Below are 121,555 nucleotides of genomic sequence, written 5' to 3'. Positions count from 1 at the left end.
CTATGTTGAAATGACACTGTTCAGGAGACTAAGGGATGGCCTACACCAGGGCCATTCAACTATATTCTAACATGGGCCAGACGTAAAAAAGGTTCATTACAAGGGGGCCGGACATTTTCCACTTCCGATTATTCTTCGGAAGAACTGTTTAAAAAAAGCAACGCGCACACACCAATACAGCACTTTTATTAACATTAAATGTTGCTAAAAGTATTTAGGGAAGAAGAGGAGGCCTCTCAACCAAAGTGACTCGAGGTGCACCCAAAACAGTTGATAATAATTGAAAAGGAAAAGGCACAAATGCTCGCTCACTGTTTTTTAAATGTAATTTAAACAACAATTACAAGCTTATTAAAACGAATTAGGTCATTTTAAATCATTTGAAAACGAAGCATCTCAATAAATAATGCAAAGTCATATCAAATCAGGTAATGACAAAATCCAATCTGAAGGAAGTATGCTTTGAATTCATTTCCTTCAGTCATTATGTGTGTTTTTTTTTTACACAATTCCTTCCAAAGAGTCATTGTGAGCATAAGAAGGGCACATAGATGGGTTCCTGAGAGTCGTAGCATTCAGGAAGAGGGTCATAATATTTTGTACAAACTTTAGAGCCAAGTTCATGTGAAGAAAAAACATACTAGGAGATAAAATGATATTTAATGACCTTAAGATTAAAAACTCCCTAAGAAGGAAGGAAAGTAGAGTATGAGTAAATAACTTATACAAGCAACTTCATACAAGACACACACACACACACACACACACACACACACAAAATTACTCATATACAGATATGATTTTGGGTAGGAAACAGGCACACACTCTGGAACAGGCAACTCAGTGCAGTCTTACAGTCTTCCACATAATTCACTTTCAGACAGTCATGCCCTTTGTGTTGCAATAGTGTCATTATCTGTGGTCTCATTCCAATGTCTCTGCATGCATTGGTCTGTCTGTCTGTCTGTCTGTCTGTCTGTCTGTCTGTCTGTCTGTCCGTCCGTCCGTCCGTCCGTCCGTCCGTCCGTCCGTCCGTCACTTGAGAAGTCTGAAAAGAGCGATTTGAACTGTTTGGACTACCTTTCAGTTCTTTGACGAAGTCTGTCTGTGCTTGTATAGTCTTGAGTCCTTAACTGACTGAGTCTCATAGATTAAATATGGTGCAGCAATTTGAGGGCGTCGTATCAAACTCTTGGTCTCATGCTCAAAGCAAACAGGCTGACCACAAACCCAGTATTTGTAACTTTTTTGGTAGTTCTGGTTATGTGCTTACCAGGTTATTCAAATATGTAAATATTTTGATTGCTTCCACAAGGACATCATATCACTTATATTTTAAATCAGAATTATGTTTCACTATGAAAGAGAGAGAGAGATACTGTTAGATTTTTTTCAAGTGAACCCAAAAAACAACCAGCCAAACAACTTTTCCTCTCCCTTCAGTCACCTCATTATTACGGAATGCCAGAACCTGTTAAAACTTGCAGCACAGTGAATTCACTATGTTCCGGTCTTGTTTGCATACTTGGCCATAGATATCGCTGCAACTTATGTGTGGCTCAACACCCTGTCATGAGGTAAGGCGCTGATACAGCTGATGAGAACCTGGTAGGATCCCGTTTCGCAGGCAGTCCAATGGATGAGTACAGTGTAAGGGTGCGCCTCAATAGTCAGAAGGGGCTTCCCCTTCTTCCTCTCCAACAGGAGTATACTTTCACCTGTTTTTCAGTGTAAACAATGAAGACTTTGAGAGGAAGGCGTTTTAGATTATTGAGATGCACTCGTAGATTTCCTGCTACCCTCATCCTCTACCCTTGAGGAAACATCAGGCACCCGACAGGGCATAGAAGGTAGCACAATTTAAATACAGAACAAGCAGCATCATTCCGTCTGGTTTTCATTTCCCCCTGTACCTGATTGATTAAGCAATAACTGTCCCGAGGGGGTGTGGTATATTGGCCAATATACCACGTTTTTTAGGCAGAACATCAACCGGAGTGCCTGGATACGTCCCTTAGCCGTGGTATATTTGCCATACACAACAAACCCACGAAGTGCCTTATTGCTATTATAAATCAAGTCAAACAACATTTTATTTGCCACATGCACCGAATACAAGTGTAGACTTTACAGGCTTACTTACAAGCCCTTTCCCAACAAAGCATTTAAAAGTAAGAAAATTAGCAAAAAGATCAAAAGAAAATAGTAAAACAATAAAATAACAATAACAAGGCTATATACAAGGATTTCTGGTTAAGGTTAGGGGAAGGGTAATTTCTGGTTTGGTTAAGTGATTGATTGAAGTACTTTGTACATGTAGGTTAAAAGTAGAATGTCCAGGTAGCCATTTTATTAAATGTTCAGTAGTCTTATGGCTTTGGGGTAGAAGCTGTTCAGGAGACTTTTGGTCCCAGACTTGGCGCTCCGGTACCGCTTGCCGTGCGGTAGCAGAGAGAACAGTCTATGACTTGGTGACTAGAGTCTTTGACAATTTTTTGGGCCTTCCTCTGACACCGCCTGGTATATAGGTCCTGGATGTCAGGAAGCTTGGTCCCAGTGATGAACTGGGCCGTACGCACTACCCTCTGTAGCGCCATACGGTCAGATGCCGAAGGTAATGGATAAGGGTGTAATGGTTCAACAAACCCATGGTTCGGTACCTATTGCGGTTTTGGGGTCACGGTTCGGTTTCAGTACTGCGGGAAAATGAAATGCCAACAGTTACTGTAGTTCATTTTTGTTTATTTAAGAAAATACAAAGTGTTGGCATTTCTGATTCCATATATGATCATGGGTCATAGAATGCCTGATGAGAGCTCAATCAGGAATTCCAACACTTTTTATTTTCTCAGACATCGTGTCGGCCTATGCTGTAATGTTTTCTTACAGAGAAAAATATGCTCACTTGTGTAACTCTCACAAAGGTGAGGTGTCTGTAGCACTCTACTATTTTGGGCGTTTCCCTCTTCCTCCGGTGGTAGGAATACTAGGGTGATGTATCCGTAAATGTGTCATCATGTTTGAGGCATCAGGTAGCTGCGTAGGTTGTTCTGGTTGAGCAGTGCCAACATACTGTCCACCGCCATTGTAATCTACTGCAAAGTCAAACATTTCCCAAATTTGAGATTTAAATGATGGAGAATCCTTCTGGTTAATCAACCCCACCACTCACCATCGTACAGAAGTAGTTCCCGACAGCGCCTCACAAAAGGACAGCTTGAAATGTGGCAATTAAGATTAGAATTTTGATTGCAACGTGGGCATAGTAGAGGTCTTGATGGTTTCAACAGACGCGAAATTCCGAGATCCGACCCAGGACTCGAGCAGGTCCGACGTCCTAAATTCAGACTTTTGTCTCGGACTCGGGTCGGGTCTGATATCATTGTAACGGGTCTCGGGTATGTGCAATTAAAATGTATTTACCGACTGGACCAATTGCAACTCGATAAAACGTATATAGCTTATGTCCAGCTGAAACTGGTTCTGGCTGCATAGCCGAATGTTTCTGGACGCACTCCTTGACTCCTTTAACCGGGGTACCTGCTCCTGCTGAGTCCATAGTGGGTGTGTAATTAAGTCAGGGAGTGTACGGGAGGCAAAGTCAGGTGCAGGAGAGCACTGACAAAGACAAAACAAGAGGATATATGAAAAATGGAGCAGCGATGGTCTAGAATGCCGGTGATTCCAATCGCCGAACGCCGCCCGAACAAGGAGAGGAGCCGACTTCGGCGGAAGTTGGACAACGAGTCCAACCTTTTGGACCTGTAAAGACCTCTATCACATAGGCTCTAGTGGGATTAATGAAATAGCCTGAAATGTTTTTGTTTTTTTAGCTTAGATTTACTCAAGAAACATACAAGGCCTAGGGTTTTAATATTTCTTTATGTATTCATTTGGCGTTTACAGTGTGGACTAAACAGAGGTCCCCTTATGGAACGGTTTAGTACGAATAAGTGTAACGTTGCACTCCTAGTAATGGGATATACTCTCTCAAGCAATGACGTGAATTGGCCATAAAAAAAGAATGACATGCCAATTGGCTATAAAAAGTGACAGAAGATGCAAACTTTGAAAGCTCACGCCCTTCACCCCATTGTAGCTAAAGTCCTGAAATTCGGTACATACTGTAGGTCCTTCGCCTCACAAGAAACATATTTGCCTCTAGGACCCATAAGGTCCACCATTATGGATTTTTTTATTTTGAAAAACACTGTCATGTGTAGTGCAGTTAAAACTGTGCTTTCCTGTTTTTTTGTATGATATTTCAACACACTGAGGTCGAAACAACACTCAAAAATTATGATAATGCCCTTTTTGTATAAGAGCTGTTTGGGAAAAAAACCTGCCACTTAATGTCACCTGCCAATCTGATATAATAGACCAATTAATGTTAATTGTTTATTTACATATTCCCTCCTAGTTTTGGTGCTGGTCCCGCCCAAAAGCAAGTGTGAGTGTGCAATATGGCAGCCTTTGCACTGTATAGCCGAACAATTTCTTAGTCTAATTTGGATTAGATTTATTTTTCATAATCTTTTTTGTTGTTGTTGTTTTTGTTTTTAAAAAATGTACCCCTTTTTCTCCCCAATTTCGTGGTATCCAATTGTTTAGTAGCTACTATCTTGTCTCATCGCTACAACTCCCGTACGGGCTCGGGAGAGACATGATACACAACCCAACCAAGCCGCACTGCTTCTTAACACAGCGCCATCCAACCCGGAAGCCAGCCGCACAAATGTGTCGGAGGAAACATCGTGCACCTGGCAACCTTGGTTAGCGCGCACTGCACCCGGCCCGCCACAGGAGTCGCTGGTGCACGATGAGACAGGGATTTCCCTACCGGCCAAACCCTCCCTAACCCGGGCGACACTAGGCCAATTGTGTGTCGCCCCACAGACCTCCCGGTCGCGGCCGGTTACGACAGAGCCTGGGCACTAACCCAGGGTCTCTGGTGGCACAGCTGGCGCTGCAGTACAGTGACCTTAAAACCAGTTAGAGATAGGGGGCAGTATTTCCACTTTGGATGAATTGCGTGCCCATAGTGAACTGCATCAAAATCTGTCCTAAATTGCTAATATATGCGTATTATTATTATTATTGGATAGAAAACACTCTGAAGTTTCTAAAACCATTTAAATTATGTATGTGAGTATAACAGAACTCACAGGGCAGGCAATCTTCCAAACAAGTTTTGAAATCCTGAAAGTTGGGGCAACTTTGACGTCATCGCCCCCTCCCTTCCCAACAAGTCATGGATCTGGAAACACTTCCTACGTCTTCCACTAGATGTCCTCATTCAGTAGAAAGTGTAATGGAGCATTTGCTGTGAACTTCGACCTAATGGGAAGGAAAGTAGTCGGTGTTGCAAAAGAATGCCATTTTGTTGTGGCGCGTTTGTCTTTGATTGCTACGGCTGTTCCAATCAGCCCCAGATGAAAACGAATGATCCGGTTGGAATGCTATTGGATATATATGATTATAACATCCTGAAGATTGATTCTGCACTTAGTTTGACCAGTTTCTTCGACCTGTAATATGTCTTTTGGAAGTTTTCATGCAAATTTATCCTGGACCAGAAGTAATTTTTTGGCCAAGTGAGCTGAAAGTGATAGCAAATGCTGCTACTTGGACACTAGAATTGAACATTATGAAACAAAATGATTTATTGTTGAACTAGGACTCCTTGCACTACATTCTGATGAAAGATCATCAAAGGTAAGGGAATATTTATGTTGTAATTTTGTATTTCTGTTGACTCCAACATGGCGGAGAAATATTGTTACGTCTGAGCGCCGTCTCAGATTATTGCAATGTTAGGCTTTTTCCGCAACGTTAAAAAAAAATGTGACACAGCGGTTGCATTAAGAACCAGTGTATCTTTAATTATATGTAGAACATGTATCTTTAGTCAAAGTTTATGATGAGTATTTCTGTTATCTGGCGTAGCTTTCTATAATTCCTCCGGATATTTTGGAGGATTTTCTGAACATGGCGTCAATGTAAACCGAGATTTATGGATATAAAATGCATATTATCGAACCAAACATAAATGTACTGTGTAACATGTCATATGACTGTCATCTGATGAAGATTTTCAAGAGGTTAGTCATAGATTTTTTTTTTTATCCTGCTTTTGTGATTTTTATCTTTTGCTGGAAAAAATGGCTCCGTTTTTTCTTTGGTTTGGTGGTGGTCGAACATAAATATATTTTGTGTTTTCGCCGTAAAACATTTAAAAAATCTGACACTGGGTAGATGAACAAGGTGTTTATCTTTCATTTGAGGTATTGGATTTGTCAATGTGTGGAGGTTAAATATTTCTAAAGAATATTTTTGCATTGTCCCTGTGCCACCTTTTCAGCTGAACAGGGGGGTTCCCGTAGGGCAGGGGTGTCAAAGTCAAATGGACGGAGGGCCAAATAAAAAAATCAGCTACAAGACGAGGGCCGGACTGTTCGAATGTTCATTGAAATTTTTTTAAATGACGCATATAGTCTAGTGAACCTAATTGAACCTACTGAAAACCTAACAAATATATTACAATATGATCAGATAAATAAAGCAATATTTTCTTATGGCTCTGTCAGTAATCTTTCATTTTCAACAGACACAAAAGACAAATTTCCTTTATATAAATATCCCCATAACATGAACATTAAATGAAAGAAACCGGTATTCAAGGCACCATCAGTAGACTATATTTTCTATTTTAGCAAAAGTGGGCTAAATTTACTTCAAAGAAAAAACAATAATAGCAATTTTCTATCATCCACTCAACTGAAATATTTTTAAAATATAATTGGATTGAAATACAAAAAAATAAAGTGCAAAAATCTATTAATCAAAAACAACACTTTGTTTAAGGAGAAGTAACATGCAGTGAAAACAAATATTAAATTTTAACTTTTAAACTTGAACTGAGTAAAAACTCTAAATATGTGATTGCACAGTAATGTTCACTTGTTTGAGGTTGAGGGTGATACTTGGTGGTGTCCCATCTTTTCCACAAGTTCATCAATGTTCGGGGTAAGGCTCTGAGCTGAAGAAATCCTCAGAATTGAGTGGAGGTGTTCAGCAGTAAGTCGACTTCTGTGTGATGTTTTGTTCAGGTTCATCAAAGAAAACAGTTGTTCACACAGGTATGTGCTGCCAAACATAGACAACGTTTGAGCAGCCTGGATGCGCAGCTGGGGCATTGTGCCGGGGAGGAAACGGGCGAACTCCGCAGCACCCACTGCCGCATATTTTGCCCTCAGTGCATCATTGCATTGGAGGTCAATCAACTCCATTTGGAGGTTTGGTGGTGAGCTTTCCACGTCAACAGCAAATGGGTTACCGAGCAGTTCCAACCTGCTTTTTTGTGCTTCAAAGTCAGCAAATCGGCGTCGAAAGTCAGCGGCAAGCATACCTATTTTATCAGCCAACTGTGTGCTCGGGAACGCACTGGTAGAGAGCTTCTCTTTCATGGTCTGGCAGCTGGGAAAGTGGCTCAAATTTTCTTTCCGCATCTGCGTCTCCCACAGAGTCAGTTTGGTTTTAAATGCCTTCACTGTACTGTACATATCAGAGATGACACGATCCCGACCCTGCAGCTGCAAGTTTATTGCATTCAGATGACTCGTAATGTCACACAGAAAAGCCATTTCACACAGAAACATTTCGTCTCGGAGTTGTGTTGTGTCTTTCCCTTTGCTGTCCAAGAACAGACAAATCTCCTCACGAAGCTCGAAACATCTTTGAAGCACCTTTCCCTGGCTTAGCCATCGCACCTCTGTGTGATAAGGCAAATCACCATGCTCCGTTTCTAACTCCGTCAGAAATGCCTTGAACTGGCGGTGATTCAAACCTTTGGCTCTGATAAAGTTAACTGTGCGCGTGATGATGCTCATTACATGCTCCATTTTCAAGGCTTTACCGCACAACGCTTCCTGGTGTATGATACAATGATAAGCTGTCAGCTCACCTGTCGCGTTTTCCTCTTGCATCTTTTCCCGTATCTTCGCCACCAGTCCGCTCCTGTGTCCACACATCGCAGGTGCTCCGTCGGTTGTCAAACCCACAAGTTTTTCCCAAGGCAGCTCCATCTCATTTACACATCTTGACACCTCTTCATACAAATCATGCCCCGTAGTTGTGCCATGCATAGGACGTAAAGCCAAAAACTCCTCTGTCACGCTTAGGTTGGAGTCCACTCCGCGGATGAAAATTGACAACTGGGCAATGTCAGAAATGTCGGTGCTCTCATCCACAGCCAAGGAATATGCAATAAAATCTTTTCCCTTTTTCACAAGCTGCTCTTTTAGATTGATGGACAACTGGTCTACTCTCTCGGCAATGGTGTTTCTGCTCAGACTCACATTTAAAAAGAGTTGCCTTTTTTCTGGGCAAACTTCGTCACAAACTTTAATCATGCAGTTTTTGATGAAATCCCCCTCCGTAAATGGCCGGGCTGATTTAGCGATCTCTTCTGCCAAAATAAAACTGGCCTTTTGTAGCCTTTGTTCCATGTCCATATTCTTGTTTTTGTCCGCGTGTTTCGTTTCATAATGTCGTCTCAGATTATACTCTTTCAGTACCGCCACACTTTCTCCACACAGAAGACACACAGGTTTTCCAGCTACCTTCGTGAACATATACTCCGACTCCCACCTTGTTTGAAACCCCCGGTTCTCAGTATCCACCTTCCGTTTTGCCATTTTTGATGGGTATCTGAAAGTTAATTTTACTGTGATGCTGACGACTGCTGTGCCAATAAATATTGAAATGAAGCAGCCTACTGCTCGGTGCGTCACCTTTGCATTGTGGGAAATGTAGTATTGGTGCGTGTAAAAGATCTGCGGGCTGCCGGCTTGCTGCGGGCCGGTTCTAATAATAAATCAAGATCATCCCAGGGGCCGTAAAAAACCTTCTTGCGGGCCGGATGTGGCCCGCGGGCCTTGACTCTGACATATGTGCCGTAGGGGAACCCATCGCCTCAACAGGTTTAACCACTGCGCCACCCGGGAGGCCTATTTTTCACTTTGCAACGGACTACATTGCAAATCAGGCAAGCTATACAGTGTATTTGGAAAGCATTCAGACCCCTTCACTTTTTCCCAAATGTTTTTACGTTACAGCCTTATTCTTTAAATGGATCAAATAAAAAACTTTCTGAATGCACTGTACATGCGGATTTCTCAACGTTTTCATGTCCCGAATAAAAATAAAAATGTCAATGTGTTTCTATCACATTTTCAACTCTACCAATAGTTTTGTCACAAAAACTTTTGTGTTAAATAGCTAATGCATGTATTTTATGTAATCGTAACTAACATAGTATACGCAAATCCGGGTCAGTGAAATTAGTATGATATGTTACGTTTGATATGGTTACATAAGACAGATGGCTACTTAAGGCAAAAAAAGAAAGTAGAGTGGATGGGTGACGTCTAGCAACCCAAAGGATGCGGGTTCGAATCTCATCACGGACAACTTTAGATAATTACCAACTTTTCAACTACTTACTACTCTTTAGCTTCCTCTACTTAGCATGTTAGCTAACCTAACCTTAACCCTAACCATAAAACCCTTTTGCTAACCCTTCCCCTAACCCTAACCTTGACTATTTTAGCTAACCATTCCCCTAACCCTTTAACCCTTTAACCTACCTCCTAAACTTAACTCTAACCCCTAACCCTAACCCTGGCTTAAGTAACGTTAGCCAGCTAGCTAACATTAGCCACCTTGCTAGAATTATTTAGCAAATTTGTAACATATTGTATATATATTTTTTAATTCGTAACAATGTACGTTTTGCAAATCCATAAACAAATTATACAAATTGTAATTCATAACATAACATACCAAATGGGTGATGGACATCCACAATTTAATACATACCATATGAAACTTAACATAAACGGAGTGTCTAGGATTTAAGTACAGAATAATACGAAATGCTCTGAGACTAGGTTCATACCAGGTTCATACCCCTTGACTTATTCCACATTTTGTTGTGTTACTGTCACGCCCTGGCCTTAGTTATCTTTGTTTTATTTATTATTTTGGTTAGGTCAGGGTGTGACATGGGGGATTTATGTGTTTTGTCTGGTCTAGGGGTTTTGTATATTTATGGGGCTGTTTCCTTTCTAGGTAGTTTGTATGTTTATGGTTGCCTAGATTGGTTCTCAATTAGAGGCAGCTGTCTATCGTTGTCTCTGATTGGGAACCATATTTAGGCAGCCATATTCTGTGGGTACTTTGTGGGTGGTTGTCTTCCGTCTTTGTGTCTATGCACCAGATAGGACTGTTTTGTTTTTTTCACATTTGTTCTTTTGTATTTTGTAGTGTTCTCGTTTATTGTCCTTATTAAACATGTTGAACACTAACCACGCTGCATTTTGGTCCTCCTCTCCTTCAACGGAAGTAAACCGTTACAGTTACAGACTGAATTCCAAAAGGATTAAATATAATTTTACACACATTTACTCACAATACCCCATAATGACAAATTGAAAACATTTTCAGAATTTTTTCAATTATATTGAATATGAAATAAATAAATATCTAATTTACACAAGTATTCACAGCCCTGAGTCAATACATGCTGGAACCACATTTGGCAGCAATTACAGCTGTGAGTCTCTAAGAGCTTTGCACACCTGGATTTGTACAATATTTGTAAATTATTCTTTAAAAAATTCTTTAAGCTCTGTCAAGTTGGTTGTTCATTGCAAGACAGCCATTTTCAAGTCTTGCCATAGAGTCTTGCCAAGTCAAAACTGTAACAAGGCCACTCAGGAACATTCACTGTCGTCTCAGTGTATATTTAGTCTTTGGTTTTTGGTTATTGTCCTGCTGAAAGGTGAATTTGTCTTCCAGCGTCTGTTGGAAAGCAGACTGAACCAGGTTTTATTTGAGTATTTAGCCTGTGCTTAGATCTATTCTATTTATTTTTATAAAAAAAAAAAATCCCAAGTCCTTCACTGTCAAACGCTCCCTAAAATCGAATATTCCCCGCGATATGCAACTTTCCAGGGAAGTCAGGAAACAATACACGCAGTCAGTCAGGAAAGCAAAGGCTAGCTTTTTCAAACAGAAATCTGCATCCTGTAGCTCTAACTCCAAAAAGTTTTGGGACACTGTAAAATCCATGGAGAACAAGAGCACCTCCTCCCAGCTGCCCACTGCACTGAGGCTAGGTAACACTGTCACCACTGATAAATCCACGATTATCGAGAATTTCAATAAGCCTTTCTCTACGGCTGGCCATTTTTTCCTCCTGGCTACCCCAACCCCAGCCAACAGCTCCGCACCCCCCACAGCTACTTGCCCAAGAATCCCAGCTTCTCCGTCACCCAAATCCAGATAGCAGATGTTCTGAAAGAGCTGCAAAACCTGGACCCCTACAAATCAGCTGGGCTAGACAATCTGGACCCTCTCTTTCTAAAATTATCCACCGCCATTGTTGCAACCCCTATACCAGTCTGTTCAACCTCTCTTTCGTATCGTCCGAGATCCCTAAAAATTGGAAAGCTGCCACGGTCATCCCCCTCTTCAAAGGGGGTGACACTCTAGACCCAAACTGTTATAGACCTATATCTATCCTGCCCTGCCTTTCTAAAGTTTTCGAAAGCCAAGTTAATAAACAGATCACTGACCATTTCCCATTGATAAAAGATTGTACTGTGCAGCTGTCTTCATCGACCTGGCCAAGGATTTAGACTCTGTCAATCACCGTAATCTTATCGGCAGACTCAACAGCCTCGGTTTCTCTAATGACTGCCTCGCCTGGTTCAGCAACTACTTCTCAGACAGAGTTCAGTGTGTCAAATCGGAGGGCCTGTTGTCCGGACCTCTGGCAGTCTCTATGGGGGTACCACAGGGTTCAATTCTCAGGCCGACTATTTTCTCTGTATATACAGTGCCTTGCGAAAGTATTCGGCCCCCTTGAACTTTGCGACCTTTTGCCACATTTCAGGCTTCAAACATAAATATATAAAACTGTAGTGGGACACAATCATGAAGTGGAACGACATTTATTGGATATTTCAAACTTTTTTAACAAATCAAAAACTGAAAAATTGGGCGTGCAAAATTATTCAGCCCCTTTACTTTCAGTGCAGCAAACTCTCTCCAGAAGTTCAGTGAGGATCTCTGAATGATCCAATGTTGACCTAAATGACTAATGATGATAAATACAATCCACCTGTGTGTAATCAAGTCTCCGTATAAATGCACCTGCACTGTGATAGACTCAGAGGTCCGTTAAAAGCGCAGAGAGCATCATGAAGAACAAGGAACACACCAGGCAGGTCCGAGATACTGTTGTGAAGAAGTTTAAAGCCGGATTTGGATACAAAAAGATTTCCCAAGCTTGAAACATCCCAAGGAGCACTGTGCAAGCGATAATATTGAAATGGAAGGAGTATCAGACCACTGCAAATCTACCAAGACCTGGCCGTCCCTCTAAACTTTCAGCTCATACAAGGAGAAGACTGATCAGAGATACAGCCAAGAGGCCCATGATCACTCTGGATGAACTGCAGAGATCTACAGCTGAGGTGGGAGACTCTGTCCATAGGACAACAATCAGTCGTATATTGCACAAATCTGGCCTTTATGGAAGAGTGGCATGAAGAAAGCCATTTCTTAAAGATATCCATAAAAAGTGTCGTTTAAAGTTTGCCACAAGCCACCTGGGAGACACACCAAACATGTGGAAGAAGGTGCTCTGGTCAGATGAAACCAAAATGTAACTTTTTGGCAACAATGCAAAATGTTATGTTAGGCGTAAAAGCAACACAGCTGAACACACCATCCCCACTGTCAAACATGGTGGTGGCAGCATCATGGTTTGGGCCTGCTTTTCTTCAGCAGGGACAGGGAAGATGGTTAAAATTGATGGGAAGATGGATGGAGCCAAATACAGGACCATTCTGGAAGAAAACCTGATGGAGTCTGCAAAAGACCTGAGACTGGGACGGAGATTTGTCTTCCAACAAGACAATGATCCAAAACATAAAGCAAAATTTACAATGGAATGGTTCAAAAATAAACATATCCAGGTGTTAGAATGGCCAAGTCAAAGTCCAGACCTGAATCCAATCGAGAATCTGTGGAAAGAACTGAAAACTGCTGTTCACAAATGCTCTCCATCCAACCTCACTGAGCTCGAGCTGTTTTGCAAGGAGGAATGGGAAAAAATGTCAGTCTCTCGATGTGCAAAACTGATAGAGACATACCCCAAGCGACTTACAGCTGTAATCGCAGCAAAAGGTGGCACTACAAAGTATTAACTTATGGGGGCTGAATAATTTTGCACGCCCAATTTTTCAGTTTTTGATTTGTTAAAAAAGTTTGAAATATCCAATAAATGTTGTTCCACTTCATGATTGTGTCCCACTTGTTGTTGATTCTTCACAAAAAAATACAGTTTTATATCTTTATGTTTGAAGCCTGAAATGTGGCAAAAGGTCGCAAAGTTCAAGGGGGCCGAATACTTTCGCAAGGCACTGTATCAACAATGTTGCTCTTGCTGGGGGTGATTCCCTGATCCACCTCTACGCAGATGACACCATTCTGTATACATTTGGCCCTTCTTTGGACACTGTGTTAACAAACCTCCAAACAAGCTTCAATGCCATACAACACTCCTTCCATGGACTCCAACTGCTCTTAAATGCTTTTCAACCGTTCGCTGCCCGCACCCGCCCGCCCAACATAGCCTCCTTCACTCACGCCGCCAAACATACCCTAGTAAAACTGACTATCCTACCGATACTCAACTTCCGCGATGTCATTTACAAAATAGCCTCCAACACTCTACTCAGCGAACTGGATGCAGTCTATCACAGTGCCATCCGTTTTGTCACCAAAGCCCCATATACCACCCACCACTGCGACCTGTATGCTCTAGTCGGCTGGGCCTTGCTACATATTCATCGCCAGACCCACTGGCTCCAGGTCATCTTTAAGTCTATGCTAGGTAATGCTCCGCCTTATCTCAGCTCACTGGTCTCGAGAACAACACCCACCCGTAGCACGCGCTTCAGCAGATATATCTCACTGGTCATCACCAAAGCCAACACCTCCTTTGGCCGCCTTTCCATCCAGTTCTCTGCTGCCAATGACTGGAACGAATTGCAAAAATCGCTGAAGCTGGAGATTCATATTTCCCTCACTAACTTTAAACATCAGCTATCTGAGTAGCTAACCGATCGCTGCTGCTGTGCATAACCCATCTGTATATAGCCCATCCAATCTAACTACCTCATCCCCATATTGTTTTTATTTACTTTTCTGCTCTTTTGCACACCAGTATTTCTACTTGCACATCATCATCTGCACATCTATCACTCCAGTGTTAATTTGATAAATTGTAATTAATTCGTTACTATGGCCTATTTATTGCTTTACCTACTCACGCCACTGGCACACACTGTATATAGACAATCTTTTTTTTCTATTGTGTTATTGACTGTACTCTTATTTATTCCATGTGTAACTCTGGGTTATTGTTTGTGTCGCACTACTTTGCTTTGTCTTGGCCAGGTCGCAGTTGTAAATGAGAACTTGTTCTCAACTAGCCTACCTGGATAAATAAAGGTGAAATATATATCTATATTTTTTAAATTAAAAAAATAACACCACTCCTCTTGGCTTGTGCAAAGTGGTGGCTCCAAACAACATTTTAAACCAGCCTTGGTTTAGTCACTCAGTCACTCATTTAATTTTGCTGCACACTATTTGAATTTTGTACAGAACAAACATTATCAAAGCAAAAATAATGAATACATCCCATATTTAAATGCTGCAATGTGACAGCAACTCTTTGTGCAAGTCCTCGTTGGTCATTGCCTGCCTCATCTGCTTGATCCTGATCTTCCATTGGAGATCGTTTTGTTTCAAGCATCACTGCTCAACTGATAATTGTACGAGAGATTAGATAGTCATTCAAAAAACCATGCAACGTATTATGTGACTTGTCAAGCAAATGTTTACTGCTGAACTTATTTATGCTAGCAATGACAAAGGGATTGAATAATTATTGAGCCAGTACATTTCAGCTTGACATTTTTTATTAATAAAAAAAATATAATCTCAGAACATAATTCCACATTGATATTATGGGGTATTGCGTGTAGGCCAGTGACACAAAATCTAAATGTAATTAATTAAAAATTCAGGCTGTAACACAACACAATGTGGAAAAAGTCAAGGGGTGTGAATACCTTCTGAAGGCAGTGTTTATCGACTGAATGGATTCCGCTAGTGCAGTGGTATTCAAACTTTTTCAGCGGGGACCACATTTTCTTCTCAAGAATTACACTTGGCTCTAACAACGTTTGAATGCTGAAGGTGCCGCTCAGATGTATGAATATTAGATTCTGACTTGTAGATCATGTATTATCAGACTTGGAGATAGATCATTTACATGTTTCAATTCAGTCACAAAATATTACAGGTATTTCCGGAAGGCGGAGAGAAAAACATCATAGAACTGGCGCTGTGCAACGTTTGGGTGTATATTTAGTGGTTTTGCACATCTTTCGTGATTTATGAAGACACTGACATTTTTTATTTGAGAATTTGTGAATGTGTTTGCTATTGTTATGAAGCTTTAGCTGTCAGTATTAGTTTTTTGCATTCTGTATTCAGAGTTCTGTTCTTATGCTTCTGCATCATGGGATGAAGGTGAAGGCCTCGAGGGGAGCTGCCAGAAGCAAACGTTGAACCAAAATAACTGCTTGGCTGGGGAAAAAACACATTATAATAAATGATATGATTTTAGGAGTTAAGTCCTTTATTGTAATTCATTCCTTTCTGTCATGTTTCTTTTTATTGTATTTTTACTAATAGTATGTCAATAGGTTTCAGTTACCACAGGACCAGTTGTTAACCAAAAAGTTCCACAGGACCATATAGATCCCATAAATAACCTTGTGGTACAGCTAGGATCCCGATTACCACATAAACCTGAATTCCTGTGGTATACAGCTACCACACAATTTACCATTACAACAACAATTACCATACCATGTGGTTACACCAAATAACCACAAACAAAAAACATTGAATTACCACATAAAAACAAAATAAAATTACCATACAAAACCACAGGATTTGTACCCCAGCAATAACAAATGTATGCAGTAAAATGTTCCAAAATACCACACAATGTCTGGATACCACAGGTCAGGTACCACAGAAATAGCCCAGAGTTCCACCCCAATGGGCAAAATCAATATTGTTTCCACGTCACGTCAACCCCAAAAACAAATGTGATGATGTTAAATCAAGGAGATGAGCACTGCTGGCACTACCTAGCATGGGGAATAAAATGCCTCTAGTGGGAGGGGTGAGTACTATGTGAGTGTCCAGGGTTGGATGGGAGCAGTGCGGTGAGAAGTGGTACTGACACTGGGTGGGATACTATGAGGCTGTCTAGATCCCCCTGGCTCACACCACCGTCAGAAGGCATGGACCTTACAGGAGCACACAGCTGCTCTTGGACACTTTCTTACTAATGAGGTCATGCTGCGTGGTGGCCAGTGACTGGATCAAGCCCCAGAAGTGCTTGAAGGTGATTCCCTCACCGTCCGACACACCCATCTGTTTCATCATCTTGCCCAGGCCTTGCTCTGAGCCTCCAGTCTGGGGGAGGGAGGGAGCACAAAAACAACTCTTTATTATATAGGCACTGTATTTAACACTTAATAAGCACTTATGGACATGTAATAAGAAATAAAGTAATCATGCATAGACATGTGTTAGCAGGAAGTTAGCAATTAGTCTTTTACACTTTTGAGAGTATAACATTGTTGCCTTCATTACTCGGTAGGCTATATTCACAACAGTACTAGTGATATCCTCAGCGTAATAATTATGTTTGACTTCATAATCCAATATTGTTCACTCTTCAACTGTACTGTATGCAGCTGTATCAACCTGGACTCAGGGGTAGACGTAACATAGTAAATGTAAATTTTTCTCCCTCCAATTAGTATGTGCATATGGCGGAGGCGTCGGTGAACGCTCAAATGGAGGGTCGAGGGGAATGGAGTGATTTGGTAAGTGTGAACTTTGTCAACTGTGTCATATGTTTCAGGCTTTTGTTACCCTCTAGTGGTTATAGATCCATGGCTCTTTTTCTAGGAATCACCACCATATTTTACAATAGGTATGGGGTTATTTTCTGCAGTGGTGTAAAGTACTTAAGTACAAATACTTTAAAGTAATACTTAAGTATTTTTGGGGGTTATCTGTACTTTACTTCACTACATTCCTAAATAAAAGAATGTACTTTTTACTCCATAAATTTTTCCTGACACCCAAAGTACACATTACATTTTGACAGGAAAATGGTCCAATTCACGCACTTGTCACGCGAACATCCCTAGTCATCCCTACTGACACTTATCTGGCGGACCGACTAAACACAAATGCTTTGTTTGTAAATTAATGTCTGTGTTGGAGTGTGCCCCTGGCTATCCGTAAATAAAATAAAAACAAGAAAATGGTGCCGTCTGGTTTGCTTAATATAAGTAGTTTGAAATGATGTATACTTTTACTTTTACTCTTGTATACTGAAGTATATTTTTGCAATTACATTTACTTTTGATACTAAAGTATGTATAAAACCAAATACTTTTAGACTTTTACTCAAGTATTATTTTACTGGGCGACTTTCACTTTTACTTGAGTCATTTTCTATTAAGGTATCTTAAACTTTACTCAAGTACGACATTTTAGTACTTTTTCCAACACTGATTTTCTGCTTATACAACTTTTCGACGCCAAACCCACCACTGGTGTGCGTGGCCAAAGAGCTCTATTATGATGTCATCTGAACATGGCACCGGTTCTAATCCAAGTGCCAAAACTGTTTAGCAAACTCCAGTCGTTTACATTTGATGGATGACATGAAAATAGACCTCTTTGGCCACTCAACCTGAATGCACTGTATGTCCTAGCTGTTGTGGCTAACTATTGTGTAGCAGAAATACTCTACTTGATTGTCAAGTGGTGGATGAAGTCGACTTGGTGCAAGGAGTCATATTACAATTAGGCCTACAGTTGTTCTGTTCTGTTCATAAGGAAAACTGTTATTTACTTCTCTGTTAGAACTTTTAATCCTCCTCCAGATGAGAGAACAACCTTAAACCTTCATCACTTGTTTATATATTTGAACGGACCTTTTCCTGTTTTTCAGAAGCATAGCTATCTTTGTCAACCACTGGCAGATTCAGACTCGTCCTGGAAAACTGCCTTAGGCCTCAGACAACTAAGCAGCGAGTTCCAAAATGAAGATACTTTGGACTTTTTAATGTTTCAAATAAAGCATGTGTCAGATTCAGTTCCTAGCGAGACGTTTAACTTTAAAGGGCCAGTGCCCTTGTTTTATATACACTGAGAACACCTGCCTAATATTGAGTTGCACCCCCCCCTCTTTTGCTCTCAGAACCGCCTCAATTCGTCGGGGCATGTACTCTATAAGGTGTCGAAAGTGTTCCACTGTGATGCTGGCCTATGTTGACTCCAGTGCTTCCCAAAGTTGTGTGAAGTTGGCTGGATTCCTTTGGGTAGAGGACCATTCTTGATACATATGGGAAACTGTTGAGCGTGAAAAACCCAGCAGCGTTGCAGTTCTTGACACAATGAGGATGCCCATGACACACATACACAATACATGTCTCAATTGTCTCAAGGCTTTAAAATCCTTCTTTAGCCTGTCTCCTCCCCTTCATCTACACTGATTGAAGTGGATTTAACAAGTTACATCAATAAGGGATCACAGGTTTCACCTGGATTCGACTGATCAGTCTATGTCATGGAAAGAGCAAGTGTTCATGTTTTGTACACTCAGTGTATATTTACACACTATGAGGTTGGAATAATACTGTGAAATTGGGAAGAGCTGTTTATAAAGACTGGCTGAAATTTCTGCCTGTTTTGGTGGGATGGAGTTTTGGCCTGCCTGGTGTTATCACCAGGCGGTATAAGGTAATAGACGAATAACAAAGAGTTTTAAACCTCTCTGCCAATAAAATCTCGTTTTCAGGTTATATATCCCTCTCATTAGGCTCGTCCAATTAGGCCCCTCACTCAGACCACTCCCAGACAGTCCTAATTCAATTAATTGTGTGTCTTTTTGCCCATTTTAATTGAAAAACATAACAGTAAAGTACTTAATTGTTACCCAGAAATGATTTGATATTGAGAGAAAATAGGCTGCACTGGGCCTTTAAACCATGGACATCCAGATAGTTTACAATTCAGCGTAGGTGCTCATGATATGTGCTAACATGTTTAAAACTCAATTGGTTACTGAGTGCCAAGTAGATTACAGCCAAGTTTATTTTGCATCCAGCCTGGCAACCAACGCCTGCAGGCTTTTCCTGAGTGTTTGTTTGGGAGTCATAGGATGTGGCGTGTACTGTATGTGTGTGGTTGAGTGGGTGGGGGGGGGGGGGGGGGGGGGGGGGGGTAGTAAGAGTCAGAGTCACGCCCTACTGGTAGAATCAATGGCAGGTGTGGCCGAGGAGGGCGAGGGCAATGTAGCCGACAGTTGCAGCTTATGTACCTTGACTAAGTTGGGCAACTGGGAGGCGAGGAGGTCTTTGAACTCTTTGGTTTGGAGCGTGGGACCTTTATTGGCCGCAGCGGCATGGAACTTTGTGACCAAAGTGTTGATGGCCTTTTCCAGGTCGGAGTGCTGCGCCAGAGGAGGAGAAATAAACGTGTTAGGGTGGGGGGTTCAAATAACATAACAATAAGAAAAGTGTCCTTTAAAGTTTATTATTATAATAGATAAGAAAGAAAGAAAGTTAACATATTCATCAGACAGACTCCCCAGGTGTGTGTCAAACAGTGGAGGCTGCTAATAATAATGACTCATAATAATGACTAGAACGGAGCGAATGGAATGGCATCAAACACATAGAAACCATATGTTTGACACTTTTCCTCAGATTCTGCTCAAGCCATTACCATGAACCCATCCTCCCCAATTAAGGTGCCACCAACCTCCTGTGGTGCCAAAGTGTACCGACCTCCACTTGCTTCAGTCAGAAATACCCCAAAAATGTCAGACACTCACATCCGTCCTCAAGTGCATATCTTCCATGCCTCCGCGTGTTTGAACCCCCCGCAAAGATACCACTCTTGATGTTTAACCCTGTCCTTGAATTTCTTCATCTCAACAACATCGAACGACACTGCAGCATTCTTCTCCGCACAAATCACGCACTAACCAACTCTGTGTCGTTTTTGTCAATGTTGAATAGTTAGTATTGTGCTATAAACCTAATAAGCCACAAAACAACTAACAGTATGCTCATGGGTGACATAGGATGACAGAGTTTTAAAGAAAAAAATGTGAGAAATAATATGCTGAGTGAAAAGTACAGTTATACAGTTAGTTATACTTCCAGGTTACAAATGACCTGTTTGAAAAGTAGACCTTATGTTTGGCAGTGGAATATGAAACTGTGTCACACAGACTTGTTATGTTGGTTATTGTGAAGGACATCATTCCATACTCTCTTTAAACCAAGAACCAAACACCCAATCTATTGTAACTGTTGGGTTTTTTGTTCATACTACTTTTTATTTATATCCAAACTCACTAACATTAAATAACTGTTCAGGGACTTTGCTATGTCACTCACCCCTATTCAAATAGATATTTGAATATGCTATTGAAATGTGAGCATCCGTGGGTGGGTCGGGAGGAGAAGCTTAAGTAACGAGAGACTATTGGAAGGCAAATTGAGACAACTTGTCTACATGTAGAAGGTACTTGAAATACCTGCAGGTTGGGGTAGCTACAGTATGACAGCTCAACCCCTGACTGTTTATTTTCAGGGTGTGCCAGGAGTGGAGTGGCCATCTGGAATTTCGGGCAAATGCCAGATGGGCTGTTACATTTTTTTACCCATTGGGCCTGTCTAACTTTTGTTTTTCACACCAAATGATCACTATCTGGCTAATAATGGGGGCCTCGAGGAAAAAACTGGGGCGTTGTGTCAGTCCGTCCGTCTGTCTGTCTGTTCGTCTAGCTGTCATCCCTCACTAATCTCCAAAGAAGGTCTCTGTGGCATAGGCCATGGGGACGGAATAAGAAGGGACTGATTGCCTCCCCGTGCTTTCCATTTCCACACATGGTCTGTCTATAGACACAATTGAGAATTGCTCCTTGCTCCCTCAACAGCATATGGCCTAGATTAATTTGTTATTGTCCACATTCTTTGCTGCTGTCCAGCATGCACACTGATCAGTGCATTGAAATTATTTGTGGTAAACTCACGTTAAGCTGGCAAGAGTGCATGCAAAGTTGGCTATATGCAAACACCTATAGGACTTAATACGATCTCATGGACTGTGACATGACATAAATTGGATAGCATAATATGTCAATGGAATTTTGGTTAAACTACATCTTGTGCCACTTCCAACGGTATTCAGAATGATGCGTAGAAGTTGGGGGAAGTTATCACCAAAAGAATGCAACAACTCCATTCCTTGCTTCTAGGACGAGATAAGCCACCATCTCTTCAACTGCAACGTTTTGACAAGTTCTGATTATTTGAATGTCAAATCACCAGTTGGCAACCCATCCCTAATGGGATTAATTGACACATAAACAAACATTACAATAATTCACTGTGAAACGATAATTCTTCTTCCGGTGTTCTCTACATTGCACATCACATCAAGAGTGAAAAAATGTATGGTAAAAATCAATACATAGTAGTAAATAAGGTTATCCAAACAATAATTGTATCCCTAGAGCAGTAAAAGAATATACATACATACATACATACACACTGTGTATATACACATACATACTGTACACACATAGATAAATAAATACAGAAAAAGAAACCAAAGGTATGATTTTAAAATTGTATAGTAGGCCTACCTGTTCAGCCATTTGGATCGTTTTGTGCTGTCCTTTTTCAAAGTAAAGTTTTCTCTCTGCGATGTTCAGCAATTGCTACTTTTCTCGCTCAGCGTTCAATTGCTTCTGTCACATATTGGCAAGATTCCTAAATGATCCCACTCAAGAAAAGAAAAAAATGCAACTTGATTCCACCTTCCGTGTCAGTCAGAGAATGCTATGGGAAAGTACAGTGCGCTCAGTGTAACCCGATGCATTGGTACTGTAAACTTCACGAGGCAGTCATATAGGCCTACCACCCTTATTTTATTGCAAAGTTCTCTTTAATTTAGAAGTTTTGCAGAGAGTAGCCTACACAGTTGTGCATTTAAAATATATAGGCTATTCAAGAGGAGCCTGGGAGTGCTTCCATCAACATCTGGAAACATTTAGCAAAAGTTTAAACAGTCTGCAAGTTTACACTGGAATTCTTCATCTTTATTGTTGCATTTTTTTGAACCCCTCGTATAAGCCTACCTATTTCATGCAGTGTCTGTAAAGCTTTGAATATCCTCCCAAAATAATAAATTTCTCAATAGGCCTATTGTAAGAAACTTTTATGAACCATGCATACATGGACGGTCCTTATGGGTAGGCTTTTTTGCCGAGGTTGTTTATAATTGAAGTCGTTTGTCATTGTCCATTCCAATTGCCATTTGGCCTGCATTCATTTTTACAAAGTTATCAGAGGTTGATAAGGACGTGCTGGCGAACTAAAAAGTGATGTGTGCGCAATGAACAGGCACGACAACATTCTTGTAAGTATTAACAGAGTGGTGGGGAGACATGGGACTCGATAAAACTGTTTCTGTCCATAAATTGTTATAGGCCTATTGGGGTGTTTACATGAAAACCAGTCAACCAGATCCTTTATTATGCTACCACAAAGAAATGGGCTGTTGCAGCCTGGTCTCATTGACCATACGTAACATAGGTAAAGCAAATCAGGGACACACAAATTACCATGATATGTTACGTTTGGTATCGTTACATAAGACACAAGGTTACTTAACGCAAAAACAAAATTGTAATTCGTAACATATCATCCAGGAATTAATATATACCATGCGAAACATAACATACTGTATCATTCTAAATGATTTGTCTTGGATTTACATACAGAATTATATGAAATGTTATGAGACCAGATTGGCTGTTTTGACAGGCCTAAATCTAGCCTAGATACTGGATCTGCACAGTCGGGTCCAAACCCGTTGCTTCGCACTACCACCCACCTCTGTTAAACATACAGTATATCACAAAAGTGAGTACACCCCTCACATTTTTGTAAATATTTGAGTATATCTTTTCATGTGACAACACTGAAGAAATGACACTTTGCTACAATGTAAAGTAGTGAGTGTACAGCTTGTATAACAGTGTACATTTTCTGTCCCCTCAAAATAACTCAACACACAGCCATTAATGTCTAAAGCGCTGGCTACAAAAGTGAGTACACTCCTAGGTGAAAATGTCCAAATTGGGCCCAATTAGCCATTTTCCCTCCCCGGTGTCATGTGACTCGTTAGTGTTACAAGATCTCAGGTGTGAATGGGGAGCAGTTGTGTTAAATTTGGTGTCATCGCTCTCACCCCCCCTCATACTGACTGGTCCCTGGAAGTTCAACATGGCACCTCATGGCAAAGAACTCTCTGAGGATCTGAAAAAAAGAATTGTTGCTCTACATAAAGATGGCCTGGGCTAAAAGAAGATTGCCAAGACCCTGAAACTGAGCTGCAGCACGGTGGCCAAGACCATACAGCGGTTCAACTGGACAGGTTCCACTCAGAACAGGCCTCGCCATGGTCGACCAAAGAAGTTGAGTGCACGTGCTCAGCGTCATATCCAGAGGTTGTCTTTGGGAAATAGACGCATGTGTGCTGCCAGCATTGCTGCAGAGGTTGAAGGGGTGGGGGGTCAGCCTGTCAGTGCTCAGACCATACGCCGTACACTGCATCAAATTGGTCTGCATAGCTGTCGTCCCAGAAGGAAGCCTCTTCTAAAGATGATGCACAAGAAAGCCCACAAACAGTTTGCTGAAGACAAGCAGACTAAGGACATGGATTACTGGAACTATGTCCTGTGGTCTGATGAGACCAAGATACATGTATTTGGTTCAGATGGTGTCAAGCGTGTGTGGCGGCAACCAGGTGAGGAGTACAAAGACAAGTGTGTCTTGCCTACAGTCAAGCATGGTGGTGGGAGTGTCATGGTCTGGGGCTGCATGAGTGCTGCCGGAACTGGGGAGCTATAGTTCATTTAGGGAACCATGAATGCCAACATGTACTGTGACATACTGAAGCAGAGCATGATCCCCTCCATTCGGAGACTGGGCCGCAGGGCAGTATTCCAACATGATAACGACCCCAAACACACCTCCAAGACGACCACTGCCTTGCTAAAGAAGCTGAGGGTAAAGGTGATGGACTGGCCAAGCATGTCTCCAGACCTAAACCCTATTGAGCATCTGTGGGGCATCCTCAAACGGCAGGTGGAGGAGTGCAAGGTCTCTAACATCCACCAGCTCCGTGATGTCGTCATGGAGGAGTGGAAGAGGACTCCAGTGGCAACCTGTGATGCTCTGGTGAACTCCATGCCCAAGAGGGTTAAGGCAGTGCTGGAAAATGATGGTGGCCACACAAAATATTGACACTTTGGGCCCAATTTTTACATTTTCACCTAGGGGTGTACTCACTTTTGTTGCCAGCGGTTTAGACATTAATGGCTGTGTGTTGAGTTATTTTGAGGGGACAGCAAATTTACACTGTTATACAAGCTGTACACTCACTACTTTATATTGTAGCAAAGTGTCATTTCTTCAGTGTTGTCACATGAAAAGAGATACTCAAATATTTACAAAAATGTGAGGGGTGTACTCACTTTTGTGATATACTGTATGCTTGTAAAAAACAAATTAATGTCATAATCGAAGACCACAGTAAAACGCTTAATGTGTCTCTAGAATGCGCAGCTGTTTAGTTTCACATGCGGGCTCAGTAGCGACCGGTTTCCCTGGGGAGAAGGGTGTGTCCTGCCTTCAGAGCTTTCGATGTCCTGCTCTCTCGCCACTCCTCCTCGCTGTCTTCCAGAAAAACAAACACCACGCCCAAATTTGTAAAGCCACAGGATCAAGTGTGTTTGACAGGGCTGGCAAGCCCTAACTGAGGTATCTGTCAATGTCTCTGGTACGATGTCTCATTGCTGAGACGTTTAGGCCTATGTTGAAATGGCACTGTTCAGGAGACTAAGGGGTGGCCTCCACGCTACAATGTACCTACTATTTTAAACAATAGACAAATTAGGCATTAATGATCAAATGATCTATCATTTTTTTTTAGATGAAAAACTCCCCATTAATGAACGAGAGTACAGCATGACTAAATAACTTATAGGAGCTACTTCATAAAAGACAAACACAATTACTCATATCCATATATGTTTTTGTAACAATGGCGCCGGAGAAGAAGGCTGACGTTTTACGTGTCCCCAACCTATTGTCTTTGTTTATTTGTGTTGTTTGCATGTACTTATTTTGTACATAATGTTGCCGCTACCGTCTCTTATAACCGAAAATAACTTCTGGACATCAGGACTGCGATTACTCACCACGAAACTGGCAGAATGTTTTATTTTTCCTTTAATGAGTCTGTTGAGCATGACGCAAATGATATACTGCTTTCTCGGGAACAGGCCCAGATCCCCGTGATTTGTGTGAAGATGAGGTGGAGAAAAAGGGGCCAGAGGGTGCCTTCTGAGACTTTGTAGGCGATCGAATAAACCCCCTCTTCCCTCCATTCTGCTAGCAAATGTGCAATCTTTGGAGAATAAAATCGATGACCTACACGGAAGATTAAACTACCAACGGGACATTCAAACTGTAGCATCTTATGCTTCAAGGAGTTGTGGCTGAACAACGACACAATCAACATGCAGCTGGCTGGTTATACGCTGTACCGGCAGGATAGAACAGCGGCATCTGGTAAGACAAGGTGGACTTTGTATTTTTATAAATAACAGCTGGTGCACGATATCTAAGGAAGTTTCGAGCTATTGCTTGCCTGAGGTAGAGTATCTCATGATATGCTGTAGACCACAGTATCTACCAAGAGAGTTTTCATCTGTACTTTTCATTGCTGTTTACGTACCACCACAAACTGAGGCTGGCACTAAGACAGCATTGAATGAGCTGTATTCCGCCATAAGCAAACAATAAAATGCTCACCCAGAGACGGCGCTCCTTGTAGCCAGGGACTTTAATGCAGGGAAACTTAAATCGGTTTTACCAAATGTCTATCAACATGTTAAATGTGCAACCAGAGGGAAAAAACTCTGGACCACCTTTACTCCACACGCATATAATGCTCTCCCTCGCCCTCCATTTGGCAAATCTGACCATACTTTAACTTCCTGATTCCTACTTACAAGCAAAAATTAAAGTAGGAAGCACCAGTGACTAGATCAATAAAAAATTGGTCAGATGAAGCAGATGCTAAGCTAGAGGATTGTTTTGCTAGCACAGACTGGAATATGTTCCAGGATTCCTCCGATGGCATTGAGGAGTACACCACATCAGTCATTGGCTTCATCAATAAGTGCATTGATGATGTCATTCCCACAGTGACGGTACGTACATACCCCAACCAGAAGCCATGGATTACAGGCAACATCCACACTGAGCTAAAGGCTAGAGCTGCCGCTTTCAAGGAGCGGGACTCTAACCCGGAAGCTTATAAGAAATCCCCCTATGCCCCCCGATGAACCATCAAACAGGCAAAGCGTCAATACGGGACTAAGATCGAATCATACTACACCGGCTCTGACGCTTGTCGGATGTGGCAGGGCTTGCAAACCATTACAGACTACAAGGGGAAGCACAGCAGTGACACGAGCCTACCAGATGAGCTAAACTACTTCTATGCTCGCTTCGAGGCAAGTAACACTGAAACATGCATGAGAGCACCAGCTGTTCCGGAAGACTGTGTGATCACGCTCTCCGCAGGAGATGTGAGTAAGACCTTTAAACAGGTCAACATTCCCAAGGCTGCAGGGCCAGACGGATTACCAGGACGTGTACTGCAAGCATGCGCTGACCAACTGGCAAGTGTCATCACTGATATTTTCAACCTCTCCCTCGTCTGAATCTGTAATACCGCCAGGTTTTAAGCAGACCACCATAGTGCCTGTGCCCAAGAAGACTAAGGTACCCTGCCTAAATTACTACCGACCCGTAGCACTCCCGTCTGTAGCCATGAAGTGCTTTGAAAGGCTGGTCAAATCTTACATCAACGCATTATCCCAGAAACCCTAGACCCACTCCAATTTGCATACCGACACAACAGATCAACAGATGATGCAATCTCTATTGCACTCCACACTGCCATTTCCCACCTTGACAAAAGGAACACCTATGTGAGAATGCTATTCCTTGACTACAGCTCGGCGTTCAACACCATAGTGCCCTCAAATCTCATCAAAAAGATAAGGACCCTGGGACTAAACACCTCCCTTTTCAACTGGATCCTGGACTTCCTGACGGGCCGCCCCCAGGTGGCATGGGTCCTCAGATCTACAAAAGGTTCTACAGCTGCGCCATTCACAAGGCACTACATAGGGTAGTGCGAACGGCCCAGCCAAGCTTCCTGCCATCCAGGAAGGCCCTAAAAATTGTCAAAGACTCCAGCCACCCTAGTCATAGACTGTTCTCTCTGCTACTGCACGGCAAGCGGTACCGGAGCGCCAAGTCTAGGTCCAAGAGGCTTCTAAACAGCTTCTGCCCCCCTCCCCCTCTCCACCTCGTTTACACCGCTGCTACCCTCTGTTGTTAGCATCTATGCATAGTCACTTTAATTCCTCTACCTACATGTACATATTACATCAACTAACCGGTGCCCCTGCAGATTGACTCTGTACCGGTACCCCCCGTATATAGTCTCGCTATTGTTATTTTAATTACTTGTTACTTTTATTTTTTTATTCTTATCTGTATTTTTTTAAACTGCACTGGGCTCATAAGTAGGCATTTCACTCTCTGTTATATCGGCGCATGTGACTAATACAATACAACAATTTTTGATTTGATTTGATTTTGGGAAGGAAACACTGGCACAGGCAATTCACTGCAGTCTTACAGTCTTCCACATAATTCACTTTCAGACAGTCATGCCCTTTGCATTGTAATAGTGTCATTATGTGATGTCTCATTCCAATATCTCTGCATGCATTGGTCTGTCTGTCTGTCTGTCTGTCTGTCTGTCTGTCTGTCTGTCTGTCTGTCTGTCTGTCTTCCAACAGGACATCATATCACTTATATTTTAAATAAGAATTATGTTTCACTATGAAAGAGATTTTTTCAAGTGAACCCAAAAAACAACTAGCCAAACAACTTTTCCTCTCCCTTCAGTCACCTCATTATTACGGAATGCCAGAACCTGTTAAAACTTGCAGCACAGTGAATTCACTATGTTCCGGTCTTGTTTGCATACTTGGCCATAGACATCACTGCAACTTATGTGTGGCTCAACACCCTGTCATGAGGTGAGGCGCTGATACAGCTGATGAGAACCTGGCAGGATCACTTTCCCAGGAATGTCAAATCGATGAGTACAGTGCAAGGGTGCCTCAATAGTCTATAGGGTATTCCTCTCCTTGTTTCCTCTTTCATCTGCACTGGTCTGAAAACACAGGATAAGTGAAAGCAATATGGTGGATGCCGACCGGAAGTATAATTTGACCTATCCAGTTCTTTTCTCATCAGTTCAAACAAAGGAAAGGAGGCGTGGAGAGAAGGGTGCTTTAAATTATTGAGATTCACTCAGATTTCCTGCTAGCCTCATCCTCTAGACCGGGAATTTCCAAACTGAGGTACGCATACCCCAAAGGTACGCACAAATCTGTTTTTTCTTCACATTTTCAAACAGTCCATTTATATTTTCCCATGGGGCTATACATTTGGGTGATGTTTCAGTTTTCAGCGAAATAACAACACAATGTCAAATACAGGTAGCCTAGTCAAATAATTATCATCCAATCACATTAACCTTTACTCTCTCGCGGGAAATCCACTAACGGTCCGTATGTAGCCAAACATAGCTGCTGCTCATTCCGTTTGCTCGAAAAATGATAAATGGTTAACAAAAGTAAGGCCCGTGTCCATAGAGACACATACCAGCTCTACTGGTAGTACTGCTACTACCAGCAGTATTACACCTGAACCTGTCGACGACACAAGTTGTTCTGCTTCCATGAGCACATCCAATGCTAGCATCAGTAATTCTACATTTGTTGTTAGCCCAGCTAGCATGGACACTGACAGTTGTGAATCTGATGCAGCCGAAGAGCTACTGCCCCCTTACCCGGGAAAGCACCGAACAACAGCCAGGGACGTTGGGCCATCGAAGAGGTGCAAATATGATGAGAACTACATTGATTTGGGGTTTACTTATAATGGGAGTAGTGCCTTTCCTCAGCCACAGTGTGTTATATGTGCAACAGTACTATCTCACAACTCGATGAAGCCTTCACTCTTGCACAGACATTTAGAGACAAAACATGGCCATTTGAAAAATAATCTACAGGAGTTTTATGAGCGAGAATTAAGATGACTTTTGAGTAGTAAGACATGCATTTGATTTGATTTAATAATAATGGGCTAGAAGCGTCTTACATGGTGAGCTACCGAGTGGCTAGGACAGGCAAGCCCCATACTATTGTGGAGGACTTAATTCTTCCTGCTGCCGTAGATATGGCTGGGACAATGCTGGGGGAAAGGCCAAAAAAAACTATACAGCCAATGACTTCATCAAACACTGTTTCACGATGCATCAGTGACATGGCAGGAGATGTTTTGAAACAATTACTGCTTTGCATACAAGCCAGTGAATTCTATGCGTTACAGCTAGATGAGTCAACAGATGTGGTGGGCCTGACACAGCTCCTGGTATATGTCCGTTATGTTTATGGGGGGTCAATTAAGGAAGACATCCTCTTCTGCAAACAACTGGAAACCAGGACAACAGGAGAGAATATTTTTTACTGGACAGCTTTGTGACATCAAATGGACTTTGGTGGTCAAGATGTGTTGGTATCTGTACTGATGACGCAAAAGCCATGACAGGGAGACATAGTGGAGTGGTAACGAGCATGCAAAAGCAGTTGCTCTCGAAGCCACTTGGGTAAACTGTAGCATCCATCGAGAGGCTCTTTCTGCCAAGGGAATGCCTGAAAGCTTGAAAGACGTTTTGGACACTACAGTGAAAATGGTTAACTTTGTTAAAGCAATTGAATTTAATCAGAAGCCACTCCCAGATTTCTGGATTAGGCTGCGCTCAGAGTATCCTGCCTTGGCAAATCACGCTGTTAAGACACTGATGCCCTATGTGAGAGTGGATTCTCGGCCCTCACGGGCATGAAAACTAAATACAGGCACAGACTGTGTGTGGGAAATTATTTAAGACTGAGACTCTCTCCAATACAACCCAACATTGCAGAGTTATGTGCATACACTTGTCATTAACATGTGGTGAGTTTTTCACAATTTTCGATGAACAAATGAGGTTTAATATGTGAGATGACGAAATAAAGAGCAAAATTATTATTATTATTTGTGCTCTTTGTCACTTCCCACGAGCCGGGTTGTGACAAAAACTGACACTCATTCTTAAATTCAGTAAATGTATGGTATAGTGTGTGTGTGTGTGGCAGGCTTACAATGATGGCAAAAAACAACATTTGAGAGTGAACTGACCGTGGTTCTAGATGGGGTACCAGCTGGAACTTGAATGTTTGAAGGAATATGGCACTATAAAAAGTTTGGGAACCACTGCTGTAGACCTCTACCCTTGAAGAAACATCACGCACCCTACAGGGCATAGTAGGTAGTACAACTTAAATGTGAAAACAGCAGCATTATCACTGTAATTGTCACGATCGTCGTAAGGAACGGACCAAAATGCAGCGTGGTATGTGTTCATGATGAAGTTTTTAATTAAAGAAAGCACTGAACACTGAATACAAACTATACAAAACAATAAACGAATAACGACCTATAGAAGCTATAATGAGAACTATGCTGACACAAGCAACTAACATAGACAATCACCCACAAACAAACAGTGAAACCCAGGCTACCTAAGTATGATTCTCAATCAGAGACAACTAATGACACCTGCCTCTGATTGAGAACCATACTAGGCCGAAACATAGAAATCCCAAAATCAGAGAAAAAAAACATAGACTGCCCACCCCAACTCACGCCCTGACCATACTAAATAACGACAAAACAAAGGAAATAAAGGTCAGAACGTGACAGTAATCTAAATGTGATCAACTGCAATCCCCAGGGGCTGCAATCCTGCTGTTTTTTATTTTCCCCTTGCTATTCATTGATTCATGTCATTCCTTACCCATAGACGGATTCAAAGAAATTAACAAAACCTGTCAGACACTTACAATTGCATTTTCAACACAGTAAATAGTATTAACAAATTGGTGAATTACTGTAGATCTGCAAAAGAGAGTCATTATTTAGTTGAATATACTAACGTTCCACGTTGACCACACATCAAGGCAAGTGTTGAGGATGATCTACCATAACTAATGCGAACACTTCGGACTCTCTGTCAAAATATTCCCAACAATTGGACTAGTCTTGCCCTAAAAGGTTTCTAAAATAAAGAATAGGAAGAATGTTAAAATATTTCAAAAAACAATCTTGTGATCCTGTATGTTCTATGTACATTTTTAGCCTTGGTGTAAAGTTTACTCTCTTGGCTTGTCAATAACTCGAGGATCTAAAATGTAAAAAATAAAACATTTCCGGGACACCAGGACCATAGGTTAGCTGTAGATGCACTGTTGAAAAGCTTTCATTCCGTTTATTCTCTGACGTGTCAAGAAGCGTGCTTGTCTTTTGCTAATCATCCAACTCTTGATGAGTTGAATCGGATGTGATAATTGTGCTGGGACAGAACCAAAATGTGCACACAGAGCAATGTTAGAGAGCAATGGACTTAGAAGCACTGCAGTACTACAAATAAAAGCAAACATGCATAGTGGTTGTTTATTGCAGTTGGATATACATACGTTAATTGTTCGGCCCAATAGGATTTACAGTACAATACACGAAAATAATGCAATTTCCTGTAGTTGGCATAACTCCAAAATGATTAAAATGCTCAACATTCAACATCATACACCCCTAAAGGACACAGCAAGGCATTACAATTCAAAAAAGGAACGTAAAAGTACAGTATACACATTCATCAAAACATGGTATAATGTTTAGTAATGGATATTTTGGTAATCATCACATATTTTCTATGTGTTTGTAAAACCATACGGCCGTATACTGAGGAGCTCACAGTGTTAGCACAGAGTCTCTCTCCACCTCTTAACCACACAACGACTCATCAAAAACAAGGCTGTGTTCTCTGCATGGGCCTGTGTTTCCTGTCCACTTGTCTGTTTAAAGCAGGGTGAACACGGACAATAACAACACAAGGAAACCCCTCGGTAGAATCACTGCAACTCACATTTCAGCTACAACTAGCTACTATTATACAACAGCTCGTGTCTTGTTTTAGTTGCTCAAAAAGACTCTACAAGGTGTCAAACGGTTCCAAAGGGAAGCTGGCCCATGTTGACTCCAATGCTTCTCACAGTTGTGTCAAGTTGGCTGGGCATCCTTTGGGAGTTGGACCATTCTTTATACACGCGGGAAACTGTTGAGCGTGAAAAACCCAGCAGCATTGCAGTTCTTGACACAGCGAGGATGCCCAGGCACCTACTACCATACCCTGTTCAAAGGCACTTCAATCTTTTGTCTTTCTCATCCACCCACTGAATGGCACACACACAATCCATGTCTCAATTGTCTCAAGGCTTGAAAATCCTTCTTTAATCTGTCTCCTCCCCTTCATTTACACTGATTTAAAGTGGATTTAACAAGTGACATCAATAATTGATCATAGCTTTCACCTGGACTCACCTGATCAGCGCATGTCATGGAAAGATGTCTTTAATGTTTTGTACACTCAGATTATGCCAACGAAGATACATTACATGCAACCAGTTTCCAAATGAGGAGTTAATAAAACATAAAGGCTAATTTAAGTGGAGTAAAAAGTAGAAAGATAAGTAAACATTTACGATGTGTTACTCCTACTGTCATTACTGAAAAGAATGTGAGATCTGTAGCTGAGTATGTGAGACTCAGTAGCAGAGTAGTCCTAAATGTGGTTTGCGTTCTGTTTATAATTGTGCCAGAGCAGTGGACAGGAAGTGACACCTATCAAGTCAGGAGGTACAGCAGCTACTTTGTTGTGTCCTCTTTGCACTGGTTTAAAGTACTTAGGTAAAAACACTTTAAAGTACTACTTAAGTAGTTTTTGGGGGTATCTGTACTTTACTATTTATATTTTTGACATTACCTTCCTAAAGAAGATTATGTACTTTTTACTCCATACATTTTCCCTGACACCCAAAAGTACTAGTTACAATTTGAACGCTTAGCTGTACATGAAAAAGGTCCAATTCACACAGTCAAGAGAACGTCCCTGGTCATCCTTACTGCCTCGGATCTGGTGGACTCACTAAACATAAATGCTTCCTTTGTAAATTATTTCTGAGTGTTGGAGTGTGCCCCTTGCTGTCAAAAAAAAGTTACAAAAAGGAAATTGTGCAGCCTAGTTTGCTGAATATAATGAATTTGATGTATAGTATTTACTTTTACTTTTTATATACAAGTATGACAATTGAGGACTTTTTCCACCACTGTACTTAAATACATTTAAAATGTTATACTTTTACTCAAGTAGTATTTTACTGGGTTACTTAAACTTTTACTTTAGTCATTTATATTAAGGCATCTTTACTTTTACTCAAGTATGACAATTGAGTACTTTTTCCACCTCTGCGTCTTTGTCGTGTGGTTTGAAGAGGCGGCACCAACTGCGGTGGGCTTTCAAGGTAATGCTCATAGGTTGACTTCTGAAGAATACATGCACTCACGACAAAAAACTCCCCATGGCAACTGTTGTGACCTTCTGTGTCTTTCTGAATAATTTGTCAATAACGGTGTTTTATAAACCTTTTATTCATTGTGACATACTGTCATGCTGATCATCATCATCATCATCACCATTTGTGTCAATTACATTCCAATTCAATAGAACAAATGTAACTTTGCCTGCTGCTCTGACTCTCATTGAAACATAACGGAGACCACTATGTCGTGTAACTACTTCTTCTCTCTAAAAGATGGTCATTTGTCTGAGGTTGCTAACCAGAATGGTAGCATCAATTGTCTGCCGTCTATTTTTCCTCTCTGACATGGCCTCACAACCTTAACCAGGTCAAAGACAAGACCACCATATTGCACATTTAGGTTGGAAAGCATTTCAGTCTGTGTCCAAGTTCGATTCAACCCTTGCTGATGTGCCAAATGAATAAAGCTACTTTTGAATTAGTTTAAAGAAGAGTGGCTTGCATAAAATGTAAAGATGTGCCTTGTAGAGATAAACTGATGTGAACAGACTATATATAACTTAGAATTACTTGGACTGAAAAATGTACTGACATGCCGCAAAATGTGACATTCTCCTGAATCTGCCATGGACTGCATCGAGAGACAACTATCACTTTAACCCCATATCAATCTATGCAAAGCATTTGGTTAATTACCATGTTTCTATATTCAGTTGCAGGGCCCATCATGTTGGAGGACTCAACAGTGACCCAGTTTCGACCTTTTGTTGAATTGACGTGGTCGGCGGCAACATCACCATGAACTGCGTTCTGGAGGGGTTGACATCTTACTGTTATACCGTTGCCTGCATGAGATTGCCCACACAACCCGGGGTGCTGCGAGTCCCCAAGAACACCATTATCAACATCAGGTCTCAGTATGACATCTCATAGAAGATGTGCCCTGTGTTCATCTACACCGCAGCTGTCACCGTCTCTGGGATTTACTACTGTGCTGTCATATACAGGCACCGTCATTCGGGAATTACTCAGACTCTTTGACTTTTTCCACATTTTGTTACAGCGTTATTCTAAAATTGATTTTTCCCCGTTATCAATCTACACACAATACCCCATAATGACAAAGCAAAAAAACAGTTTTTTTTTATACATTTCACAAATTTGCAAAATAATATCCCCCCCAGAAATATCACATTTACATAAGTATTCAGACCCTTTACTCAGTACTTTGTTGAAGCACCTTTGGCAGCGATTACAGCATTGAGTCTTCTTGGATATGACGCTACAATCTTGAATAGGGAGCTTCGTTGCACAGCTATTTTCAGGTCTCTCTAGAGATGTTCGACCGGGTTCTGGCTAGGCCACTCAAGGAATTTCAGAGACTTGTCCCGAAGCCACTCCTGGGTCTTCTTGGTTATGTGCTTAGGGTCGTTGTCCTGCTGGAAGGAACACTTTCGCACCAGTCTAAGGTCCTGAGCGCTCTGGAGAAGGTTTTCATCAAGGATCTCTCTGTACTTTGATCAGTTCATCTTTCCCTCGATCCTGACTAGTCTCCCAGTCCCTGCCGCTGAAAAACATCCTCACAGCATGATGCTGCCACCACCATGCTTCACCGTAGGGATGGTGCCAGATTTCCTCCAGACGTGACACTTGGCAGTCAGGCCAAAAAGTTCCATCTACGTTTCATCAGATCAGAAAGTTTCTCATGGCCAGAGACCTTTTAGTGCCTTTTGGCAAACTCCATGCGGGCTGTCATGCGCCTTTTACTGACAGGTGTGGCCATTCCAAATCATGTCCAATCAATTGAATTTACCACAGGTGGACTCAAATCAGGTTGTAGAAACATCTCAAGGATGATCAATAGAAAACAGGATGCACCTGAGCTCAATTTTGAGTCTCATAGCAAAGGGTCTGAATACTTATGTAACAGTATTACTTTTTTGTCATTAAGGGGTATTGTGTGTAGATTGATGAGAATTTGTACTTTATCCATTTTAGAATAAGGCTGTAATGTAACAAAATGTCTAAAAAGGGAAGTGGTCCCAATACTTTCTGAATGCACTGTATCGCCAAGTTTTACTTTAACTTCTATTCAGTAATAGTCACAGGCATGTATTTGTAAAAAAAAAAAGAAAAAAAAAAATTAGAAATCAGTTTCCAAATCATCTAATAGCATTTTAATTTCCTTCACCAAAATCCTGCAACAAAATGGGAACTCCTCTTCCCTTAATATCATAGTTTGTACTACTGTAATACAATTGACAGTATGTTAATGTAGTAAGTAGTCGTGTTAATTTGACAATAAAGTCAGTGAATATGAAGATATTGAAAAACGTTTTGTATTAAACTGTACCGTTCCATTTGATGAGATGTTATTGTCCTGTCAGACTTCTCCACATTGTTACACCATAGTCAGTCTCTACAGGGTGCTGGGAATTGTCTCCTCTCTTCTTCTCATCATTCTTCACATTGTGCATGGGCACAACTATCAGTCGAGAGCAACAATTCAGGTAAGATGTATTTCTGTATGATATTGTATACACTGAACAAAAATATAAACGCAACATGTAAAATGTTGGTCCCATGTTTCATGAGTTGAAATAAAAGATCTCAGAAATGTTCCAAATGCACAAAAAGCTTAATTTCTCTCAAATGTTTTGCACAAATTTGTTTACATCCCTCATAGTGAGCATTTCTCCTTTGCCAAGATAATCCATCCACCTGACAGGTGTGGGATATCAATAAACTGATTAAACAGCATGATCAATACACAGGTGCACTTTGTGCTGGCCACTCTAAAATGTGCAGTTTTGTCACACAACACAATGCCACAGATGTCTCAAGTTTTGAGGGAGAGTGCATTTTGTCATGCTGAATGCCAGAGAATTTAATGTTAATTTGTATACCATAAGCCACCTCCAATGTAGTTTTAGAGAATTTGGCAGTACTTTCAAATGGCCTCACAACTGCAGATCAAGTGAAACCACGCCAGCCCAGGACCTCCACATCTGAAACCAGCCACCCAGACAGCTGATGAAACTGTGGGTTTGCACAACTGAAGAATTTCTGCACAAACTGACAGAAACCGTCTCAGGGAAGCTCATCTGCGTGCTCGTCGTCCTCACCAGGGTTTGGCAGTTAGTGGGCAAATGCTCACCTTCGATGGCCACTTGCATGCTGGAGAAGTGTGCTCTTCACAGATGAATCCCGGTTTCAACTGTACCGAGCAGATGGCGTCGTGTGGGTGAGCGGTTTGTTGATGTCAACACTTTGAACAGAATGACCCATGGTGGCAGTGAGGTTATGGTACGGGCATGCATAAGCTACGGACACCGAACACAATTGAATTTTATCGATGGCAATTTGAATGCACAGAGATAGCGTGACAAAATCCTGAGGCCCATTGTCATGCCATTCATCCACCGTCATCATCTCATGTTTCAACATGATATTGCATGGAAACTTCTCGCAAGAATCTGTACACAATTCCTAGAAGCTGAAAATGTCTCTATGGCCAGAATACTCACAAGACAAGTCACCCATTGAGAATGTTTGAGATGCTCTGGATCAACGTGTACGACAGCATGTTCCAGTTCCCGCAACTTTGCACAACCATTGAAGAGGAGTGGGACAACATTCTGCAGATCAACTCTATGCGAAGGAGATGTGTCACGCTGCATGAAGCAAATGGTGGTCACACCGGATACTGACTGGTTTTCTGATCCATAACGGATCTGTAAGCAACAGATACATATCTGTATTTCCAGTCATGTGAAAACCATAGGTTAGGGCCGAATGAATTTATTTCAATTGACTGATTTCTTTACACATATGAACTGTAACTCAGTAAAATATTTGAAATTGTTGCATGTTGTGTTTATATTTCTGTTCAATGTAGTCACGTATGTGGCCTGAATCATAGTCAAAAGTAAAAAAAACAAACAAAAATGTCAAACAAAAAAAGCAGACTAACTGAAAGTGTTATCTGTGTTCATTCGTTTTTTATTCAGGCTAACTTGAGAAAAGTAACAGAAAATCCCCAAACTAAAGAAAGGAGGAGGGCTTTCATTGTGAAAACTGCAGTAAACCAACATTCAGAATAAAAGTGCTTTGAGAGATTCGGAGTGCTTCATACCTACTAGAAAGATGTTAAATGCAAAATGCATAAAACATATGTGTTTAGAGAAGCCTAGTGCTTCCATAAAGTGCTATCTATCCTTCAAGTACTGTCATGATGAAATGCTCTTCTTTCTCATCTTGTGTCACTGTCTCCAAACATCCAGTAGTTGTGAGTGTTTACTTCAAATCTACCTGTCCTGTCACTCAGATAGTCTGTAGTTTTTCTCCTTCCTATTCAAACATCAGGTAGGCTGGAGTTAACTATACAAACACATTAGGTAGGAAACGTCGTTAACCAAATTATCTGTATCAACATTTTAAAAAGTAGTACAGGTCTATATTGCCTCATGTTGTCTCATACTGTAGAAGTGTATAATTGTGGGGGGTTTTCAGTTCACTAAAGTCATAACTTTTTACTTACCAAAAACGACTACTGTCCTTTGTATTAAGAGTACATTAACATTTCATTGTAAAACTTTTGTTATGTCTTGCCATTACTTACTTGATTTCATCATGACTGAATCCAGCTACACTTAATTGAAAACTACTAAACCTTTTATTAAATTGTGTGAGGATTGGATGGAATGCAGATCCTTGTCACTCATCGTCCAGAGTGTTTTATTTCCCATTCAGAACAGAGCTGATAACCTTTTTACTTTCGTGGTATGCTATTTAGTATATTGCGCTATTGGGTGAAAAAGTCTGAATATAGAATCTGCTAGTGGTTTGTTATAAGCAAAGCACGGATTTGATCAAAGCGGTGTCTGTCCAAAAGCATATCAGGCTCAGAAAAACCAATCCTCGCAGAGAAAGCGAGCGAGAGAGAGATGCAGCTAAGGCTTAAACTACTGTGGTCAGCTTCTGTTCCGAAGGCTACAGTCCTACACATGTTACCTGTGACACTTTCTCATGTTACACAATCTGCAGTCTGCGCAGGAGCTTTCTCATTTTGGTCAGAGAAATGAAGACGTACAGTTTGTCAAAGTGCGCTTGAGATTGAGAATTTTAACATCATATTTGTTGTTGTTGCATTCAAGCAAAGTTTTTAAACATATGTTTTAGATATCTGTTCAAAAACACTAAGGGTTCCAGGGAAATGGTAAATTAGATAAGAGGTGATAAAATTTAAAAGAAAACAAAGACATTCATTTACAAGCCATATTGATTGATTGATTTGATTTTGGATAATACATTTCTTACAGTTTTAAAAGTACAAAGAATCCCAGAGGATGACACACAACAGTGTAAGAACACTTATTTCCAATGTGGTCTTCTGTGTAGGACAAAAACAGGACACAACACAAGAACATCCATGGAAATACACGGGCCAGTGGAGGCTGCTGAGGGGAGAACGGCTGATAATAATGTCTGGAACAAAGCAGATGGATTGGCATCAATCCATGTGTTTGATGTATTTCATACTATTCCACTCCAGCCAATACCATGAGCCCATCCTCCCCAATTAAGGTGCCACCAACCTCCTGTGACATGGGCCTATGATAAGTCCCTAACTGGCCTACACCATAATAAATACACGATCCATACAAAATTCAAGAATATTCAGTAATTTTCCTATTTAGACCTGTGCACTTTTTCCGACGGAAGGGATCTAACCTGACCTCTGAAAGTCTTTCTGGACTGGGACAGCTTAATGACTAATGGGAGATTACTCCACAGTTGAATTCCAATATAAAAGAAAGTACTTTGCAATTGCGGACACCGGCTCTTGCTTTATACATAAATAATAATCTGAAATGTTTTCAGTGGCAGTTCATAAGCATCTACATCATGACAAAATACAAGGAATTGTTATGCAATTTCTTTGTCAAAATCTGATTGGAGAACGGTATTTGTGCGTCTCCCAAAATTGATATGGTCCAAAGTCGCATACTGGACCTCCTGTGGAACGATCAACACCAGGAAGTTAATTCTCAAGGGTTCAGAAATAGGTACAGTATAGTTGATGCTTTATATTCAAGTATACAAAACTGCTTTAAAACTTTATGTGGACTGAATTAATACTGCAAATGTAAACCAGGCTCTCATAAGTGAGGATTCATACCACAGAAGTGATATTACGTCAGTCAATCAATACATTCACAATTGTCACGCCCTGACCATAGTTTACTTTGTATTTTCTATGTTTTGATTGGTCAGGGTGTGATCTGGGTGGGCATTCTATGTTGGATGTCTTGTTTGTCTATTTCTATGTCTGGCCTGATATGGTTCTCAATCAGAGGCAGGTGTTAGTCATTGTCTCTGATTGGGAACCATATTTAGGTAGCCTGGGTTTCACTGTGTGTTTGTGGGTGATTGTTCCTGTCTATGTGTTTTTTTTCACCAGATAGGCTGTTTAGGTTTTCGTTACGTTTTGTTTTGTAGTATTGAATTGGAGATTCGTGTTTCGTATTAATAAACATGGATCGTAAACCACACGCTGCATTTTGGTCCGACTCTCCTTCTCACGAAGAAAACCGTTACAGAATCACCCACCACAAAAGGACCAAGCAGCGTGTCAACAGGCAGGAGCAGCGCGAGGAGACGCGCAATAAGGATTTCTGGACATGGGAGGAAATCCTCGACGGGAGAGGACCCTGGGCTAAACCAGGGGAGTGTAGCCGCACTAAGGTGCAGCGGGAGAAGAAACAACAGGAACAGCCCAAGGAGGAGTACAGTATGGAGTATACTACTTGGGAGGAGATCGACAGGTGGGCGGCCGACCCAGGGAGAGTGCCGGAGCCCGCTTGGGATTCGCTGGAGCAGTGCGAGGAAGGTTACCGTAGAATGGAGGCGGTGAAAGCAGAGAGGCGCTGGTATGAGAAGGCAGCTCGGCGACGCGGATGGAAGCTTGAGAGGCAGCCCCAAAAATTTCTTGGGGGGGGGCTAACAGGGAGTATGGCTATGCCAGGTAGGAGACCTGGGCAGACTCCCTGTGCTTACCGGGGGGCTAGAGAGACCGGACAGGCACCGTGTTATGCAGTGGTGCGCACGGTGTCTCCAGTGCGGGTGCATAGCCCGGTGCGGTATATTCCAGCTCCGCGTGTCTGCCGGGCTAGATTGAGCGTCGAGCCTAATGCCATGAAGCCGGCTCTACGCAGCTGGTCCCCAGTGCGTCTCCTTGGGCCGGCTTACATGGCACCAGCCTTGCGCTCGGTGTCTCCGGTTCGCCTGCATAGCCCAGTGCGGGCTATTCCACCTCGCCGCACTGGCAGGGCGACCGTGAGCATTCAACCAGGTAAGGTTGGGCAGGCTCGGTGCTCAAGAGCTCCAGTGCGCCTGCACGGTCCGGTTTTTCCAGTACCACCTCCACACCCCAGCCCTCCGGTAGCAGCTCCCCGCACCAGGCTTCCTGTGCGTGTCCTCGGCCCAGTACCACCAGTGCCAGCACCACGCATCAGGCCTACAGTGCGCCTCGCCTGTCCAGCGCTGCCAGAGCCTCCCTTCTCTTCAGCGCTGTCGGAGTCTCCCGCCTGTTCAGAACTGCCAGTTAGCATAGAGCTGCCAGTTAGCATAGAGCTGCCAGTTAGCATAGAGCTGCCAGTTAGCATAGAGCTGCCAGTTAGCATAGAGCTGCCAGTTAGCATAGAGCTGCCAGTTAGCATAGAGCTGCCAGTTAGCATAGAGCTGCCAGTTAGCATAGAGCTGCCAGTTAGCAAGGAGCTGCCAGTCTGCAAGGAGCCGCCAGAGCTGCCAGTCTGCAGGATGCCGCCAAAGCTGCCAGTCTGCAAGGAGCCGCCAGAGCTGCCAGTCTGCAAGGAGCCGCCAGAGCTGCCAGTTAGCATGGAGCAGCCAGGGCCGCCAGTCAGCATGGAGCAGCCAGGGCCGCCAGTCAGCATGGAGCAGCCAGGGCCGCCAGTCAGCATGGAGCAGCCAGTCAGCATGGAGCAGCCAGTCAGCATGGAGCAGCCAGTCAGCATGGAGCAGCCAGAGCAGCCAGTCAGCATGGAGCAGCCAGAGCTGCCAGTCAGCATGGAGCAGCCAGTCAGCATGGAGCAGCCAGAGCTACCAGTCATCATGGAGCAGCCAGAGCAGTCTGCCAGCATGGAGCAGCCAGAGCTGTCAGTCAGCATGGAGCAGCCAGAGCAGCCAGTCTGTGTCGACCAGTCTCTTCCAGATCTGCCAGTCGTCCAGACTCTTCCAGATCTGCCAGTCGTCCAGACTCTTCCAGATCTGCCAGTCGACCAGACTCTTCCAGATCTGCCAGTCGACCAGACTCTTCCAGATCTGCCAGTCGACCAGACTCTTCCAGATCTGCCAGTCGACCAGACTCTTCCAGATCTGCCAGTCGACCAGACTTTTCCAGATCTGCCAGTCGACCAGACTCTTCCAGATCTGCCAGTCGTCCAGACTCTCTCAGATCTGCCAGTCGTCCAGATTCTCCCAGATCTGCCAGTCGACCAGACTCTTCCAGATCTGCCCGTCGTCCAGACTCTTCCAGATCTGCCCGTCGTCCAGACTCTTCCAGATCTGCCCGTCGTCCAGACTCTTCCAGATCTGCCAGTCGTCCAGACTCTTCCAGATCTGCCAGTCGTCCAGACTCTTCCAGATCTGCCAGTCGACCAGACTCTTCCAGATCTGCCAGTCGACCAGACTCTTCCAGATCTGCCAGTCGGCCAGATTCTCCCAGATCTGCCAGTCGTCCAGATTCTCCCAGATTTGCCAGTCGTCCAGATTCTCCCAGATCCGCCAGTCAGCCAGGATCTTCCGGATCCGCCAGCCAGCCAGGATCTGCCGGATCTAACCACCTGCCTGAGCTTCTTCTCAGTGCTGAGCTTCTTCTCAGTGCTGAGCTTCCTCTCAGGGCTGAGCTACCCATCTGTCCCGAGTTACCTCTGTCCCGAGCTGTCCCTCTGTCCCATGTTATCATTGTGGTGGGTAACCTATTTAGGGACGTTTAGGAGGGGGATTAAAACTGTCATGGAGTGGGGTCCACGTCCAGCGCCAGAGCCGCCACCGCGGACAGATGCCCACCCAGACCCTCCCCTATAGGTTCAGGTTTTGCGGCCGGAGTCCGCACCTTGGGGGGGGGGTACTGTCACGCCCTGACCATAGTTTACTTTGTATTTTCTATGTTTTGATTGGTCAGGGTGTGATCTGGGTGGGCATTCTATGTTGGATGTCTTGTTTGTCTATTTCTATGTCTGGCCTGATATGGTTCTCAATCAGAGGCAGGTGTTAGTCATTGTCTCTGATTGGGAACCATATTTAGGTAGCCTGGGTTTCACTGTGTGTTTGTGGGTGATTGTTCCTGTCTATGTGTTTTTTTTCACCAGAAATCTGGGTCTAATGCAATTACCATTTTTCTGCAGCAGTGTTTTGGTGATATTTTTCCCCTCAAACTCCACCACACATGTAAACTCTGCTCGTCTGTCCCACTCCTGTGCCTGGACAATAATCTGGTTCCTAGTGAACTCTGTGGCTGAATCACTGTTGTCTGTCCAGGTGGAGTCAGTGAGTCCACTCTCTTCTCTCCCGTCTATGAGCCAGAACACACGGACCTGAGACGGGACCACTTCCAACACCAAACACAGCAGAGGGATGAAGATGCGGTCAACCTCTGGCGAAGAGACGATTTGGATGGTTGGGGCTTTAGTGCTGTTCCCTACCCTTTCTCTCTCTAAGGACAAAATGGTCATCATTTAACATTTAACATCATTTAACATGTTTTTTAAAGAAAAGCACATGTTTTGTCCATTAAAATAACATCAAATTGATCAGAAATACAGTGTAGACATTGTTAATGTTGTAAATGACTATTGTAGCTGGAAACGTCAGATTTTTTTATGGAATATCTACATAGGCGTACAGAGGCCCATTATCAGCAACCATCACTCCTGTGTTCCAACGGCACGTTGTGTTAGCTAATGAAAGTTTCTCATTTTAAAAAGGCTAATTGATCATTAGAAAACACTTTTGCAATTTTTGCAACAGTTGAAAACTGTTGTGCTGTTTAAAGAAGCAATAAAATTGGCCTTCTTTAGATTAGTTGAGTATCTAGAGCATCAGCATTTGTGGGTTCGATTACAGGCTCAAAATGCCCAGAAACAAAGTACTTTCTTCTGAAACTTGTCAGTCTATTCTTGTTCTGTGAAATGAAGGCTATTCCATGCAAGAAATTGCCAAGAAATTGAAGATTTCGTACAACGCTGTGTATTAGTCACAGAACAGAACAGCACAAACTGGAGCTAACCAGAATAGAAAGAGGAGTGGGAAGCTTGTGGAAACGTTTGACCCAAGTTAAACAATTTAAAGGCAATGCTACCAAATAGTAACTGAGTGTATGTAAACATCTGACCCACTGGGAATGTCATGAAAGGAAAAAGCTGAAATAAATCACTCTTAACTATTATTCTGACATTTCACATTTTTAAAATAAAGTGGTGATCCTAACTATTTCTTTTTTTTCTACATCGTATAATAATAGTGAAGAAATCAAAACCATGAAATAAAACATATGGAATCAAGTAGTAACAAAAAAGTGTTAAACAAATCAAAATATATTTTATATCTGAAATTCTTTAAAGTAGCCACCTTTTGCCCTGATGACAGCTTTGTACACTCTTGACATTCTCTCAACTAGTTTCATGAGGAATGCTTCTCCAACAGTCTTGAAGGACTTCCCACACATGCTGAGCACTTATTGGATGATTTTCTTTTACTCTGCAGTCCAACTCATCCCAAACCAGCTTAATTGGGTTGAGGTCAGGGGATTGTGGAGGCCAGGTCATCTGATGCAGCACCATCCCTCCCCTTCTTGGTCAAATAGCACTTACACAGCCTGGAGGTGTGTTGGGTCATTGTCCTTTGAAAAACAAATGGCGCTAACCAGACGGGATGGTGTATCGCTGACTCACGCAGTCTCCTCTGAACAATTGATGTTGAGATGGGTCTGTTCCTTGAACTCTGCAAAGCATTTATTTGGGCTGCAATCTAAGGTGCAGTAAACTCTAATGAACTTATCCTCTGCAGCAGAGGTAACTCTGGGTCTTCCCTTCCTGTGGCGGTCCTCATGACAGCCAGTTTCATCATAGCGCTTGATGGTTTTTGTAACTGCACTTGAAGAAACTTTTAAAGTTCTTCATGTCTTAAAGTAATGATGGAGTATTGTTTCTGTTTGCTTATTTGAACTGTTCTTGCCATAATATGGACTTGGTATTTTACCAAATAGGGCTATCTTTTGTATACCACCCCTACTTTGTCACAAGACAACTGATTGGCTGAAATCCATTAAGGAAAGAAATTCCACAAATAAACTTTTAACAAGGCACACCTGTTAATTGAAGTGCATTCCAGGTGACTACCTCATTAAGCTGGCTGAGAGAATGCCAAGAGTGTGCAAAGCTGTCATCAAGGCAATGGGTGGGCTACTTTGAAGAATCTCAAATATATATTTTGATTTGTTTAATAACACTTTTTTGGTTAATACATGATTCCATATGTGTTACTTCATAATTTTGATATCTTCACAAAATAAAGAAAAACCCTGGAAAGAGTAGGTGCCTAAACTTTTATCTGGTACTATATATATTGTTTAATTTAGATGTAACATTCCGTTTTGTGTTTATTTTTTAAAGGTTTATATCATTATATACATTTTAGTTTTTTAGCTAAATATATTTGTTCTAGTTTAGTAAACTTTGTAAATAAATATGAATATACAAGACATTAAATTACCTGTCAAAATAATAACCTTAGAACCATTGCCAGAGTACACCATTTTGGAGTGAACAGCCAAACAGTAGTACATGCCAGAGTCGCTCACATTTGCATTGGTGATTGTGACGGAACATAGGTTGTCCTGTTCCTGGTCCGTTGAAATGTTATCAACCGTTAAGGGTGTACTCATGCTGTGTGTTCCAGTCCTGGGGTCCACTTTTATCCAACTCACAGAGAAGCAGTAGGTGATAATCTCACTCAAATGGCATTTCAAGGTCACTGTATCACCAGCTTTCACCATCACCACTCCAGGTGTCTGGGTTATAATTGATGCGTGTGTAGCTAAAAACAGAAGTAGGAATAACAAGAATTTAACATATATTTCATCTAATTACTGTTTAGCATGTTTGGTGCATTTTCATAACTTTGTCAACTTTTTTTTCATGAATATACCAAGCATGGATGCCGAACAGAAAAAAAAGCTTAAATCACTGTCCACTTGTAAACAATATTTCGAAATTGAATCTTATTGGCCTGCTTTGTCTAACCTAAGATTTTAATTATCTTGAAATTGCTTGATTATAACATGAACAAAACTACATTATAAACAGGTTATAGAGTTAATGACATAATGTATTTCAGATCACTGTTTCATCTCACATAAGTTAATGAAAAAGTTATAACGTAGGCAGACTAGAACACTGTGGATATTTCTTGAAATAAATGAATGTAGGCCTATTTAGAGTAATGATGAAACAGTCTAAAGCCCTCACTGTCACCATGAGTTAGCGTTAGCCTAGCTGAATGTACCTTTTCTACATTAATTATCGACACATTGTCAACGTGTGCAGAATATAGTGTCATACTTGCCTTTCAAGACATAGCTCCAGCACAGAAGAAATAGCAGGGGGCCTGGCATTTTAGTTTCACTCAATTTGAAGGGCATCATCACTTTGAGTCCGTTGAGCAACCTTTACGAGATGAAGATGTCTTGCCCATAGGCCGAGCCTACATCTCAAAAAGCGAGACCGCCGTGACAACATTTCACCGGAAATAAACACATGAAAAGTCCTGCGTTATAACTCAAACTGTGAGCAAGAAAAGATAGGTCAGATTCCAGCAAAGACAACAACAAAACATGTTTTTCGAATGAATGCGAGAAGATTGAGAAGATTGCACCGACCTACCTTTTTTTTTCTCACGCTAAGAACATATTATAGGCCTAGTTTTCTGTAAAGTAGTACAGGCCGAAACTACCTTTTGTGAATTGTATTTGACATGGTCTTAATTCAATATTAATATTAGGCTATTTCATCATTATTATATTTGATCTTATCAATAATCCTCGTTTTTAAACAATGCATCACTAAAAACGTTAGGTCAGAGGCCTGTATGCCTATATAGTATTGGTACATACATAATAATAATATAGTTATTATAATTGTTAACATTGCCTAATTATATGAACTTAATATAATTTACTTTATTCATGGCTCTGTATGCAACTAATGATGATTCCAAGCCAAATCCAATTTACAAACTTGCATTATAGGCTGTTTTATTTCCAGAAGGGAATAAAGAAAAAAGTAGAACAAAACAAGTTTAAGGGAAACATTACATAGCCTACATTCAAATACAGACAGTTACGTGCTTCATAATGCTTATTGTTGTCTTATTTAACAAAACAACCGTTGCAATGTTTAATTTGAACACACTAAATTGACAATAGTTCATATTCAAGTGGGGGAAAACAACATTGTATTGAATAGGCCTTGCCTATCATTGAAAAAAACGAAGAGCTACATACAGATCAAATGGCCAGAGTAACAATATATTCAGCCGTGTTTGTGCTTATGTTCGTAAACTCCTGCCATTCATTTCTAACGTTGCTTGCCTTGATCTAACCACAAAGGGCGCAAGCGACGTTGCAACCCAGCGAGGAAAAATTGCTTGTCTCCGCGTCTACACAAACTACCTGTTTACCATTGTGGTTTCTAGACCACCAAGCCCATGGAAACTCTTGAGATTGTCATGCACACTATGGTTTCATTGCTGAACATGTCAGTCGGAACATCTGTCCGGAAATCGCCAAAGGAGTTTGATGAAATTACAATAAAATGTTGTAGGCTAAAACACAAGAGATTCATGGAAATTGCCGAAGTAAAACTGAAAATATGTCTAACGGAGGATTTTGTCTTCACGGTAAAGGCAAAGGCGGCATGGCGATGGAGCTAAATGCGTTGATGCTGCAGTCATGCGTAAAAAGAAACGTTCGCAGTCTTGGTGAAAAATGTCAGCATTTACAGCACAACTATGCTATGAGTTTGTGGCTTTCAATAGTTAATATTTTGCATCAAGTCTTTAATGCAGTGTTTGACGGATGAATGAATGATTAAGAGGACCACAATGGAAATAAGTCCCAGACTTTGTGTTATCCTCGTGCTTGTTTTTTTTTTTGTTTTTTTTTTTAATGGTCGAATGAATAAACTAAACTAAACCTGATGCTGAACTGTGAACTCCAATAATTTCCCCATAACATTCACGTAGATGCTTCTAGTTGTTAGGAATTAGATTAAAATAAAAAACATTTGGATTTACAATGATTAGGGGTGAATTTGAAGATATTTCAATCTATTTAAAAAATACAAGTGCTTTACCTTTATTTAACTAGGCAAGTCAGTTAAGAACGAAATTCTTATTTACAATGACGCTGGGCCAATTGTGCGCTGCCATATGGTACTCCAAATCACAGCTGGTTGTGATACAGCCTGGTGTATGGATCAAATGCATTATAGACCCACAATTGGCACAAACAAGCACGTTCAAATGCCAATGCCCGCGCGCCCTCTTTTGCTAAACATTTACTCTATTCTGACTAGTCTCCCATTCCATGCTGCTGAAAAACATCCCCACAGCATGATGCTGCCACCACCATGCTTCACTGTAGGGATGGTGCCAGGTTTCCTCCAGACGTGACGCTTGTCATTCAGGCCAAAGATTTGTTTTCATCAGATCAGAGAATCTTGTTTCTCATGGTCTGAGAGTCTTTAGGTGCCTTTTGGCAAACTCCAAGCGGGCTGTCATGTGTCTTTTACTGAGGAGTCGCTTCCGTCTGGCCACTCTACCATAAAGGCCTGATTGGTGGAGTGTTGCAGAGATGGTTGTCCTTCTGGAAGGTTTTCCCATCTCCACAGAGGAACTCTGGAGCCCTGTCAGGGTGACCATTGGGTTATTGGTTACCTCCCTCACCAAAGCCCTTCTCCCCCAATTGCTCAGTTTGGCCGGGCGGCAAACTCTAGGAAGTCTTGGTGGTCCAAACTTCTTCCAATTAAGAATGATGGAGGCCACTGTATCTTGGGGACCTTCAATGCTGCAGACTTTTTTTGCTACCCTTCCCCAAATCTCTGAGCTCTACGGACAATTCCTTTGACCTCATGACTTGGTTTTTGCTCTGACATGCACTGCCAACAGCAGGACCTTTTATAGACAGCTGTGTGCCTTTCCAAATAATTTCCAACCAATTGAATTCACTACAGGTGGACTCCAATCAAGTTGTAGAAACATCTCAAGGATGATCAATGGAAACAAGATGCACCTGAGCTCAATTTCGAGTCTCATAGCAAAGGGTCTGGATACCTATGTACTGTAAATAAGATATTTCTGTTTTTTATTTATGAAAGAAAAAGAAATGTGCAAAAAATTCTAAAAATCTGTTTTTGCTTTGTCATTATGGGGTAATATATGTAGATTGATGAGAAAAACCATTTAATTAATTTTAGAATAAGGCTATAATGTAACACAATACGGAAAGAAATGAAGCAGTATGAATACTTTCCAAATGCACTGTATATTGGAAAGCTTTTGAACCAAGCATGCCATGAATATGGTATATTCTGAATCAGGGGTGGATGGAGAACAATCCACACCTTAAAAATAAATACTCCTACTAATAATAATAGATTTCCGAATGCACTGTATGTTGAAAATTCTGTGACTATTCAGTCAATAGCTCTTACACAAAACATGCCATGATTAGAACAATGATATATTCTGAATCAGGGGAAGATGGAGAAAATTACCCCCCCCCCCCCCAAAAAAAAAAATGCAATGAAAAATGTTATTGAACAATAACAAAAACATTCTCCATCCTCGCCTGATTCAGAATATATAACTATCATAGTCATGGCATGCTTTGTGTAAGAGCTATTGAGAGAGAAAACCACCAATATCCACCGAATGTCCAATATAAAACACATTTTACCTCGGTACAAGACCAGCAATTACGCATGTGTTGTAGCTTATATATAACTGTGGCTAAAACTGGACCCCTCAAGCTAATAAAGCCTAAATGTCAGGATCAATACTTTAGATGACAATAAATAGACCGGTTTAAGAAGGAGCCAATAATGAACAGTCTAAACAAGCGGTGCAAGCGTTGTGTCAATAATATAGTTCTAGGGGGTAACTCCCCCCGTAATTCACATTAAGACCACAAGATATTACCAAATAATTTCCCCAACACTTTCCCTGGCTGCCACTCATCTTGCTCAACCAAAAATGGCCTGTGTCATCACAACTTTTGGAGATATTTCAACAAAACGCGTGTGGTAAGTTGATCTAATTTGTTTCAATTTAGAAAAAGTTGTAGATATATTCCACTGAAGTTTGATCTATAATTGTTTAAAAAATATATAAAAGTAGGAAAGCCTTAAGATAAATAATCCATTTGTTTAGAGAGAACATTCTTGATATATTTTTACTAAAGTAATAATATGTTGGATGAGTGTGTTGAGGGCAACTGGAGGGTAACTGGCCCCTTTTTGGTTATGAATGAGTTTCTACCTGTCATTTAGACAATGACTAGGCCAGTTAGCGGTAGTTTATGCTAACTTGAATTGTGCTCCAATTTTACTTGGGATAGCTGTATTTGTTACCTATGTACAAGTTAGAATTGTGCAATAGCAGAGCATAAGAGCGTTGCCACATCAATGTTACACTGAATCAATTAGTTAAGTTATTGTTATTAAATGTTATATTCCATTCCAATAGTATATTCAAATGAATATTGTTTTTAATTCATAAAAAAATATTGAAAACCCTTTGCTCCTGAATGTCATTTTAAAGACTGCTTGGATCTAATATCTTGCATTATTCAAATACTATTTAGTGCAAGTGTACTAATGGTGACATGTGCAACACCACCCCCCCATATTTTATTTAAATAATAAAATAAGACAACTCGACTTAGCTTTTAAGTATTGCTTACTAAAGAACAAAAAGGGGTGGGGGGGTGAGAGTATTTTTTTTAAACGCCCCTTTTCTAAAAACAACATTTCATGAAATAACTAAAATAATGTAGGCATTTATTTACATTACCTTTATCCACATACCAATTTTTCTCCAAACATTGCTTTTTTGTGTCAGCAATTAGAAATTGTTCTTAGTGTGGGCTAGTCACCCCCTATTACCCTAACCGTTTCGTCCTCACGATTATCCCTTGAGAAATTCTTCATTGGGGATTTCCTCAGCATTGATAGGGCGAGATATGTTTTAGCAGTCGTTAAACTGCCTAGTTCAAAATTGCCGCCGGTATAGGCATGTAACGCCCATCTGACTGTCCAAGATAGCGGCTGCGGTGGCAAATTGGTTTAAATTACATGAGAAAAAAATGATGGTCTGTTATAATAAGCGTTTCTCTTGTCCTTTCCTTAATGATCTTCTGTAAACCGTCCCAACAAGAAGGCTGAGTGAAGGGCTTTCTATAATTTTCACCAGAGAATTGACCAGAGAGAGAGTTTGACTGAAGATACATTCTGTGCAAGATCAAGTCATGACCAGGTAAAACTGATTTATTTATCTACAGTACATGTCTGCACCTGTCATGAGCTCTGAGGCGCAGGGTTGCAGGCAGATGTTGGGGGTTTATGCATCCTGTGCTGTGTAGGTTAAGTTGTGTTTTATACCCAGCAAGCTGGTCCACTCCAGCATATCAAGCAAATGAATGGCTTAACAATATGTAACTTTTTCCTAGGTAATTTATTTGAACGTTATAGGCTACACTATGAGGTGGTTTCGCCTGCAAGGTATGTGTGCATAGCCTACCCAATGGTTTAATTTGTAATTAAAAGCTTAGGCTATGAGATGCTTTTCTGTCATTTTGTAGATATCAAGTGGCCATCTTAGTTTCAGGTTTTGATCAATTCAATTTAGCTAGGCCTACCTATTCAAATATATCCTACCGTAGACCTATTACAATCGGAATTGTTTTGTTTCCAAAAACGGATAGTCAAGTAATATGTCTGCCAGAATGCTCTGCTGAAGTTGAGTTAGTAGTGGTTGATGCCAGTAAAAGCCAGACTGGGCTTTAAATTGACAATGGCACTGAAAAAATGTGTTAACGTGAATTGTAATGAAGGGAAAATGTAATGATGTGACCTCAAGCGACATGGTGGATTTGATCGTGTAGCCTACAATAGTGTTTAAAAGCAGCAGAGGATAAAATACATGTTGGTTAGTCTTACCGGTTTTCCTCCTGTAGATGGCGCCTGTTGATCACTAGAGATCAGTCTACTAACAGCAATCTGTTGATCAACGGTGCGTGTTCATTTCGCTGAACAGGGGCAATACAATTGTATGGGAGAATGCAGGCCAGTCAGACAGGCGTTTTTCATCTGGGAGCGCCTTGAGCAAATGTTTACGGTCAGAGTTTTCCTCTTGTGGGCACGATTTATTTCGTTCGTAACGAGAAGAGAGCTTGCTACCTTAGTGGCGTAGGTAGGCTTCTACAACAATCAGACCGTCTACCTGAACGCAAGGGCGCTCTGGTTAGATCAACGGGAGGCATATAAACGCACAAACACTCGGTGAAGGTACACAATCCTCTGCACTTTGAGATGTGGGTAAGAACGCTGTGTCGAGTATGGCACTTTAGTAGCTTTTGTTCAATTCATTTGCACAACACGTTAAATATAGGCTATATAGCTAGTTAGCTACTTTAAATGAGCACATTTCAACCAGCAGAACGAGAATGTCGTTAGCCTGCTAACGTTTGCTAGCTCACCCATTTTTTTCAGTGAGTGTTTTGATTGCAAACAGCCCATGTTTTTTTTAGCCAGCATACTCATGGCAGCCTGCACATGCTTCTGTAATTTGCGTTGAAACGGAACAAAACATCCGATGCACATGTGTGATAATGCACGGTTGTTGTATTTTGCAAATTATTCCGAATTACTTTTGTGCGCTGTGTACGTAGAGAACGCAACACTTCTGGGCTGAATATGGGAAAACACGTGCTTCCCTCTGCCGGAGTCGCGTTGTGGAATGTATTGACTGTTTTCCTCTTGTACTTGGTTGTTATTGTAACGTTATGCAACCTGCTTTCAGCGTTGCCTCTGGAATTCAACGTTTGTGGGTGTTGGGTAATATCAGCAGTGAAAATATCAGCTATAGTCTCTGGCACATAACCTTTGCCTTGTCTGTTTTCCCGGCAACGTTTCCAACCATACTCATAACATGGCGAAACGTGTTACGATTGTCTACACTCTGTCTCAAACGTGAGTCTACCCCCTGATTCCACTGCTGCACAGAGATAGAGAATAGGCTACATCGGTGTAACAAAGTGATTTGAATGCCTTTTTGTTATTCTGTGACAGACCTAATGCCAAGGGAAAGCCATGCTTGGCTGCAAATAAAGGCAAGGAAGTCATAATTGACTGACTATTGTCTTTATGGAGAAGGAGGGTCTTCTTGCTCTTAACCTATTGAGGTGGAAAATTGGATAGATGGTTGAAGTGTGCATCAAAGGGGCACAAACAATTGCTTCTGACCTTTGAGGAGGAATTCCACAGCTTGCACAACAAAATCATCTTGTATGAACTCCGCTTCAGCCTCAGGACATGCTTGCTGGTGCTTTATAACCTGGCAGGTAGTCGTTGTCCAACCCTTTCATCTGACAGTATTGTTCATAAATGGGGGATTTTCCCTCAGATCTTTGTATCATTTACTTTTCTGCTCTTTTGCACACCAATATCTCTACCTGTACATGACCATCTGATAATTTATCACTCCAGTGTTAATCTGCAAAATTGTAATTATTCGCCTACCTCTTCATGCCTTTTGCACACATTGTATATAGACTCCCCCTTTGTTTTCTACTGTGTTATTGACTTGTTAATTGTTTACTCCATGTGTAACTCTGTGTTGTCTGCTCACACTGCTATGCTTTATCTTGGCCAGGTCGCAGTTGCAAATGAGAACTTGTTCTCAACTAGCCTACCTGGTTAAATAAAGGTGAAATAAAATAAAAATAAATGCCTCAATGAGTAATGTTTGATAGCAGGTAAAGGGGTGTGGTGGGCAGAAGTGCAGGTATCTGCTGGTTTGTCTATTTAAGAGAGGCTTTGCATGCTTCATTCATACACGTCTCCAGGCAGTCTGTCAGCTGTGTACAGTCTTGTATGATTAACCTTTTTTTAATTGACTATAGTATTTGTTTATTAAAGTGGAACTGACATAATGCTATCAGGTTGTAAATCACAGCTGGCCTGGTACATTGTTTGTTGCATCAAGCCAATCGGGATGCACTGTTACAGTTTTAATACTTTGGACAAAAGTGGTTGAATGTAACGAAGGCTGGGAATGTCAATACAATCATACTAGCACAGGCAATGATGACAAGTCAGTCATAACGTGGCTAATAGGATAGCTTATCTATTTATCTATTGATTTATTTAGCAAGCTAAAAACACAGAGCCTAATGTTAGCTATAAAGGCAACATGTAAAGTGTCGGTCCTGCGTTTCATGAGCTGAAATAAAAGAACCCAGAAATGTTCCATACTCACAAAAAGCACATTTCTCAAATTTTGTACAGAAATGTGCTTACATCCCTGTTGGTGAGCATTTCTCCTTTGCCAAGATAATCCATCCACCTGACAGGTGTGGCATATCAAGAAGCTGATTAAACAGCATGATCATTACACAGGTGCACCTTATGCTGGGGTTAATAAAAGGCTACTCTAAAAGGTGCAGTTTTGTCACACAATACAATGCCAAAAATGTTTTGCGGGAGCATGCAATTGGCATGCTGACTACAGGAATGTCCACCTGAGCTGTTGCCATATAATTTAATGTTAATTTCTCTACCATAAGCTGCCTCCAATGCCATTTTAGAGAATTTGGCAGCATGTCCAACTGGCCTCACAACAACAGACCACATGTATGGCGTTTTGTCTGTGAGTGGTTTACTGATGTCAAAGTTGTGAACAGAGTGCCCAATGGCGGCGGTGGGAATTAGCTATGGACAACCAGTACAATTGCATTTTATCGATGGCAATTTGAATGCACAGAAATACCATGCGATCCTGAGGCCCTTTATTTAAGGAATCTGTGACCAACAGATGCATTTCTGTATTCCCAGTCATGTGACATCCATAGCTTAGGGCCCAATTTATTTATTTTAATTGTCTGATTTCCTCATATGAATCTTTGAAATTGTAGCATTTTTATTCAGTATAGCTAGCTGCTGGGAGGATGATGTCATTGAGTGAGTGGGCAACTTTCCCCCCCATATAATTTTTTGGTGTCTACAGCTAGAGATGCCGGTGTCATTTGGTTAGCTAGCAAAACATGTGTATCACTTTGCTGGGTAGCTATGCTGAACTTGAACGACTGTTATCCACAGTTTATCTCTTAGTTGTCAATCAAATGTATTTGGCGTCCATCAAATGGGAGGCAAGGCAGGTTCCGACTCCGTTGTCAAAATGTGGTTTGGGACAAGCATGAATTGGCAGGCAAACTGCAGAAAGGCAAGCAGGCTACTATTCTCCATGAACAAGCTGAAAAGGTTTTGAGAGTGTTTATCTACTGTTCACTCGTTAGATTTGAGCTCCTATCTCACTCTTGCTAACATGTTGTTGATGTGCATAGGCAACTGAGTGAGAGAGAGCCTACCTCATTGTTTGATCAATAAGACTGTAAAGTTCCCAAAATCTAAGAGGACTCCTGTGGAATTTGCATATTTGCAGAAATCCATTCAGGTGTGTTTTGTGGCTTTTGGCGAATGCTTTTTAATTATGTGAAGTCGCTCTGTTACTGCTGCCTGTAAACACGCAGCCCAGTTTAAAGTGAATGATGGCAGGCCTGTGTGGAATACGTCTTATTTTCATATATGCCTACTGTAGCTCTGATTGGCCATTGTTGTGTAATCAAATCAAATCAACTTTTATTTGTCACATACACATGGTTAGCAGATGTTAATGCGAGTGTTGCGAAATGCTTGTGCTTCTAGTTCCGACAATGCAGTAATAACCAACGAGTAATCTAACCTAACTATTTCACAACTACCTTATACACACACAAGTGTAAAGGAATGAAAGAATATGTACCTAAACATATACAGTGCCTTGCGAAAGTATTCGGCCCCCTTGAACTTTGCGACCTTTTGCCACATTTCAGGCTTCAAACATAAAGATATAAAACTGTATTTTTTTGTGAAGAATCAACAACAAGTGGGACACAATCATAAAGTGGAACAACATTTATTGGATATTTCAAACTTTTTTAACAAATCAAAAACTGAAAAATTGGGCGTGCAAAATTATTCAGCCCCTTTACTTTCAGTGCAGCAAACTCTCTCCAGAAGTTCAGTGAGGATCTCTGAATGATCCAATGTTGACCTAAATGACTAATGATGATAAATACAATCCACCTGTGTGTAATCAAGTCTCCGTATAAATGCACCTGCACTGTGATAGTCTCAGAGGTCCGTTAAAAGCGCAGAGAGCATCATGAAGAACAAGGAACACACCAGGCAGGTCCGAGATACTGTTGTGAAGAAGTTTAAAGCCGGATTTGGATACAAAAAGATTTCCCAAGCTTTAAACATCCCAAGGAGCACTGTGCAAGCGATAATATTGAAATAGAAGGAGTATCAGACCACTGCAAATCTACCAAGACCTGGCCGTCCCTCTAAACTTTCAGCTCATACAAGGAGAAGACTGATCAGAGATGCAGCCAAGAGGCCCATGATCACTCTGGATGAACTGCAGAGATCTACAGCTGAGGTGGGAGACAGCGATTGTACAGAACGGCATAGGCAAGATGCAGTAGATGGTATCGAGTACAGTATATACATATGAGATGAGTAATGTAGGGTATGTAAACATTATATGAAGTGGCATTGTTTAAAGTGGCGAGTGATATATTTATTACATCAATTTTTACATTATTAAAGTGGCTGGAGTTCAGTCAGTATGTTGGCAGCAGCCACTCAATGTTAGTGGTGGCTGTTTAACAGTCTGATGGCCTTGAGATAGAAGCTGTTTTTCAGTCTCTCGGTCCCTGCTTTGATGCTCCTGTACTGACCTCGCCTTCTGGATGATAGCAGGGTGAACAGGCAGTGCCTCGGGTGGTTGTTGTCCTCTTTATGGCCTTCCTGTGACATCTGGTGGTGTAGGTGTCCTGGAGGGCACATAGTTTGCCCCCGTTGTGCAAACCTCACTACCCTCTGGAGAGCCTTACGATTGTGGGCGGAGCAGTTGCCGTACCAGGCTCTTGATTGTGCATCTGTAAAAGTTTGAGTGCTTTTGGTGACAAGCTGAATTTCTTCAGCCTCCTGAGGTTGAAGAGGCGCTGGACCAATTCAGTTTGTCCGTGATGTGTACGCTGAGGAACTTAACTTACTACCCTCTCCACTACTGTCCCATCGATGTGGATAGGGGGGTGCTCCCTCTGCTGTTTCCTGAAGTCCACGATCATCTGTTTTGTTGACATTGAGTGTTTGGTTATTTTCCTGACACCACACTCTGAGGGCCCTCACTTCCTCCCTGTAGGCCGTCTCGTTGTTGTTGGTAATCAAGCCTATCACTGTAGTGTCGTCTGCAAATTTGATGATTGAGTTGGAGGCGTGCATGGCCACGCAGTCGTGAGTGAACAGGGAGTACAGGAGAGGGCTCAGAACGCACCCTTGTGGGGCCCCAGTGTTGAGGATCAGTGGGGTGGAGATGATGTCACCTACCCTCACCACCTGGGGGCGGCCCGTCAGGAAGTCCAGTACCCAGTTGCACAGGGCGGGGTCGAGACCCAGGGTCTTGAGCTTGATGATGAGTTTGGAGGGTACTATGGTGTTAAATGCTGAGCTGTAGTCGATGAACAGCATTCTCACATATGTATTCCTCCTGTCCAGATGGGTTAGGGCAGTGTGGTTGCGATCGCGTCGTCTGTGGGCCTATTGGGGGCGGTAAGCAAATTGGAGTGGGTCTAGGGTGTCAGGTAGGGTGGAGGTGATCTGGTACTTGACTAGTCTCTCAAAGCACTTCATGATGACGGAAGTGAGTGCTACGGGGCGGGGCGGTAGTCGTTTAGCTCAGTTACCTTAGCTTTCTTTGGAACAGGAACAATGGGGGCATGTGGAACAGCAGACTGGGATAAGGATTGATTGAATATGTCTGTAAACACACCAGCCTGCTGGTCTGCGCATACTCTTAGGATGCGGCTGGGGATGCTTTCTGGGCCTGCAGCCTTGCGAGGGTTAACACGTTTTAAATGTTTTACTCATGTCGGCTGCAGTGAAGGAGAGTCCGCAGGTTTTGGTAGCAGACCGTGTCAGTGGCACTGTGTAGAGTCCGGTCCTGGACAAGATGGATGTTTTTATTATGGTTTATTTAGTGCAGTGTCGATTAATTGTCCAAACGCACAGCCGCTTTATAACTCTCTATATTACTATAGCAGGCAATGTTAACTAAATATGCAGGTTTAAATATATATACTTGTGTATTGTTTTTAGGAAATGCATTGATGTTTATGGTTAGGTACACGTTGGAGCAACAGTCCTTTTTTCGCGAATGCGCACCGCATCCATTATGTGCAATGAAGGACACGCTAGATAAACTAGTAATATCATCAACCATGTGTAGTTAACTAGTGATTATGATTGATTGTTTTTTATAAGATAAGTTTAATGCTAGCTAGCAACTTGCCTTGGCTTCTTGCTGCATTCGCGTAACAGGCAGTCTCCTCGTGGAGTGCAATGAGAGGCAGGTGGTTAGAGCGTTGGACTAGTTAACCGTAAGGTTGCAAGATTGAATCCCCGAGCTGACGAGGTAAAAATCTGTCGTTCTGCCCCTGAACAAGGCAGTTAACCCACCGTTCCTAGGCTGTCATTGAAATTAAGAATGTGTTCTTAACTGACTTGCCTAGTTAAATAAAGATGAAATAAAGGTGTAAAAAAACTAAAAATCGTTTGAATCGGTGACCAAAAACATCTATCTGATTGTTATGAAAACTTAAAATCGTAATTAATCAGTCGACCTCTAATGTGAACAGATTTTTATATACGATTTCATGTTGCTAAAACGCTATCAGTTCCACTTTAAGTCTGACTTTGTTAGTATAATGAGTAATTAAGGAATGTCAAGTTACAAGTTAATTGACATGAGAACTTGAGAAATGGCAACTCTACAGAGCGCCAATGGCTAAATTACTTCCGGACATGAACGGTTTGTAGAGTTCTTCCTCCTTCTCACCTTTCTATGCTCTGGGCTGGTCAGACCTGCTGTAGTCATGGCAACCCCACAGGGGCCTAGGGGATCAAAGCCTTCGCCAGATTTTCCTCTCGCTTTCACGTTCTCTCTGTCCCGCTCTCTCGATGCCATATATATATACACACACACACACACACACACACACACACACACACCCAGACAAAGACAAGTCTTCTCTTTCTTGCCTTCTCTTTCTTTGCAGCTGGGGTTACCCTGCCTTTCTCAAGGGTAATTGACAGTTGCTAGACATGTTTATGTTCATTATCTCCAGACCTCAACACATACAAGCTGCTGATGCGTGCCTTTGGAACATCTACATTTAAAAAAGTATAATGAATCAATTGAATATATACCATAGTAAATCCATTGTTTGTTTCAGGTAGGTCTAAAGAAACATGATATGAAGAAAATGTATTTCAGATGAACAGAATATGGGTTGGCCTATTTATTGTAAGTCATCTGGCCATGCCACAGGCTTGTTCATTTAGCAGACAAGATATGTCATTATTTTTTATGAATTTATAGTAAGAAGAATATAATAGGACATAGACTTATCTGATATGGACAGGAAGATTAACAAGAATTTAAGCTAACTGCACTGTCCAATTTACAGTAGCTATTACAGTGAAAGAACACCATGCTATTGTTTGAGGGGAGTGCACAGTTATGAACTTGTACATGTATTAATAAACCAAATATGCACATTTGGGCAGTCGTGATGCAATATTTTGGAAAAGATGCAATGGTTCAATGGATCAGTCTAAAACTTTGCACATACACTGCTGCCATCTATTGGCCAAAATCTAAATTTCGCCTAGATCCCTAAGTCGTGTTGGAATTTCTCTTGCATTTCAAAAATGATGATTAAAAAATATAAAAAAATGGTATTATCTTTTACCAGATCTTATGTGTTATATTCTCCTACATTCCTTTCACATTTCCATAAACGTCAAAGCGTTTCCTTTCAAATGGTATCAAGAATATGCATATCCTTGCTTCAGGTCCTGAGCTACAGGCAGTTAGATTTGGTATGTTATTTTAGGCGAAGATTGAAGAAAGGGTCCGATCCTTTTTAAGGTGCATTACTACAACCAACTGGGCTGGAGTGTGGACCTCAGTTCATCTTTCAATCACCCACGTGGGTATATGCTTCTAAAAACCAATAACGAGATGGCACGTATATGCTCCTAAAACCCAACGAGGAGATGGAAGAGGCGGGACTTACAACGCATCAAACGACACAAATAGAACCAAGTTCTATTTTAGCACTTGGCCAAGCAGACGCTTGCGAGCAGTGTGGGTTCAATGATTGAACAACATATATGCGAGCGGTGTGGTCACCATGTTAGAATGTCTTAGAAATAAAAACATACAGTGCCTTCGGAAAGTATTCAGACTCCTTAACTTTTTCCACATTTTGTTATGTTACAGCCTTATTCTGAAATTGATTAAGTGAGGGGGGGGGGGGGGGGGGGGGGAATCCTCAGCAACCTACACACACTAACCCATAATGACAAAGCAATTTTATTTTTTTTATTTTTTTTTTGAATTCTTTGCAAATTAAAAAATATATATATTAAAAAACAGACCTATGAGATTCAAAATTGAGCTCAGGTGCATCCTGTTTCCATTCATTATCCTTGATGTTTCTACAACTTGATTGGAGTACACCTGTGGTAAATGCAAGTGATTGGACATGATTTAGAAAGGCACGCACCTGTCTATATAAGGTCCTACAGTTGACAGTGCAAGTCAGATTAAAAACCAAGCCATGAGGTCGAGGGAATTGTCCGTAGAGCTCCGAGACAGCATTGTGTCAAGGCACAGATCTGGGGAAGGGTACCAAAACATATCTGCAGCAATGAAGGTCCCCAAGAACACAGTGGCCTCCATCATTCTTAAATGGAAGAAGTTTGGACCACCAAAACTCTTCCCGGAGCTGGCTGCCTGGTCAAACGTAGCAATTGGGGGAGAAGGGCTTTGGTGAAGAAGGTAACCAAGAACCCGATGGTCACTCTGACAGAGCTTCCAGAGTTATTCTGTGGAGATGGGAGAACCTTCCAGGAGGATAACCATCTCTGCAACACTCCACCATCAGGCCCTTATCGTAGAGTGGCGAGACGGAAGCCACTCCTCGGTAAAAGGCAAATGACAGCCCGCTTGGAGTTTGCCAAAAGGCACCTAAAGACCCTGACCATGAGAAACAAGATTCTCTGATCTGATGAAACCAACTCTTTGGCCTGAATGACAAGCATCACGTCTGGAGGAAACCTGGCACCATCTCTACAGTGAAGCATGGTGGTGGCAGTATCATGCTGTGGGGATTATTTTCAGCAGCAGGGACTGGGAGACTAATCAGGATCGAGGGATAGAGGAACAGAGCAAAGTACAGAGAGATCCTTGATGAAAACCTGCTCCAGCTTAGGTCCTCTAACTTGGGCGAAAGTTCACCTTCCAACAGGACAACGACCCCAAGCACACAGCCAAGACAACGCAGGAGTGGCATCGGGACAAATCTCTGAATGTCCTTGAGTGCCAGCCAGAGCCCGGAATTGAACCTGATCGAACATCTCTGGAAAGACCTGAAAATAGCTGTGTAGCAACGCTTGTGAGCCAACCTGACAGAGCTTGAGAGGATCTGTAGAGAATCATGGGAAACTCCCCAAATACAGGTGTGCCAAAATGGAAGCGTCATACCTAAGAATAATCAATGCTGTAATCGCTGCCAAAGGTGCTTCAACAAAGTACTGAGAAAAGGGTCTGAATTTTTATACTGTATATAAATGTAAAATGTCATTATTTAATTTTTTTTTTTTTTTATTAGCAAACATTTCTAAAAACCTGTTTTTTTGCTTTGTCATTATGGGGTATTGTGTGTCGATTAGTTTTGTTTCTACGTCAATCTATTTTAGAGTAAGGCTGTTAGGTAACAATGTGGAACAAGTCAAGGGGTCTGAATACTTTCTGAAGGCGCTGTACATGGGCTGCACGGTGTGACTATAGCAGGCCTGGATTACAGGCTACCGATTTATTTGAGAAAGTCGCAGAAAAAGCTTGCGCTCTGTTCCTTGCCTTAAACGCTGTTCTCTCAAGTGATCATATTTCCATCCATCAGACTATTCCAATTTTATCTCGATTTTGGGGCATGTCACCCCCCTATGCGCCCGAGGCCGCTATCCCCCTGTTCGTTTGGGTAGGGTACTCTGGTTATTTCACTCCATGCATCAACTTCTGTTTGAGGAGCATGCAGCCTCTCGCTGCACGGCGGGATATTCCATACGTACGGTAGTGAGAGATTCTGTAGCCGAAGGTATCCTAATGTGTCACCATATTAACTATGAAAATATAAAAACATGTCATATCACTAGGCTATTCAAAACCAACACAAATTCTGTATTGTAGGCTAACTCTGTAAGTCGCCCTGCACAATCAATGAACCAACAGCATCGCCTAGGCCCATAGGTTCTCTCCCAGACTCATTGATAAAAACTTTGGAATGTAAGCACAAGGTAACCAGTCCATCCAGTATACATGATAATACATTCTACGTTCAAAGGCGATTTACTAGAATTTGTTTTAATTGTTCTAGCCTATATTCCAAAATTTAAAGACATCTCAAATAAAAACCTTTTAAGCGGTTTTCTGCTGTGCGTAATTTGCTGTAAGCTATGTATTGTATAACGAACGGCACAATCATTATATCAGTTTTGTTTCTGGCTTGATGTCAGTGGTTAGAAGGACAATAGATCCTTTAGTACCAGGGCATTAGTGAGTTAGACAACCAACACATGTCCTGAATGCATAGGAGGAGATGACCTTTTTTGGAATTTTACTGTGGTCATGACTCATGACTGCCGGTGTGGGGGTAATACAGTTTTCTCAACAGCCCTACCCCAATGAGTCATAGTGACAATTTAACCCTAGTCCCCAATTTTGTCTCAGATTATACCCTGACCAGAATTTGGTGGTTTTAGCACCGACATTACGGTATAAACATCTGAACTATTGTCGCTGTGAAGCTGTGTGGACTCTGTGTGGATTCTTAATATGAAGCAGTTCTCACACACAAAAGCTTTGTCGGTTTTCTGTGCTTATTCGCTTAATCCCCTTGTTGTTTTGGTGGCTGTGTTTTGCACTGCTTTTTTTGACAGATTTGGGGAAGCTGCATACAAAATGTTTTTTATTTCAAGAGAAAGTTCTGTTTAGCCCCAATTCAGATTCACACACCGACGTGAACTTGTCATTTAGAATGGTACTGTGAAATTTAAGAAGTATTTGTCCGTGGAGAGATGATTTGTCCACTTTGCTGCTTTATTAAAATAAAGATTCACCTATTTTGAAAGTTATTGTTTTTGTGAATCTCTGAGCGATGTTCAATCAATTCCCGGGGGCCTTTTCATGTTTTCATGTGTCTTCGCACTATTGTCTTTCAAGCAAGCTGAAATTTGGCCGGGGTGACATAGCATCATGATAAAGCCGCTGTCACTACACTGGAAGTCGATAGACATTTTCCTATCATACATGTCAGATTTAAATACTGGCTGATGTCATAATGCGCGAGGATGTCTTCTCTCGAGTGAGCCATTGATCATATTTCTCCTATTTCTCTGCCTCTTCAGTCCAAGGGTGCATTCATAGAGATACACTGAACAAAAATATAAATGCAACATGTAAATAGTAGCCAGCTTTCATGAGCTGAAAGACAATCCCAATAAATCAAATCAAATCCAATTTTATTTGTCACATACACATGGTTAGCATGCTAATGTTCCATACCCACAAAAAGCTTATTTCTCTAAAATGTTGTGCACATTTGTTTACGTCCCTGTTAGTGAGCATTTCTACTATGCCAAGATAATCCATCCACTTGACGTGTGGAATATCAAGAAGCTGATTAAACAGCACGATCATAACACAGGTGCACCTTGTGCTGGGGACATAAAAGGCCACTCTAAAATGTGCAGTACAGCAACGAATATAAGTCTATGAAGCAGTTTTATAGAGTTAGTATTCAACAACAGAAGAGACATGTCTCAGTTACAAACAATTTTTTTTACAGATAACAAACATTAAGTATTTATTGCTGAATTGTAAAGACAGCCACTAGCAAGTTAGCTTATTGGCCAAAGAGCAAGCTAGCTAACTTGCTAGCGAGCATGAAGGAGAACTCTATGGGAGTGTTAGCCATGCTGTTGGTAGCGGTAATCATATTGTATCCTTAGCTGGCGGGAGCGTCCAATTGGCATGCTGACTGCAGGAATGTCCACCAGAGCTGTTGCCAGATAATTTAATGTTAATTTCTCTACCATAAGCCGCCTCAACGTCATTCTAGAGAATTTGGCAGTATGTCCAACAGGCCTCACAACCACAGAACACGTGTAACCAAGCTGACAGCTGATGAAACTGTGGGTTTGCACAACCAAAGAATTTCTGCACAAACTGTCAAAAACCGTTTTCAGGGAAGCTCATCTGCGTGCTCTTCGTCCTCACCAGGGTCTTGACCTGACTGCAGTTCGGGGTCGTAACCGACTTCAGTGGGTTAATGCTCACCTTTTGATAGCCACTGACATACCATTTATTACAGAGAATCTGTATCCTCTTGCCTATAGGCGACTTAGCTTATTCAAGCCTGTCTCAAAATACAACACGGCACCTTTTTAAGACCAAAAGAAAACTCTTCACGTGACTCGCTTTTCAAAGATGTCTAGAAATGTACTCGTTTTGTGCCCTTGTAGGAAGCAATCACTCCCCTATTGCTGACTACAAATGATCTATAACTGGGCTAATAACTCACTAACGAGCAAAGGATATAAACAAAGTGTGCACACGTGGCTACATGCAGCTCTCGCTTTGATCTCAAAACAAGTACATCTGCTCACGACCGCTCATGCTGTAAACACAGTCCAGTTCAAAGTAAATGGCACAGATCCATATGGCAATGGTCTATTTAAGCAATAAGGCATGGGGGGGGGGGGGGGGGTAAGGTATATATGACCAATATACCACGGCTAAGGGATGTTCTTATGCACAACGCAATGCGAAGTGCCTGGATACAGCCCGTAGCCGTGGTATATTGGCCACATACCACAAACCCCTGAGGTTCCTTATTGCTATTATAAACTGGTTACCAATGTAATTAGAGCAGTAAAAATAAATGTTTTGTCATACCTGTGGTATACGGTCTGATATACCACGGCTGTCAGCCAATCAGCATTCAGGGCTCGAGTTTACAATTGCATTTAGGCCTATTTCAGCTCTGATTGTTTATGCTGCACCGGTATGTGTAGAGTAAGGGCTGAGTAGTGCGTGTCAATGTAATAGAATCCTACTCCGATGCGTTCTGCCTCCAACAAAATCTCTTTGAATACTTTGTTTTGGTATTTTCCATTGAAAGTGGCTATTATTGCGTGGATTCTATCACATTTGCCACAGTAAAAGGAAACGTTGATGGTGTTAACAGGGAAATATCTAGAACAGTGGTCACCAACCACTTCTGAGTCAAGATCACGGAGTCAAAATACAAGCCGATATCTATCTACGGTCAGATTTTTGTTTTGCTTAACTTGCCATGCCAAAGCATTGTTTGGGACATTGCTTACTCATACTTTTTTAAATAATTTGCTTTTTATTTTACTGGGCTGATGGCGCCTGCATCTGTTGGTCAGTCTCAGCAGAGGGAGAAAGCAGCAGACTGAGGGTTCGCCTCTCAACATCCCTCCACTCTCCCTTTACTCTACTGACCAAAAAGGTACACAGTCCTCCAGCTGCTAGTGAAACTCGAGTCGCACCACATCATGCACAAATTCATGTTGTTACTCCTATGAACAGAGAAAGTGAAATATTCCTCTATATTAAAGAACACCCAAGCCGCTAATAATAACAATGCAAGCCTATAGATGCACCTTCCTACTGAGTAAGAAATTTAAACATGAACTCGCTCATAATAACAGCATCTCTTTGCCGTATGTGTTGACAGTTACCTCTTGTCATGATTTTAAACATTTTGAAATATTTTCTGTAGCTTTCTTGCTGCTATGTTGCTGCAGACACTATTCTGAGCCGTCCGATTGGCCAGCAGTAGGCCTATAGTGCTATTGATTTCCTCTTTGGGCACGCCGGGAAGACAGATTTTGTACCTTCAGACACATGAAATGGTTCAAAATGACATCCGTTTGCCGACCCAGCGTGCAGTACAGCTGATTGGGTGCACCTACTGCCAACAACCTCCGCCCCCCAATCAAATAGGAATGGCTTGGAGATCAACCGGTTGGTGACCACTGATCTAGAAAGTTGGGTGAAGTTCAATCTCTCTCTGTATTTCTCTGTGGCAGTCCGGGGAGCTGCATGGCAGTCTCGGGGCTAGCGTGCGCACCAACACACATGCAGCTTAGAGGGAACATTGGTGACAACACTAGGAATGACCCAGAGATCCTTGAGCTATGTGGATTATAGTGACAGCAGGGCTCATCTCGTCACATGTTTGTCACGCTGGAGGTGTCACATAGACATGCTGGCGTCCCTAATCCTCCTTCTTCTGATGGTCATGGACTAGTAGTCTTAATGATTCCAGTTTTTCTACTTTATCACTCAGTATAATAACTCGGTGCATGTACATTGAGTTAACGCTCAAATGTCAATGTGTGCATATCCCAGACCAGTGGTTCCCAACCAGGGGTACTAGGACCCTTGGGGGTATGTGGTCTAGCCACAGGGGTCATTTGAGAAGACTCATTAGATCTTAGACTTACTGGTAAAATGCACAATAGTGGGTACTCCAGACAGAGTCAAATTCAGTTGGTGGTACATTAAAGAGTACAGGCTCAATCTAGGTGATGGAAAAACCAGGCAGATTTTCCAGTGATGTAACCTGGTCTACCAAGCCTGAAAAAACGGTTCTGCAAAAGCTATTCCCTGATAATTGTAAGATCCCCCACACAACGCTCTGTTTTCTATTAGTGCCCTGCAGGAATGCACCATCGCCTGCGTATATCTCGCCCTACGAGATACCAGCATCCTTCACAACACTGCCCAGAAAGGTAGAAACAGGGTGAGGGAGAGAGAAACTGAAAGGGAGAAAGAGAGATTGACACTGCGAGAGAAACCAAGGTGGAGACAATTGGAGAAGCCTAGAGAGGCAAAGACTGACCACCAAGGAGATCTCAAACGCGCTCTGCAATCTGAACTTTTAACCCCTTGGTGAATGAATGTTTGAGATGTGTTTTTTGTTTTGTTGGAATAGGGAGATTAGTAGCTACTGAATTGGATGTTTTCATTCTACAGAAGGAAACTCTGAAACCCCCAGAAGATGGGTCACCCTGACATAGGTGAATGTACTTTATATAAAGGTGAAATAAAAAAAGACAAACTAACCAAGGACACACCTGCTGTGGAATGTGTATGTGTGTATGTTCCAAGAGTAGGCTAATTAGGCTATGCTTGTTCACATTTTGGACAAATGGCTGTTGTAGTAGATGTCGTGAAAATATTGTACATTTTATATTAGACCTATTCGAGTTAGTTAATACAGTCTCCAAAAGGGTTGTGGCAAGACAGATGAAGGGATGAATGGCAGGTATATTTATAGTTCCAGTAGATTGACTTGGAACGATTACTCAGATTAATGATGAGATCTGTTGGCGAGGTGCTTCTGTCTAGACAGCCTGAGACTTCAACCTGTCCTCATTGCCACAGGTAAAGTCTGACATATCTGTGCTAATCCTCATGCCTACAGCATCTGGGTAATCCTGTTATGCCACTCTGACAGGGGTGGATTCTGTTCTTGATTGGCCTTGTGACCCAACACAGAGTTGGCGCCGTCTATGGAGTTATGGGGGCTCCTCACCGTGTAGAGCTTACTTAAGTAGGGCCCTATAAAATCCTGGATGTCAAACGCGGAATCCAGACATTGAAACGGAATTCAACAATATTCTAAATGTATAGAATTTAGTAGGAAATATATTCTAAAATTATTTTGACCAAGAATATCATAAGACATTAACATATTGCGTAAATTCCATTTGCCTTCAACCTTCTGAAGCACAGTGTTAAATAACACTGACAACAAAAAAATGTTGTGATTTTCTTTTTCTTATTTTTACGTTATACGGTTGGTAGCAACATGGAAAATCATTGTGGAAATCTGTTGCAGATATTGTCTACTATAAAATCCACAATGAAATGCTCTATGGGATGGTTGGCTAGCTAGCTAAGTCGCAAACGTAGCTGCACACAATAATATCATAGACAATATCAGCATGTAGCGTAGCTAGTTAGTGCACTTTATTTAGGTGATTTTACAGCTATCAATTTAGGACTCTACAATCTCACCATGTTCAATCTGCAGATAGTTGTGCCTCAGAGTAGAGTCAACATTCGCAAGGGCAGATATACTTTTGAGGATTGAAACGTTGCGATGGATCATTGGGGATCATTCAATATTCCCTTTTGTTGTTCAGTGAAATCATCCCATGTGAAGAGTCAACTCATTTAATTAAATGTCAGTTTGTAACTAAATAGTTTTTTTTGTTTCTATTGGAATGATTTTATCACTTGCAATTGTCTACTTATGATAAGGTAAAATGTTTATGTTTCTGTCTCCATATGATATGGTAAATATATCCAATGCAAAAAAACATCAACATTTAAATGGTGTTAATATTAATTTGCATATTCCCGTTAATTCCACGGGAAGTTTCCACTTCTGAATGTGCCCCAAAATGTGCAAACCTAATCGTGACATTACGTACATTCAACGAAAATAGACATGTTTCTCGACACATACACCGACTGTGAGAAGGTATTGCGTGATGATTAGCTTAGCAACGGCGTGACGCAGCATGACAACGTGAACTTATTCTGTGTGGGACGTTATACGTTCCTTCATTCATTGGATTCCTATCTCCTTTCTCTAATATCTCTGGCAACGGCACCATGCAATGCACCCTGGACTAAAGAGGTGGACAAATAGGAAAGATGTGCTAGACACTCCTTTTTAAATTACACATTTCTCAGGGTAGGAATATTGCAAAAAATATCACCAATGGCTCATTCGAGAGAGGACTTCCTCCCTACTTATGACATCGGCCAGTATTGAAATCTGACATGTATGATAGACATTTTTGCAATCTGAAAGTTGTGTTCCTGTTAACTTCATCACGGTGCTACGTCATACCTTCCGGATTTCTACCTGCTTGAACGCCGATCACTTGAAAACATTAAATGCTTTTAAGAGCAAAAGCCTGAATAAACAGGAACAATCTTAAACCTGGAAAAACTATACAAAGAAAAAGTAATTTTGGGAAAAATGGAATTAGACTAGTTTAAATAGATTTTACATGGCCATTAATTACCTTGCACAGTAGATATCAATGAACATATTGGTAATGCATTTCACTAGATCATTTTCTTTTAAAAGGATCATATTGTTATGAGCAGCAGTCATTTCAACCTAGTGTAGAGTAGGTCTTATCTGTATTCCTCACTGAACCCCCGTGTTGTTCTGTATGTCAAATGGAATTTCAAAGTGATTAAGTCCAAAATCAGTTTGTCAGGCATTTCTCTAGTTATAACCGAAATGACTGAATTTTGTACCGTATGAATCATTTAATTTAATTTAGGATATTCCGTGAGGTTTCTAGTAATGTTTTCCACTAAAGAGCCTGTACTCGTCTGAAGTAATTTATTCCTTTAATGCAGACTGGTGACGACTAATTTTGGATATGTTTTTCTGAATTTATTAGATCATTTTAACTTTGTCACATGACAGAACTAAAGAACTGTCAGGTTGATGGTGCCTTATGATGCTTAGTTATGATCTATAATGCTCAAACACGCTAGTGGTTTTGCTTCGTGGTGTAGAGCATCGTTTCCCAAACTCGGTCCTCTGGACCCCAATGGGGCCACGTTTTGGCTTTTGCCATAACTCTACACAGCTGATTCAAATGATCAAGCTTGATGATTAGTGGGTTATTTGAATCAGCTGTGTGGTGCTAGGACATATATCATAATGTGCACCTCGTTGGGTCCCTGGGACCGACTCTGGGGAAACTCTGTGTTAGAGGAAGTGGCCTCTCCTCCTCCCCCTTCTCGTGAGAAATGAGTCATTCCCTTGCATGCAGGCTCTCTATCCACCCACAACTCTACTTTGCTAAGGGAGTACTGCTCTTCTCTCTGACCCTCCCTCCATCTATCTCACTTTTACTCTCTCCCTCAGATGCGATGACGGCTGGCTCCAGAGACCAGAGGAAGTGGATTTTGCATCGGTGCTGCCCCCACAGACCCAGTGTTTGACATCTCAGACAAGCACCAGCCACTTTTCGCCTGACGCTAGCTCCCTAGCCCTGATTTTGCTCTTTGGGTCATCATGGAACACCAAGGCCTACTCTCTATCATCGTGGTCGTTCTATGGGTTATGTCTGTGTGTTTGGCCAGGCTTACCCCCCGGGTCTCCTTTCCGATGGGTAAGTCGAACACACATTTTATGATCTTGTTAGCTCCTCGATTGTGAATATGAACTTTGAAATGGAGTGATAGATTTCAATGCTTTCATTTAGTCTCACTGTCTTGAAATGAAGTGACAGTCGCTTAAAGCAAAGTACTTTGCAGCTGTGATACGCTCCAGTGACTGTCTAGTTATGGATTTGTGTTTTTTGACTTAAGAACAGATCAGAAAGACACTCTTTGTGGGAATGCTTGCCTGTCATGCCCTGCTTGGGCTGAAGACACCCACCCAGTCCACAGACATTTACAAGTCCAATTTAACAGTGCTCCCGTACTTGTGTCGTGATATGAAAATGGTAAGGACTTGGAATGGCTGGGTAAGTATTGATCTCTGTTATGGTGGTCACTATTAGAGCTCTGGTATTAACTGCATCCCTGACATGACAAGATGGAGGTTCAACAGGACCAACGAAAGGTCAGAAGTGCAACAGCGCAAAAACAGGGTGGACATGCGATCGTGATTGACGAGCGAGGCTAATCATTTCTCTTGGTGAGGGAGTTTCAGCTTTAAGTCGTTAGTTCAGTCCGTTTTCAAGAATGAATCAAAATCCAAGTCTTTGTCGTCTGTGTATGGTGGTGCTGTGTTTGTGCACATTGTATTGCTAGGTCCAAAGTTGTCCTACGTGAGCCTATTACAGGTCTGTTGCCATACATCATTTGTGGATTTTCTGGAGAGGGGAATGAAAGTTAAGCTCAACCGATGCTCTGTTGTCTCTCGTACAAAGCACTGCTCTGAGGTCTTAAGAAAAGCTCACGAGTTTTGTCCCAACTAACGATCTACTAATGGGACAAGCATTATGGTTAACGAGGCAGCCAGCAGATGACATCACAATGGTTGAACTGTTTGGTTGCATCGTCTTCAAAGCTTGTATTCATTACTATCGTTAATGGCCTGGGTAAAAATATATTTTTCTGTGATATGGTTTTTAAACTGTTTCAGTTGTTTGCTCCAGTTTTGAGTATTGAAAGTTGTAACATAAAGTAAATGGCATCCACTGCTGGCCATTTGTTTGTATAAAAATACCGTTCCTGCCTTAGTTTGTACTGAAAATGCCTCCATTTCTTATCAAATATCTGGTTATGCGCAGTATCACACACAAATATTTACCTTTTATCTTTCCAGGTTATGGCTTGTGGTTAATTTAAAAGCTGTGTTGTCTGTTGTGACCGAGGCCCTAATGGATTTATACTTAACATCGGAAGTGTTGTGCGACGCTAAATATTGAGTTGCCGAGAACTACTCAGTAAAACAAGGAATTAGTCTGCAGTGTCATGAAGGGAATCGAACAGGCCCTTGGCTTGCAAATATTACGGGACAAGATGTGGACACTGGCACAATTTGGAAAACAGTTTGTAGTCCTATAATGTTCATAAGGCCCTAAACATTTTATTTATTAATTTTTTTCAGAAATTATTTTTTCTTCGTTATGTTTTTAAAGGTTTCTGTAAAACGTTTGTTTTTCGTTCTGAAAATCACATGTGTTTTAAGGGAACATCCAATTTAGTTGTTTTTTGAATCCACAACGATGCTTGAACCTACTTTTGAGGTCTGGTAGAAATAGAATAAATTTAGATTTTTGGGTGTAGTTACCCTTTAATGCAAGTGCACACCAGAAAGAGGCCGTTGTTTGGTTAGCAATGTTTCTGTAGTGCTCATGTGATTGCAGAGTTTGCAAAACAAATGGCCACTGGATTGATGCAAACAATCGTAACAACAAAGTAGCCTAACTTTTAAAGTTTTTGGGAAAGCCTTTCCATATCTGCTAGAAGAAGGTTATCATTAGCATTATCGCTAACAGCGAAACAGTGTAGACATACGTATGCACGCACAGGCATTCCTGTGCCGTTTCAGAAAGTTGAAGGAAAATACTGATTTTGTTCATGTCTTGTGATTTACAATGAATGACTCTTCTAATAGGTCCAATACATTTTAGTTGATTTACTACTAAGTTCAGTATATTGTTGAATCCCATTTGAATGTCTGGACTCTGTGATTCCGTTTGCTTTTATAGGGCCCTAAGTTCACATTAAGAGGACCCGCTGTATAACACAAACGGAAGCCCAAATGGGGTCCGACTACAAGAAAAGGAAGTGAAGATGACCTGATTGAGGAGAAAAATGAACGTGAAAGTTGATATATTTGTTTATGTAGGTGAAGCCTTTTGTTTTCTTTGTGGCCTGGAATGAATAGCTCCGTTGTTTGGGCACAGTATCAGATAAGGTTGTGTGTGTGTATGTGTTACACAGGAATAGTACAAGTAGGGTCACTCATACCCTTTTCACAGTATTGTGCCCGCCCAAACTGTTCTTTGCTGGCTTGGAAGCATCTTCTCACATTGTCCTTTTCAGCATGGTTCCAACAACAGGCCGTTGCAGTATAGCTCAGCTCAGTAGTGTGAAAAGGGTAAGCTTTTAGTTTTCGCGGGAAGCCTGAATTGAACTCCTGGAAAAATGCCCATTCTCATAGACAATTGCCAACACCCCATTCAAGACCCATTTTCCCACACTCAATGATACAGCACAAATGCTAAGTTAGAGTTGACAACACTTCCTCCATCTAGGGACACAAGATCAGCATCTCCACCAATGCTGAATGTGTAGAGCCTGGGATTAGGGTCTGGGGTGCTGATCTTTGATCATTTCCTGAGAGGTGAATGTAGACACAGCTGCTTCAGTGTCTTTTCTCCTTTCAGATATCACTTGAGGGTTGGCAGCAGGCAGGGGTTTAGTGAACTTAATAGAAACCTGTGACGTCCCCCTCCTCCCATGCAGCTCGTAAAGGTGATTAGCTCTGCTACCTGTGGCTGAGATGACCAAGAGAGCCTGGCAGGCTGATGCCTTAAGACCTGCCTGCTGCTTTAGTTTGGTTGTAGTTAGGGATGCATGATATTTCTGTAAGCATATCGGATTCTCACTATATTAGCTAAAAATGCCGGCATCGCTCCGATGTCTAGTTTAACGCTGATGTGCAAAACCGATGTCAAAGCTGACATGCATACCTATATAACGTAGGTACATGACGTAATGACACCATGAAGAATACAGCTCTACACGTGCAACTCAGCATTCCTAACCTAGCCCACAATGTCTGCTGTGTGGATTGAGCAGTCAACAAGTCGAGCAGGCATTTGAAAGAGTAAGAGCATTTCAGCAAGACAACTCAAAGGCGAAATCCATTAACGCCAAGATAATGAAATTCATTGCACTTCGAGGACTGGTAACACACTACCAAGTAGGTGCTATTTTTCGGAATTAACGGGAATATATGAGAATTAAAGGAAATATATGCAAATTAATGTTTTGCATTGGATATATTTACCATATCATATGGAGACAGAAACATAAACATTTTACCTTATCACAAGTAGACATAATTGCAAATGATTAAATCTTTCCAATATATGTATATTTTTTTAAATGTAGTTATGAATTGAACTTTAAATGCGTTGACTCTTCACATGGGATGATTTCACTGAACAACAAAGGGAATATTGAATGATCCCCAATGATCAATCGCATCTCCCAAAAACGTTTTCAACATACATCTGTAAAATGATAGTCTAGAAACTAAAGCTTTAGTTGTCTTCTCTCAGGCTTCCATGTCTTCTCCCTGGACCTCCTTAATGTCCACCTCTGAGTCCTAATCTTCACGGTAACTTTCCAACCTTGTTGAGGATGGCTCGTTGTCAGGCTCAAAAAGCCTCAAATTTGCCCGGATGGCCACCAATTTTTCAATTATTCTATTGGTCAGCCGGTTGCGTGCTTTGGTGTGTGTTCCCAAACAAGGACCAGTTGTGCTCTGAGGAGGCTGATGTTGGTGGGATTTGGGGGATGATTGAGGCAACAGGGGAAAGAGTCTCAGATCCACAAAGTCCCTTCCACCAGGTGGCTGATGAGATATGTTGGCAAGACCACCATATTGCATCTCCATCCTAAAGCCCTTGCTTGGAAGTGTACTTCGCCAGACTGCCAAGAACCTTGCCCTCATACAGGCCAAGGTGGCGAAACGGTAGTGATGACACCATAGGCCTTGTTGATCTCTGCACCAGACAGGATGCACTTGCCAGCATACTTGGGGTCCAACATGTACGCAGCGGCATGTATGGGCTTCAGGCAGAAGCCTTCAGGCTTTGATGTACACTGCTCAAAAAAATAAAGGGAACACTTAAACAACACAATGTATCTCCAAGTCAATCACATTTCTGTGAAATCAAACTGTCCACTTAGGAAGCAACACTGATTGACAATACATTTCACATGCTGTTGTGCAAATGGAATAGTCAACAGGTGGAAATTATAGGCAATTAGCAAGACACCCCCAATAAAGTAGTGGTTCTGCAGGTGGGACCACAGACCACTTCTCAGTTCCTATGCTTCCTGGCTGATGTTTTGGTCACTTTTGAATGCTGGCGGTGCTTTCACTCTAGTGGTAGCATGAGACGGAGTCTACAACCCACACAAGTGGCTCAGGTAGTGCAGCTCATCCAGGATGGCACATCAATGCGAGCTGTGGCAAGAAGGTTTGCTGTGTCTGTCAGCGTAGTGTCCAGAGCATGGAGGCGCTACCAGGAGACAGGCCAGTACATCAGGAGATGTGGAGGAGGCCGTAGGAGGGCAACAACCCAGCAGCAGGACCGCTACCCCCGCCTTTGTGCAAGGATGAGCAGGAGGAGCACTGCCAGAGCCCTGCAAAATGACCTCCAGCAGGCCACAAATGTGCATGTGTCTGCTCAAACGGTCAGAAACAGACTCCATGAGGGTGGTATGAGGGCCCGACGTCCACAGGTGGGGATTGTGCTTACAGCCCAACACTGTGCAGGACGTTTGGCATTTGCCAGAGAACACCAAGATTGGCAAATTCGCCACTGGCGCCCTGTGCTCTTCACAGATGAAAGCAGGTTCACACTGAGCAGACGTGACAGAGTCTGGAGACGCCGTGGAGAACGTTCTGCTGCCTGCAACATCCTCCAGCATGACCGGTTTGGCGGTGGGTCAGTCATGGTGTGGGGTGGCATTTCTTTGGGGGGCTGCACAGCCCTCCATGTGCTCGCCAGAGGTAGCCTGACTGCCATTAGGTACCGAGATGAGATCCTCAGACCCCTTGTGAGACCATATGCTGGTGCGGTTGGCCCTGGGTTCCTCCTAATGCAAGACAATGCTAGACCTCATGTGGCTGGAGTGTGTCAGCAGTTCCTGCAAGAGGAAGGCATTGATGCTATGGACTGGCCTGCCCGTTCCCCAGAACTGAATCCAATTGAGCACATCTGGGACATCATGTCTCGCTCCATCCACCAACGCCACGTTGCACCACAGACTGTCCAGGAGGTGGCCGATGCTTTAGTCCAGGTCTGAGGAGATCCCTCAGGAGACCATCCGCCACCTCATCAGGAGCATGCCCAGGCATTGTAGGGAGGTCACACAGGCACGTGGATCAGCCTGTAGTGTGGTTTTACACTTTAATTTTGAGTGTGACTCCAAATCCAGACCTCCATGTGTTGATAAATTTGATTTCCATTGATATTTTTTGTGGTTTTGTTGTCAGCACATTCAACTATGTAAAGGAAAAACATATCTAACAAGAATATTTCATTCATTCAGATCTAGGATGTGTTATTTTAGTGTTCCAAGAAGTTACAGGTCTGTGAGAGCCAGAAATCTTGCTTGTTTGTAGGTGACCAAAGACTTATTTTCCAACATAATTTGCAAATAAATTCATAAAAATTCCTACAATGTGATTTTATGGATTTTTTTTCTCATTTTGTCTGTCATAGTTGAAGTGTACCTATGATGAAAATTACAGGCCTCATCTCTTTAAGTGGGACAACTTGCACAATTGGTGGCTGACTAAATACTTCTTTGCCCCACTGTATATATTTAATTTTTTCGTATTTGTAATCAAAATTTACCAGAAGGCATGTAGTCCTTGGCTGACAGTGTAGTAGTGTGGGATCAATAGCATCTCATTACTATGCAAGATCTTGAAGAATCAGCTGTAGATGTGGTGGAAGAATGCACTGTGCATGCAGAGGGTTGCAATTCTATTGAATTGGGGATTGGTTAACCAAAGTATGCCACAAGACCTAGAATTGCCTTGTGTATCCCACAAAAATGGTTCACTGTTATAAGCTAACTGTTTTGAGGAATTTAAGCAAAATTCTCCAAATTCCAGGGCTTGACTTATCATGGAAAGTTTCCAATCCTTTGCAACTACTACTGACAGCACAGTGGGTTGACAAGGATTTCGTCCTGAGGAAAGCCGTATTGCATGCTCAAGAGTTTGCTGGTTCTCATACCACTGCTGCCATTTCAATGGCATTTGAGAGCACGTTTTAAACTTGGAAACATGAACAATCCAAGTCCCATTCGGAAAAACTGACTTGAGAAATATGCTCAACTGTGTCTGCAGCAGACGTGATACCCTGTCATGGCATTGAAACGCCTGCTCAACAAAACTGCCAACACAGACCATCGGGTTAACTTGGAAAAGTACTCTACTAGAGGCTGTGAACAAGCGATTCGGTTGCATTCTCTCTGAGCCTCTACTGTGTGGCCAGCGTGCTCGATGCTAGGTACAAGGACCGCTACTTCGATGCAGACCAGAAACAGGGATTACGTGAAATGTTAGACACAGCTGGACAAGACGGAAAAGGACACAGTGACTGTGCGCTCTGGGGAAGAGAGGCCGCGGGTAGACAGAGCTGAAACTTTACTGCTTGACATGTATGATGAAATCCTGGTTGAGACTAAACAACGAAACAGCACAGCCAGTAAGTGATGGGGACATACTTAAATACTTACAAAATAACTTTTTGGTCAGTTAGTGTGTGGTGTGTGTGTGTGTGTTCAACTATTTAACTGTACTAGAATGCTTTTAAAGGCTGTAAAAAAAAATAGTGTAATATCTGTATCGGGTATTTTTGGAAAGGAAAATATCGGATATTGGTATCGGCCAACAATGTCATATCGGTGTATCACTAGTTGTAGTCCTATTTTCTCACAATAACATTGCGTTATTGGAGTTTGTGTACAGGAATCGCCTAACTTACAAAGCGGTTTGTCTTACAGTATGTTAGACCTGTGGTCAAATCAGTATAATAAGTATTTTATGCTTTTCTCCGTTTGCCAGGCATAGCCTATTAACCCCAATATCTGGTCTACCTCTGCTGTAGTTAAAATAAGATTTTTTTAAAAAATAATTAAAAGATGCCCATTACAAATGCAAGAGAATTGCCTCGTTTTAAGAATATGGTGTAGAAATGTTTACCTCAGGTGTTCAGGGCAGTTGCAGAAGCTAATTTGTGATGGATGTGCTTTCTGCTCACTCTCTGTTAACTAAATGAGTACAAACACATTTTTGATAGTGTGAGAGCCAAGAGACATAGTTGAGATAGATAACCACGTTTACAAGCTAAACTCCTTGTGACCCGACTCTGTGCTGTTTAGAATTCCACAGAATAGTGTTTGAGTTGGCCGTCGGCGAAGACCTGACTATCACTTTACAGAACTCACTCATTTTTGTTGTTGACATGAGGATTTTTGGAGTTCCTCGTCTCGTTGGTCTTGAGGAAATGCCCTCGGGTAGTACATTTCTGCTGTTTGCAAACTCGCTCATCTCCATTTCCATCAGGTTTAACCACTCGGCCTCAGACAGTGGGGCCTCAGTCAGCTGGAGCCAGCCACCAATGTAGTAGCCATCACGCGACATGCGGAACAGGAGTTGTGTACACATGCGTGCGCTTACACCCGCACACATTTTATAGATACACAAGTTTTAGCGAATGACGTTTTATTGGAGTGTGACACAAGGAACCACACAAGTGTTGATATCATTACAAATGGATGTCCATCACGGTAGTTATTCAGATTCAAAATGGCATCAAAATGCCAAGAGAAACATGAGTCCTGTATCCACAATTGTGTTGTGTGAGATTGAAAATAATCTCTTAGGATTAGTTTCCACTGAGGTCTCTTCATTTCCTCACTGAGGCGAGCCTTGAACCCCTGTGTGTGTCTGTATGTGTGTCCAGATAGCTGAGGGATGATGACGCGCGCTGACAGGTAATGGAAAGGATCCCTCCCAATCCCCAGGATGATAGGTCTTATCTGCAGTGTTGCGCAACAACCCCCCCCCCCCCCACTTCACGCTCTTTCTAAATGGGTGACTGCTCACACAGTAGCCCAGCCGTTGCTCATTCATGAGTAACCAACCCATGAGACATGACCCATAGAACAACACCTTAGTCAGGAAATGCAGTATTCACTCCCTCTGTCAAATGTCTCGCATGGCAAATTCTACAATGTGACGTGTTACGTTTGTATTCACAGGTAAGGAGATCACAGATGTTTTGGCCTTCTAGATACAAAAGTTTGTTATTTTACTATTTTAATTGAAGTCAGTGTGACTCTAAATGTAAACTCATCTCTTTAGCCGATATCCTGCCCCATTTTCCACTCCAGCTGTGTTTCGTTAAAATACCTGTCTGAAGGCACGTGAAACAGCAAAATCAACTGTTGCTCGTTTGTCTGGGCAAGGCCTCCTCCACACGGCCTTACTCAGGACCCCTGTGAATCCCTTGCCAAGCTTGGATGGGTTGCGGACAACATTTCACTTGAACCTTTGCCAAGGACTGTTTGCTTTACTCCCCGGGCCTCATGAGACTTGATCTGTGTGAAGTCATGCTCTGCGGAGAGTTTACGTCTCATCGCGTGCCTGCAAGGGTGTGGAGTCTGATTCATCTGGCCATGCATGGGTGTGAGGGTGCAAGTGTGTGGTGTGTTTGTGGGGGTCATTAGCCAACGGACATCATTCATACCCACCCCAGTCAGACTGAGAAAGACCTGTGTATTTTTGTGAACTTTCGTTCTGAGTGTAGAGGAACTTTGAGGTTGTGGGAGAATCTTCCAGTGTGCTTTTTGCACACCCCGGGGAGAGGGAGATGTGCCCAGTAATGATGAGTGTGGCTATACACATGAATATACACATGAATGAGTGTGAGAGGATGTGAAAGAAAATGTCTGGGGGGAGAGGAAAAAAGTGAGAGGAGACAAAGAGAGCAAATGTGGGTGAGAGAAAAACAACATATGAGAAAGACCGGGCCACTGAAACAGTTAGCTTAAAGGAAGGTTTTTCTTTCCATTAGTCCACTGTTGATGCAGTCCCAAAATGTTGTCCATCTCCACAATCAAGTTTTCAATATATAGGACTTTCAAAAACCGAATTCTAAGGATGTGGCAAGTTACAAATAGCTTTTTGACAGTCCTATAGCTCAACTTGATAGCTATTTTGTGACTGCATCAACAGTGGACTAATGAAGAAAATACCAAAATTATAGTTTGAGTGGATATTCCTTTAAGTGAAGATGATGAGTAAAACCTGATGTTGCGTTTTTCCATAATACAGTACCTCTTGGCCCAGCCTGAGGCTACAGCTGCTGGGTGGAGTTAGGGTGGGGTAGGGTGAGGATCTATGTCCTTGCTTGATGATGAGGTGGTGGGGAAGGATCTATGGCAGTGTTGGTTCTTTTATACAAGGGTTACGTCTGTAACCTCCGCTTGCCACTAGATGAGGTTGTAATAAACAGAGCATTTTGTTTTTCTCTTCTTCTAACAAATTTGGCTCGATCTTTTGGAAGGTTTAAGCTATAAAACATTATGACCCTTCACTGAACGAGAAGACTCTCAGGAACACGTATGTGTCTTCTGTTTCCCTACAATATCTGACCAAATTATGAAAGACAATTGTACTTTTAATTCTCTAAAGTCAGTGTGGAAGAGGTGACAAAATGATTGTCTGTCAGACCCCAGTTGCTTGTCATTGTTGATAATCTGGATGGAAAATTACTGAGGATAATAGTGGATGATATTACCACTCCTATTTGCCACAGCTTCAATTTAAGCCTACTAGAAAGTGTGTGCCCTCAGGCCTGGAGGGAAGCTAAAGTCATTCCGCTACCAAAGAATAGTAAAGCCCCCCCTTTGCTGGCTCAAATAGCCGACCAATCAGCCTGTTACCAACCCTTAGTAAACTTCTGGAACAAATTGTGTTTGACCAGATACAATGCTATTTCACAGTAACAGCACGCATATAGGGAAGGACACTCAACAAGCACAGCACTTACACAAATGACTGATTGGCTGAGAGAAAATGATGTTAAAATGATTTTGGGGGCTGTCTTGTTAGATCATGTCAAAAGCTGCACTGAAGTCTATCAGTCTGCTGCTGGGAAAACTTGTGTTATGGCTTTACACCACCTGCTATAAAGTGGATAAAAAGTTACTTGTCTAACAGAACACAGAGGGTGTTCTTTAATGGAAGCCTCTAAAACATAATCCAGGTAGAAGCAGGAATTCCCCAGGGTAGCTGTTTAGGTCCCCTGCTTTTTATTCAATCGTTACCAACGACATGCCACTGGCTTTGGGTAAGGCCAGTGTGTCTATGTATGCAGATGACTCAACACTATACACGTCAGCTACTACAGAAACTGAAATGACTGCAACACTTAACTTCTTGATGTTAGCGGGACAATTATCATCAACAACGGCTGAATTGCAGAGCGCCACATTCAAATAATATTACAAAAAATATTTATATTCATGAAATCACAAGTGCAATATAGCAAAACACAGCTTAGCTTTTTGTTAATCCACCTGTCGTGTCAGATTTTGAAAATATGCTTACAGCGAAAGCAATCCAAGCGTTTGTGTACGTTTATCGACCACTAGACAAAACATTATGAACACCTAGCATCAAAGTAGCTTGGCCACAAATCAGGAAAGCAATCAAATTAATCACTTACCTTTTGATGATCTTCAGATGTTTTCACTCACGAGACTCCCAGCTACACAATAAATGTTCCTTTTGTTCCATAAAGATTATTTTTATATCCAAAATACCTCTGTTTGTTTGGCGCGTTATGTTCAGAAATCCACAGGCTCGAGCGGTCACGACAACGCAGACAAATTCCAAATAGCATCCGTAATGTCCACAGAAACATGTCAATCGTTTTTTATAATCAATCCTCAGGTTGTTTTTAAAATATATAATCGATAATATATCAACCGGCACTGTTTCTTTTTCAGTAGGAGAGGGAGAGACAATGGCTGCCCCACTCTGTTGCGCCAGCAAAACTCATGCGAACACCCAGCTATCCACTACGCGATGTTATCTTTCTCGCCACTTCCTGGTTTGATTTTCCTCCGGTTTTCGCCTGCAATATCAGTTCTGTTATACTCACAGACAATATTTTGACAGTTTTGGAAACAGGTTTGTTTCCTATCCTTATGTCAATTATATGTATATTCTAGCATATGGGCCTGAAATATGCCGTTTACTTTCGGAACGTTATTTTTCCAAACATAAAAATACTGCCCCCTAGCTGAAAGAGGTTAACAAAGAGCTGCAGTTAGTTTCAGAATGGGTAGCAATGAATAAGTTAGTCCTAAATATTTCCAAAACTAAGAGCATTGTATTTGGGACATATCATTCACCAAACCTCAACTACATCTTGTATTGAATAATGTTGAAAATGAGCAAGTTGAGGTGACTGAACTCCTGAGAGTAACCCTGGATTGTAAACTGTAATGGTCAAAACATTGATACAACAATAGCTAAGATGGGGAGAAGTCTGTCCATAATAAAGCGCTGCTCTGCCTTAACACTATCAGCAAGGCAGGTCCGACAGGCCCTGGTTTTGTTGCACCTGGACTACTGTTCAGTCGTGTGGTCAGGTGCCACAGAGGGACTTGGGAAAATTGCAGTTGGCTCAGAACAGGGCAGCACGGCTGGCCCTTGGATGCACACAGAGAGCTAACGTTAATGACATGTATGTCAATCTCTCATGGCTCAAAGTGGAAGAGAGATTGACTTCCTCATTACTTGTTTTTGTAAGAGGTGTTGACAAGCTAAAGTCACTGAGCTGTCTGTTTTAAAATACTAGCACACAGCTCGGACACCCATGCATACCCCACAAGACATGCCACCAGAGGTCTCTTCACAGTCCCCAAGTCCAGAACAGACTATGGGAGACGCACAGTACTACATAGAGCCATGACTACATGGAACTCTATTCCACATCAGGTGCACGTAGTAGATTCAGATTTTTTAAAAACAGGTAAAAATACACCTTATGGAACAGCGGGACTGTGAAGTAACACAAACACAGGCACAGACGCATGCATACACACACCATAACATACGCACTACACACACACACACACACACTTGGATTTTGCGTTGTAGATATGAAGGTAGTGGAGTAGGGGCCCGAGGGGGCACGCTTAGTGTGTTATGAATTCTATAATGTTAAAATTGTATAACTGCCTTAATTTTGCCGGACCTCAGGAAGAGTAGCTGCTGCTGTAGTGTAGCTACATACTGTAGAAAATCATACACCATTATTGCCTGATGATCTTCTGAACTTCCCAATACCTTTCTGATGCATTTCAGTCACTTCAAACCATACTTCCTTCAGATTGAAATACTTTCGAAATTACTGTCAGACTGATTTGTAATAGGCCCAATTAAAGAAGTTAACATTGGCCATTTGATTACCTAACTGTTTTTTTCATGGTGGGGGTCGCAAAACAATTTTGATATTTTATTTATTTTTTATTTCACCTTTATTTAACCAGGTAGGCAAGTTGAGAACAAGTTCTCATTTACAATTGCGACCTGGCCAAGGATAAAGCAAAGCAGTTCGACAGACAACGACACAGAGTTACACATGGAGTAAAACAAACATACAGTCAATAATACAGTTGAAACAAGTCTATATACGATGTGAGCAAATGAGGTGGGAAGGGAGGTAAAGGCAAAAAAAGGCCATGGTGGCAAAGTAAATACAATATAGCAAGTAAAACACTGGAATGGTAGATTTGCAATGGAAGAATGTGCAAAGTAGAAATAAAAATAATGGGGTGCAAAGGAGCAAAATAAATTAAATACAGTAGGGAAAGAGGTAGTTGTTTGGGCTAAATTATAGGTGGGCTATGTACAGGTGCAGTAATCTGTGAGCTGCTCTGACAGTTGGTGCTTAAAGCTAGTGAGGGAGATAAGTGTTTCCAGTTTCAGAGATTTTTGTAGTTCCAGTCATTGGCAGCAGAGAACTGGAAGGAGAGGCGGCCAAAGAAATAATTGGTTTTGGGGGTGACTAGAGAGATATACCTGCTGGAGCGCGTGCTACAGGTGGGAGATGCTATGGTGACCAGCGAGCTGAGATAAGGGGGGACTTTACCTAGCAGGGTCTTGTAGATGACCTGGAGCCAGTGGGTTTGGTGACGAGTATGAAGCGAGGGCCAGCCAACGAGAGCATACAGGTCGCAATGGTGGGTAGTATATGGGGCTTTGGTGACGGATTGCACTGTGATAGACTGCATCCAATTTGTTGAGTAGGGTATTGGAGGCTATTTTTTAAATGACATCGCCAAAGTCGAGGATTGGTAGGATGGTCAGTTTTACAAGGGTATGTTTGGCAGCATGAGTGAAGGATGCTTTGTTGCGAAATAGGAAGCCAATTCTAGATTTAACTTTGGATTGGAGATGTTTGATATGGGTCTGGAAGGAGAGTTTACAGTCTAACCAGACACCTAAGTATTTGTAGTTGTCCACGTATTCTAAGTCAGAGCCGTCCAGAGTAGTGATGTTGGACAGGCGGGTAGGTGCAGGTAGAGATCGGTTGAAGAGCATGCATTTAGTTGGAGGCCACGGAAGGAGAGTTGTATGGCATTGAAGCTTGCCTGGAGGGTTGTTAACAGTGTCCAAAGAAGGGCCAAAAACGTTTGGGAACCCCTGTCTATTTCTTTGCCTGGGAGGCTGAGAAGAGACGGTTGGTTGTGACTAAACACATCTAACATGATTGGTGCTGATCAAATGTTCACCGTCGAACTTTGAGTCTGGCCCTCGTTTGTGTACTCAGCACTGAGATCTGGAACACAAATGGCTTGGCCCGAGTCCAGTTCTTCCTGGATTAACCAGAACTGAGCACCCGAGAGAGAGACGACCCATATCAGACCCTGAGGTGAGGGGGTGGTGCCTTTCAGACAGGTATTTTAACGCAACACAGCTGAAGTGGAAAATGGGGCAGGATATCGGCTAAAGAGATGAGTTTACATTTAAAGAGTCACACTGACTTCAATTGAAATAGTAAAATATCAAACTTCAATGTCTAGGAGTTCTAAAAAAAAATGTGTTAGTCCACTGTTGATGCAGTCACAAAATAGCAATCAAGTTTTCAAGATATAGGACTGTCAAAAAGCTATTTGTAACTTGCCACATCATTACAGTCCGGTGTTTTGAAAGCCGGTGTTTTGAAAACTTGATTGCTGACATGCACAACATTTTGGGACTGCATCAACAGTGAACTAATGGAAGAAAAAAACATACCAAAAGAAAGTTACTGGATTTTCTGGCTTCTCTCTCCCCTAGAAAACCCCTGAATAATGTAATTAATTAATGTGTATTGCCATCCTCCCATTTCCTGGCGCAACCACTTCTGTGAGGGAGAATCCCAGTGGAGAAGCACATCCCCGTTGAAGCATAGACCACACTCATCATTACTACGCACATCTCTCTCTCCCTGGGGTGGGCAAATAGCACACTGGAAGTTTCTCCCACCACCTCAGTACCTCTACGCTCAGATGGGCTGGGTATGAATGTTGACTGATGTCGCCCACAAACACGTCACACTCTTGCACTCTCTCACACACACATACACCCATGCATGGCCAGATTAATCATCACAGATTCCACACCCTTGCAGGCACGCGCTGAGACGTAAACTCTCTGCAGAACATGACTTCACACAGATCCAAGTCTCCTGAGGCCCGAGGAGTAAAGCAAACAGTCCTTGGCAACCGTTCAAGTGAAATGTTGTCCGCAACTCCAGCAACCTTGGCAAGGGATTCACAGGGGTCCTGAGTAAGGCCGTGTGGAGGAGGCCTTGCCCAGACAAACAAGCAACAGTCGATTTTTGCTGTTTCACGTTCTCCACTAACTCCTAAGCTGAAGCGGTTTTCTCATGACCTCCACAACAAAGGAGCACTGTGTGCCCAGGGCCTGGAAAGAGCCACTTCATAGGTGGGGTGGGCATGGAGGACAAACAATTACCTTGAGCTGGTGTTTTTGCGAGACGTCTCCCGCTAACAGAGCTTGGAGAAGGACGGAGTGGTGAAAGGTGACCTTGCACACAATGAAACCAGTGTTCAACTAGAGAGGGGTGGCAAAAGCAACCTTGACCAGGGCCTAATGACAAGTGTTGACTACATTAACCCCAACATTTTCAACTGGAATCACACATTTTTCATGTAGGGCTGTAGTCTGTTCAAAACATACACTGCTCAAAAAAATAAAGGGAACACTTAAACAACACAATGTAACTCCAAGTCAATCACACTTCTGTGAAATCAAACTGTCCACTTAGGAAGCAACACTGATTGACAATACATTTCACATGCTGTTGTGCAAATGGAATAGACAACAGGTGGAAATTATAGGCATTTAGCAAGACACCCCCAATAAAGGAGTGGTTCTGCAGGTGGGGACCACAAACCACTTCTCAGTTCCTATGCTTCCTGGCTGATGTTCTGGTCACTTTTGAATGCTGGCGGTGCTTTCACTCTAGTGGTAGCATGAGACGGAGTCTACAACCCACACAAGTGGCTCAGGTAGTGCAGCTCATCCAGGATGGCACATCAATGCGAGATGTGGCAAGAAGGTTTGCTGTGTCTGTCAGTGTAGTGTCCAGAGCATGGAGGCGCTACCAGGAGACAGGCCAGTACATCAGGAGACGTGGAGGAGGCCGCTACCTCCGCCTTTGTGCAAGGAGGAGCAGGAGGAGCACTGCCAGAGCCCTGCTAAATGACCTCCAGCAGGCCACAGATGTGCATGTGTCTGCTCAAACGGTCAGAAACAGACTCCATGAGGGTGGTATGAGGGCCCGACGTCCACAGGTGGGGGTTGTGCTTACAGCCCAACACCGTGCAAGACGTTTGGCATTTGCAAGAGAACACCAAGATTGGCAAATTCGCCACTGGCGCCCTGTGCTCTTCACAGATGAAAGCAGGTTCACACTGAGCACGTGACAGACGTGACAGTCTGGAGATGCCGTCGAGAACGTTCTGCTGCCTGCAACATCCTCCAGCATGACCGGTTTGGCGGTGGGTCAGTCATGGTGTGGGGTGGCATTTCTTTGGGGGGCCGCACAGCCCTCCATGTGCTCGCCAGAGGTAGCCTGACTGCCATTAGGTACCGAGATGAGATCCTCAGACCCTTTGTGAGACCATATGCTGTTGCGGTTGGCCCTGGGTTCCTCCTAATGCAAGACAATGCTAGACCTCATGTGGCTGGAGTGTGTCAGCAGTTCCTGCAAGAGGAAGGCATTGATGCTATGGACTGGGCCGCCCGTTCCCCAGACCTGAATCCAATTGAGCACATCTGGGACATCATGTCTCGCTCCATCCACCACGTTGCACCACAGACTGTCCAGGAGTTGGCGGATGCTTTAGTCCAGGTCTGGGAGGAGATCCCTCAGGAGACCATACACCACCTCATCGGGAGCATGCCCAGGCGTTGTAGGGAGGTCATACAGGCACGTGGAGGCCACACACACTACTGAGCCTCATTTTGACTTGTTTTAAGGACATCAAAGTTGGATCAGCCTGTAGTGTGGTTTACCACTTTAATTTTGAGTGTGATTCCAAATCCAGACCTCCATGGGTTGATAAATTTGATTTCCATTGATCATTTTTGTGATTTTGTTGTCAGCACATTCAACTATGTAAAGGAAAAAGTATTTTAATAAGAATATTTCATTCATTCAGATCTAGGATGTGTTATTTTAGAGTTCCCTTTATTTTTTTGAGCAGTGTATTTATTGGCTGAATACATGACTATTTTTGAGGACGTTACTGCATAAAATAATCAGATTGCTTAACCTTTTGTGAACCCAGAGGTAGAACTTGCTTTCAATGCAAGGAAATTAAGACTTGAAGAGAATACTTCTCAAAAGCATCATTTTTAACGTCTTTATGATTCAGTCGTATGATCAGGGTGCTAAGTATAGTGGTCGATGTAAATGGTTCCCAAGCTCTCTGCTACAATGACACAAACCAGTCAAACCCCCCACGCTGTCTTCACTGCAGCTCATACAGAGTAAACCCATATTTCACCAAACTTTGTACTGTTGCAAAAACTACTCTTCAGAGTTCAAGCGGAACTAGTCTTGTCCACCAGCCGTGTGTCTGACAGCTGTGAACCCAGGAAAGCCATGCGAAAGCAGAACGAATGCATTCACAAGTCTTTAAAAAAAAAACAGTTTCTGTGAAAAGCGTGAAATAGGCCTAATCAATGTAATACGTTTGACTGTTGACTGGTTTTGAGGAATTGCCTAAAGCTGTTTTCTGGGTTCACTCACAGCACTTACTGTTCAAGTCTCATTAATGTTGTCAATGTTTTGTCGTCTGTAACGCCCATGGCGTTCTAGTATTAGCTTCTGACGCCCCAGGCTTACGCGTTCTCTCTTGACAGGAGGTACAGGAGGAATTGTAACAGATCATAACAGTTTTCTGGGTGGCAGTGCCTCTGTTCAGTAAGCAGAAGTGTTAGAACAATTCAGAACACTGATGTACTTGTCAGGCATCCACACGTATAGATCACTATACACGCATGCATTTGTGCTGTGTTTAAATCGAGGCTTGTGTGTTAAATTTAAGGGTTGTGTGCGTGCATGTGTTTTTGAACACCTCTGTTTTTTATGTGTGGCCGTGTTTGAGTCAGGACTGTATTTCTGTGAATGCATTCAATAGCTGGCCGTATGGTTGAGCCGCGGTACATGTGTGTTTCCGCTGTTGTCTTAGCACATGACTCCAAATCTCTATCTTATCTCTTATAAAACCGAGATCTCATCTCACCAGAAATACTGCTCTAAGCAGGAAGTGGCTTTGTGCATTGTTCGTCAGCTCAATGTCACACATACACAGGCACCTTTCGCAGTCACTGAACACAAAGCTGTCATAGTGAAGCTTTGTGCCGATGTCAAAAATAAATAATATATACACATACAGTTGAAGTCGGAAGTTTACATAGTTAGGTTGGAGTCAGTAAAACTAGTTTTTCAACCACTCCACACATTTCTTGTTAACAAACTATAGTTTTGGCAAGTCAGTTAGGACATCTACTTTGACACAAGTCATTTTTCCAACAATTGTTTACAGACAGATTATTTCACTTAAATAATTCACTGTATCACAATTCCAGTGGGTCAGAAGTTTACATACACTAAGATGACTGTGCCTTTAAACAGCTTGGAAAATTCCCGAAAATGATGTCATGGGTTTAGAAGCTTCTGATAGGCCAATAATTTGAGACAATTGGAGGTGTACCTGCGGATTTATTTCAAGGCCTACCTTCACTCAGTGCATTTTGCTTGGCATAATAAAAATAAAAATAAATCAGCCAAGACCTCAGAAAAAACATGTAGACCTCCACAAATCTGGTTCATCCTTGGGAGAAATTTCCAACTGCCTGAAGGTAACACGTTCATCTATACAAACAATAGTACGCAAGTATAAACACCATGGGACCACGCAACCATCATACCGCTCAGGAAGGAGGCGTTCTGTCTCCTAGAGATGAACGTACTTTGGTGCGAAAAGTGCAAATCAATCCCAGAACAACAGCATTAGACCTTGTGAAGATGCTGGAGGAAACGGGTACAAAAGTATCTATATCCACAGTAAAATGAGTCCTATATCGACATAACCTGAAAGGCCGCTCAGCAAGGAAGAATCCCCTGCTCCAAAACCGCCATAAAATAGCCAGACTGGTTTGCAACTGCACATGGGGACAAAGATTGTACTTTTTAGAGAAATGTCCTCTGGTCTGATGAAACAAAAATATAACTTTTTGGCCATAATGACCATTGTTATGTTTGGAGGAAAAAGGGGATGTTTGCAAGCCGAAGAACACCATCCCAACCGTGAAGCACGGGGGTGGCAGCATTATCTTGTGGTGGTGCTTTGCTGCAGGAGGGATTGGTGCACTTCACAAAATAGATGGCATCATGATGAAGGAAAATTGTGTGGATATATTGAAGCAACATCTCAAGGCATCAGTCAGAAGGTTCTTAGTCGCAAATGGGTCTTCCAAATGGACAATGACCCCAAGCGTACTTCCAATGTTATGGCTTAAGGACAACAAAGTCAAGGTATTGGAGTGGCCATCACAAAGCCCTGACCTTAATCCTATAGAACATTTGTGGGCAGAACTGAAAAAGTGTGTGCGAGCAAGGAGGCCTACAAACCTGACTCAGTTACACCAGCTCTGTCAGGAGGAATCGGCCAAAATTCACCCAACATCGACAACAGCCACCCTCGAAGCAGCGTTACCCATGCAGAACAAGGGGAATAACTACTCCAAGTCTCAGAGCGAGTGACGTTTGAAGCGCTATTAGCGCGCACCCGCTAACTAGCTAGCTATTTGACATTGGTTACACCAGCCTAATCTCGGGAGTTGATAGGCTTGAAGTCATAAACAGCTCAATGCTTGAAGTATTGCGAAGAGCTGCTGATAAAAAAATGCACAAAATTACTGTTTGAATGAATGCTCTCGAGCCTGCTGCTGCCTACCATCGCTCAGTCAGACTGCTCTATCATATCATAGACTTAATTATAATAACACACAGAAATACGAGCTTTTGGTCATTAATATGGTCGAATCCGGAAACTATCATCTCGAAAACAAGACGTTTGTTCTTTCAGTGAAATACGGAACCGTTCCGTATTTTATCTAATGGGTGGCATCCCGAAGTCTAAATATTCCTGTTACATTGCACAACCTTCAATGTTATGTCAAAATTACTTAACATTCTGGCAAATTAGTTCGCAACGAGCCATGCGGCCCAAACTGTTACATATACTCTGACTCTGCATGCAATGAACACAAGAGAAGTGACACAATTTCACCTGGTTAATATTGCCTGCTATCCTGGATTTCTTTTAGTTAAATATGCATGTTTAAAAATATATACTTCTGTGCATTGATTTTAAGAAAGGCATTGATGTTTATGGTTAGGGACAGTCGTGTAGCAATTGTGCTTTTTTTTCGCAAATGCGCTTTTGTTAAATCATCCACCGTTTGGCGTAGTTGGCTGTCTTTGTTAGAAAGAAATGGTCTTCGCACAGTACGCAATGAGCCAGACGGCCCAAACTGCTGCATATACCCTGACTCTGTTGCAAGGGAAGTGACAAAGATATTCATGTTAGCAGGCAATATTAACTAAATATGCAGGTTTAAAAATATATTATTGTGTATTGATTTTAGGAAAGGCATTGATGTTTATGGTTAGGTACACGTTGGCGCAACGACAGTCCTTTTTCGCGAATGTGCACCGCATCGATTATATGCAACGCAGGACACTAGATAAACTAGTAATATCATCAACCATGTGTAGTTAACTAGTGATTATGATTGTTTTTTATAAGATAAGTTTAATGCTAGCTAGCAACTTACCTTGGCTTCTTATTGCATTCGCGTAACAGGCAGGTTCCTCGTGGAGTGCAATGAGAGGCAGGTGGTTAGAGCGTTGGACTAGTTAACCCTAAGGTTGCAAGATTGAATCCCTGAGCTGACAAGGTAAAAATCTGTCATTCTGCCCCTGAACAAGGCAGTTAACCCACCGTTCCTAGGCCATCATTGAAAGTAAGAATGTGTTCTTAACTGACTTGCCTCGTTAAATAAAGGTGTGAAAAAAAAATGGCCAAATCGGTGTCCAAAAATACCGATTTCCTATTGTTATGAAAACTTGAAATCGGCCCTAATTAATGGGTCAGCCTCTAGTCCAAGCACACCAAGCCAGTCGTGAAGAGGGCATGAAAAAACATATTCCCCCTCAGGAGACTGAAAAGACTTGGCATGGGTTCTCAGATCCTCAAAAAGTTCTACAGCTGCACCATCGGGAGCATCCTGACTGTTTGCATCACTGCCTGGTATGGCAACTGCTCGGCCTCCGAGCGCAAGGTATTGAGTACGGCCCAGTACATCACTGGGACCAACCAAGCTTCCTGCCATTCAGGACCTCTATAACAGGTGGTGTCAGAGGAAGGCCCTAAAAGTTGTCAAAGACCCCAGCCACCCTAGTCATAGACTGTACTCTCTGCTATTGCACAGCAAGTGGTCTAGACCCCCCCCCCCCCCTGCTACTTTCTGTTTATTATCTATGCATAGTCACTTTACCTTCCTACATGTACAGTGCCTTGCGAAAGTATTCGGCCCCCTTGAACTTTGCGACCTTTTGCCACATTTCAGGCTTCAAACATAAAGATATAAAACTATTTTTTTGTGAAGAATCAACAACAAGTGGGACACAATCATGAAGTGGAACGACATTTATTGGATATTTCAAACTTTTTTAACAAATCAAAAACTGAAAAATTGGGCGTGCAAAATTATTCAGCCCCTTTACTTTCAGTGCAGCAAACTCTCTCCAGAAGTTCAGTGAGGATCTCTGAATGATCCAATGTTGACCTAAATGACTAATGATGATAAATACAATCCACCTGTGTGTAATCAAGTCTCCGTATCAATGCACCTGCACTGTGATAGTCTCAGAGGTCCGTTAAAAGCGCAGAGAGCATCATGAAGAACAAGGAACACACCAGGCAGGTCCGAGATACTGTTGTGAAGAAGTTTAAAGCCGGATTTGGATACAAAAAGATTTCCCAAGCTTTAAACATCCCAAGGAGCACTGTGCAAGCGATAATATTGAAATAGAAGGAGTATCAGACCACTGCAAATCTACCAAGACCTGGCCATCCTTCTAAACTTTCAGCTCATACAAGGAGAAGACTGATCAGAGATGCAGCCAAGAGGCCCATGATCACTCTGGATGAACTGCAGAGATCTACAGCTGAGGTGGGAGACTCTGTCCATAGGACAACAATCAGTCGTATATTGCACAAATCTGGCCTTTATGGAAGAGTGGCAAGAAGAAAGCCATTTCTTAAAGATATCCATAAAATGTGTCGTTTAAAGTTTGCCACAAGCCACCTGGGAGACACACCAAACATGTGGAAAAAGGTGCTCTGGTCAGATGAAACCAAAATTGAACTTTTTGGCAACAATGCAAAACGTTATGTTTGGCGTAAAAGCAACACAGCTGAACACACCATCCCCACTGTCAAACATGGTGGTGGCAGCATCATGGTTTGGGCCTGCTTTTCTTCAGCAGGGACAGGGAAGATGGTTAAAATTGATGGGAAGATGGATGGAGCCAAATACAGGACCATTCTGGAAGAAAACCTGATGGAGTCTGCAAAAGACCTGAGACTGGGACGGAGATTTGTCTTCCAACAAGACAATGATCCAAAACATAAAGCAAAATCTACAGTCTCTCGATGTGCAAAACTGATAGAGACATACCCCAAGCGACTTACAGCTGTAATCGCAGCAAAAGGTGGCGCTACAAAGTATTAACTTAAGGGGGCTGAATAATTTTGCACGCCCAATTTTTCAGTTTTTGATTTGTTAAAAAAGTTTTAAATATCCAATAAATGTCGTTCCACTTCATGATTGTGTCCCACTTGTTGCTGATTCTTCACAAAAAAATACAGTTTTATATCTTTATGTTTGAAGCCTGAAATGTGGCAAAAGGTCGCAAAGTTCAAGGGGGCCGAATACTTTCGCAAGGCACTGTATATATCCCCTCAACTCACCTGTACCCCCGCACATTGACTCTGTACCAGTACCCCCTGTATATCGCCTCTCTACTGTTATTTTACTGCTGTTCTTGAATTCTTTAAAAATATATATACACAGCTCACAAAAATAAAGGGAACAACTAAAATTACACATCCTAGATCTGAATGAAATATTCTTATTAAATACTTTTTTCTTTACATAGTTGAATGTGCTGACAACAAAATCACACAAATTATCATTGGAAATCAAATTTATCAACCCATGGAGGTCTGGATTTGGAGTCACACTCAAAATTAAAGTGGAAACCACACTACAGGCGGATCCAACTTTGATGTAATGTCCTTAAAACAAGTCAAAATGAGGCTCAGTAGTGTGTGTGACCTCCACGTGCCTGTATGACCTCCCTATAATGCCTGGGCATGCTCCTGATGAGGAACTCCTGGACAGTCTGTGGTGCAACGTGGCGTTGGTGGATGGAGCGAGACATGATGTCCCAGATGTGCTCAATTGGATTCAGGTCTGGGGAACCGGCGGGCCAGTCCATAGCATCAATGCCTTCCTCTTGCAGGAACTGCTGACACTCCAGCCACATGAGGTCTAGCATTGTCTTGCATTAGGAGGAACCCAGAGCCAACCGCACCAGCATATGGTCTCACAAGTGGTCCCTTAATTTTTTTTTGAGCAGTGTGTGTGTGTGTGTGTGTGTATATATATAACTTTTCTAATTCATTTTTTTTACTTAACACTTATTTTTCTTAACTGCATTGTTGGTTAAGGGCTTGTAAGTAAGCATTTTCACTGTACGGTTTGTATTCCGCGCATGTGACAAATAACATTTGATTTGACGTTTCTGCTGCTGAAAATGTAGGCCTAAGCCAATATTCTTTTAGACCATTTACTAGCTACTCGAATCCAACATGGATAGCATATGGGAGATTTGAACCCACGACCTCTGTGGGGCTGACACCATGTTCCAACTATCTGAGCCGTATGATACTCCTTGATTCATATGAAGGTCCAGCTCTACCTGTATGTACTGTACTTTCTTTTGAATGGGAAGCCTAATGCCTGTCACTTTAATCTATTGCTTAACAGGTTCACCCGGGAGGTGTCTCAGCCACTTCGACAGCTCGGACGTCGGCAACACCACGACACTGTTGCTAAGCGATGACGGCGACACGCTTTTTGTGGGAGCGCGGAACGCAGTTCTCTCATTGGATGTCAGCCAGGAGGATGCCATTGTGATGAGGAGCAAGGTGCGGGGTTGACATTTACACCCGTGTTATTAACGTTGTATTATGAGCTCTATGAGACTTCATGAAGCTTTATAGACCCCATAAGCTTTAAAGCTCATGCATAAGACCGCCAGATTTTGTGGGAAAATACTTCAGCCTTACAGTTCATGCAGGCTATATCGGATCAGCAGTTTTCTATTGGTAAATATTCAACACTGCCTGGAGCTCGTCTATGCTGCAGAAAATGTCCCCCTCCAGTGGTTTAGTTCAGCGGTTGTTATGTGAAACACAAACACAGCTGGTTCAAGTCTGAACACTGACCTCTCTCCCTTCATCCTTCTCTCAGCTGGACTGGTCCCCCTCAGAGAAGGACCTGGACGAATGCTCCATGAAGGGCAAGAAAAAGGCAAGTTAACCCTGGCTCATACAATCCACCCATTTAGTGTTATTAATGCCACATGCGGACAGTGTTTCCCCCTAGATTTGATCTTGGACAGGCAATGAATATCGCAAGGTTTTTCAATAGCACTTAATTTGAACTTTAGAGCTTAAATAATAACTTAATACGTTAGAATTATAAATGACAAAGCAAGTAGGTGGGGCGATTATAAGGCTGGGCAAGCGGGTCGGTCTTAGGGAGGTTAAACATGACTCACCGGAGGCACTGCTGTCGCTGCATTCCACTACCATCTACCCCAGCAAGACTGTAATTCCCTAATGGAACTTTTTTTGCTATTTGATTGATTGGATAACTTACACCGGCTTCCTGGCCGTCAATGTGTTTGCAATACGAAAGGCGTAAGTTGATACAAGATGGTCTTAGCCAATAGGGATTAGCAGATTTATGGACCTGTAGGTAAAGTGTTCTTGTTAGCTCAGAAATCTGCGTTTTTCACAGAAGATGAAATGTCTTGCTGCATTTTGTAAACACAGATCTAAAATGCTTATTGTAATTTCTGTTCAGCGTCAGACTAACTTTGGGCTTCAGTTGCACTTCTCCACTTGGATCAGAATTCACAAACAGGCATTCGTTTAGCAGACAGCACTCTGACTGAAGTGTCGCTACTTTTGTCTGGTACTTTTCTATGTATCCTACTCTCCCCGGTAAAATGCCATATTAACTTCAAGCAAAACATTAGTAAATGTAAATGGCTACTTTGTTTTGATCTATTTTAGAAATATGATGGCCATGTGTAGTTTTAGCAAAAAATACCTTGCTTTTTCATTGTGAACGCATTTACTTGTGTAGCTGCTAGCCAAATAGCGTTGCACTTCTGTTGTCATCTGATGAAGCTATTTTCTGCCGAATGTATTGTACTAATGTATTTACTGTGAAGAAAAACTATAGTTGCACACCCCTGATCCCTCTATTGAAGACAAAAAAACTGTTGACATTCAAAATAAAACGCAGGTGAAATGCGTTAAAACGCAGATTTTTTGGGATGGTCTGCGTTTTGAAAATGCAGATTTATGAACTCTCAACGCGACCCCTGACGTTGCGTCACATGCATTGGCCTTAGCTACATTTGACATATCTTCCTCTGACCGGTCAAACAAAGCCATTCTATACACATCCATAGTATAAATCAGATGAGAGATGACCATAATGGCCATGCATACAAAGAAAGACCAATTCCATTATATAATATAGACTTGATCCTCTTCAAAGGTTATGCGAGAGCTTATACACGAAGGTACCTTGCACAGCTTTATGCACAAAGGTAAATATGTGTCATAATTACCAACATGCCCCATATCCCATGATTAAGGATTGAGAAAGGAGCTGGGATAAGTTATATCTTACAGAGGGATAAAGAAATGATGCGAAGGAAGCTGGTCTGTGTGTGGGTGTGTGTGTGTGTGTGTGTTGGGGGAGAATATGCGCAATTCTCGCAATAAAAACTTCCCAATTGATCTAATTCAAGTTAAAAACATGACGTTTCGGCCGCCAATGGCCTTCATCAAAATGACCGTTGTTGGGGCAGAAACAAGGAACTGCCATGGCTTATTGTAATGCAGGTCTTCCATGAAGTAAGCCTCCACATGTGGCTCCATTAAACTAAGTAATAGGATCAGGTTGACCAGTGCTAATGGTGCTTCCCCCCCCTTACCTGCTATCTTTAGGCAGACTAATCTAGAGGCGAAAGAAACGCACACCTATTTAGGCGAGTTCCTGGCTGGTGGAGTAGAACACCTTTTAAAAAATAAAGGAGAAGGGCCTCCTGGATGGCGCAGTGGTCTAGGGCACTACATCGCAGTGCTAGCTGTGCCACCAGAGACTCTGGGTTTGCGCCCAGGCTCTGTCGCAGCCGACCGCGACCGGGAAGTCCGTGGGGCGACGCACAATTGGCCTAGCGTCGTCCGGGTTAGGGAGGGTTTGGCCGGTAGGGAAATCCTTGTCTCATCGCGCACTAGCTACTCCTGTGGCAGGCCGGGTGCAGTGCACGCTAACCAGGTCGCCAGCTGCACGGTGTTTCCACCGACACATTTGTGCGGCTGGCTTCCAGGTTGGATGCGCGCTGTGTTAAGTAGCAGTGCGGCTTGGTTGGGTTGTGTTTCGGAGGACGCATAGCTTTCGACCTTGGTCTCTCCCGAGCCCGTACGGGAGTTGTAGCGATGAGACAAGATAGTAACTACTAACAATTGGATACCACGAAATTGGAGAGAAAAGGGGTAAAATTTGTAAAAAATAAAGGAGAGCTGCACACGCTAGGAGCTCAGATGCAAAAATATTTCTGTCCAACGTTTCAACAGATGAGCGGTCTTCATCAGGGTTTAACGTCTCTACGTTATATTGGCATCGGACATGTCACCCACCCTAGGAGAGGGGGTGACCTCGACAATTTATTGTTGAAACGAGAGGCTGCTTGGATCTTTAATTTAGACCCTTGCTCCCTTCGTTCTCAACATAGACTTTGATCTGAAGCCATTATTGTGATTTTTCTATTTGCGATTGTAAATGTTTGTAGGCTTATTGTATCTATGATCGTACACTATCCATTTATGTTTTTTGTATGCTATATTAATGAGAATGATATCAGGCCACACCCGGCCATGATTAGACACCTGTGTGTCTTTTGACACTATATAAATGAGTCATCCCGCAGTGTTTGTCACTATACCCTGATAAAGACAGCTTGTCTGTCAAAACGTTGGACTTAAATATTTTTGCATCTGAGCTCCTAGAGTGTGTGGCTCTCCTTTATCTTTAGACAGACTGACACAAGCTTTGTTGCAGGGTCACCCAGTTCTGGTTCTGGATGTTCATTGTGTTTTGGAGGTTTATTTATTTGGCTTGGCTATCACCCACAGTTGAAGTCAGAAGTTTACATACAAATACGTTAACTCAGTTTTTCACAATTCCTGACATTTAATCCTAAGAAAACATTCATGACATTCTCAGTGGGTCAGAAGTTTACATACACTCAATTAGTATTTGGTAGCATTGCCTTTAAATTGTTTAATAACTTCAGTCAAACGTTTTGGGTAGCCTTCCACAAGCTTCCCACAATAAGTTGGGTGAATTTTGACCCATTCCTCCTGACAGAGCTGGTGTACATGAGTCAGGTTTGTAGGCCTCCTTGCTCGCACACGCCTTTTCAGATCTGCCCACAAATGTTCTATAGGATTAAGGTCAGGGCTTTATGATGGCCACTCCAATAACTTGACTTTGTTGTCCTTAAGACATTTTGCCACAACTTTGGAAGTATGCCTTGGGTCATTGTCCATTTGGAAGACCCATTTGAGACCAAGCTTTTACTTCCTGACTGATGTCTTGATGTTGCTTCAATATATCCACATAATTTTCCTCCCTTATGATGCCATCTATTTTGTGAAGTGCACCAGTCCCTCCTGCAGCAAAGCACCCCACCCAACATGATACTGCCACCCCTGTGCTTCACAGATGGGATGGTGTTCTTCAGCTTGCAAGCATCCCCCTTTTTCCTCCAAACATAACAATGGTCATTATGGCCAAACAGTCCTATTGTTGTTTCATCAGACCAGAGGACATTTCTCCAAAAAGTACGATTTTTGCCCCCATGTGCAGTTGCAAACCATAGTCTTGCTTTTTATGGCGGTTTTGGAGCGGTGGCTCCTTCCTTGCTGAGCTGCCTTTCAGGTTATGTCGATATAGGACTCGTTTTACTGTGGATATAGATACTTTTGTACCTGTTTCCTCCATCTTCACAACGTCCTTTGCTGTTGTTCTGGGATTGATTTGCACTTTTCGCACCAAAGTACGTTCATCTCTAGGAGACAGAACGCGCCTCGTTCCTGATGGGTATGACGGCTGCGTGGTCCCATAGTGTTTATACTTGCGTACTATTGTTTGTATAGATGAACGTGGTACCTTCAGGCGTTTGGAAACTGCTCCCAAGGATGAACCAGACTTGTGGAGGTCTACATTTTTTTTCTGAGGTCTTGGCTGATTTCTTTTGATTTTTCCCATGATGTCAAGCAAAGAGGCACTGAGTTTGAAGGTAGGCCTTGAAATACATCCACAGGTACACCTCCAATTGACTCAAACAATGTCAATTAGCCCATCAGACGCTTCTAAAGCCATGATATCATTTTCGGGAATTTTCTGAGCTGTTTAAAGGCATGGTCAACTTAGTGTATGTAAACTTCTGGCCCACTGGAATTGTGATACAGTAAATGATAAGTGAAATAATCGGCCTGTAAACAATTGTTGGAAAAATGACTTGTCATGCACAAAGTAGATGTCCTAACCGACTTGCCAAAACTATAATTTGTTAACAAGAAATTTGTGGAGTGGTTGAAAAACTAGTTTTAATGACCCCAACCTAACTATATGTGAACTTCCGACTTCAACTGTATCGAACTTGGCCAAAGTTTAAATTCCACAAGTCCTAGAACAAGAGTATTGTGTAGACTGGAGTGACAGACAGTAGCACACAGTGTACCTCAAGGACCAGGATTAGGAAACCGTTTTCCAACATGAACCTGTCTTTGTTTTCTCCATCTCTCCCCGCACTCACGTTTCTAGGAGCTGTACCTAGTTATTTGCACTATTTAAAAAAAAGTTATCTGTCTCCATTTTGTCCCCCCTTCAGATGGACTGTCCCAACTTCATCCGGGTGCTGCAGTTCCTCAACTCCACGCACATGTACGCCTGTGGAACCTTCGCCTTTAGCCCACGCTGCGCTTACGTCGTAAGATTCTCTTTTCTCCTTCTCTGTGTTTCTTTTACTGCCGTGACATACATTTGTACAGTATATTGTAACCCACACCTACATTAGATTATTTTCTTAAAATAATTTTCTCATACTCAAATGAGAACAAGCTTTATCGTCACCAAATGTATGATGCAGTGTACTCAAGGGCAAATGGTGAGGAGGCCAAGAACTTAACAGGTTTTAGTATTCATCCCACACAGTCTTGCATTTATCACTGTCTCAAGCTTATTTCATTGGTTGTTTATCCCTATTTGTTCTCTCCTTCCGTCACTGCCTCCCTCACCATCTCTATTTTTGTTTTGGTCCATCTATCACTTCCTCTCTCCCACCCACTGATTATCTTCTCCAACTCTCTCAAGAGGGTAATGGTGCTTGGTCATGGGCTGTACAGTAAACCCATATTAGATATTCAATGGCAACGACATTCGTGCCAAGCACATCACGGCTGGAGGTCATTTTTTGCTCAGAAACGTGCTTCACATGAAGTTGATCATTTCTTAATCCGGTTATGTGTGTGTGGTACTGAGCTCAACAACCAGCCCCAGCAATATTTTCATACTCTGCTGGCTCGCCCCCCTGAGTGTGATGCTCAGGGGCTGAGAGTGTGTGTGTGCATTTCTGTGTGATAATGTTTAAGAGGCTGGATCCTCGCGTGACCACCAGTCCAGCCTGTTAACTCAGGTCATGTTGATGCTGGCAGGTTTGCTCGACTACACTCGCATAGCCAATGCTAGCCAGGTCAGAACATCCCTCATATAATGATTCCCAAGACTGGGCTACACTTGTCTCTATCTCTATCTAGATAAAGACAATTCGGTTGCTCCTTCATATACTTAGCTAGAATTAAGCATCCTTTAGCGTCAAAGAAGCACGTGTTTCTTTAGTAGTCATTTTGACATTTTAGCCAGGTTTTACATGAGGTTACGGTCTCTAGTAGCCTAACACTTGTAGGTTTTTAGCAGCTACACTGGCAGCTCAAGCCACTTGATCAAGTATTTACCCTCATGAGCCGATGTTCAATTGGCAGAAAATAGGCTCCAAGCCTAATGTCACGCTTCAAAAGGATGCTTCGCTCATACGGCCATTGTAGCAGGATTAATTAACTGCGGGGGAGGGTGTTACTCATGGCAATATGCTCAGCAGAAAATGAAGTGTCCAGTGTAGCAGGTCTGTAACTATTATGGTCTTAGATAAAACTGCGCTAAATATGGATTAACGTAGGCTTCCTCATGAGTCATGACCTTTGGTGTGACCCTGCTCTGCTCTTTTCCTTACAGAACTCTGAGACGTTCTCCCTGGTGACGAGCTCCAGCGGAAAGCCAGAGGAGGGCAGAGGTCGCTGCCCCTACGACCCCTACCAACGTAACTCGGCCATCACCGTCGGTAAGAGATAACTCACAGGAAGTAGAGGGGGTAGCCAAACAAACAAGGAAATGTAATTTGACAAAGGGCAATGATGACGACATACACATTCTCCAGGAAGTGTTCCGTTGCGGTCGGAGCTCCAGTCAGTGTAATCACTCAACCCAATGGCTTTCAATGCACTGAACGGAACCAACGATATCATGCACACCATGGTATACTGGTGTCTACTCCTGAGATCTGAAAGGATTTGACAGGTCTGAGTTATATTGCAAAAAAAATTAACCCAACCAATGAGAACTCAATATGAAGCAATTAACATATTGCTTGAACCAATCCAATCCTTTCAGATCTACAGGAGTGCCTAGGGGGATAGGGATCCATGTGAACTTCTTTGTCTTTTCGATGTCATCATATTTGTCCCGTCTCATTGTAGGGTTAAGAGTAGTGTGCGTGAAGGTGGTGGAGATTGGCATGATAACGTGGTGCTGTTTTAATCTGTGATTGTGTGAGCGAGAGGAAGAGCAGACGCTGATAATCCTCTTGTCAATACATCCTTGGCCTGATGTCTTTATCATTATGTGGGCAACATGTGACTGCTAGCAAGCGTTACAGGAGGGTGGGCAGCAGTTTTGCATATGTATCCTGATCAGGCCTATAAATCTGCCAATGGCCATAATTAACATTTTATGTTTTCAAAATTGTGATTTCACTTGCCGTTTTTAATTTTGACTGATTGTGAGAATCTGTCCCCAGCAGAATCTGTCTCCAACATTGCAAACATCTGGGCCTCCCTGGTGGCGCAGTGGTTAAGGGCTGCGCCACCAGAGACTCTGGGTTCGCGCCCAGGCTCTGTCACAGCCGGCCGTGACCGGGAGGTCCGTGGGGCAACTCACAATTGGCCTAGCGTCGTCCGGGTTAGGGAGGGTTTGGCTGGTAGGGAAATCCTTGTCTCATCGCGCACCAGCGACTCCTGTGGCGGGCCGGGCGCAGTGCGCGCTAACCAAGGTTGCCAGGTGCACGGTGTTTCTTCCGACACATTGGTGCGTCTGGCTTCCGGGTTGGATGCGCGCTGTGTTAAGAAGCAGTGCGGCTTGGTTGGGTTGTGTATCGGAGGACGCATGACTTTCAACCTTCGTCTCTCCCGAGCCCGTACGGGAGTTGTAGCGATGAGACAAGATAGTAGCTACTAAAACAATTGGATACCACGAAATTGGGGAGAAAAAAGGGGTAAAATATATTTTTTTTAATTTAAAAAATAAAAAAAAACATATTGTATTCTTCGCAATAAATATCAAGTCTTGACAGAATCTGTCGTCACCTGTTAAGGCATTGTCTTGATGTGGAAGGCCATCTCAAGTACAGTACATAATGATTACATGCACTGACTGTACAACAATAATTTTTCTTTCCTCTTACCATGACCTTGTTGTCATCCAAACTATCATTAATATAGGCATTGCACTCTGGAATTTGCCAGCGTTGGCTGTTATGTCATTCTCCTGTATGTTTACTCAGATTCACGTGTTTGAGGCACACAGAGGCTCGTACTGGATGACGCTCACTGTGTGTGTGTGTGTGTTTAGATGGAGAGCTGTACACTGGAACGGTAGCGGACTACATGGGAAACCGGCCGGTCATCTCCCGCCACCTCAGCGAGGGCGGCCATGTTGATCTGAAGCTGGACGACACTTTGGGCTGGCTGGAGGGTACGTGTCTGCAACAATCTACTCATGATGTATTACACACACCCCCAAGACTCTTACATCTATAGGATATTTAGCAATACGTGACAGAGGGAGAAATACCTACAAGTAACTTTTTCCACATAAATCACAACTTAAAGGAAATGTACATTTTGACTTCTGTATTTAAACGGGTATTTTAAAGCACTCAATGTTTTTAGGCAAGCGTTGAATGATAAGTCATTTGGTGTTGGTTAAGCCTCCTAAACAATACGTCTGGAATACTTTCCAATGATTCCTTCGTTAATAAATTTTCCTCACCAGCATTCAGTAACGCACTCATCTCAATTAGTCTAGCCAATTGTTCGATCTTTTTCTCCAGATCCCACTTTCATCAGCTCCAACTTCGTCCCCAGCGAAGAGAAGATCTATTTCTTCTTCAGCGAGGTGGGCCGGGAGTACGACTTCATTGACAAGTTCACTGTATCTCGCATCGCCCAAGTCTGCACGGTAAGACCCTAAGAGATGCATTATTGTGTGTTTGCAAATCATTGATTGTGTGGTTGTACGCCTGCGTGTGTGCTGATGCGTGTTAATGGTAATCCTCTCAACCATTTCCTGTCTGTCCCAGAGTGACGTCGGGGGCCAGCGTACCCTGCAACGACGCTGGACCACCTTCGCCAAAGCCCAGCTCCTGTGCCAGTCTGACAACGAGCTGCCCTACAACGTCATCCAGGACATCGTCACCCTCCCGCCACCTGAGGGCGCCCCAGTGGACGACACCCTCTTCTTCGGCATCTTCAGCTCTCAGTGGTCAGTAGTTTACACATTCTATACTCTATGAATGGGATGAAGTCATCTGTTGACAGTCTCCCGTAGGAATGGCAACTGTTTCTTGTTAGCAGGTCTTAATGATATGTACAGGTCTGTCACCAGCTCTCAACCCAATTGAACACTTATGAGAACCAGTAGTGGTGTGTAGGTAAAATCACTGGTGAAGCCCAAAAAAATATTATAACCTATGTATTAGATTACAACCTATGTATTGTGATAATTGCGTTGTTTGCTCTATAACCTGTTAGTTCATATACCTTAAGTAAATTCAACCACATCTTCATTTCATCACAAAACCGGAGAGCAACATCTGTTTGGTGGAGTCCACATAGCATATTACATGTAACAAACAGTTACATGACCTACAGTATGGTCAAGCAAGTTAATGTTTCTGACATTTTCAGACAGTACGGAGAGAATTAAATTAAACCACAAGGCCACATCCATGGCGATTTAGGATAGGGACAATTTTAGCTAGCTAGATAACCACTGGAGAACAACAACACAATGAGATGCAACAAATCAAGTTGTTTTTGTAAATGAGGTATGCTCTCAATGCAATTTGATAGGAGTGACGCCATATCCAAACTGGACCCCCCCCCCCCCCTTTAAAAAATATATATATATTCAGCCTCTTGCAAATTGAAGGAAATTATGAAACTTAGAGAGACGAAATACATTATTTTATGCTTTTTTTTTTCTTAATACTTTTTTGGGGGAAGCGTGGCTTCACTTGGCATTCATGAATGCACGCCACTGATGAGAACACTTTCTGGAGTGGCACCTGATAGCGTTTTCCTCCACCGTAAAAAAAAACTCCATCAAATGATGTAATTTCTTGTGGAAGAATGGTGTCGCATCCCTCCAATAGAGTTCCAGAAACTTGTAGAATCTATGCCAATGTGCGTTGAAGATGTTCTGCCTCGTGGTGGCCCAACGCCCTATTAAGACACTTGTGTTGGTGTTTCCTTTATTTTGGCAGTTACCTGTACCTGGCTTGTTCAGTATTGAACTCCAAATTTGATTTGAATCCCTCCCTGAAAAACATTTGTAAAATAAGACCACTTTTTTTTTTTAAAGACTGGTTGGTATGTCGAGGGTTTTTGAAACGTGTGCATTTCAGAAGGGTGTTCAAGTTTTTACAAATGTAGCTGCTACCAGATTGTAGCACGGTTGTGACCGCAAGTGTCTTTGATGTTTGTGCACTACTAGGTCGGTGAACTCAGGGCAGTCGGCAGTGTGTGCGTTCCGCCTTGGCGATATCAAAGCGGTTTTCGCAGGCAACTACAAGGTCCTGAATCGGGACACGCTTCGGTGGAGCATGCGGGTTCAGGAGAAGGTCGCCAACCCGGGAGAGGTAAGCTGTGTCCCCGTCTCGAATGACAGAGATCCCCAGAGGGTTAGCAGAAATAAATTGGCTTGTTAGCTAATTTGACCTTCTTCTAAGAAGTTGGATGAAAGGAAAATATACATAAGAAGTTAAAACAACTTCTCTAGACAAAACAATGCTGGGAGAATGCCTTGTTTATCCTTGCCTAGGTAAATGTTAGTTAAATTTCTGATTTGTCTTGGATGCCTTGACATATTGTGTTGTCTCTCTATGTTGTATTGAGGATTAAATCAGCCATGCCTTACATCAGTGGTATTTAAATGTAAAACATTTATCAGAATATAGATTATTGTATGGGAGTGCATTTCAGAAAGGTGTTCAAGTTTATACAAATTTTGCTGCTACCCGATTGTAGTTATCTTAACCTTTTTTGAGATAGATCATTTGAAAGATACATTTTTTTTTACTCAGTAAAATTCTATTTGGTTTCTTTTCATTTTGTTGAAGAGAGAAATTGTTGTAAAAATCTAAATTGACAGATTTTAAAGTTGTCATTAGATTGGGATGGGGGGAAATTGAGTCTCCAGAAATCCTGGTGGAAAAAATGGGGTCCCTGTTGAAAAAGTTTGAATACCACTGCCTTATATCATAAGCATGGCCTGGTTTGATGTTCAGTAAGAATAGACTTCCACACATTAGAATAATAAATGTGATATTGGAGTTAAGACTTTGGAGTCTTCTTTATGCGAATGTTTTTCTTTTCTTCAAACTCCTTAACATAATTGTTGTGGATGACTCCCATACCAGCCAATTGGCACACAGCTGGATGTATCTCAATAGCTGTGCCTGGCTCAATCCCATTTCTCTTCCTCGTCTCAGTGTGGCTTGCACAATGCCTCAGACAACACCCTTCGCTTTGTCAAAGAAAACTTCCTCGCAGACGACAGCGTACACCCTGTGGGGCGGAGCCTGACCATGGTGTCACCTGACCAGCGCTACAGCCATGTGGTCTCCCAGAGAGTACAGGCCGCCAACGGCAAGGACTTCACCGTTCTCTTCCTGCTCACAGGTACTGGACATGTATTTAACTCGGTGTGGCAGGCAATTGAACTGGAATCGGCCTAAATATGACTGTATTACTCAGTACATGTATGCATGTGCAGACCATTACTGTGTTAGTCATTTCTTTCAAATGCTTGCTTTCAGAATCGGGCTACCTCCACAAAGCAGTGTTGCTGGAGAAGGGTGCCCACATCATTGAGGAGATCCAGGTCTTCGAGCAGCCTCAGGCCGTGAAGAACCTCCTACTTTCCAAATCAAAGGTACCGTTCTAGTCATTAGGTATTCTCCATCTCAAGTTGAGTACTCATTCCACTTTACCCTTGCCTCGCTGTCACATAAAATTTTAATTCAGAACCGGCTGGCACTTAACTTTAGTGCTTCAACCGTGCATGATGCAAACTGTGAATCCCCCTGTCGCCAAAGCTCTCTGGAGGTTGTTTAGATGAACTGCCCCTGTCATCTCTTCCCTCAACCTTCCCCACAACCAAACATCTGGTCACCTCATGCGTGACGGCCTTGTCAGTTCCTTTTACAGCGAGGCAAGCAATTGCTCGCCCCTGAGGAACAGATCACATTAAAGTATAACACAGTGAACCACGCGACAGTGGAGTTTCACGCTAGTTCTTCGCGTGATGCATATGGTGGGGCAGGCAGGCCCTGGTGAGGGGTCAGTGTATGTGTGTGCATGCGTGCGTGCGCTGGGTTCATCTGCTCTCTAACCTCACCAGCATGCCCAGAGGTCTCAACCAATCACGTCACGTCTGCTGGTGACTGACAGATGGACATGGCCTGTGGAGTCCGTGTCACTTGCTGGCTTCATACCGTCTGTGAAGTGCGAGGTGGTTGGTTAGCACGGAATAGTCACACAGTCAATTGCACATGCAGAAACTCTGTGAAACGTTTGTATTACCACTGCATATAATATTTCAAAGTTTATCTAACAGCCTTCACACTAATGAAATACCGATGACGAATACAAATTGTTGAATTTCTGGGACCGTTGAACTATTAAGTGTACACTGAACACCACAGTGTAGGCTAAAGTAACAGAAGCTGGTAAGGTTTTGCAGGACTGTGTCCGAGGCAGCATGACAGTAGAGAAGGCCATGGTTTTAACCCCAATAAGCCCCCTCTCTCGGACCTACTGCACGAGAGCGAGAGAGCGAGCAAGAGAAATAAGCTGGCAAGTTGTCTGTATGGGGGTGTGTATTTCACAACGCAGCTTTCCAGTGTGACAAATGTATTCAAGGTGTGCACAGTTTAGTTCCGGTTCAGTATGGCTGGCTGAACTCAAGTTATTTCGGACATCATGTCAAGTAAGGGTCACACCATGTCGCAGAGAATCTTTGTTCTCTGACTGAAGTAAAATATGGTCATTTAGCGGACACTTTTATCCAAAGCAACTATCAGTTGAAGGGGTTACATTCAGTACGTGACCCCTAACCCCATACCCACAACCCCAATGTTGAGAGCGCCTTGGTTTAACCAAGATGGTCAAGATTAGTTTCAATTAATTATTCTCGTAATTACTACCCAATAATCAGTTTGTGCCATTGGTCATTAAGTGTATACTAATGCTAACATGCTTCTCGCCTTATCTCCCATGTACACTAATATTAGCGAATTAGCACTAATGCTATCCTTCACCCCCACAGGGTGTGTTGTTTGTGGGCTCATCAGAAGGCGTGGTGAGGGTCCCGTCCTCCAACTGCTCCTACTACTGGAGCTGTGCCGAGTGTGTGCTGTCCCGGGATCCCTTCTGTGGCTGGGACCCCTCCGTCAAAGTCTGCACCCACGCCACCAGCATCCTGGACAACGTGTGAGTGTCACACCCCATCATGTTACATTACAACCACTCCACCCAGCAGGCACAAAACCAATAAAATGGATTTATAGAATGTACCGTGGCAAGTAGAATATGATACTTAGAGCTGGGTGTTTTAAAAATGACATTTGGATAAAGGCTGTTGCATTTGATTTTGTGGAATTCATTTATTTCCTTCAGGGCTGTATTCCCTGTACAGATGAGACTATTCCTCAACTAAAAAGCACTTTTAAATTGATAATCTCCATTGAACATGCTTCTTAGTGCAGGAGAAGGCTTAAACTGGCCCATAATATTTAAGAATTAACAGAATAACATTTCATGGGTGTAGGTAGAGTAGATACTTTTATTGGATCATTTTTTAAAATATATATATTTTAACATTATAGAGTTATAGAGCCCATTGCACTCTCCCAGAAGTGTAGTTGGTGCTTAAAACCTGTGAATTCAAAAAAGAAAATAAGTGATGTGTCCAAGATGATGCATAAAGCTTACTTCATTTTTTAAAAAAATATATAAAACATAATATTCACTGCATCAGGGATGGTCTACACAGAAGTTTCGGCTTTGCAGCCTTCAGTGTGTAGGTACAAATCTTTTCCATTCAAAAAAGATTTACACTGCATCACAGTGTTGCCGTGTCACTACAGCCTGGGGTTCGATCCCGGAGGATGCAAGACTCGACTTTCACCTCTCCCGAGCCCGTTGGGGAATTGCAGCGATGAGACAAGATCGTAATCCCAATCTAAAAAATAATACAATAATTAGTACCTACACAGTGAAGAAGGCTGCAATGCCAAAACGTCTGTGTACGCTACGCTATCCCTGATACAGTGAATTTTATATATATATATTTTAAGTACATTTTATGCATCATTATAGAGTTAACCAGAATGTAAACAGGAACTTTGCATGGACCGACGCACAGAATAAATCACACAAACTCACACGTAAATAAATACACCCACACACAAACTGACAGTGTTTATCTCGTCTTCTACAGAGGCCAGGATGTGGAAGGAGGGAATGTGCAGGAGGCGTGTGTTTCGCCCAGATCCAGATTTGGACTGCACAAAGGAAAAGCAGGTGAGAATCACACATCTTCATACTTTATCCTGTCAGACTAGTATAGCTAGATAGTATTCATAGGTTGCACCAACATAGTGGTGCCCTAAAGTGGTGCTAAGCCCAGCCATTCTGGATGGAGGCTAACTACTATTTTGTCTAAATTACCTTGTAGTGCCTGAAAATATGTTGACATTTGCCAGCGTTATCATGTCGTCAAATGTACTTTAGTCAGATGGCAATGTTGTCATTGGCTAGCAAAGTGTGTCAAAAATAGCTAGCAATGCTAACATTAGCTAGGTAAAATCCGGTGGCCTCGATCCCCTCGATCTTAGCTAGCTAACTAGTGTTATACTGCATCTAAAGTCAATCTGGTGACGACAAAAGGTTTTCCTACTAATTATTTGCCTCCTTTTGAATGTCATAGTATTTCCAAGCCACCGTAATGCTCTTTAGATGAAATCTTAATCAGCGCTCATTGATGATGCATTGAGTAGAATGCTCAGTCGGGCATCAATCCAGAACGAACGTTCAGAACAATATTGTGACGAAACGTGCAACCTATGAAAACATAGATACACACTGCAGTGTGTGTGTGTGCTCAAGCCTTTGCTTGTGGGCTAGCCGCTAGCTTAGCCGCCAACTGCCATAACTAGCATCTGGCTCAGTCTAAGCTTGGGCCTCAGTCAGTGACTCCTGATTTCTGTTAGACTCCTTTCCCCTAGGCGAGCTGGTGTTTGTGTCCCTGAATGAGGTGGTGCGACTGCAGTGCCCAGAGGCCTCGAGCCTGGCCCACCGCCACTGGGAGCGACCCAACAGCCGCCTCTCCCCAGACCTCTACCTGCAGCTAGAGGATGGAAGCCTGCACTTCCTGGCCACGCCCGCCACCCTGGGCCACTACCTGTGTCTCTCCACAGAGAACGGCTTCCAGCAGAACCTGGCCATCTACCAGGTAAAGCAGAAGAGCAGCCCCACCCCTCAGGCCACTGCCATGACGACCACACGCCCCCAGAGCCCAGCGCTCCCCCCAACCACCCAGACTGGTTCAGGAGGATGGCTCACTCCGCACTTGACTGGGCCCAAGCAGACCAAGCCGGAGCCCACCGCGCCAGCAAGGGAGACTCCAGTCACCACGAGGCGAACCAGCAGGAACTTTACTTTCTGGGTGGAGCAGTCGGGGGAGACTGAGACTGAGGCGGAGTGGTGGGGAGGGGAGAAGCTGCTCCTGGGTCAAACCTACCTGAAGGAATTGGTGGTGGTGTCTGTACTGCTAGCGTGCTGCGTTAGTATTCTGCTAACTATGACGCTGTATAGCGTGAGGCAGCGCTGCCGCAGCAGGACGGCGCCCCAGGCCAACGCCCCAGGGAGGGACTCGGAGAGGGGTGGCCCTCAGGAGCGGGAGGCCCTTCGGGGGGGTCAGTCGCCATGCAGCAATGGCATGCGGAATGGGCAGATGGCACACAACGGCCAAGCCAACGGGGTCGTGTGCAACGTCACGCCGAGGGGCTCCAATGGGCATCTTCCCAACACCCCTATCTGAGCATAGTCAACCACATCTCACCCTAACTATTGACATACCATATCCACTCTACCTAAGAACAATGTAGTCTTTACATGGTCACTCTTGAGCCATGGAGTTTTACATGAACACGGCTAACTGCAGCACTGTGTGTGGACTGTCATGACAGCGAGTAAGACTGTATGTATGGCCTGATGTGGTAACTTAACAAAAAGGACACCGTTTTCTTCTGGTACGATACAAGCCTGTGTGAATCAAAGTGCAGACTGATTAACATGACTCACTGCTCTTATATAATAATCTGTATTATACTGTGCTGTATGTACTTTGGAGACGAGGTTCCATTGACTAGACTGTTATGTGTATTTAATGAAAGAGCCAAGAAAGCCGATTTATCGAATGTACATGAACTGCATCACTACACTGCCACAACCACTGCTGCCACACTGCCACAAAAAAAAAGAAAAATGGCTCCCGACTAACTATTAACGAACATGTCCACTCAAATCACAGGCAGGATCACAAACAACAGCCTTTTTTGTTCTAACAGTATTTTTGTAGCATCAGGTCTACATTGCTAAACCACTGTCTTTGTATGTAGCGCCATTGTGAAAGTTAGCGGAGCACGTTGTATGGTACAATGTTCTATTGTTATTTATTTTGCTTGGGTTTTTTTTGTCGTTCTGTTGAATGTGCTGCCAATTTTACTATTTTTTCTCTTCCACCCAAAACGCACATTTTTTTAAAAATCCTGCGGTCTGAAGCCATGAGAGCATGATGTTGATTTGACACTGTAGGGCTTATCTCTTCCAGAACAAGATTATGCTGGTGTTTAGAGACCTTTTTTATTTTTTATAATTTATGTGTTGTCAGCATATCAACTGGACAGAAATCCTCAAATCACTTAGAAAACTGTGATATTGCCAAAATTGCATTTTGAATGAAAACATGTTTTTTTGCTAGACAGCTATTCAGAAACTGAAAGCAGATAATGAGAAAATTGGTTCATTTTAAGCTGCTTTAGATGACGATGAGAGAAACTAATAGTTATTAAACAAATATATGGTACTCCTCGTCTTCGGTACAGATCACAAACCACTTTTTTGTTTGTTAAATAAGTTGTCTTTATTTTTATACAATCGTATCTTACTGTTTCAATGTTGCAAATAAACTGTTCAATTTGTGCAAAAATATCTGTAATTTGTGTTGAATTAAGGCCTACTGTAGAAAATCACTGTTTACAGCATTTTAAAGCTTCACAGTAATATGTTATTAATGTAAGCTTAGTTGAGTAGGATTTAACAGAGAAAATGGCCACAGGCTAATCTCCAATATAATTTGGCCATTGTGCTGTGTTGTGAAACTGTTTTTCACAAAAATGTGATTCTCTGTCCCATAAATGTTCAGTCAAAAGACCAACAATTGGGCAAAAGATCAGAATCTGGCTTTCTGTGTAAACGCAGCCATAGTACCATATGCCACACAGAAGGGCTTGTTTGAGAAATACATTTAATGACTTGCTACAATGAACTGATAAGATGAATGGACTCAACATGATCAGATTGATTTTCATCAGTGTCTTGATGTAATATACTGAACTTCAAATCAAATTATTATTAGTCACATGTGCCGGTTACAACAAGTGTAGAACTTAGTGAAATGCTTACTTACAAGCCCCTAACCAACAATGCAGTTATATATATATATATATATATATATATATATATATATATATATTTGATTAGAGATAAAAGTAACAAGTAATTAAAGAGTGGCAATGAAATAACAATAGCGAGACTATATATGGGGGGTACCGATACAGAGTCAATGTGTGGGGCCACCGGTTATTTGAGGTAGTATGTACATGTAGGTAGAGTTATTAAAGAGGGGGGTCACTGCAAATAGTCTGGGTAGTCATTTGACTAGATGTTCAGGGGTCTTATTGCTTGGGGGTAGAAGCTATTTAGAAGCCTCTTGGACCTAGACTTGACGCTCCGGTACCGCTTGCCAGTCTATGACACGGGTGGCTGGAGAATTGACAATTTTTAGGGCCTTCCTCTGACACTGCCTGGTATAGAGGTCCTGGATGGTAGGAAGCTTGCCCCAGTGATGTACTGGACGGAAAACACTAACCTCCACAGTGCCATGTGGGCGGAGGCCAAACATTTGCCATACCAGGTAGTGATGCAACTAGGACGCTCTCGATGGTGCAGCTGTAGAACCTTTTGAGGATCTGAGGACCCATGGCAAATATTTTCAGTCTCCTGAGGGGGAATAGGTTTTGTCGTGCCCTCTTGACGACTGTCTTGGTGTGCTTGGACCATGTTAGTTTGTTGGTGATGTGGACACCAAGGAACTTGACGCTCTGTCTTTTCGGTGATCAGGCCTACCACTGTTGTGTCATTGGCAAATTTAATGACGGTGTTGGAGTCGTGCCTGGTCGTGCAGTCACGAGTGAGCAGGGAGTACAGGAACTTGCTCCATATCCTGTAGATAGGTAATTTATGACATTTTTGAATGTCACTTTAAAAGTTCTCCCATTTATCCACTGGGTGACACCCACTACACAGAAACAGCCACACAACTGATACAAGGTTAGCCAAAGATTTTTTTGTAACTAACCCAAGATAGACCCGAGCGAGCATGTTGTGTCCAATGGGAGTAAATTAATCATAGTGGGCAGAAGAAGCGAGGAGGTAGGCGGGGCCAAGCACAGGCTAGTGAGATCCTATTGGTGCATTCTAGCATTTATTTGCATATTTCCATTAGGGAACTCCTACTCTGGGAAGTGTGCGTGTGCAATAACTCAATGTGCCCTTGCACTCCTAAACAATGCAATTTATTTTAAACTTTGGCAAAGGGTCAAGTCTACAAAACGCAGTCCACTCTGTTACAGATTCTAGTTTTACAAACAGAAAACTGTATGGCGATCAAATGTTTCATTGATGAGAAAATTAATAAATGTCGGCCAAAGTCCATCTCGCTCCATCTTCTCCCACTGCTGGCCGGTGGACTTCCTCTCATCACCATATTTGGTAGTGAGTAGAAACGCCAACCGGATGCTCTGGCAATGATTTTGCCCAATTTGTCACAAATGCGCTGACGAGGGAAAAAGTTTGCTGATGTCAGGCTTGATTTGAACAATATGCAGAAAATGTGCCAGATTGGTTGCAGTTGCGAGCCCTATTTTTGTAGCTCGCGATTGGTCAGTTTTATGCGACATTACCATATTTGGTAGTGAGTGGAAACGCAAACCGGATGCTTCACATTTGTACATCCGGTGGAATATCTGTCTCATTGTTCTTTCTGTGGTTTAGCATTAGTCTTGGAATCTTGCCATTTATCACCAAGCTATTCAAACTGGATTTATAGTAGTAAGTAATATCCGGTAATCTGCAGCACTGACGTGATGCTTAAAACATTGTTATAATGATACTTAAAAGAAGAGTACAAACACCAACAATAGATCGACTAAGGATGCCAGGTAATAAACTCAGTCACTCTCACTAACAGACACACGTACGTACACACACAGAGAAGACATCCTTAACTCTATTTGGCTGTATTTTCTCAGTGACATGAGACCGGGGTGTGCCATCAATCTATTTCCTACATCTAAATACCTGAAAATGGATTCTGTAGATTTACAGAGGAGACACAATTCACTGTGACCAAGTATTTTCAAATGTTAATGATCTATTCTGTTTATCTGCAGCAAAGCATCAGCCCACCCAAGGCCACTACGCAAGATTACTTAAGTCTATCCTGCTTTGAGGCTGTAACAAGCATATCCGCTGCTAGGCTGAAGTTTGTAGAGGGTGTCATCCGGATTGTGAATGGAAAAATTGACGGTCTTGACAGAAGAAATCTAAGGGTAACCATTAAGTCTGGATTCTGTGAAGGCAAGCCGAGTCCAAAATAGTTTGAAGTACTGCACTGAAGGAGTATTCAGATTGTTAGCAACTTGACAGGGACAGTCCTCCAGAAAATGCTTGACATATTTCTGGAGAAATGTATAGAGGATGGGCACCATGGAGAAGAGTGTGAAAACCTTAAATATTACAAGGCAAGGGTACAACATAGACAATTTCAGTTTCCTTTGTTTGCAGTCGAGGCCACAAATGACAAGATTCGAATCTCAGACACTCTTCTCAGAGGAATCCAGTGATTCTCTTTTTATGCCAGGACCTGAAACTATTGGAAAAAACGATTTACCATAAAACTTTAAAGCATTGATAAAAATTATACGCATACATTTAGCATAAAACTATCTTGTTTCCTTGTGATCATTACAGTAATACACTACATGGCCAACAATATATGGACACCCGTTCAAATGAATTGATTTGGCTATTTCAGCCACACCTGCTGCTGACGATGTATAAAATCAAGTACTCATCCATGCAATCTCCACAGACAAACATTGGTAGTCGATTAGCCTGTACTGAGGAGCTCACTGACTTTCAATGTGGCAACATCATAGGATGCCACCTTTCCAACAAGTCAGTTTGTGAAATTTCTGTCCTGCTAGAGCTGCCCCGGTCAACTATAAGTGCTGTTATTGTGAAGGGGAAACGTCTAGGAGCAACAATGGCTCAGCCACGAAGTGCACAAGCCTAAGATCACCATGCGCAATGCCAAGCATTGGCTGGAGTGGTGTGAAGTTCACCGCCACTCTCTGGATGTGATGAATCACGCTTCGCAATCTGGCAGTCTGACGGACGAATCTGGGTTTGACGGATGTTAGGAGAACGCTACCTGCCCCAATGCATAATGCCAACTGTAAAGTTTGGTGGATGAGTAATAATGGTCTGGGGCTGTTGTTCATGGTTTGGGCTAGTCCCCTTAGTTCCAGTGAAGGTAAATGTTAACGCTACAGCATACATTGACATTCTAGACGATTCTGTGCATCCAACTTTGTGGCAACAGTTTGGGGAAATCCCTTTCCTATTTCAGCATGACAATGCCCCCGTGCACAAATCGAGGTCCATACAGAAATGGTTTCTTGAGATTGGTGTATAAGAACTTGACTGGCTTGCACAGAGCACTGACCTTAACCCCATCGAACACCTTTGGAATAAATTGGAATGCCGACTGCGAAGCCAGGCCGAATCCCCCATCATCAGTGCCCGACCCCACTAATGCTCTTGTGGCTGAATGGAAAGTCTCCACAGCAATGTTCCAACATCTAGTGGGGGAAAAAACATTCCCAGAAGATTCGAGGCTGTTATAGCAACAAAGGGGGGGACCAACTCCATATTATCGCCCATGGTTTTTCATGACCTTTCAGAACCACTTGTCAAACACAGTTTAAAATGTATCAGGTCTTCTGATATGTACCCTGGGGGGGGGGGGGGGGGGGGTCAAATGTCAAAGTTCTGTTGAACTGAACATTCCTGAAAATGTGTCTGATGGATAGCTGTGAATCTAAGCATTCCATTTATGATTGAATTATATAACTTGTTTTATACTGACAATGTTTGTCATAGGGCAAAAGTCCTATTGGAAAAATGAATGGGATGGCGGGTGAAAGAAAAAACAGAAAACTCCCAGATTTAGGGGGATGGCTCATAGACTACTATTAATGACCCCGAGCCCAAGTCAGTTCGTGACTTGGGCGTCTGCAGGTGATTTCGTTTGGCTGTCATTCCTCATTCACCTGACAGTGGCACAGATTCATCACTCCACCCGTACGATAGATGGCGGTAGAGATCCAGTAAATGAATTACAACCCCTAAAGAAGTAGTAGGGGTCAAAGTGGAACGATTTACGCATGTGACATTGAAAACGAGAAGGGGTAAATGCAATTTTCTGATTGATAATTTGGAAATGTATGGTATATGCATTGGTTTGCTATCTATTTTAGTTGCGTTTTCTGTTTTGTGGAGACGATTGACTTTCAATCTTCCTTGAATCCTCGGCATGCATCTCTCTTTTCAAGCTAACTAACGTTAGCGAAATGTCAACATAATGTCACAACAATTAGCTACATTGCTAGCGCTATTTTTTTCGGTTTAGGGCTACTAAAATTAAGCTAACTAGCTACATATACGCTTGGCAACGTACTACTAACCAGAAAATTCCAGGTGTGTTTTGCTATAGCCAGAAGAACGATTACTATTCTAGCTAGCATAGCCAATGTTATCCAGCATCTAACTGACCAGTGATGAAAATGATGGCTCTGTCAGTGTCAGTGTTGCATTTGTGTCAATAAAACATCATGACAATGCACACAGTTATTCACACAGTGTATACTTACAAATAATGTATCTATTTTATAATCAACTTTATATAATTTGCTGATCAGCACATTTCATCTTATGTATCCAGCAAGCTATCTATACTGTCACTATCATAGAGATCCTAATTATATGGTTACTCTACTGTATGGGCATCAATAATTAGTCTGTTGAGTAGTAAATGTTGAAAAATAATGACTTCTCTTTATTTTTTTTCCTCCAGGAAAATGCGATTAACAGCCATACTGTCGATGGCCGCTAAGGCTGCCTTCCCTAAAGACTATCGCTACGGCACAAGTCGGCCATGGACCATAGCTGCCAAAAGATTGAACCCACCAGGCAAGAAGAGAAGAAAGGTGTTCATTGAGCCCATAGCTTATGAGGACTGGTCTGTTTTCAAAGGGGACACAGTAAGTGGTCATGCCAAAAGGACAATGAAGATTTTTAGATGTGGAATATTTAATCAATAAGGCACGAGGCGGTGTGGTATATGGCCAATATATCACTGCTAAGGGCTGTTCTTATGCCCGATGCAGCGGAGTGCCAGCTCTTTGCTGTGGTATATTGGCCATATAACACAAACTTTATCATTTATAATAAAAATTATGCACTGAAAATGTTATGCTTCCCTCTAAACACTGGCATTGCAGTTATATGCCAATTTTTTTTTCAGAGATACCAGTTATTAGACACGAACAAATTGTTAGGCAAACCATTGAGTTGATCAATTCCTTGCTATAAAAGCAACACATGGAAGGTTACGATAATGAGATGTAGGGCTGAAAAGGGAGTGTCACTGTCAAGGTTTATTCAGCCATTAGCCTAATGTTTTGATGCTTTGATATTCTAAACTGGTGTTCCACCTTGACCAGGTTGAGATTCTCTCTGGGAAAGACAAAGGAAAGCAGGGCAAAGTGGCCCAGGTCTTCAGACACAGAAACTGGGTCATCCTGGACGGGTTGAACACGGTAAGAATCCTAGTCATCGTTGTCAGAGGGGATATGTTTACCAGTTCCATAACAGAGAAGACATTCATACACTACATTCAGTATAAACACCCAACAGTTGTATACTATTTTGTTTACATACTGTATAACCCACTTGATATAGTGTCAGCTATGGTTGTTGTAGTCACATTTATTTGAGCATTTTAGAAAACTGTCCCTACTACCAATGAGGAGCTTCATAAATGCTTGATGGGCTACCTTCTAATATTTTTATCATACCGGTTTCTAGTGCACTGTCTTTGAATCTGGGTAGCCTTCTCAAATGGCTTCACAGGCCAAGCTACAGTTGCAAAAGCAAAGACCAGGACCCGGTTTTATCGCTAGAACCATAGGATCCTATTTTAAGAGCAACTCACAAACTAGACTTAATGCCATCCAGTAATTTATTTTGCTACCATCATTACAGTGAATTTAGTGAGAATCCATTGTCATGTTTTGGACTGTGATGATAAACAAGTATGGAATGTTTATGTTAACAAATACTGTATTTATGATGTTGAACCCCACTTTATATTATTAAAAAAGAATATGGCTCTTTTTAGACTGCGTTACAAATAATGGACATTGATTTCAACAGCAATTGAAGTTCTGTTGTCTCTGCATTGTTTGAATAGATTAAATTAACCCAGTATTTCTCCATTTTAGCATTTCAGGTACATTGGGAAAACTGCAGATTACCGGGGGACCTATATTGCCAGCGAGGCTCCCCTTCTAATCCGAGACATCTCACTTGTCGACCCTACTGACAGGTGAGTCCCAGTGCATTATGGGGAGGTCCAGATTCTAACATTTGTCTAAGCCCATGATCACCAAACCTGTTTCTGGGTGTGGGGTGTGCAGGCTTTGGTAACAGCCCAAAACTGAAACAACTGATTCAGTTAAACAGGGCTTCAGTGGAAAAGTCTCATGGTATTCAAACCTTTACCACAGAGTGGTGCAGAAAACACCCATGCAAAAAAAGAAGCAGAACAATAGCTTGCTCACCCAGTAGCTATCCAGAGCCAGGGTTTGTGTCCATGCTCAGTTTAGTTTTGGATTTAGTTTAGTTTTCAGTAGATTTTATGTGCAGGGCTTGGATTTAAAGTTGCAATAAGTAGGATTTTTGTGCACAGATGCACCCACATTTCTATTTTATTTAAATAGTTTATGATTAGTGAATGCTTTGACTTGAATCCTGACTGATCCTGACTACTTTAGTCCTGAGTTTGATACCAAACCTGACTCCTGTCTTGCTCCAACAGGAAACCCACTGAGGTGGAGTGGAGGTTCACAGAGGAGGGGGAGAAGGTGCGCGTCTCCCTCAGGACGGGCCGCATTGTCCCCAAACCAGTGTTCCAGCGCAGAGACGGCATCGTACCGCAGCAGTGGAAGGGTGAGGAACAGAGGCTAGAGGAGGGGCACAGAAATCTAGATGGATTGAGGTAGCTTTTGTGAATGAGAGTCAAGCTTGTCAAGAATGTGGGTGAAGATGAGTGGAAAAGCAGGACACAAGCTGGTCTGGGTGATGTATAAGGAACGACTTTATTTGTTTAAAGCGGTAATCAGCAGTTGAAACAATAACTAAGCTTATTCCCCGCCACTGTTTTGGTAAAAGCTGAGGGATGGGACTGGAGGAATGTCACCACTCAAATTTCTTCAGAGTTATGGATGCAAACTGTCCATGATATCAACGTTCTAGTTTAAAAAATGTCTTTATGTAAATGTTTGTTCACATTTTACTTTGTTTACAAACATTGGAGGTAAACAAGCTTACCTTTTGGGTTCTGATAGGGTATGACAGTTGAACTAAGCTCATGAGGCATTAATAAGTTATATTTTCAAGAATTAATGGGATTTATCATTAATTTGTGAGTTAAACGAATTTGGTAGCAACTTCCGATTGCCCCTTTAAAGGCCCAATGCAGCTATTTTTATCTCCGTATCAAGTCATTTCTGATTAAGTAACTTACTGTAATGATTTTCAATTAAAATGTTTAGCAAAGAGCAATTTCTCAAGCAATAATTTTGCTAGGAATGTTTGGGAATGATCTGAGTGGGAAGGGGAAAACTAGCTGTTGTTGGCAGAGGTCTTTCTTATTTCTTACTCCATCCCACCAAAACAGGCTGAAATATACCGCCTTGTGAAATCAACAGACAGGCCATAACTCCACCCATGCAAAACCTACTAATTAGAAGGTCCTGTGTAGATAGTTTCTGGTTGAAAATACAATCAGAAAATAACACTGGTAACAAAACAAAAAAAAAAATATATACTTTTACAGTGTTAGTTTCATCAGCTGTTATTACACAATAAAACACAGGAAAACTTAATTTCGACTCCACTGGGCCTTTAAATAATTATATTATAGCAATGTGAGAGTTGTGCTGAAGTTAAGTTTCCTGCATCTCTAGTCAGAATTTGGCCTATGATTAGGATCATTTTGCAGTCCCTCCATGATTTTGCGATGGCATTTTAGATTTTTTTTGCCAAGTCAACGATTCTCTGCAAATTTGATCAATTACAGCATAAAACAGTAAAATCATCGCAATATCACAAAAAGGTGACCGATCACACACTACGATAACAGGGCTCGTCGTTTAAACAAATCACTCACATTTACTGCATAACATGGTTCAATCAAGCCAACAAACTTTTTCCTTCGTCAGTGCATTTTCGTAACAGGCAATCACAAAACAATTACTAGGGTGATGTGTACCATATGATAGACTGGAAGTTAGGTGAGTTGGGTCAGCTACATGTTGTGTACTTAGTGTAAGTATACCCTTTCTTCTGAATTAACCCCCCCCCCCTAATTTTGGAATCCCCTTATTGGTTGGTGTCTGCCATCCCAGACGGCCCCAAGGACACCAGTCCGGAGGAAACCCTGGAGAAGACTTACACGCCCTCCCTCAAGACTCTGGAGGAGGAGGTGATGGAGAAACTGGGCATCGAGGAACCCAGGAGGAACCGGAAGACCTACTGGTACTGAGGGGGAATACCATTCTGGTGTCTGGGCCACATAGCCACAGGTTGGGTTGGGGCGTTGCATCCACGGTATCCCTACTGAATGCTCTTTATGGACCTACAGTAGGCCTATATCTGTGTAGTAAAGAAATGTTCCACATCGCTCAGTCCAGATGGATATCAGGAATGGGTTGAGTGAGTACAGTAACGTGATGGGAATCTTCATGTGCACATAGAGATGTAACTGCATTTCAGGTCCTCTGCCAGGCGTAAATTCAGCAGCAGTCACTATTTATGATGCTTTCAGAGTTTGTCTCAAATGTTTTGGTTTGTTTTTATCATAAATAAATGTCTAAGTAATCTACAATCCTGTTCTTGATTTGACTTTGAGTTTTCCTAGATAGTGGGAGATAAAAATGAACAATGGAAGTAATCCTAATGTTTCTGTGCTACAAATTGAGCAGGTAACATGCTGTAAATACTACATCTGCATTTGTTATAGAATTGGCTATTTTAGTTATCCATTCAGATGTTGAACAAGTGGTCTTTTCAAAGCATCCCTAAGTGAACTTGTGTCTGAGACCTGATGAATATGTCTAAAGCTGCAATGACGTCCCGTTGTTACCAGAACTGCACCGTCAGCAACTAGTTCAAGCTTTTTAAACAGGTTTTTACTTTTGCAGGACGGCGTGGCTTTTGAGGGACATTTTGACAAATGGAGAGCTCAGAATTTGACAGGCGAGTTCAGGAGAAATACATCAAGACTCTAAAGTTCGAGCTGCAGCAAACGCAGAGCCAGGAAAATAAATGTAGTTGCCAGCCTTTCTTGTAAAAAGGGTTTGG

At 42.3% G+C, this 121,555-nt stretch overlaps 4 protein-coding genes across 12 annotated transcripts; 2 read left to right on the top strand and 2 right to left on the bottom strand.

The window, feature by feature from the left end:
- Positions 1 to 15,763: 15,763 nt before the first annotated feature.
- LOC110488270 (protein S100-A13) lies at positions 15,764 to 22,149 on the bottom strand. Its single transcript, XM_036970975.2, has 3 exons — positions 21,905 to 22,149; positions 19,565 to 19,696; positions 15,764 to 16,635 (listed from the first exon to the last, which is right to left on the bottom strand). Exons 1-3 carry the CDS (start codon positions 21,914 to 21,916, stop codon positions 16,468 to 16,470), a joined length of 312 nt encoding a protein of 103 aa, XP_036826870.1. The 5' UTR covers positions 21,917 to 22,149; the 3' UTR covers positions 15,764 to 16,467.
- Positions 22,150 to 43,144: 20,995 nt separating this feature from the next.
- Positions 43,145 to 46,015, bottom strand: LOC110488265 (uncharacterized). Its single transcript, XM_090228371.1, has 2 exons — positions 45,698 to 46,015; positions 43,145 to 43,640 (listed from the first exon to the last, which is right to left on the bottom strand). The coding sequence occupies exons 1-2, from the start codon at positions 45,978 to 45,980 to the stop codon at positions 43,276 to 43,278; spliced, it is 648 nt and encodes a 215-aa protein (XP_090084497.1). The 5' UTR covers positions 45,981 to 46,015; the 3' UTR covers positions 43,145 to 43,275.
- Positions 46,016 to 50,196: 4,181 nt separating this feature from the next.
- Positions 50,197 to 111,713, top strand: LOC110488263 (semaphorin-4A). Of its 8 annotated transcripts, none has more exons than XM_090228370.1 (16): positions 50,197 to 50,286; positions 51,419 to 51,517; positions 70,431 to 70,677; positions 94,503 to 94,663; positions 94,989 to 95,048; positions 99,718 to 99,816; positions 101,118 to 101,223; positions 102,789 to 102,911; positions 103,270 to 103,397; positions 103,519 to 103,700; positions 104,934 to 105,078; positions 105,931 to 106,120; positions 106,258 to 106,373; positions 107,769 to 107,932; positions 108,942 to 109,024; positions 109,729 to 111,713. In XM_090228370.1, the coding sequence occupies exons 3-16, from the start codon at positions 70,581 to 70,583 to the stop codon at positions 110,541 to 110,543; spliced, it is 2,469 nt and encodes an 822-aa protein (XP_090084496.1). In that variant the 5' UTR covers positions 50,197 to 50,286; positions 51,419 to 51,517; positions 70,431 to 70,580; the 3' UTR covers positions 110,544 to 111,713. The 8 variants fall into 8 exon arrangements, with proteins under 8 accessions (XP_090084496.1, XP_021416092.2, XP_090084495.1 ...); XM_021560417.3 differs by having other exon boundaries at positions 50,200 to 50,286; positions 109,714 to 111,713; XM_090228369.1 differs by lacking the exon at positions 50,197 to 50,286 and having other exon boundaries at positions 51,279 to 51,517.
- A 4,487-nt stretch (positions 111,714 to 116,200) lies between these two features.
- mrpl24 (mitochondrial ribosomal protein L24) lies at positions 116,201 to 121,079 on the top strand. Of its 2 annotated transcripts, none has more exons than XM_021560413.3 (6): positions 116,201 to 116,319; positions 116,985 to 117,171; positions 117,634 to 117,729; positions 118,414 to 118,517; positions 119,010 to 119,140; positions 120,601 to 121,079. In XM_021560413.3, the coding sequence occupies exons 2-6, from the start codon at positions 116,989 to 116,991 to the stop codon at positions 120,735 to 120,737; spliced, it is 651 nt and encodes a 216-aa protein (XP_021416088.1). In that variant the 5' UTR covers positions 116,201 to 116,319; positions 116,985 to 116,988; the 3' UTR covers positions 120,738 to 121,079. The 2 variants fall into 2 exon arrangements, with proteins under 2 accessions (XP_021416088.1, XP_021416089.1); XM_021560414.3 differs by having other exon boundaries at positions 116,271 to 116,608.
- Positions 121,080 to 121,555: the final 476 nt, after the last annotated feature.

Source organism: Oncorhynchus mykiss, chromosome 30, assembly GCF_057628025.1.
Source record: "Oncorhynchus mykiss isolate SJ-2025 chromosome 30, ASM5762802v1, whole genome shotgun sequence".
In the NCBI taxonomy this organism is placed as follows: Eukaryota; Metazoa; Chordata; class Actinopteri; order Salmoniformes; family Salmonidae; genus Oncorhynchus; species Oncorhynchus mykiss.
The sequence above is the reverse complement of the archived record's forward strand: the minus strand, read 5'-3'. Positions and strand labels throughout refer to the sequence as shown.

Excerpts from the sequence above, each read along its gene's own strand:
- LOC110488270 (XM_036970975.2), bottom strand. Across the intron at positions 16,636-19,564 it reads AGTTGCCCAACTTAGTCAAG|ACTGGAGGCTCAGAGCAAGG; the intron begins GTACATAAGCTG and ends TCCCTCCCCCAG.
- LOC110488265 (XM_090228371.1), bottom strand. The coding sequence starts at position 45,980 with ATGGTGAAAGCTGGTGATACAGTGACCTTGAAATGCCATTTGAGTGAG. Across the intron at positions 43,641-45,697 it reads TAAGGTTATTATTTTGACAG|AGAGAGAAAGGGTAGGGAAC; the intron begins GTAATTTAATGT and ends TTTTGTCCTTAG.
- LOC110488263 (XM_021560417.3), top strand. The coding sequence starts at position 70,581 with ATGGAACACCAAGGCCTACTCTCTATCATCGTGGTCGTTCTATGGGTT. Across the intron at positions 103,398-103,518 it reads GCATCGCCCAAGTCTGCACG|AGTGACGTCGGGGGCCAGCG; the intron begins GTAAGACCCTAA and ends TGTCTGTCCCAG. Across the intron at positions 103,701-104,933 it reads GGCATCTTCAGCTCTCAGTG|GTCGGTGAACTCAGGGCAGT; the intron begins GTCAGTAGTTTA and ends GTGCACTACTAG.
- mrpl24 (XM_021560413.3), top strand. The coding sequence starts at position 116,989 with ATGCGATTAACAGCCATACTGTCGATGGCCGCTAAGGCTGCCTTCCCT. Across the intron at positions 117,172-117,633 it reads CTGTTTTCAAAGGGGACACA|GTTGAGATTCTCTCTGGGAA; the intron begins GTAAGTGGTCAT and ends CACCTTGACCAG. Across the intron at positions 118,518-119,009 it reads CTTGTCGACCCTACTGACAG|GAAACCCACTGAGGTGGAGT; the intron begins GTGAGTCCCAGT and ends TTGCTCCAACAG.